Raw genomic sequence first — 144,179 nt, forward strand, 5'->3', positions numbered from 1 at the left:
CATTGTCATCAGTAATATTTAGGAATATTAGGAAATATTTCTTTCCTAATTCTAAAAACAGAAAAGCAAGTCAATATTTGTTAATTTTTTTTAAAAGATTGCTATATAACTCTTCCATAAAATCCTATAAAAGTTCATATCGGTTTATCAAACCGTGCATGAAGGTAGATGCTTACAGCTGTTAGGTGACTAATGCACAGATGCTCTGGTGATTTCCCTGTGGAAATTTTTACGTATAAAATGGAATAGATAACTGGTATTATTCCCTTCATAAAAGTTCATTTTTGGAAATATTTATGTTCAAATTTTTACTTTGGAAAAGGTGGTGTAATTGTTGCTGCTGCTGTTGCTGTTGCTGTTTGGGAGGGATCTGGGTAGTTTAACAGGTTATTTTTTGAGCATTTTATCATTTTTTTTAATTGGAGTATAGCTGCTTTACAATATTGTGTTAGTTCATACTGTACAGCAAAGTGAATCAGCTGTACATATACATATATCCTCTCTTTTTTGGATTTCCTTCCCATTTAGGTCACCACAGTACATTAAGTAAAGTTCCCTGTGCTATACAGCGTGTTCTCATTAGTTACCTATTTTATACATAGTATCAATAGTGCATATATGTCAATCCCAACCTCCCAATTCATCCCATCCTCCCTTTCCCCCCTTGGTATCCATACATTTGTTCTCTATTTCTGTGTCTCTATTTCTGCTTTGTAAATAAGAGTGTCTATACCAATTTTTTCAGATTCCACATGTATGCATTAATATACTATATTTGTTTTTCTCTTTCTGACTTACTTCACTCTGTATGACAGTCTCTAGGTCCATCCATGTCTCTACAAAAGACCCAATTTTGTTCCTTTTTATGGCTGAGTAATATTCCATTGTATATATGTACCACAGTTTGAAAGGAGCAGATGTGCCCATTCATATGTTAGTAGGCTAGGTCTATAGATATGCAAAGTATCAAAACTGAGGTGAACAAGTAAGCAAATTTATTCAGCTCCACTGAGTTACCTACACAGAGGAAGTAAAAACATGACCCTATTTTTACATTGCTATTACTGCTGTTATTGTTTTTCTTCAATTAAAAATATGTTCAATAAAGAAATTGTTATTGCTTTAGTTTAATTAGGGAAACTAATCAAATGAATATTTTGCTCATACCAGCTTTCTATCCTGAAATATTTACCAAAAACTGGAGTAGGAAGGATTGAGCACAGAGACTTTGCTGAAGTTGGAAGGCAGGGACAAAAATTCAGAAAGTCTGATATAGCTGGAGCATTCAAAACAGAATACCAGAGAGTAGGAAGCTATACAGAGGAAGAACATGTAGAATTCTTTTTATGTGTACTATGGAGTTTGGCTGAGTACTAAGATGCATATCATAGGGTAAGATTTAATCAAACCAAGAAAAGAACAAATACCAAAATGCTATAAACTGAAAACTCCTACAACACATAGGTTTGTGAAATATTCAAGTTTGACAAAATCAGAAATAACATACCATATTGAGCACACAAGTTTTAGTGGAGATAGTGGAGAGCCCATGTCATGTGGTAGGAGTATAAATAAACTGCCCCTGAAGTTTAGTCTAGACTCACACTAATAAAACTTATAAATAAGACCTGAAAAAATCAAGCTGAGCTGCAAATACATTTTACTACTGATCAGAACAAAACTAAGCATTCTTAAAGGAAAACAACAAGATCCATATATTCAACAATAAAATTCATATTGTCCAGGATAAAAAATTTTTTTTATTAGGTAGAAAAATATCATCCATGATCAGGAAAAAAATCAGTAAATATAAGAGAACATAAATAATGTATATAATGTAATTATCAAACATGGTCATAAAAACAGCTATGATAAATATGTATAGAAATTTAAAGAAAAAACATGAACATAATAAGGAAAGAAAACAAATTATTAAAAAAGAAACAAAAGAAACAAATTTCTTGATTAGAAAAATCCTGAAATGAAAATCATCACGGGATGGGCATAATAGCAGATTAGACATTATAAACAAAAATTACAAAAAACTTGAAGACAGATCAATAGAAACTATTCAAAATAAAACATAGTACTAAGGCTGAAAATGAATAGAAATTCAGTGATCTGAAGGAAAATAAGTAACAACATATATGTAATTGGAACCTGGGGAAAGATGAGGAAGAAAAAATACTTAATGAAATAGTGAGCAAATATTTTCTAATTTTAGGAGCAATATAAATCTATAGAACAAGAAATTCAGAAAAAAAAAGAAATTCAGCAAAATCAGAATAGGATAAAATTTTTTTAAACAAATTTCAGGCATCATGATAAAAATTCTGGAAACCAGTGATCAAAAGAAAGTCTTAATAGCAGCCAACAAAGAAAGATACATTATGTACAGGGAAACAAATATAAAAAAATTAGCTGACTTCTCATTGGAAACAATGCAAGCCAGAAGACAATAGAATAAATTATTAATAGAGGTAAAAAATTTTTTAACTTCAACTTAGAAGGTTATACTCAGAAAAATAAAGGTGAAATGAAAACATTTTCAGAAAAACAAACGTTGAGAAAGTTCACAATATAGGAAATATTAAGAGACATTCTATAACCTAAAGGAAGCCTATTCCAGATAAAAACTCAAACTTTTATAAAGAAATTGAAAGTTTTGCTAATGATAAGAATGTGAATAAATATAAAAGACTCTTCCCACTAAAAATAAAACTTGCTTCAAGCATATTTGACTCTTAAAACAAAACCAAACCAGTGTACAGTAAGAGTTATAAGTAGAAATAATAGAGGACAGGGGAGAAACAGAAATATATTTTGTAATGTTTTCTTTTTATTTATTTATATTATCTTTCTTTTTTTTTTTTTTTTTTGTGGTACGTGGGCCTCTCACCACTGTGGCCTCTCCCGTCACAGACCACAGGATCTGGACGTGCAAGCCCAGCGGCCGTGGCCCACAGGCCCAGCCACCCCGCGGCACGTGGGATCCTCCCGGACCGGGGCACGAACCTGTGTCCCCTGCATCGACAGGCAGACTCTCAACCACTGCGCCACCAGGGAAGCCTTATATTATCATTTTTGATCAATGGAGCAGAATAGAGAACCCAGAAATAAGTCCATCAATACATGGTCAGCTAATTTACAACAAAGGAGCCAAGAACATATAACAAGGAAAAAACAGTCTCTTCAATAAATGGTGCTGGGAAAACTGAACAGCTACAAGCAAAAAAATGAAACTGAACCCCTATCTTACACCATTTACAAAAATCAAATCAAAATGAATTTCAGACTTGAAAGAACCAAAGACCTAAACCCATGAAACTCTTAGAAGAAAACATAGGTGGTAAGCTCTTTCATATTAGTCTTTGCAATGATTTTTTGGATTTGACACCAAAAACAAGGCAACGGAAGCAAAATTAAACAAGTGGGATTACATCAAAGTCAAAAGCTTTTGCATAGTGAAGAAAACCATTCACAAAATTAAAAGGCAACCTATGAAATAGGAGAAAATATTTGCAAGTCATTTATCTGACAAGAGGTTAATATCAAAAATATACGAAGAACTCATACAACTCAGTAGTCCTAAAAACAATCAGTTGTAGGATTTTTGGAATTTAGGTAAAGCAGTATTTTGTTATTTGAAGGTACGGTGTGATTTTAAAAATACATATTGTAAACCCTGGATAAAATCTCAAAATGAAAAGAAAAACAAATAGAAATATAGCTAATAAGATGCTCAACATCACTAATTATTGGAGAAATGCAAATCAAAAGTACAATGAGGTATCACCTCACACTGGTCAGAAAGGCCATCATCAAAAAGTCTACAAACAATATATGCTGTAGAGGGTGTGGAGAAAAGGGAACTTTCCTACAGTGTTGGTGGGAATGTAAATTGGTACAACCACTATGGAGAACAGTATGGAGGTTCCTTAAAAACTAAAGATAGAACTACCATATGATCCAGCAATCTCACTCTTGGACATATATCTGGAGAAACCCATAATCCAAAAAGATACATGTACCCCAATGTTCATTGCAGCACTATTTACAATAGGCAAGACATGGAAGCAACCTAACTTCCCACTGACAGAAGAATGGATAAAGAAGATGTGGTACATATATACAATGGAATATTACTCAGCCATAAAAAAGAACAAAATAATGCCATTTGCAGCAACATGGATGGACCTAGAGTCTGTCCTACAGAGTGAAGTAAGTCAGACAGAGGAAGACAAATATCATATGATATCACTCATATGTAGAATCTAATTTTTAAAAATGATACAAATGAACTTATTTACAAAACAGAAACAGACTTAACAGATTTTGAAAACAAACCTATAGTTACCAAAGGGGAAATGCGGTAGGGAGGGATAAACATACACACACTACTCTATAAAAAATAGATAACCAACAACGACCTACTATATAGCACAGGGAACTCTACTCAATATTCTATAATAACCTATATGGGTAAAGAATCTGAAAAAGAATGAATATATGTATATGTATAACTGAATCACTTTGCTGTATACTTGAAACTAAAACAAAATTGTAAATCAAATATACTCCAATAAAATTAAAAGAAATATAGCTAATAAATAAAGTTAAATGCTAAAAACATAATTCAAAAGAATTCAGAAACAAAATAGAATGGAAGCTTAAAATTGAAATTAAAATCCCACCAGGTTTTGTTTTTGTTTTTTGTAGAAATTAACAACATGGTCCCAAAATGTTTCTAGAAATGCAAAAGATAAAGAAAACAAATACAGTAAAACAAGACAAACTAAAATAGAACAAATTTGGAAGAAAGCTTATGTTACCTATTTCAAGATGTATCATACAGCTATACTAGTTTTAGTAGGCAGAATTATAGGCCCCCTAAGATGTCTGTATCTTAATCCCTGGAACCTGTGAATATGTTATCTTACATGGCAAAGATGAGTTAAGGTGCAGAAAGAATTGAGCTTGCTAATCAGCTGACCTTGCAGTGGAGGATTTTACTGGATTGTTTGTCTGGGCCCAGTATAATCACAAGGATCCTTATAAATCAAAAAGAGAGGCAGAAGAGAGAGCGCCAAAGAAATGGTAGTATGAGGAAGACTCTGATATTTCTGGCTTTGAAGATGGAGTAAAGGGGCCATGAGAGAAGGAAAGTGAGTGAATGGATAAAGAATAAAGAAGATGTATACACACACACACACACACACATATATATATACATACATACACCATGGAATACTACTCAGCCACAGAAAAGAAGGAAATCTTGCAATTTGCAACAACATGGATAATACTTGATGGTTTTATGCTAAGTAAAATAAGTCAGACAGAGAAAGGCAAATACCATATGATTTTACCCATATGTAGAACCTAAAAAACAAAACAAGTAAACAAACAAAACAAAACTCACAGATACAGAGAACAAATTGGTGGTTACCAGAAGGGAAGAGGGATGGGGAATGGCTGAAATGAGAAAAGGATATCAATTGTATGGTGATGGATGGTAACTGGGCTTATTGTGGTGATCACTTTATAGTGTATACAAATATCACATTATAATGTTGTACACACGAAACTTATATAATGTTATATAACAACTTTACCCCAATCAAAAAATTAAATATTTGTGATATTCCAAAGATAACAGCAAGGAAATACATATAGGTAAGCCACAGACTCAAAGAAAATGTTTGTAATATATCTGAGAAAGGACTTATTTCTAATATATGTACAGACTTTTTTAATTCAAAAGAAAAAATATGGTCTGCAATGAAACTGGTGCACAAATGTTCATAACCATTTTGTTCATAAAGCAAAAAATGGAAATAAATCTAATACCCGTCAACTGGTGAATGGATAAATAAACTAAGGTGCACTCATACAATGGGAGAGTATTTTGCAATAAAAATTATAAACTTCTGATATTACAACATTAATGATGAAATTCAAAACATTATATTGAGCAAAACAAACCAGGCACAACCAGACACAAAGCAGGTACCTACTGTTTCCATTTATATGAAATTCTAGACCTTGACTAGACTTATATCTCTGATAGAGATCAGATAAGGGCTGTCTGAGATGGGAGGTCCCAGTGGATTGACTACATCAGGGAAAGAGGAAAATTTTAGAGTTACAGAAATATTCTAGATTTTGATTGGGGGCAGAAGTTAGACAAGTGCATACATTTGTTAAATGTAAATCATAGTACTAAAATAATAATAAAACTTGTTGACCTGTAATCTTAAAACAACTGTATTTTACTGTATGAAAATTATGTCTTACAATTCATTTACAAAAAAAGATGAATCAAACAGGTTAACCATTTATCATATATCATCTACAATTTGCTACTATCATAAAATATTGAGTCTCTTGGTTGTAAACTCTCATGCCAACTCTTGAATATTTAGTGTAATAAGTCACAGATAGTCTTCTTCCATAGAGTTCCTCTGCTATGGAAACATATTATAATGCAAAGTCCATTACCTTTGGATTTAAAGAGACCTGAGTTCAAAATTGCCACTCCTTGTGATGAATAAACAAATATTAAAATTGCATGAGTTTCAGTTCTTTTCTTTTCAGTTCAGTTCTATAGAATTTAGATAATAATGCTTATCCTATAGGCCTGTTTTCAGTATGAAGTTTCTCTTTCTCTTAACTGTTATCACTTCACATTTCTGAGATAGGCAAGTCCAGACTGTATTAAGTTACATTGCAGGACATCAAGTACACCAAATTGGGCCTCATTAGAACAAAATACCCATTCTCTTCTAATAACCTGGGATGAGGAATAATATCAACTTTTTTTTTCAGTGTTTTTTTGAGATGGAAAAGAGATTAAATGATCATATATTTGGGAGACATAAAGAAGTCATTCTCCTTCATTTATGGCTTAGAAGGGAATGGAAAAGTGATGCTCAGAGTTCATTTTATCTATTTATGTTTTCCAAGATTAAAACAATAAAAATAAAAAAGAGAAGACTTAAGTAAATTGTTCTTTCTTTTTTTTTGCGGTACGCGGGCCTCTCACTGTTGTGGCCTCTCCCGTTGCGGAGCACACGCTCCGGACGCACAGGCTCAGCGGCCATGGCTCACAGGCTTAGCCGCTCCGCGGCATGTGGGATCTTCCCGGACCGGGGAACGAACCCGCGTCCCCTAGCATCGGCAGGCGGACTGTCAACCACTGCGCCACCAGGAAAGCCCAAATTGTTCTTTCTTGAGAGGTACCTTCCACTTTGAAAGGAATGTGAGGCCAGAATAAGACCCAGGGAAAGGGCCAGTGATTGTAACTGGTCTCTCAGACTAGACTGAAGTTTAGACATTCCAGAAGATGAGTAAAAAGAAAAAGAGAAAGAAAAAAAGAGCATAGTTACTTTGTTTGCCAGTGTAAGAAAGCAAATAGGGATTGTGGGGAAAAGACCAGCCAGGGATCAAAAATGCATGTTTTCCTGGAAGGTCTAATCAGGGAACTGAATATATTGGTAGAGAGATGTAAAGAGTCATTAAAGCAGAAAGGAAATTGAATAATAACATATGTGAGGAGCTAGCACAGTGCCTAATTAGCTGTGCAATAAATATGACTTCCTTCTCTCCCGGTCTTACCTGTGCTTAATCATCGCACTGCAACTACCAAGAACCTAAATCAGAGGGAGAGTGAGAGCCAATTGGGACAGAGGAAGCAACATTATTGCTTCTAGTGTGTGAGCGAGGAGGCACCCTGACATCAGACGCTGGGTAATCGCATTTTGGCTGCTCATTTGTGCTCTGGGGCAGTGCTGTCAAACGAGGAAGTTGGAAGCTGAAGCCCACGGTTTGAAAACCTGGGAAAAATTTAAATTTCCATAGTATTGAGATTTAAATAGCAGAGCTCTGAAAGGAAGACTTTTCTTCATGACAGATTCCCCAAAGATTCTCAGTTAATAAATCACTGACAGAGCTCAGGAAGGCTAGCTAGGTTTCCAACCCCACCATTATCCCAGTTTAATTCAGTTTAGGGTAGAAATGTTTTTGAGGTCACACTTGTCTTTAAAATGATTCAAAACATGTCGATCAAATAGTCTGCACCTTGAAGCCTGGGGGAAGGGTTTTGTTTTTTCTTCCCCCTTCACTGTTTACCTGTTACCAAAATGCAAACAAATAATGGAAATAAAGTTTCAAACATGCTAAGTACATTTTTTCTTTAAAAGAATTGCAGATTGTTACCATCAGAAAAGTAGGAAGAAATCTACATTTGTGTTGCTAAATTAATAACCTTTAGAAAGGTTGTGGTGTCACTTTCAAAGCCACAGTGCAGCATAAATAATATCCTGCTGTTTTCACCTCGCTTGTGTAATGCAGCCTGCAAAGTGCATTGAACAAATGACGCAATGTTTCCATAAATATGTTGACATCACCTAAATTACGCAGCTGTTCTCTTCCACAAGAAAAAAAATATTCACCCATTATCCAAAATTTTATTGAAAGCTAATCCCACAAGGGTTTGTGTAGGAAATTATTTTGCTTTTGACACTTTATAGTTAAATACAGGTACCAAAAATCATCTTAAACAACAGTCTTCATAAAAATTATCTCTATATACTGTACACATGGTAAGGGTTGCTTATCAACAGGACACAATTATGTAGTTTTACCTTTGCACATGTTTTACCCTATGTTTTCTGATGGTGTTATACTTTATTAACAAGCCTTAATTACAGAGGCAAATTAGTGAAAATGGCATAAAAATGTTGTTATGAAGATAAGTAAAGATGATATACTCATTAAATTTGATTATTTTTCCAGTTCAATTATATTTGAGTTGTATTATTCATCTAAAATTATATGAATTTTCTGAGACTATAAGTTCATTTAAATATGTCATTCATATAATAATACATAATCAATAATTTTCTTATGGTTATATATGAATTGAATTTTTTGGTTGATTTTATTTGGAAAAATTAATTTTAAACACTTTGGTCAGAAAAAAAAGATAAGTGTCTTGAAGAGTAGAGAACACATAAAATATTAAAGTGTTAAATATTCTAGATGAAGAATTTAATTTTTTACATTTAATCGATTGCCAGCATTTATAGTATCCTTAACTATGGTAATATCTACATAAGTGAAACAAGTTATCTAAATTTTTTCAAATATCGTTCTCAAGACAGTACTGTTAAGGAAAAGAATGTAGGAAGAGTGTGATGTGCAGAACTAAATCTGGGAAAAAAGTTGATGATATTTTCATAGTTTAGATTGACTCTTGTTCCTTTTTTCTGATATGCCTGACCTGAGTAAATGTTCAATTCTTAATAAATAAATGAACTATATTGATATAAATCCATGGTAATACTAGCTTAGCAGATATTTAGTCCATTGCCTAGGTGAGGAAAGTTTGGAAGATAAGATAAACTAGATGCAGGGGAATAAGTAAGGTAAGTAATCTTCGTAGTGGACGATGCAGCATTGGAAAATCCAGTTTTAATAAAAGTGCTCTTAAGTTAGAGTCTGGAGATGTCATGTTTTATATACATGTTCAGTAATTAAATGTTTAGTTAGTGGTCAATATGTAAGTCAATGGTTATGTTTTGTTGGCATTCCTAGAATGTATTCAGTTTTTCTTTGCTCTTTTTCAGATTTAGATGAAAAGTAAAAAGGACATTAATAGGAATTTCACTCAAAATTCAGATTTGTTTTCTACATCAAGTTTAAGTTTGGATTTTGAGATTAAGAACTCTGCATGAGCAATGTCATTTACATACAAATGAAAACAATTTTTTTCCCTGAAATTCCCACATATAACCTGCTTCACATATAACTCTGAAGAAGAATCAGGACATCAATATATAATTTTGAGTAGCTCTTTGAATTCCACACTTCTAAGATTCTAGTTTGATTTTTAACATGAATTTCTGTATAGAATTAGAATGTCATAGAACTCACTGCTTTGGAAAACAAAGACCAGAATAAATTTGTTCTGTATGGTTATTAGGGGATATACCCCATAACTAAATTGTGTGTGCTTTGCTAAATATCTTAAAGTAGTGAATATTTAAGAGTTAACAAAATATATAAAGTTAAATTTATTCTAGAGAATAGAACTAGGACTAAGATTTGAAAATAGAGTGAATAAATTTCCCCTCAACATAAGGAAGAACTTTTAGCAATGAAAGCTATCCAAGCATAGAAGAGGCTGCATCTCAAGTAGTCAGTCCCTGTCATTGGATTATTTGAGCAGAAGCCAGATATATGACTATCATTTGGGGATGGTGTGCATCTAGTGAGAAGGGAGATTATGTGACCTTTAAGGTCCCTTCAAACCCTGTTATGATTATAAGTAGATGCCTGATTGAAAATAGTTTAGCACACACATGATGATACTAAAATATCAACATGGTCAAATCCAGCCAGAGAGAAAATAAACTGAAGGTATCATTGTGACTGGGGAAAACAATAATATTTTCTAAACTCTAGTAGCAATGAGTTGCAGGGTAAGCTACTGCAATGAATCAGTGCTTGGCATGAAGGAGACACAATGACTTAGTGCTTCAGCCTCAGTCCATATGGAGTTACTTATCAAATGGCAGCAATCGCTGTAAAGCATGCTAGAATGAATCTGCTGCCCACTACACAAACACCATGTAATGTCACTGTCAACTGCAGAGAGTTTGCTTCTACACGTAACAAGAAAACAATGACACAGTGATTCCCTACCTCCTATCACTGCTTTGACTGTAGGATCTAGCTAAACTCGGCTTTCAGCTGTGAAATAAAAAGAAAGATTGACCTTAGGACTAAATCATATCAAAAATGAAAATTTAAATGGTATTATTCTTTAACTTTTATCAGACAGTATAAACGATGTTCTAGGATAGGTATAGAATAAAACTGAGATGAACTTTCAAATCTTCACTACAGCGTTGTCCACCCAAGGACGTGCTCTTGAGAGGTTGATCTGTATAGATATAAATCAACGAGCTTTCTTGCTTCTGGCTTCTGGGTGGAATCTGACAATGCAAGGACTGGCAGGCAGGAAGAGGGAGGAAATAGAAGCCAGATTAATTATTACCCTAGCTTCCTCCCTGCAAGGTTGCTTCACTTGACTGAGTACATGACCTAGGGTACCAGCTTGTGTAAAGTGGCCCTCTCCCCTTCGCCTCTTTGTTTTTGGCTCCAGGTAACTTTTTCTTCTGGGCTTAGGGAAGGAAAAGGACCCTCACTTTTACTGTTACTAGCCCTAGGGCACTGCACACTTAATGCCACCCCTACACTCTCTGCATATCTCTATAAATAATTCCTTAACTGAACTCTCTGCAAATGACCCACGTGTAGCTTGCTCTCTGTTTCCCTCCAGGTCTCTGGCCTTGGCAACTTGTTCCCTGTTCTCCAAGTTTTATTTGGCCACTTAGGCTTTCACGTATGTTTTAGGTAAATTCTTACCTCCCATATAGTTTAATGAGAATAAAGAATTTCAAAAACATGTGCTATATCATACTACTTGTAACCAGTATATTTTAGCTACATATTTGAATTTTGGACCATTTTTAAAACTGTAAATAGTAGAGTGGCTCTTATTGAAAAAATGATAGAGAGCTTCCCTGGTGGCACAGTGATTAAAAATCCGGCTTCCAATGCAGCGGCCATGGGTTCGAGCCCTGGTCCTGGAAGATCCCACATGCCACCAAGCAACTAAGCCCATGAGCCACAACTACTGAGCCTGCACTCTACAGCCCGTGCTCTGCAACAAGAGAAGCCACCGCAATGAGAAGCCTGCGCACTGAAATGAAGAGTAGCCCCCGCTCATCGCAACTAGAGAAAGCCCGTGCACAGCAACGAAGACCCAATGCAGCCAAAAACAAATAAATAAAATAAATAAATTTATTTTAAAAAATGATAGAGATTAGGATACTGGCCTACCACCTTAGAGCATTAAGTTGATTGATCACTCTATTTTCATGGTACAGTTACATAGTGGGTGCATAAATTATTTTTAGTTGTGGCCAATAATAATCAATTTTGTATTTTTCTTTCAACTATCTAATGATATAAATTTCTCCAGGAATATTTGATAAACTGTCTAAACACTTTGACCTAGCATAAAAAAGAACAAAATACATGTTAAAATTACTTATTTAATACATTCTATGTTGAATTAGATAATGTGCCCCAAGTGCAAGTCCTTCTTGGAGCCCCAGAATGTGATCTTATTTGAAAATAGGATCTTTGTAAATGTAATTAGGTTAAGATGAGGTCATACTGGAGTAGGGTAAGCTCTAAATCCAGTAAGACTTGTGTCTTTATAATAAGAGGGGAAGAGACACAGAGACATAGAAACTGGGGAAAGGTGATGTGAAGACAGAGAGAAGAAAACCTTATGAAGACAGGGCAGAGATTGGAGTCTTACACCTACAAGCTGATGAATGCCAAGGAAGGCCGGAAAACACCAAACTCTAGAAACAGGCAAAGAAAAGTCCTCCCTTAGAGCCTTCAAGGAAAGTATGGCCCTGCTAACAACTTGATTTCAAATTGCTACCCTCTCAAACTGTGAAATAACAAATTTCTATTGTTTAAGCCACCCTGTTTGTGGTACTTCTTTATGGCAGCCCTAGGAAACTAATACACATGCCTATTTAATATAAATATTACCCCACCTTCTTCTTTAAAAAATCTCATTTAAAAGACATCTGTAATTTTGAACTTATTCAAGAATAAGTTTTATTTTCAACTTGATGTATTTAATTCACAGTGTTTGGTCAGTATGCAAAAGGAACATTTTTTACTTAATCAAGTTTAATTTACACTACCATTTAAAACTTATTCCATTATTTCAATGAGCCATAACAGAATATTTAAAACCCATAAACCCATTATTTAAAAATAAAAAGTAGCTTTACTGTCATTGGAAAAAATTTTGAAAACAATTAAGATTTTTTGGGAGTTGCTTGAAATATTAATTCCTACTGAAGCAATAGTTGTTTGACATTAATGTTATTGTAACAGTGTTATTTTTTGGTTAATTTTTTTTTTGTATAAGTAGTATAGAAATGAAAAACAACAACAAAAAGCAGATTTCATTATTTGACAAGAGATAGCAGAGAGTAACCACAACTTCTTAATTAAGTCTAAATTAAATTTACTGATTATTAGGATATAAATACCAATTATAAAATTTAACTTGGCTAGAATCTCAGTTGATGAATATGTGATATTAATGAAATCAAGGTCCTAGTAAGAGTCAGTTAAATTCTCCTTACTATTCATTTTCAATATATGAACTTGGTTTAAAAAGGACAAGCAAAGAAAATCTATTTAGAAAAAAGAAAAAGACAAGCCAGAAAACCCATCAAAACTCCTAGAAAACTATTAAGTCATTCATTTGATTCATGGTTCATTAAAACATTTATTATACTTTGGATTTATTCCAAGCAGCATTCAAAATACATGTGGAAGTCAAGGATGTATGCTGCATACATCTCCCTTCTGAAAAACCTGATGGAGAGACTATATCACTGCTCATTCTAGTTACCACAGCATTCACTCCAGAGCCACTAGAAACATTCTGAAAATTGCATTGAGGTCTGAAGCTATTCTTTCCTAAACTTTTTTTTTTATCTACTCTTCTTTCACAAGTATCAGACTTGTGTCATGATCTGAAGACATTCCTTTTTTCTCTGCCCCCTCCTGCTTTATCCTTCACAGGTGTTCCCCCAATAAATTATCCAATGTCTAATCCCATCATGGCATCTTCTTTGGTCCTAAAGAAGGAGGAGGACTAAAACTGACACACAAGCACACTGAAGAATTTCTAGTCTAAGAGAAGTAGAAGACATAAAAATACATGAATATAAAGTAATTCTTTAAGTATCATAAAAATTATAAGGACAGATTGTTTGGGCAACAAAGAGATGTCATTCTGAGGAGTCAGGAAACAGCATTTGAACATGCTATTCATAGTTGCCTAAGGATGGATAAAAGTAAATATTGAATGTAGTTGGCTTGTTTCACTCTGCACTGCCTCAGTTATGCCTACTTTCAGATTTCTTGTCCCTAAATTACATCTCAGGTCCAATTGATTAATCCTGGTGAGGAACACATCAGAGAGAGTGAAACAGAAGCACAAGGCTTTCCAGGTACGATGAATAACATCCTCAAAAGTAAGAAGGTATGCAAGAGTGAAAGTGTCATAGAGAACAGTGAGAAATTCAGAGTACAAAGAGTGTAGTTTTTATTCTGGTATATTTTTTACCTACTTGGTTGTTCATTTACAACTCTAAGACTTGTCTTTTTGATCAGCCTGGTACCCATGACTTCCATGAACAGGTATATGGTGATGATTTGCATATCTACACTGTCAGTCCAAATCTCTTCCCAAGCTCCAGCTGCCCCTGTACTTCTCTGCCTGCGTATATTATAAGCAGATTAATTTTTCATGTCCCAAACAATTATCTGCCCCAATTTCTGCCTTCCTCATCTTACCAAAACAGTTAATCATTTGTCTTCATCTCAATGAACTTTTCTACCCAGGTGCACAGGTCAGAAGGCATCATCCTTCACTCTTTCTATTTTCCCATCATTCTGCTCCCCAGCGCAATATAGTAATTTCCCAAGTGGAATTAATTGTCTCTTTAAATTCTTTCAAATCTATTCCTTTCCATACCCTAACAGTTACTGCGCCAGTACAAAATTCAGTTATTTCTCATATCAGTTGCCTCAAAATAGCATAATTGGTCCTCTGTCTCTGTTCTTTCCCACTTAAAAAATATATATATTTATTTATTTAGGCTGTGCCGGTTCTTAGTTGCGGCACGCAGGATCTTTGTTGTGGCATGCGGGATCTAGTTCCCTGACCAGGGATTGAACCCGGGCCTCCTGCATTGGGACTGCGAAGTCTTACCTACTGGGCAACCAGGGAAGTCCCATGTTCTTTCCCACTTTAATACTTGTTCTACACAGCTACAGAATCTAACATAGACATGTGATTGTATTAATGTCCCATTTAAAATTCTTTAGTGGATGGACTATAAAATATAAACTCCTTTTTTTCTTATAAAAGATATTACATGTTTTTACATCTTTGAAAATTTTTGTCTTTATTATTTTTATTTCCCCAATCTCATTTCAAAATACACATGTGAACACACACATACACACACACACACATACACACACAACTCCAATCCTATTTATCAATCCCCAGGTTGTCTTTTCTTTGTTTTCTCTCTGTAATTTAACTTGTAATTCCCATTGACTGGACGGTCCTTTACACACTCTTTACAGTCCAACGCCTTAATCATTCTGAGAGAGCATGTCTTTCTTATCTAAATGCAAAAAACATCTCTCCGAAATTATCTACAGAAGATATGTGTTTTTATGGGGTTTTTTTTGGCTGCCATTGGGTCTTAGCTGTGGCACGTGGGATCTTCGTTGAGGCATGCGGGACCTTCCGTTGTGGTGAGGGCCCTTCATTGCAGGCTTCTCTCTAGTTGTGGCAAGCAGGTTTTCCCTCTTTAGTTGTGGCACGCTGGCTCCAGAGTGCATGGGCTCGTAGTTGTGTCGAGCGGGCTTAGTTGCCCCCGCGGCATGTGGGATCTTAGTTCCCCGACCAGGGATCAAACCTGCATCCCCTGCATTGGAAGGCGGATTCTTTACCACTGGACCACCAGGGAAGTCCCAGCTGTGTTTTTTTACTGATATTTGTGAATGTGTGTGTGGCTTCTTGGCTGTGGATAACAATGCCTACACAAACACAAAATCCTCAGGGTTAACTCTCAGAGCACCACTGCCAGCAGTCATCATAAAATGTCATCAAGTTAAGCTAGGTGGTAACTGATATAAAGAAAGAAATAAAAGGAAAGCGAAATGTTACATCAATAAGTCAACCCTGACTCCTAAAATAATTTCCTATCACAGTGAGATTCCTATGTATAGATCTGTTTTTAGATGTGTGCCACCTTAAAAAAAAAAAATCTAGACAGTTTTTACACTCAAACATAGGATGAAAAACTGAAGCCTTTGGATATCAATAAACAGTTAAATGGGTGGTGAAAAACATACTGGGTTATTTTGTAGTGGGACACCAGCTGTAAAAAATAACAATTTGAGTCACTGTTGAGGTAGCAAATATAATGTAATAGCAGAGACAAGATGACAGTTTGATGTGAAAAAATCCATCAGCCCACATGGTTTGTGTGACATTGATTCTGTGGAGTGGCTCTAACCTATCTATCCAGTGGAAATTTTATGAACTCAGACAACCAACGCTTTGAGCTTTATGGATGGAATAGCAGAAATGAAAAAACTAAATTATTTGGATTCATTCAATGATATATCAATTTTCAGCTTCCATGATTTATTAATATAACAAGAATGCACAATCAAATACCAAATAATGTTGATACTATTCTGAGGTGAAAAATAAGCTTCTGTGGATCTTCAAAGCAACAGAGGACCTAAAATATTAGAAACATGCAGCATTCCTTCTACTTTTCACTAAATGTCCTGCTTTAAAAAGATTTCTGATACAGTTAGTCCTCTAAATTTCAAATGGCTAAAAAGTATTTCCATTTGAAATCTCATTCATTGATTCAAAAACAATGTGATAAGTAATATTATGTTCCAAGCATTGGTGCTCTATATTAAGGATGGAAAAGTGAAAAAGACATAATTCTGATAGCAAGAACTAATCACTTATTGTGAGTACCAACAACTAAAATACAATGTCCTGTGATTGAGAGGTAATAAGTGCAGACCCAAAAAGCATGACCTCTGAAGCCAAAATGCTGAAGTTTGTATCCTGACATTTTTACCTGCTAACTATGTTGCTTTGTATAAATTACTCAAACTCTACATGCTTCTTTCACATTTATAAAATGGAAGAAAATATTAGTAGCCACCTCATAGGGTGTTAAGAGGATTAAATAAATTAATACTTGCAACCTGATGTAAACAAGGCCTAGCATGTAATAACAAGGTGCTCAATAATTGTTAGCTATGATTGATGTTTGCTTAAAAAGTTTAACAATAGTGGTTTAGAAGGGGAGATTTTTGAATACAGGTGTAGGGAGGCCTGACTCTTGTTAGTGAGAAATAATTTGAAAATAATTCCAGGGAAATCGCTGCTTCTCCTGGAATCTTGAAAAATGAGCAGTAATTTCCCAGGATAATAGGGGAGCAGGCATTTCAGCAGAGGGGACAACATGTACAAAGGTAAATAAATGAGAATTTGAAAAATAATAATAATTATAGTAGAAACTCTTAAAAGGATTTCCATTTAATCCATTTACCCTAATTAACTGATAACCTTCTCTCTATGAAAAAGTACTGAGTAGTACTAACAGATGTTAAAGGTTCATGAATAGGTAAATCACTCTCTAGTATATACACATACTTTTTCCTGCATTTTAAGTTGTGTCATGAAAAGCAGTTGGTTTTCTGTTTTTGTCACTTGCAATTATTATTGTAATTATGTAATTAATTTAAATAATACTTAAATCAACTGAGTTCAAAATAAATAGTTGCTATGATAAACAAATTAAGTGATTTGCAAATAGTTGACAAAGGTGTGTAATTTTTAAAATTATTGTTAAATTGGGCGTGAAAGATAATACATGTTGGAAAGTTAATCATAAACATCTAGAATAAATCTGGAAAACTGTTTTCAACATTTTTACCCTTCTTTAGAGAAATTAAAACTGGAAAATCTAGATTATGATGAAAATTTAGAAGTAAGGCAATATCAAACTGCAATCAGCAATTCCATACACAAAGGAAAGACAATGGCCCTATAGCAGATGTTTGGCAAATGAATATTTATGTAAATGTTTCTATGTTAAAGTGCAATGTTTACAAACCCTATGTAAAATTTTTAAATTACTTCTTATTATTAGATATTTTAAATTAAACAGTACGATCCCATCTCATTTATGATGGCATAGTTTTAGTTGTAACCTGGTTCGGTCAAAATGATATGTACTTATTAAAAATTGGTGGAAAATTAAGCTGGAGATGTAAGCTAGGTTAAATTATGAAGTATCATCTATGCTTTTCTGAAAATTATCAGAACTTTATAAATACAGATTTATTGTTAATATTAAGCCAGTTTTGTGGATTTACAAATACTTTCATCAGTTGTCAAATTAGCCCTTCAAGTTATGTGGTTTTGGAGGACAAATGGAATCATTCTCATTTTCTGAAGGATGAAACAAATTTTAGAGAATGTCTGAAGTAAAACACAAGTCTTTGGTTCATGTGGTCTTTTCATAAGTACTTGCTCTGTTCCTGTGATCCTACACATTTTTAAAATTCAGCTTATGAATCACCCACTGTGTGAGCTCTTCCCCATTGTGCCTGAGCTAGTCAATTATACCTCTATTTCCCTGCAGTATTGTTAAAGCGTCTCTATTAAGTCATACTGTAAGATAACTTCTTAGCCTTTTTTGAAACACGTATCTCCCCCTTAGATCATGAGCTATTCAAAGGCACTCCAATATCTTGCACAATATGTTCCAAAAACAGACAATAAATGTTTGTCAAAGCTGGCAAAAGAAATAGATTAAACACTTCTAAATTACATGTTGTATAACATTAGTCCTCTGCTCAAACACATCATGACTTCCTCGTTGTCTGTACAGGATAAAAACCAATTACATTTTCTCAAATTCTAGTCCAAATATAAAATGCCCCTCTAGGATTATCAGGCCAAATTTCTGGTTGTAACCCCAAGTGAAAGCCCTCATTTGAAGCAGGTTCATATCCTTGCTGCTTTCCTAATGTCTCTTGGGATCTCTGAGATTTTAGTTCGCAGCTTTTACTCATGACCTACATGTCAGTATCCTTAATAAGCCACTGTCCTTACCACTTCCTGTGCTTTCCCTTAAGCTTCTAGTCTACCGGAGTTTAGCTGAACTCAACAGAGCTGAGCTGCCAGGTGTCAGCGTAGCTGATTAAGACAAGTCAAAATGAAAGTAACAGTCAAGCGTTGATGAAAGTAACAGTCAAGCTTTGAACACACACTTAGAAGCTAAAACAGAGGAAGTGCTGGCCCCTGCTCCCACCCACTTTCCCCCAGGAGGTAGAGATGGCCTCACAGCAGAGGGAGCCCAAAACAAAAGGATCCTGCAGTTTTATGGAGGGGGGGCAGTTAGGGGTGGAAGAGAGGAAAGGGCTATGGGTGGAAAAGTACTGAGTACTGAGTCAGAAGAGAGGAAGAGTGTCCTCAAGTTTCCCTCCCTTTACCCCAGCCATAAGGAGGTTTGGGCACAGTTGCCTTAGGAAGGTCGCCACAAAGCCCCCTCCAAATGAAGGCACTTGGGCTGGAAAGGCAGCTATGCATAAGAGCATGACTAACCAGGGGACTGAGTCCTAGACTGTACTCCCTTCAGAGACTGCAATGCACTGGCTATGCATCAGTTCTGGTGTGGGGGGTAGCTTTCTCCCAGAGGCCCAATTCATAAAGGCTTTGTAATTGCCTATATCCAGGCACATATCACACATCACATGCTGTGTGTATTTGGTGCTTGACTTATCACCCTGTAATGTAGTATGTAATCCAACATTGCCTAACCTTGCATTTACCTCTTAAGCTCTGAGAGGGCAGGAGCATCTATTCTGTTTCCCATTGTACTAATCCAAGTAGGATTTCTTGATTGACTTTACGGAGCTCATACTTCCTATTTTCTATCAGTAAATTATGGAGTCAGAGAGACTAGAAACTACTTCTCTGGAATACACACACACACTCACACACACACACACACACACACACTCACACACACAGGATGGTGGTGAGTGTTACATTAACAAAAACTCTACATTTTGAATAGAATAAGTACCTAATAAGTGTTACTAGCCATAATGATTACCTATGAAATACCAATGTTAAAATATTAGAGGATAATATAATTCAGTGAATTTAGAAAGATAATAGGAAATGAACTAAAAATTACAGAAAGATATTTCACCTAAGCAATCAGAATTCTTAGTGCCTGTTGAATTTTACATGCTCAATATCTTGAGCCTAGGAATGATTAGAAATTGCTTCTTTTTCACTGCATGACCATCAAGTCTGAGAAAATGCTTAACATCAAACATCATTAGATCAAAATTTGGGGAAAAGGTAATATTTCTTCATGCACATAAAGAAGACAGTGCAAAAAGAAAAGTGTCTTATTCTGGCAAATTGAAGTATGCTTAATGCTCTCAAGTCACCTGTCATTGATGAAATGCCTAAACAAGGACAGTTACCATAATGCAATCTATGCCGGTTTATAATTTCCAGTTGTGAATTCCCAAAGTGCTATTCAAGAGAAAAGAAGGTCTTTTGCTGTAATCAGTAAAAATAATGGTGCCTTCCTTATATGTAGCCTGTATATTATTTTACTTTAATTCCATAAAGAATTAATAAGCCCATATGTCTAGTGTCTGCTTTTCTCCTATCAGAACTCCCACAAAGAGGCATCCAGGGAAAGAAAAATGTATTTTATTTGCATTTATGAGATATTCTTCAGATAAAAGGAAAAACAGACGAAATCAATTGTTTTTGAAGTGGGGACTACCAGGGAGAGTTCACATGACAACAAATAGCCAGATATTGAATAGATTCCTCAATGCATTGAACTGTAACATTATTACACTAAAATGACAGAGTAGACATATTTGGGGGATTAATTACACAATCGATATTATGTATTTAATTCCTTTATGGATATTTTTGTTGGATATGTAGACTTTTAATATAGAAGACGTTTGGTTCGGTGTTATTCTTAATTCAGTGTCATGTATAATGTTAGTCAGCTTTATTTTGAGCTCTTGATAGGTAAATAGAAAGCTTGCGTAAGTAAACTAAAGAACTCCATTATAAGAAGGAATCCTCTAGCTATCTTCCGTTAAACTTTGTGCCTCAAGAAAAAGGCTTTTTCCCCCCCCCACAGTTGTTGTTTCAAGTGTCTAAAATAATTAAATATGGAATTTCATGTTGGCTCCCTTTCTATTACACCCTCATCCCGAAATATATTATGCAGCATCTCAAAATATCTAAAGAAAATGGTAAAACTTCGCAGACTTATAGACCTGCTTTTATTGATTTGGTCGTTCTTAATTCAGTTTTGTTTTATACCATTAAATGGTATCAAAACTTCAGAAATTATTTTTCCACATTAAATGTTATACAACATTTATTTCAAGCAAAGTTTTTATATCTATATAGATTTGACTGTGATTGTGAGATTTCTATGGGCATTCTTTCTTTGTTATAATCTCCACAGCATCTATCATATCTATGGCAATAATTTGCATGTTGTAAATGCTTAATAAACTCTGATTTGTTTATAAGTAAGGTTGTATTCCTGATCTGACTATAAATGTTTCCTTAATGATGCCATACTGTCCCTGAAATAACACTATCAGAAGTTTAGATTTATATTGGGTATCAGCTAAAATTTTTACAACTCAAAGCCTCATTTTATCTACTGGGGATTAGTGTATGATTCATCTCATACAAGCTGAATTTATCATCATGTATTTTGCTCTTTTCAAACTGCCCAAGTGTTTTAGAGAAAAACTGACATATCAGTGTAATTCTTAAAGAAACAAAACTGTAAAAATTGTCTTGTCAACTTAACAAGATTCTTTTAAAGACCTTTTTAAGAGCTGAATTACTGCAAACTAATTTTATGATGGATGAAACCATCACATCAAATAAAGTAAATCATTTTTTTCCCTTTGACAGAAATTCCTTTTAAGTTCTTATCTAGTGAAAAGAAACTCAGTGAACATAAAATATATCCATCAGTTCTACCTTCTGAAACACTAAACCTAAGATATTTAGAAAAATCATTTTAAAGATCAGGGATATGTAAGATCAGATTTCAAGAGAGTATTTGGTTTGGCACTGAAAGGCAATTGAGTTACTAGTAACATCGCTCTGGTTAGTTGGAAGGGAATTAGAATTTCCCACTCCCATGATTTGTGACAAAAAAGAGAGCTAGGCCTGATGTACAGCGAGTATGAATCAATTGGGGCAGTTTAGGTATGTGTTTTGGTTTGGTCAGTGTCTATGCTGAACTGGTTTCTAAAAACACTTTTGAGATAAACCCTCTCCAGAGAAAATAAAGTGCATTTGCTAGATTTTTTTTTTTTATACTTGTGTGAGGAATAATCTGTTATATTAAAAATATAGGATTTCCTTCCCTTTAAAGTTTAAGTTTCTGGTTTCATGAGTTCTAACTTTTCTTTACTCATCTCTTCTGACACAGTGTTCAAATCAATTTTCCAAAATTACAGGTAGACATCAGAAGTACAAGGACATTCTTCTCATAATTGCAATGGGATCATGAGGGTAAAGTTATGTTCAAATTACTTAAGTTATAGGTATACCTTCTTTACCTACCCAATTACCATGATGTAAGTAATGGTGTGAATAATTCTAAGTACTCTCAGAATCTTGTTTGGAAGTGTAGAGCATGTGTGGATTATTCCTTTGGTCACTTTGCATCCTTTGTTAATTTATATAGTATCCCACTGTCACTCTCAGCCCATCACTCAAGCTTTTCCTCTAAACGACCTAGAATAGCCAACACAATTCTGAATAAGAAGAGTTGGAGGACTCACTACTACATTTCAAGATTTACTAGAAAGCTTCAAAAATCAAGACAGCATACTGTTTGCAAAAGAATCAACACATATATCAGAGGAACAGAATAGAGAGCCCAGAAATAGACCCACAAGAATACAATCAACTGGTCCTCGGTAGAGACTCAAAAGCAATTCAAGGTAGAAAGGATGATCTTTTCAACAAATGAAGCTAGAACAATTGGACATTCATATGTTAAAAAAAATGAACCTAGACCCATAACATAGACTTTTCATAAAGTTGAACTCAAAATGGATTATAAACCCAAATGTAAAACACAAAATTAAAAATTACTAGAAGGGGGCTTCCCTGGTGGCTCAGTGGTTGAGAGTCCGCCTGCCGATGCAGGGGACACGGGGTCGTGCCCCGGTCCAGGAAGATCCCACATGCCGCGGAGTGGCTGGGCCCATGAGCCATGGCCGTTGAGCCTGCGCGTCCGGAGCCTGTGCTCCACAACGGGAGAGGCCACACGGTGAGAGGCCCACATACCACCAAAAAAAAAAAAAAAAAAAATTACTAGAAGGAAACATAGGAAATATCTAGGTGGCCATAGGTTTAGAAGTGAGTTTTTAAATAAAAACAATTTTAAATGAGTTAGACATTATTAAAATTAAAAACTTCTGATGTGAGAAATACACTTAAAAATATAACAAGTCAGTCTGTAAGAAAGTATTTGCAACAAAACACATTTTTGATAAAGTAATTGTATCCAAAATATAAAAAGAACTCTTAAGTGGAATCTAGAAAAATGGTATAGATGATCTTATTTGCAAACCAGAAATAGAGACACAGACGTAGAAAACAAATGTATGGATTCCAAGGGAGAAAGGGGAGGAGGAATTTGGAGATTGGAATTGACATATATATACTACTGATACTATGTATAAAATAGTTAACTAATGAGAATATACTGTATAGCACAGGGAACTCTACTTAACACACTGTAGTGACCTAAATGGGAAGGAAATCCAAAAAAGAGGGGATGTATGTATATGTATAACTGATTTATTTTGCTGCACAATAGAAACTAACACAACTTTGTAATGCAACTATACTCCAATAAAAATTAATTTAATAAAAAAGAAGCTCAGGGCTTCCCTGGTGGCGCAGTGGTTGAGGGTCCGCCTGCCGGTGCGGGGGACACGGGTTCATGCCCCGGTCCGCGAAGGTCCCACATACTGTGGAGCGGCTGGTCCCGTGAGCCATGGCCACTGAGCCTGCGCGTCCGGAGCCTGTTCTCCGCAACGGGAGAGGTCTCAGCAGTGAGAGGCCCACGTAACGCAAAAAAAAAAAAAGAAGCTCTGCAATAAAAAACAACTCAATTAAAATAATGACAAAAGACCTAAACAGGTACTTCACCAAATAAGATATATAAATGGCAAATAAACATATGAAGAAATACTTAACAGCATTTATCATCAGGGAATTGCAAATAAAAGAATGGGATGTCACTACATGCTGATTAGAATCATTAAAGTACAAAAATAAAAATAAAACATGAAGATAGCAATAGCTGGGAAGGATGAAGTACAAGAAATTTCGTTCATTGCTGATAGAAATGCAAAGTGGTAAGCCACTGTTGATGATAGGTGGACAGTTTATTACAAAGCTAAGCATAGTCTCTTTCTTTTCTTTTTCTTTCGACCAAGCCATGCAGCATGCGAGATCTTAGTTCCCCAACCAGGGATTGAACCCAGGCCCTTGGCAGTGAAAGTGTGGGGTCCTAACCAAAGGGAATTCCCAAAGCTAAGCAGAGTCTTAACATGCAATCCTCCTAAGTATTTATCCAACCAATTTGAAAACTTGTATCCACACAAACATCTGCACACAAATGTTAATAGCATCTTTAATCCCCATAAACTGCAAGCAACCAAGATGCCCTTCAATAGGCGAGTGGATAAACAAACTGAGGTATATCTGAATAGAAAGAATATTATTTAATGAAAAACAAAAATGAACCATCAAGCTGTGAAAATACACGGATGAATATTTAATGACTATTAAGTGAAAGAAACCAATCTGAAAAAGTTACACACTGTATGATCCCAATTATATGATATTCTGGAAAAGGCAAATCTGTATTGAACATAAAAAGATAGTGGTTCCCCGAGGTTTAGAGATAGGAGAGTGAAGGTTGAATAGATGAAGCACAGGAGAATTTTTAGGGTGCTGAAATTATCCTCCATGACAATGTAATAGTAGATATATGATACTATGGTTTATTAAAAGCCATTAACATTATAGCACAAAGAGTAGATTGTATTGTATGAAAATTTCAATAGAAGTTATTTTTAAATTTTATTGCAGTATAGTTGATTTACAATGTTGTGTTAGTTTTAGGTGTACAGCTAAGTGGTTCAATTATATATATATATATATATATATATACACACACACACATATATTCATTCATTTTTAGATTCTTTTCTCTTATAAGCTATCACAGAATATTGAGTAGTGTTCCCTGTGCTATACAGTAGGTCCTTGTTTGTTATCTGTCTTATATATAGTAGTGTGTGTATGTTCATTTCAGGCTCCTGATTTATCCCTCCCCCACTCCCACATTTCCACTTTGGTAACCATAAGTTTGTTTTTGACATCTGTAAGTCTGTTCCTGTTTTGTAAATAAGTTCATTTGTATCATTTTTCTAGAAATTAGATTCCACATGAGTTATATTATATGATATTTGTCTTCCTCTTTCTGACTTACTTCACTTATTATGATAATCTCTAGGTTTATCCATGTTCCTGCAAATGGCATTATTTCATTATATTTTTAGGGCTGAGAAATATTTCATTGTATATATGTACCACATCTTCTTTATCCATTCCTCTGTCCATGGACATTTAGGTTCCTTCCATGTCTTGGTTATTGTACATAGTGCTGCAATGAACATTGGGGTGCATGTATCTTTTGGGATTATGGTTTTCTCAGGATATATGCCCAGGAATGGGATTGTTGGATCACATGGTAGCTCTATTTTTAGTTTTATAAGGAATCTCCATACTTTTCTCCATAGTGGTTGTACCAATTTACATTCCCACCAACACTGTAGGAGGGTTCCCTTTTCTCCACACCCTCTCCAGCATTTATTGTTTGTAGATTTTTGATAATGGCCATTCTGACTGGTGTGAGGTGATAACTCATTGTAGTTTTTATTTGCATTTCTCTGATAATTAGTGATGTTGAGCATCTTTTCATGTGTTTTTGGCCATCTGTATGTCTTCTTTGGAGAAATGTCTATTTAGGTCTTCTGCCCATTTTTGGATGGGGTTGTTTGGTTTTTGACATAGAGCTGCAAGGGCTGCTTGTAAATTCTGGAGATTAATCCCTTGTCAGTCACTTCATTTGCAAATATTTTCTCCATTCTGTGGGTTGTATTTTTGTTTTGTTTATGGTTTCCTTTGCTGTGCAAAAGCTTTTAAGTTTAATTAGACCCCATTTGTTTGTTTTTATTTTCCTTACTCTAGTATGTGGATCAAAAAAGATCTTGCTGCGATTTATGTCAAAGAGTTTTCTGCATATGTTTTCCTCTGTTTTATAGTGTCCAGCCTTACATTTAGGACTTTAATCCATTTTGTTTATTTTTGTGTATGGTATGAGGAATTGTCCTAGTTTCATGATATACATGTAGCTGTCCAGCTTTCCCAACACCAGTTGCTGAAGAGACTGTCTTTTCCCCATTGTATATTCTTGCCTCCTTTGTCAGAGATTAATCGACCATAGGTTCATGGGTTTATTTCTGGGTTTTCTATCCTGTTCCATTGATTTATATTTCTGTTTTTGTGCCAGTATCATACTGTTTTGATTACTGTAGCCGTGTAGTATAGTCTGAAGTCAGGGAGACTGATTCCTCCAGTTCTGTTCTTCTTTTTCAAGATTGTTTTGACTATTCAGGTTTTTTGTGTCTCCATACAAATTTTAAAATTTTTTGTTCTAGTTCTGTGAAAAATGATGCCATTGGTAATTTGACAGGGATTGCATTGAATCTGTAGATTACTTTGGGTAATATAGTCATTTTGACAATACTGATCCTTCCAATCCAAGAACATGGTATATCTTTCCATCTGTTTAAGATATCTTCAATTTCTTTCATCAGTGTCATATGGTTTTCAGAGTACAGGTTTTTTTGTCTCCTTAGATAGGTTTATTTCTAGTTATTTTATTCTTTTTGACCCAATGGTAAATGGGATTGTTTCATTAATTTCTCTTTCTGATCTTTCAATTATCAGTATATAGGAATGCAAGAGATTTCTGTGTATTAATTTTGTACCCTACAACTTTACTGAATTCATTGATGAGGTCTAGTAGTTTTCTGGTAGCATCTTTAGGATTTTCTAAAATATGTATAATATGTCATCTGCAAACAGTGTCAACAGAAGTAATTTAAGAGTTAGGGGAATACCCATATGGAATGCAGAATGTGACGATGCAATCTAATTTTATTATAAACAAATGACACAACCTCACTAGAAGTGACAGGTGGGGAGAAAGGCACTGACCTAAGTGATTTTAGAAACCAACAGGGTCTGAAAAAATAAAAGTAAAAGAGTCTGTATATAAGCAGAGTTATATAAGCAGAGTTAAAGTGAGTTCAGGCTAACAATTCTGATACTACTCTACAGAAATATTAGAATCAGATAATTAAGTAAATGTGTGGCAGAAGTTGAGAACCAAGTTCTCCCTAGTGGACTGGAAGTTTACAAAGAGTAAGGGGAAGAGGTAGAAATGAACTATGTGGAAATGGATCAGAGTGAGAGACAGCCATATGAACTCTTGGTCAGCTTACACAGAGAGTTATATAGAGAAATATTTATATATATTTGTATATAACTAGTTTGGTATACGCACAGGTATTCCTTAACTATGTCATTGGAGAGGGCTTAGAAACAGTGACATCCATAACAATGAACATACCTAGTACCCAGAAGTCTGTTTCTATCACCATTTTCAAATAAAAGAAACATAGGCTCCTTGGAGAAATGACTAATTTTAAAACTGGGGCAGGAAAAATATAAGGTGAACCTCAACATCTTATAATGCCAGAAAAGAAAGAAGTGCAAAAACACTTCGTTCCACACACACATTTTGATGGAGCTGTATTAAAGGGACACAGGAGCCAAATGAAAGAGCTCTCGAAGGTCAAAGCTGACATAATCTGCATAAATAAATAAATATTGAATTATAATCCAAATAATAAATATCCATGAATCCGCAATGATTTAAAGAAATGACTGAATAAATAAATAAGTAAATAATATGGTAGAAGAGAAAAATCTCTTGCCAAAGAATTTCAAATAACTTATGTAAATATTCCACCCTCTCGGATGTAGACTATGACTCCACACTGTAAGCCTGAGGTGAATAGAGTGATTTCTTTCTAAGAGTACTGTAAAGTGGGAATAAAAAAAAATATCTTTACAGTAAAGGACCTGACAAATACTGCCACGGCAAGGTGACTGATTTCAACATCAACAGTGATAAGTCATGTTGAAAGTATGTGCCATTTATATGATGTGATAAAAAGGTATTTTACCTCTGTGGTCTATCTTTCAAAAACCCATAAACACAGTCTAACCATGACAAGCATTCTACAAAGCATCTAATCAGTACTCTTCAAAGCTGTCAAGGTCATCAATAACATAAGCACATTCTGAGAAATTGTCACAATCAAGTCTAACCTAAGGACATGGTGATTAAATAAGATGTGGTATCCTGGATGGGATCCTGAAACCAAAAGGATACTGAGTACAAACTAAGGAAATCTGAGTAATAACATATATAATTTAGCTAATAAGAATGTATCAATATTGGTTTATCAATTGTAACTAATACACTAGACTAATGTTAGATATTAATAAAAGGCAAAACTGGGTTTGGGTTTAATTAAGATAAATCTCTGTATTATCTTAACAAATTTTCTTTATATCTAAAATTGTTTAAAGTAAAAAGTTATTTTAAAAACCTAATAAGTACATGAAAAAATCCATTATTTATCCTGTTCTCCCTCTATAACCTGTGCTTTAGAGTAGCCAAATTGTTGATAAGGAAAAGTTTCTTTTTATAGAATGACCCCAGATTTTCAATAAAGTAGGAAATATAAAATGAAAATATCACCATTTTGTAATACTTAATGAAACAACAGATGTAATGATAACCAATGTCTGTTAATAGAGTTGTCCTTTGGTATCCAGGGGGATTGGTTCCAGGACCCCCGTAGATACCAAAATCCATGGATGCTCAGGTCCCCTATATAAAATGGTGTAGTATTTGCATATAACCTACACACATTCCATACACTTTAAATCATCTCTAGATTACAAATAATACCAAGTACAATGCAAATGTTATGTAAATAGTTGTAAATATAGTGCAAATGCTATGTAAATTGTTCTTGTGCACAGCAAATTCAAGTTTTGCTCTCTGGAACTTTCCAGAATTTTTTTTCAAATATTTTCCATGCATATTTGGTTGAATCCACAGATGTGGAACCTGAGAATATAGAGTGCTGACTATCTCAAAAAGAGACTCAGTCAATTACTATGTAGCTCCTAATAGAATTATCACCACCTAGAGTTATTCTTAACCAAAAATTGAAAAAAAACCACAACTCAATGTTGAAGAAATAATTTATGGACAATATAGCAGATCTAAATACAAATTTACAAAGAAAAAATAATAAATACATTCTCATATAAAATATTTATGAAAACGCACAAAATATTTATGAAATATGGAGATGTAAGACTGAGTTAAATTAAAGCATGAGGATGCAGTTAAAATTTTTCAGGTTGTAAGGACTCTATGAAAAACATTACCTAACTTCTTCAACAAAATGTTCAAGGGGAATAAAGTTATCAAGGAGAAATCTATAGAATAAAATAATTTTGGAGATACATTAACCAACTGCAATGTTTACAATTTATGGAATCATGATTCAAACAAACAATTCTAAACCATAAATAAACATACATAGCGAAAAAACCACACATGCACACATTTATGAAACAATTAAGTTTTAGCACTAACTAGATATTTGATGATATTAAGTTGAACTAAAGGTCAAAAATGTTGAAATATCTGAGATTTCATGCCAAATATCCAATTAGTGTTGAATTGTTTTAAAAACCTCAGTTTCTTAGGAGCCATAATAATATGGTGGCTCATTTTTTAAAAATAGAATTCTTAGTATAAATATATATTATAAAATATTGCAGATAAAATGATATGACAATAATTATTGACATTTTATGATGAGTTCATGTACATTTGTTATATTATTCTGTGTATTTTACAAATGTATAAACTTTCTCAAAATTATAAGTTTAAAAATTAATGAATATAGTATAAGTCCCTGGGAGCCCTTTTAATATTTTATAAACACACTTTGCTACTGCTAACTACCATGGCATAATAATTGACTCTGATTATAATAGAATCTGACTTCTGTATAAATTGATTATTAAAAATAATTTAATGCATTCACAAGCATATTTTATACACACAGACACACACATAGACACAAAAGTGGTGTAGACAAGAAGGCATATGCTATTTACCTTTGATTTGCTCTAACAAAGTAGGAAAGATTCTAGAAAAATCATAAATGTAAGTGTGCAAAAATTCTTATAATTCAGTGATTCTTCTTGAAATATCTGCTTGTATTCTTTTTGTCATTTGACTTCCTCTGTGTCAACATATATCAAGAATACAATATTATTATTTATTATTAGAAATTATCTTTTCCTAATATTTATTCTTCTCCCCTACCTATCTGACTCATGCCTTTTCACGTTCCCTTTGACATCTTTTTTTTATATGTTTCTTAAACATTGGTGCTCTCCAGCATTGTAGTCTAAGATCCTTCCCTTTTTATGGTCTGGTCCCCCAGGCCCAATATTTAGTAATTTCCTGCACAGTTAATAACTACCAATAAGCTAATGGATCTCAAATCCACATCACAAGCACAAATGTTGTTCCTGATTTTTAAACTTACCTAGACAGCATCTCTACTTCAGTTGTCCTTGGAAACTACTAACATTTGTTCCATATCTTATCACCTTATTGATGGAGAAATCCAAGGTAAATAAGTTCTTCTCTATCAAAAAAAACAGTGTCTTTACTAGCCCTGAAATAAAACCTATTATCTAAAACAATTATTTTCTTAAATGTACTGGCGGCAAGGAGGAACCAATTAGCAACACTCATTAAAAAGCACACTGTGTTCAAATTATTTTAGTAAATATTATTGTACATAATAAATTCTCTATTTGTACTTTATAATGACCATCAACATAATCTCAGAAAAATCTTGTAGTAAAAAAGTAGTTTAGTTGTTTAACTCATTGTTTTCCAGTCTTAACCACATACTATTTTCCAGTAATATAACACATTTTAAAGTCTAAGAAATTGGGATTTTGTGGACCGCCCACTAGGAAACCCTTGCCTGTACTTAAACCCTCATTTGAAAGGACCTTCACAGAGAAGCTGATTAACCTCTACTGTCTCTGTTGTGCTTCCGTTGGTGGTGGCAGACACAGGTAAAATCTTTGATATTTCAAGTGGAAAATGGCTGGGGCTTGATTGGAAAGCAATTGGGTTCTGCTGTTATTTAACTGGAAAGTTCAAATGAATTCTGCCTCTGCAAATTTTTATAAGACATTTGTTTTATGAAACAAAATAAAACGTAACAAACATTTAAATTTATTTTTAAATGTCAAAAAATGAAAAAATCTTCATACAAGTAAAAATGTGGAAAAATAGGTGATCTGCCTTTATTAACCTAAAATAAATATTTTAAAATTTCTCTTAGATACTCCATTAAATGAGGATATTTTTTATCTGCTTTTGTCTTATTACTTTATTTTTTGCTTTTTCATGGGAAGTTAGACTTATGAAATATAATTTTACATGCCTTTCATTTTAAGGATAACAGCCAATTTTTTCCCTTTGGAAGGTAAGTAGAGAGAAAAACTGAAGCAACAAAATTGTTTAAAAAGAAGCATTGGGCTTCCCTAGTGGCGCAGTGGTTGAGAGTCCGCCTGCCGATGCAGGGGACACGGGTTCGTGCCCTGGTCCGGGAGGATCCCACATGCCGCAGAGCGGCTGGGCCCGTGAGCCATGGCCACTGAGCCTGCGCGTCCGGAGCCTGTGCTCCGCAAAGGGAGAGGCCACAACAGTGAGAGGCCCGCGTGCCACACACACACAAAAAGCATCATTTCCTGGACTCATACTGTAAACTTTTTTATTTTGATTTCTAACGTAGTTTCACTTTGTAGATATGGATATTTGCATATTAGAATAGCAGTGTTAGAAGAGATTAAGTTTTTTTCTAAAACTAATTACTTGTGCTTATTACTGTCACATCACTACTATTTTGCCACAAGAAAATTCCCAAGATTTTCCTCAATAATTTCTTTTGCATTTAGTCAAAATCTTCCAATTTCCTAACATTAGAGGAATGAAAGGGAGCAAACCATCAAAACCACTGGGATTACTGAAGATATATATCACATTTCATAAAAATATAAATGGTTACAGTTAAAAAGTTTCACATAAAAGCTAGATCAAATAATTCAGTTGCATAAAAAAGAAAAAAGCAATTTAAAAGTCTCATATGAAAAATGTTACTTATTCCTGTTAAAGAGGATACATCCATATCTGTGATGAGGTAAGAACTCTCCTAGCATTAAACCCCACAGTGAAAATATTTTTAAACTGGTACACCTAGAAAATTTATCATTACTTTTATTTTCCATTACCGTTCCCATGGAAACTTGAAGAGACGGTGATAAAAAGGAACAAGATAAAGAGTAAGAATAGAAAAAGAACATTTATCGTATATGATATATGCTTTAGAAGGATGTGGTGACAGCATCTAAAGATGCTATGGTGACACCATTTTGGGTGACACTTTAAGACTGAAGAAAATCAGAACCACCAGGTGGATGCTATTTAACACATAACACCTTGTTTTCTAGTCTGAATAATTTGAAAAAGGTAAAACAAGACAGGCGGTTAAATAAAAACGGAACAGTAGAGTTTCCTGTCACTGAAAACTACACATTTTCCAATGTGTAACAATATTTGTTTAAATGTAGATGAAATAATTTAAACTTGTTAATAACAGAGAATTGTTTATTTGTATCTTTCAGATTTGGGCCATACTATTGGTTTGGCCAAAATGTTCGTTTGGTTTTTTCATAGCTTACCAAAAACCCAAATGAACTTTTTGGCCAACCCAATATATTATAGATAATTAGAAAAGAAGTAAAATAAATATCATACCAAAGGTTTATGAAAAGTTTCAAAACCCCTTTATCCTTATTAGACTTATTATCTAACTCTTAAACCTTATCACTTATTACCTTCAAGTTCCAGTTTCATCTGTGCCAAAGTGGAACAGCATCACTTCCTGTCTGTAACCATTTATCTCCACCCAAGACTTGTCTCAGAAAGACCATAAGCCTTATGCTGAGCAGAGAACATGATTGTCTAAATACCGTAATGTGAGAGGGGAATGGCAGCTCTCTTGACCATAAAACCCCTTAAATTTACTTTTGACTTAGAGATTCTATGTTATATTAATTTTTAGGGTATTCAGAAAAATATGTTTGTACCATGTCAACCATATGATAAGCACTGTATTATTTACTGAAGATCGTGTTGTAAGAAATGAGTATGCCTTCCAACTCTCACAGGAACTTAAAGCATATTGAGGGAGATGAGCATTGAACAAAAAGTAATTCCACAAATATTTAATTAGTAAGAGATATGAAAGAAAAGTTTGAGTTATGACAAAAGCCTTTATCAGGGCAATTTAACTTACTCTGAAGGGCAAGGAAGACTTACTTGAAGAAGTGATATTTGATCTCTCTTCTGAAGATAGAAGGGAGTTAGCTAGGATCTGGGGGGAGGGAACTTTTTTTGCCTGCATGCTTTGTGAAGCATGGCATTCTTTTAATGGAGACTAAACCTACTCCGAATTGAAGGTAAGGTATTCACTTCAAATATTCTTGAGAGAGATAACAAAAGTGACTTTAAATGCAATTGAGGAATAAATACATAATTGATATTTGATCTTTTATAGGGAAAACAAATAGATTTTGATGGTGGAGTTTGGAGTGAAAGACAGAACCTTGGTATACCAGTTGAAAAAAAAAAGAAGGAACAAAGTTAGAAAGAGAGAAAGATGCAGACATTCAATTGTGTTTACTTCAGTAAACAGTAAGCTAGGTATTGCATTGAGGATACTCATGTTACCAAGCAAGGGCTCACGTGCCCACAGCAGAAAAAGCCAAACTCTTGAAACTGAGCAGGACGCTGTGGGGCCCTCCTGGGTACAAATCCTTTCCCTGTCCCCCATTTCTTGTTTGTAGGAAATAGGTTTCATTCAGCCCCCTTGACCTTCCCTGAGTTCCAAAGGGCAGATTCAAACACTTGCTTATCAGGGAAGGGAAGGAATGCAGAAACAAAGGAAGAGCAGTCAAGAAACAATAATAATGCAGCAATGGGGCAGGGTCCTGGTTCCTCCTCAAGGAATATATATAACAATATTTTTCAGTTCTTCCCGTAGGAACTAAAGTCCCCACCCAGGTGGAGGATGGTAATTTCAGATTGAACATAAGATTCCTAGGACATCACTCTATTACTTCACTACCAACCAATCAGAAGAAAGTCTGCACACAATAGAAGATAACAAAGACTTTGACCCCCTCCCCCCAAATAATTCCCCTTTTAAAACCTTTCATGGTTGAGCAGAATTTTCAGAGTTGGTTTTTGGACACTAGTCCACCTTCTTCCCAGGTTGCCCACCTCCTAAATGAAGCAACTTTTCCATTCCAACCAACACTCATCTCTCATCTTTTGAGTGGTGAGCAGCCGAACCTGAGTTTAGTAACACTCTGACAGTGGGTTTTTGTAGCAAATGAAGGGTTTACTTGCAGGGCACCAAGCAAGGAGAATGGGCACCTCATGCTCAAAAGACCCAAACACTCTGGTGGCTTTCAGGCAGAATTTTTAAAGACAGTATCAGGAGAGAGGGTCATAGGATGTGTGACTTTCTTCTGACTGGTTGGTGGTGAGGTAACAGGGTACTGTTTCAGGAATCTCAACTTTCTGTTTCCAACCAGTCTGGGGTCTTTGTGTTTGGAGTCAGCATATAATCACCATCCTCCACCTGGAGCTGGGAGGTAGTGTCTTAGTTTCTCTAAAACAACTCAGAGATATGCATCATATTGTTATCTATATCTTTTCTGGAGGAACTAGGAGTCCTGTGACTCTGTTGTCCTAATCATTAACTGCCTGTGCCTGCTCTTTGTAACTCCAGGAAGGCCTAGGAGACTAAAGCTTTTTTTTCTACAAACAAGAAACAGGGGACACAGAGGGGCTTTTGTACCCAGGAAAGCCCTGCAGGGTCCTGCTTGGTTTCAATCACCCCTTTTCTTTGATGCTCATCAATCCTGAGGGGAACAGGGGCAGTTCAAGAAAAGAAATAAGGGACTTCCTTAGTGGTCCAGTGGTAAAGAATCCACCTTCCAATGCAGGGGATGCGCGTTCGATCCCTGGTCGGGGAACAAAGATCCCACATGCTGCAGGGCATCTAATCCTGCTCGACACAACTACAGAGCCCACACACCCTGGAGCCTGTGCGCCACAACTAGAGAGAGAAAAACCTGCAGGCCACAACTAGAGAGAGAAGCCCATGCACCACAACTAGACAGAAGCCTGCGTGCCACAGCAAAAGATCCTGTGTGCCTCAACAAAGAGATCTCCTGTGCCACAACTAAGACCCAACACAACCAATAAATAAACAAATAAAATTTTAAAAACGAGAAGCTTAAAAAAAAAAAGAACTAAAGTTTTGGGTATAGAGGTTAATGATAAACTTGGTAAGGAAACTCTGTTTTAGGGGAACTTAGTTTCATTTACTCACCATAGAGAAGTTTATAGCTCTCAGGTGTCTTAGAATCTACTGGGAGGTTGACAATATGATAAGTGCAAACAAAGAGGATTGAGCAGGATGACAAAAGAACCAAAAAGGAGAAACTCACAACTCTGCCCAGGAGAAAAAGAAGATTCCTAGAACAGAAATCCTCTCAGCTGGGCTTTGACATAAATGCTGAGGATGTTTATGGTGAAATTTGCCTACTCTGAGTTTTCCTAGTATTGATCCAAAGTTCCCTCTCTCTCTCTCTTTTTTTTTTTAACCTACTTCTCTAGCAGGTTCTGTGGGAACACGGCTACTTAGAGTGATGATTTAATCAATCATGCCTATGTAATGAAGCCTCCATTTAAAAGTCAAAAGGAGGAGTTCAGAACACTTCTACATGCCACCGCGCCAGGCCCCAAACCCCATGAGGATAGAAGCCCCGTTGTTTGTTCACCTTATTTATTTCTTCATCTGGCTATTGATTCACATCCTTTAATATCCTTTGTAGTGAACAAATAATCTAGTGAATAAACAATTTTCCTTAGTTCTGTGAGCAGTTCTAGCAAATTAACCAAACCCAAGGAGGGTGTTGTGGCATCCTCCAATCTATAGCCAGTGGCTCAGAAGCACAGGTTAACAAGGTGGGTTTGTGATTGGCATCAGAAATGGAAGCTGTCTTATAAAAACTGAGCCCTTAACCTGTGGAATCTGGTGGTATTTCCAGGTAGAGAGTGTCAAAATTGAGTTGAATCATAGGACACACAGCTGGTGTCAGAGCATCGCTTGATTGTGTGAGGGCCCCCTCCCCACGCTGAAAGTGGTGAAGAAACAATAAAGCCCAATCAATATGCTACTTGGAGGTAGTAAAAAAATACTACACTTGGGGATACAGATGAGCAACTATTAACTACAACAGAGAGTGAGATAATTATGACAGTGGAAGTACGGTGTTACTGTAGTTTTAGAAAGGCTTACAGCATCAGAAATGGATTCCTAAATTAAGTGATAGCTAGCCTAGGATTTGAAACAAAGTTAAAAACCTTGAGTTAGGCAGACAAAGATTGTTGTGAGAGTCAGGGAAAACGATGCTGTAAATGAAGAGAATAGGATGTGCCAAGGCCAGCAGTGCAAGAGCATAAGATGTTAGGATAACTACAAAAGTCTGGTGAATGTGGAGTTGTAGAAGTCAACAGGTGGGTATGAAGGAGAGGAGTGAAAGAGCGTTAAATAGGATAAAATAGCTTCAAAGCCTTGTAAACCACATTAACAAATTGGAATCCATACCGCAGTAATGTGGAATCACTCAAGTGATTACTAAGGTCATGGAATGCTTCAATCATATTTAAATCTTACAACCATAACTCTGGCTGCAGGGTGGAGCATTGTTTGGTGGGAAGATCAATTTGGCCAGGAGTCCAAACGACATTGCTGAATGGCTCGAACTGTGGGAAAGGTGTTGTGATGGAGAAAAAAAAATGATTTATAGTCCTCATAAGCTTTAGGTTTAATTTATCCTTACATGAATTTACATGTTTGAGGAGAATATTTATTATGTTTCAGAAATTGTAAAAATTCTTGATAGCCTTATAACAGCAAACTATTTCAGGCTCCTTTTCTCAACTGTAAATTGGGATTCTACTACTAATATTAATGTAAATAGTACTTGATTTGCTCTTAGGATATCATAGAGGAGCTCATATTTAAACACTTTCTTGAAGTATAGTTAAGACATGGACATACCCAGAATAAGGGTATGACCTGAATTTTCCTGGTAAAAGAGAAGTTTCAGCACAAATAATATGCAAACATTGAATATGAAAGGGATACTACAATCTAGGGACTATCAGTGAAATTACTGTGACACAGATTAGAAAAGTAAATGAGGCCAGTTTGTAGATAATCTTGATATCACTCAGAAATTTTTCACTTAATCTTATAGACAAATAGTAATCAGTGGATTTCGTGAGAAAAGCATATAGTGTGCTTACTGCAGAAGAAATGGCATTTCAGTTTTGCATAGAGAAAGATGAACTAGAATACTTCTAACTGAAAATATTTCATTTTCCCTCACTCTGAAGATTTATGAAATGAAATAGAAAAAAATATTCATAAGTGGTGAGGGCCGTGAATGTGTGTCAGAAGTATTTGAGGAGGCACAAATGCTTTTGCAAATGTAAATAAAGGGAAGGCAGAGACAAGGGAAAAGATTTGAATCTTGTGCTAAAGTTTTTCTAGAAAGTTGGGCTGCTGTCCTGAATAGTGATAGATGAGTGTTGAGGGTATGGGTTAAATAAAGGGTGTGTGAACACTGAAAGAGGACAGCGTTTTGAGACATGGTGATTTAACAGCAGTTTGTGAAACCCTTAGGAAGCAAGGATTTTGCTGAATCTTCCATGAGAAAGAGAAGGTGGGATAACAATCATGATCTTTGGGGCAACAAGAATCTTATTATTCATCAGGAAATTTCTTTGGGTCTGTGTCAAAGACTCAGTACTTCAGATGAAAAATGCTTGAAGAAAACCTATTCTGAGAGCTGTCAATGTTATGGGGAAAGTCAGATTAAAAAAATGCAAGTGGTTAACCCAGGTTCTAGGAACGCCTGAAAATGGGAATAAACTCCAAACAACTCCATCACTTCCAATTTATTTCAAATGAAGAGAAAGGAAATAATTCAACTTATAATATGTAGAACAAAGTTATAATCTGTATAATCTGTAATTGAGTTCAACTTGATTCTTTTTTCAGTCTCTAATAATGTGCACACTGTATAGAATATTTTAAATTTGATTGTGATTTGGGGTCATTTAATGACTGAATTCGGCAAACTAATTTAATTATGAAAAATTTCATTTAACTTGAATAAAACATGAAATGCAACCACTGTTTATTAATCTTTTGCTTTTAGCTTAATTGATATGTCTGATACTTTATGAGTAAATCATCCCACTAAACTGTTCTGTTTTTCCCATAATGAAATGATCTCTATCCATGCCCCTCTAATGTAGCAGTAATATAGATAACACTGTGCAATGTAAAGCCTGACAGGTTGGTTTTTTTTCTTTATTGTAATGCAAGTGCCTGACTTAAGCTTTCATTGCCATGGCATCCACTTCAAAGCCAGCTATTGTGAATAAACATCTGGCCAGCCACATAACTAGATAAAGAGCTCAGTTGCCTCCCCCAATTGAGGCTCCTTTGTTTTAGAGATCTGGGTTGATTCTGATAATTGACCAGTTATGCCATTTGCTTTTTCTCTTCCTGAGGTTTAAATTCTCTCTCTTATGTTTTAAATTCACCAATAAAGAGTGAGCCCAGGAAATCCTAGGCTCCCATCCTCAACACCAATAAAAGCAGAACCCCAGGCTTGAGCACTCAAGCTCTCTACCTGCTATCTTGCTGTGTGGCCCCAGGTGTACTGTGTAATTTCCAGGTTCTGTAAGTAATAAATCTTTATTTTTTCAAAGTTTCTGATGGTTATTGCTGAAGGATGTCTTCAGTCATAATATGAACCACAAGTGCCGGTCCAACAACATTGGTTATTGATAGGTTGAGACTAGCACAAAACATACTGCATATGACTTAGAAAACATTTACATCTTTAGCTTACAGATACAATTTTACATGTTAAAAATATCCCATTCTTTGGTATAATTTTTCTAGTTTTTAATATACTACAAAACTGATTTTTAACAATATGATTTTAAAATGTGAGGCTTAATTATGGGAAATTCTATGATATGTAAGAAAAACTTGAAATATAAATTTAAAAAATAACAACAAAAGAAAAAGCTGTATACCTACAAAGAAAACATAGCACCAATTCAGCAGACATATATGTTCGATATGAGTATTGTTTTAAAAGATTTTGCTGAATCCATAATATTTAAGACAATGTAAAATCTATTGTATGCTTTCTCTTTTAAAAAGAGTGTTCTACTGAAAACAGCAGCAACAAAAACTATCAAGATATTGTGAGGTTAGCATAGCCAACTTTATCCCTCCCTTGGATATTAATAAAAACACAAATACAGTATTACTGTTTTTGTTGTCTCCAGTAAGGGTGGAAATAGTCAAAAGGGAGAGAAAATTTACAAGAGGCACCAAAGTTAAAACATAAACCAGTTCCAAATTCATGACAACCTGATAGTGAAATCCTACCTGGATCGCAGTAGAAATGCCCATGTTATCATGTACAAATCTGAATTCCTGTACCTACAGTAAATAGGAGATAAGGCAGGGGGAGTTGTTTACTCATGACACCCTTGGCAATGTTTTTCAACTATTTTTGTGCACAAAAATTACCAGAAAAGCTTTTTAAATATGACTTTGTGTTCCCATCCTCTGTCCACTGTGGTATACTTGTCACTGATGTTGTCCAAGATATGCATTTTAACAAGCTCCCTAGTTGATTCTGTTGTGATACCAGATGAGAGTTAAGAGGCAATAGTAAAAAAACTATTTCAATAATTTTGAAAAAGCAAAAGAAATTTCAATAATTTTGGAGGATGAAAAGTGATTGTTGGAGAGTTATTTTATTAAAACAAGCAAAATAGAATAAGAAAGAAAGAAAGAAAGAGAAAGAAAGAAAGAAAAAAAAAAAGCTACTGTGACAACAGAGAGGGAGTCCAAGTAGAAGCTATGCCTGAGAGGTTCTGAGCCTGGTGGCCCAAGGAGATAAGGGGTTAAAATATGATAGATCGATGGGGACTCTATTTTGACCATCTAGAACCCTAATTTACCATCTTATGGAGACAATGAACTCTACTCACCCTAATTCAGGCAGGAAACCATAGTTGTAGTGCATGGGTAATTGTACTGGAATGATATAAGAAAAGAGGAAACTAGAGAGAGTGTGAGGCTGTTGCTGAAAACAAGGGTGTAAGTAGAAATCTGGAAACTGAATTGTAAAATTACCAGCCATATTCTCTCCCTGCTCCCAGAAAACCAGCAGCAAGAATCGTATGCCCTAGATAGGAGACTGGAGGGGTTTCCGCCACTGATAATTGGGGCAGAATCCTCTTATGAAAAGCTGGCTTATTAACTTTCATTAAGGCTTACAAAAATAGTAGGAGATAAGATCAGAGTGCATACTAGAGTAAGACTAAGTAAGATTATTTTGTTGCATACTGACCCTCCAAATTCACTCACAACCCTTGTCTACCCTGCCTTAAAACCTAGGAGTCAAACCAATATATACTATATTCCTTGGTATCTGGTTTGACAAATGGGGGATGGGGAACCTTTTGGAGGTCAGAGGATGGAAGGAAAGGGAGGCAAGTATATTTCTTTTCCCGGCTCAATCTCAACAGTTTCATTTAGGATGACTGCATCTCTTTACCAAAGACTCAGCTCCTATAAAGCAGACCTTTCTAAGCAGCTACCCATTCTGGGCACCAGTAACTCTTTCAGTTTGCTCTGGCAGGCCTAGTGTTGGTAAAGTAACTACATTTTTGTGGACACTGCAATACTTTACCCAGATCCCCCTTCAACAAAGAACACGTCGCCCCAGTGCTAGTGCACTATAACTCAGGACTACTCTGAAGGGCCATCATGGTTCCTGAGCTGCTTATGGCATCAGTTGGGGTTGTCCCTGAGCCTGCTTTACAGCTAGACTTTTACTTCTACTCAATACTGGTTTCTTTCTTTTTATTTTCACAGGTGTTCATCCTGGTCCTGAGGACATTTCTTAATAAACATCATGCATGTGAAACTCAGCCTCAGAATCTGCTTCCTAGAAAATCACACCTATAATACCTAGAATAATGCACTAATCTATTGTTAGTTCCATAAACGCTAACCACACCTCTGGAAATAGTGAATTAACCAGATGGAATGAGCCATCTTTTGCTACCAGGGAATTGGCTGATACAGCCTTGTAAGACATTTTACTCTCTCTGAATGAGATGGAGAGCTACTAAAGAGTTTTTGGACAGAGGGGTGATAATATGAGATTTAAGTCAGATTGATTGACTGATATATGAAGAATATACTATAGGAGGGCAAGAGCAGAAGGAGTGAAGTAGGTTAGGAAACTATTACAAAAATCCAGATATAAGATGATGGTACCTTAGGCCAGGGTTGAAGTGGTGGTAAAACTAGGTCTGATTTGGAATACATTTTGAATATAGAGCTAATTATCTAAGAGATAATGTGAGAGAAAGAGATCATTCAAGTATAATTCCACATTTTGGGGAGTCAGGCTATTAGAGTATTGGAGTTACATTTACTGAGATGGAGATGGTGACTAGAAGAGCAAATTAGACATAAATATTAGAATTTCACTTTTGGACACGCTAATTCTTAGACGCTTTTGGACATCCAACTGAAAAGTCGACTAGACAGTTTTATATACAAGTCTGTACATCAAGGGGATATCAGGGCTAGATATATAAATTTAAAAATCATAAAAATATAGATAATATCTAAAGCCATGTAAGTAAATAAGAGTGTGTATAAATAGAAAAGTTGTTCGAGGGTTAAACCCTGGAGTACCACAAAGTAGTTAGGGGGATTAGAAAGGACCAATAAAGAAGATGGAAAAACAAAAGCCAATGATGTAGGAGGCGAACAAAGAAAGAAATGTTAAAGTATTTGAAGGAGGAGGAAGTGAGCAACTAACTATGCCAAATTCTGCTGATAAATGAAGTAATAAAAGACTGAGAATTACACATTTGGTATAGCAAAATGAAGATCATTGCTGAGTGGGCAAATGCCCTTTTGGTACACTGGTAGATGTGAAAACCTGACTGGAGTGGATTAAAGAATGAATGGGAGGTCAAGGTGAAAATTAAAAATATAGCCAGCTACTGTAACAAATTTTTCCATAAAGAATCAAAGAAATGTATAAATATATTATTTAGATATATTGACAGAAAAACTATAAGAGACAGCTCATGAATTTTAAAGTATTTTCAGTTGAAAGTGTTTACAAATCAGGGCAAAATACAAGTTTTATAGGTAGCCTCTAGTAACATTCAAATTTTTAAATGCTCATGCATTGCAGATAATAAATTAATTTTTAAAATATACCCATATATGTATCAGATAGTATTTGCTAATAATCTTACTTTTCCCAAATGAACTAAACTATAAACTCCATGAGAGCAAGATATTTTTTCTATTTTATTCATTATATTCACAGTGCCTAGAATAGTAACTTGGCACACTGTATCTGTTTTACAAATATTTGTTTGAAGAGATGATGATTATACTAACTTTTCTGTGCACAATAATGCATCTTAGAGAACTTTTTAAATCAAAACACACAGAGATAAACCTACTTCACTTTAATGTCAACTTAAAGTTCTAATGTCTAATTAATGCTATTTATAGATAATGTATGTCTCTATTTTCAAACATCTTTTCAAACTGGAATGCTATTAATTTGTATTATATTTATTGTTACCTGGAATTTTGTGAAATAGTCTTCCATTTTCAAGTAAATTGAGGAATGAGCAGTAAATATGCTTTAGCAACAAATAATTATGAACCCTAAATACCCATGTATAGAATATTTAGTCCTAGATTAATCTATGAAAACTAAATCTGACACTATGTACAATAGATCCTCATTCAATTCTACAATATATCCTCATTACATTACTGCATGACAATCAGGAACAGCTATTAAAGGTTAGTATAAATAAGAATCGTCCATGAGTCATTCCATACATATAAAAACTAAGGGTAACATGTTGTCCTGCATATGAGAATGGAGCTCAGCAGCTAAAAGCAACTGCAATGGTTTACACCAATAAAATTATTTTAAAATGTGGAGAGAGTTGATTTCTGTTTGTTCATTTGTTAGTTTTAATTAGAAGATGCTTTCAGAGTAAAATTTGGAAATATCTTTTATACAAGGGAATTTCATAAGTGCTAGCACCTGCTAATATTTTATTTCCTTTACTAAGATAACTAATAGATAAGAGTCCAATGTTTAAATATTGTATCTTGCAAGCTATTGCCATTATTTTCTACTACATATTACCTTTCCCTTTGCCATACCCCATGTTCTTTAACCTCACCTCAGTCTGCCCAGGCATATTATTTTCCAGGGATCTGTAAAGTAAAATGCAGCAGTCATATTAATAATAATATGCCTTATTATTATCATTTAGTGATAAGCCTGATGACCCTTAAAAAGACTCATACGTAGTAAAAGCAGGACTGTAGCATGAAATTGTTACCTCTGTCCTAATTCAAGCTTTCCTCTTTCTCTACGGATCTGTATCATAGTTTATTAACTATGGCAAGAGATTGCAGGAGGTAAGGAGGGTATATGATCAATGCAGAAAATTCAAAACAATTCTATTATGTTTCTATTCTATGCATGAACCACCTATATGTAGGATATAATTTTTTAAAAATTAGGTCCCTTTTTACTTATTTTCCATTGTCCAAGTTGTTATTCAAAATGTGAATAAAATTTTCAAACCACTTATTTGCTACATATCTAAATAACTCCATAAGCAAGTCCTGCATATTTTTTCAGCCATGAAATTCAAAATAGTTGTGCAATAATTAGTTGCATTATGATTCATGGTTCTAATGAACCAATATACTTATAAAAATTGCTAATACTGCAGAGAGTTAGGAATAATGATGATTAAAAAATATCTTGAAAGGTTCTTGTTCAGGGGCAAAACCTTAGGAAAACTCCACAGTGTAAAAATAGATATTAAATCAGCCTAACATTATATAAATTTTTTAAAAGCTGACTATTTGTGATTTATTATATTTATCATTACTTAGTATACTATCAGAGCAGTATCAACATAAATGGCACATTAAACTAAGTATATTTTCTAATATTATTTGATTGCATAGTAATCAGGAAATTCATTGTTATGGCTTCCTTTTACAATAAAAACACTTTGTTCTCCACATGACCACATAACACTTAAGTTCCTTTTTCAGAAAGCACTTATACAATATCTGAAGATCATAAGTGAACTGTGGTCAAGTAATAAAGACTACATTTTAATGCATATATGAAAAAAATATTTATCAACATTATTCTGAATTTCTATTTATAAAAGGAAACAAAATTGGAATTTATCTGTTTTAAAACCTCTAAGGCTGCAAAACTCAATCTAGTTTTGGTTTAGTATTATAATTTGTCATTGATTCAAATTTAATGCTATGCTCAAAATTTTTCTGTTAAAGTTGAATTTTCTATTGCTGTCTACTGATTTGTAAAATGACAAGAATTATTGAAACATGTCTCAGTTTTTGTCATAGATTATTTCAAAAATGGCTTCAATCACTTCCTCTTCTAATTACTCTCTGCAATTGGACTTTGTAGGTCTTCTCATTAAGTGGGAGTTTATAATATTCCATACCTTGCATGAGGACTAGGCTTGCGACCGCTGTGGACAATGGAATGTAACAGAACTGATGATGTACCCATTCTGAGTTTAGGCATTGTTCTATACTCTCAGAGTCCTGTTGCCACCATGTGAGTGAACTCTAGAGAACCTACTGGATGAAGACAAATGGCTCAGTCATCCCTATCACCCCTGCTGATTGCCAGCTAATCGCTAACATCTGAGGGAGACAATATTATACCACATTCCGCCAACCGGCTATAAATATCATGAATGAGGGCAGTGGAAATTAGCGGAGGCTGGTTCAGATCCAAGGAACTGCCTAACTGACTGATAGACTTGTGAGCAATAATAGGGTGTTGCTGTTTAAAAGCATTAAATTGTGGGGTGCTTTGCTATGCAGCAAAAGAAGACTGATACAGCCCTATATGAAACCCATGAAATATTTTTCTTGGTACTTCTGCAGTCTAAACAAAATAGGCCCCTGTGAATTCTACTATGTGATGAAATTATTATAGTGATGAGAAAGCATACATAAACTGATTTGAGAAATCTAAAATCTTTCATTTATTTGGGAGCCTCCCAAATTTTGATACCTTAATTGTGAAACTGAAGGATGTATGATAATTCTATTATTGTCCAAGAGATATGGACAAAATGGTAATATATATGTTGAGCAAATCATAGAATACTGCATCCAAGAGCACTGTAGGTAGTTTGAAGGAGTTAAAGATAAACTTAAGATAAATAAAAAATAAACTTGATGTGCTAGAAAAGGGGCTCATTATCCTGAAAAGGGGTACAGATAATCTTATTTTTATTATTATTTTGGTTTGGTTTTGGATCATATGAAAATTAAGTAAAAATTTGGATATCTTCCTTTAACATAGAGTTTATTCTCTTCAAAGTTGATTTTCAAACTGTCAAATGTGTTCTTCAGAGTTAATAAAAAAATATGCTCTACGCACACTCTCTTTAACTCAATAATACTATATATTAAAGTCAGATTAACATACTACAGAAGTCCTGCTTTTTCCTAATACCACTACCTTCGAATTACTGGTTGCCGTCACACTCAGTGGGAATCCTAGTATTAACATCTTTTTTTTATCTCGATTGGTTTTTCTGTGTTTTCTGCAGAAGCTTGTCTAGTTTCACATGGTTGTCTCAGGTTAGTGAAAACTAAAATGAGTATAGGGGAAATGTATGAAGTTCAACCCATTCACTTATTTTTTCAATCTGAGCACTTTTTCTTTGTTTCATAACAAGGGATCCACATCACGTATCTTGGAGACAAGTGATGTCACTATAGAAATACAAAAAATTACTTGAATGCTTTTGTGAAGAGTACAGGAATGCCCTATCTGGTTCTTGCCACGTGCACATACTTCCAACAAGGCTGGCTTGAAATTAGTAAACAGGGTTCAAGGTGAGAAACAGAGAGAAAATTTTCTGGAATGTAGACTTTTCTGTGATCACAGAAAATTACTATTGAGAAACAAGTTTAAACTATGGACTTGAGAATATAACTAACTAAATAATAAATAAATAAATAAATCCTTAGTAATTAAAATCTTTCTGAGCAAAATTACATGAAATGAAAGATTAAGAGGAAAGGTCCTCTGGTGAAACAGGAAAAAAATGCAATTAAAAAGAGAGGCTCAATAGTCATCAATTCATTATTTTGAAAAAGTGGATGCCAGTGTGTTTTGAATATAATTATTAATAGAATTATGTGTTCATTAGTGACTGCCAATGAGAAAGTAGATTAGTCAAGTGACACAGAGGAAAAAAATGCACAAATTGAAAAAAAATTGGACTAAATTAACAAAAACATATTTCTATTGTTAAATTAACTATTTTATTTTCCAAATAACCTAAAGTAAAGCAAAAGATAGACTGTTTAAAATATAGCATTGTGTCTAATTCTAAAAAATATGTTGCTATTTCATTTTGAGTATTTATGTTTAACTGAGAAGAATATCTCATCAAGTGCTTTTGCTAATGAGCTTCATATCTGGATTATCTATTTCAGTCTTGTGACATGAGTTTATATTAATGTATATGATATATTTTATGTATATTTCTCTTAATCTCTACGTAAGGATAGTGTATTGTAAGTTTTCTACAGGTCTTCGTTCAGATCTCTCTTCTGTATATGAATATTGCAAGCATCAGTAACTCTAAGAAGAAGAAAACAAACTCTAAATAGAAGATAGTTCCCAAGTCACACAACTCTTGGGTCAAAGATAATTTCAAGATACATGTGTATTCAATAAGAATATTTTGAAAAAGTATCCAAAAATGTTAATCCTCTTTCTTGCTTACTAAATGAATGCTATGAAATCAATGAACCTAGAAATGCTATAGGCCATTCCTCTAAAAAGACTTCTGTTTTAATAACTGATAACCCTAGAGGGCAGTCATTATTCAGAAAGGTACTCTACAGCATCTAGGGGTTTAATATGAACTGTGATTAATGTGACTCTGATTAAACACTGTGTAATACAGAGATTTCAATTTGAATTTTTAAATTAGCTTACTTTCTTACCATGCCTAAAATCAAACATCAACTTTAAGCATTAAAATTGAAAGAAAATGTAAGGGAAAGGGTAAATTTTCAATCAGAAATTATATTTTTTATCAATTTACTTTTAACTTATTAAATATATTTTTTTCAACTTTGCCTTGCAAAAAGGCTAGTAAGAAGAAAGAAAAAAAAGCACAGCATGACAATTCACTAGAAACTTTTTAAAGGAAATGATGGCAAATCATCATATAAAAATGTTCTTAGGAAAACTCAAACACATGATACTCCTGTGCTTCTACTGTAAGCAAAAATATAAATTAAAAATAAGAGACTTAATTCTCCCTGTTGAAAATAAGGGAATACATTTCCCTCCCCGAATTTTTCTTTGAGCACTTACTCGAGAAAACTTGTAAGTGCTTTCTCCTTTTGAAAGGAGATTAGACTTCTCCCCTTTGAAGACTAGATTGACCTTCTGTCAGCTTTATGACCCAGGAGTGTCTTCCTCAAGAACCTGGGAACATCTCTTTGAAATGCAAACTTCAAGAGAATTTCTCCCAGTTTCTATGGGAGGGTAGGAGCCTAACTTCAGTGGGAGCCTTGCCCTAAATTGCAAAACTTCCTCCTGTCACAAAGACAGGAGAAGAGATAAAACCAATTAATTAACACAAATATTCACCCCACAGATGGTCACCCCAATTATCAGGTAAAATTAGGTGAATATTGTGTAAAAAATGGTTCTGTCAAGTCCTCTTACTTGAGGACTAGTTACTGTTTACCTTGAAAACATACATGTAATGGGTTGTATCTGCTTGGATACATAAGGGCATGAACTTCCTTTCTGTCTTAGCAACTTCTGAGATAATTGCCTGTTATGGGCATCATACTCTGGCTTAATGCTTCTTCAACAATAAAGGTGTTCTCTTTCTCTACTACCACTGTGGAAAGGCTTTCTGGAGTGGGAGATAAAATTTTGTCTTTAATTGTAATTCTGCAATACTATCTAACACAAAGTTCAGTTCTTCAGCAACCCTGCAGACTGCTTGATGACTGGAGGTGAGAAAGGAGGTGAAGCATGGGAGAGGGGTATATGGAGAGGTGAAAAATGAAAGCCTCGTAGAAACTATGTTTGGGATACTTCGGAGGGAAATTCTCTGTAGAAGAGACACCAGAAAAATTAAACCAGAGATGCCTAACACACGGAAAACTTTGGAAAAAATTTAAATTATAATACATATGCTAAAACATTTTATGTTCAACATAGTTACAGTATTATGTTTTAATTATACATAGTCATATTTGTGGGAGGAAAACTCTGCAAAAAGTGCATTTAACAATGACATTTAAGACCTTCAAGATGGCGGAGGAGTAAGACGTGGAGATCACCTTCCTCCCCACAAATACATCAAAAATACAACCTACTGAATGCTGGCAGAAGACCTCAGACTTCCCAAAAGGCAAGAAAATCACGATGTACCTGGGTAGGGCAAAAGAAAAAAGAAAAAACAGAGACAAAACAATAGGGACAGGACCTGCACCTCTGGAAGGGAGCTGGGAAGGAGGAAAAGTTTCCAAACACTAGGAAGCCCCTTCAATGGCGGAGACGGTGGGGGGAGGAGGAGGGTGGCAGGGTGGAGGAAGCTGCGGAGCCATGGAGGAGAGCATAGCAACAGGGCTGCAGAGGGCAAAGCAGAGAGATTCCCGCACAGAGGATCAGTGCTGACCAGCACTCACCATCCCGAGAGGCTTGTCTGCTCCCCACCGGGAGGGGTGGAGGCTGGGAGCTGAGGCTCCAGCTTCGGAGGTCAGATCCCAGGGAGAGGAGTGCGGTTGGCTGCATGAACACAGCCTGAAGGGGCTAGTGCACCATAGCTAGCCGGGAGGGATTCCGGGAAAAAAAGTCTGGACCTGCCTAAGAGGCAAGAGACCATTGTTTTGGGGTGCGCGAGGAGAGGGGATTCAGAACACGGCCTAAATGAGCTCCAGAGATGGGCACGAGCCGTGGCTATTTGCATGGACACCAGAAACGGGCATGAAACACTAAGGCTGCTGCTGCAGCCACCAAGAAGCCTGTGTGCAAGCACAGGTCACTAGCCACACCTCCCCTCCCAGGAGGCTGCGCAGCCCGCCACTGCCAGGGTCCCATGATCCAGGGACAACTTCCCCAAGAGAACACACGGTGTGCCTCAGGCTGTTTCAATGTCATGCCAGCTTCTGCCGCTGCAGGCTTGCCCCACATTCTGTACCCCTCCCTACCCACGGCCTGAGTGAGCCAGAGTCCCCTAAGCAGCAGCTACTTTAACCCCGTCCTGTCTGGGCAGGGAATAGATGCCCTCAGGCAACCTACAAGCAGAGGCGGGGCCAAATCCAAAGCTGAACCCCAGGAGCTGTGCTAACAAAGAAAGGGAAATTTCTCCCAGCACCATCAAGAGCAGCGGATTACACCTAACAACTTGATGAACCCTGCATCTGTGGAATACCTGAATAGACAAATCATCCCAAAATTGAGGTGGTAGACTTTGGGAAGATTTGGGTAGATTTGGGGTTTGCTTTCTGCATCTAATTTGTTTCTGATTTTATGTTTATCTTAGTTTACTATTTAGAGTTTTTTATCATTGGTAGATTTGTTTATTGATTTGGTTGCTCTCTTCCTCATATATATATATATATATATATATATATATATATATATATATATACTTTTCCTTTTTCTCTTTTTGTGAGTGTGTACGTGTATGCTTCTTTCTGTGATTTTGTCTGTATATCTTTGCTTTTACCATTTGTCCTAGGGTACTGTCTGTCCATTTTTTTTTTTAAAGACACTTTTTAGGACTTGTTATCATTGGTGGATTTGATTTTTGGTTTGGTTGCTCTCTTCTTTCTTTTTTTCCTTATTACTTTTTATTTTTAATAATTATTTTTTATTTTAATAACTTTAAATTTTTTCTTCCTTTTTCCGTTTTTTCTCCATTTTCTTCTGAGCCATGTGGCTGACAGGGTTTTGGTGCTCCGGCCAGGTGTTGGGCCTGTGCCTCTGAGGTGGGAGAGCCAAGTTCAGGACGTTGGTCCACCAGAGACCTCCTGGCTCCATGTATTATCAAAAGGCAAAAATTCTCCCAGAGATGTTCAAGTCAATGCTAAGACCCAGCTCCACTCAACGACCAGCAAGCTACAGTGCTGGACACCCTATGCCAAACAACTAGGAAGACAGGAAGACAACCCCACCCATTAACAGAGAGGCTGCCTAAAATCATAATAAGGTCACACACACGCCAAAACACTCTACTGGATGCGGTCCTGCCCACCAGAAAGACAAGATCCAGCCTCATCCACCAGAACACAGGAACAAGTACCCTCCACCAGGAAGCCAACACACCCACTGAAACAACCTTAGCCACTGGTGGCAGACACCAAAAACAATGGGAACTATGAATGTACAGCCTGTGTAAAAGAGACCCCAAACACAGTAACTTAGCAAAACGAGAAGACAAAGAAACATACAGCATATGAAGGAGCAAAGTAAAAACCCACCAGACCAAACAAATGAAGAGGAAACAGGCAGTCTACCTGAAAAAGAATTCAGAGTAATGATAGTAAAGATGATCCAAAATCTTGGCTATAGAATGGAGAAAATACAAGAAACATTTAACAAGGACCTAGAAGAACTAAAGAGCAAAGAAACAATAATGAACAACACAATAAATGAAATTAAAAATCCTCTAAAAGGAATCAATAGCAGAATAACTGAGGCAGAAGAACAGATAAGTGGCCTGGAAGATAAAATAGTGGAAATAACTACTGCAGAGCAGAATAAAGAAAAAAGAATGGAAAGAACTGAAGACAGTCTTAGAGACCACTGGGACAACATTAGATGCACCAACATTCGAATTATAGGGGTCCCAGAAGAAGAAGAGAAAAAGAAAGGGACTGAGAAAATATCTGAAGAGATTATAGTTGAAAACATCCTTAATATGGGAAAGGAAATAGTTAATCAAGTCCAGAAAGCACAGAGAGTCCCATACAGGATAAATCCAAGGAGAAACATGCCAAGACACATATTATTCAAACTACCAAAAATTAAATACAAAGAAAAAATATAAAAAGCAGCAAGGGAAAAACAACAAATAACATACAAAGGAATCCCCATAAGATTAACAGCTGAACTTTCAGCAGAAACTCTGCAAGCCAGAACAGAATGGCAGGACATATTTAAAGTGATGAAAGGGAAAAAACTAAAACCAAGATTACTCTACCCAGCAAGGATCTCATTCAGATTTGACGGAGAAATTAAAACCTTTACAGACAAAAAAAGCTAAGAGAATTCAGCACCACCAAACCAGCTTTACAACAAATGCTAAAGGAACTTCTCTAGGTAGGAAACACAAGAGAAGGAAAAGACCTACAATAACAAAGCCAAAACAACTAAGAAAATGGTAACAGGAACATACATATCGATAATTACCTTAAATGTAAGTGGATTAAATGCTCCCACCAAAAGATATAGACTGGCTGAATGAATAGAAAAACAAAACCCATATATATGCTGTCTAGAAGACACCCACTTCAGACCTACGGACACATAAAGATTGAAAGTGAGGGGATGGAAAAAGATATTCCATGCAAATGGAAATCAAAACAAAGCTGGCATAGCAATTCTCATATCAGAGAGAGTAGACTTTAAAACAAAGACTATTACAAAATACAAAGAAGGAGACTACATAATGATCAAGGGATCAATCCAAGAAGAAGATATAACAATTGTAAATATTTATGCACCCACCATAGGAGCACCTCAATACATAAGGCAAATGCTAACAGCCATAAAAGGGGAAATCGACAGTAACACAATCATAGTAGGGGACTTTAACACCCCAATTTCACCAATGGACAGATCATCCAACATGAAAATAAATAAGGAAACAAAAGCTTTAAATGATACATTAAACAAGATGAACTGAATTGATATGTATAGAACATTCTATCCAAAAACAACAGAATATGCTTTCTTCTCAAGTGCTCATGGAACATTCTCCAGGATAGATCATATCTTGGGTCACAAATCAAGCCTTGGTAAATTTAAGAAAATTGAAATCATATCAAGTATCTTTTCTGACCACAATGCTATGAGACTAGATATCAATTACAGGAAAAAAATCTGTAAAAAATACAAACACGTGGAGGCTAAACAATATACTACTTAATAACCAAGAGATCACTGAAAATATCAAAGAGGAAATCAAAAATTAACTAGAAACAAATGACAATGAAAACATGATGACCCAAAACCTATGGGATACAGCAAAAGCAGTTCTAAGAGGGAAGTTTATAGCAATACAATCCTACCTTAAGGGCTTCCCTGGTGGCGCAGTGGTTGAGAGTCCGCTTGCCGATGCAGGGCATGCGGGTTTGTGCCCCGGTCTGGGAAGATCCCACATGCCATGGAGTGGCTGGGCCCGTGAGCCATGTCCGCTGGGCCTGCGCATCCAGAGCCTGTGCTCTGCAACAGGAGAGGTCACAACAGTGAGAGGCCCACGTACCACAAAAAAAAAAAAAAAAAAAGAAGCAAGAAACATCTCAAATAAACAACCTAACCTTATACCTCAAGCAATTAGAGAAAGAAGAACAAAAAAACCCCAAAGTTAGCAGAAGGAAAGAAATCATAAAGATCTGATGAGAAATAAATAAAAAAGGAATGAAGGAAACAGTAATAAAGATCAATAAAACTAAAAGCTGGTTCTTGGAGAAGATAAACAAAATTGATAAACCATTAGCCAGACTCATCAAGAAAGAAAAAGGGAGAAGACTCAAATCAATAGAATTAGAAAAGAAAAAGAAGTAACAACCGACACTGCAGAAATACAAAGGATCATGAGAAATTACTACAAGTAATTATATGCCAATAAAAAGGACAACCTGGAAGAAACGGACACATTCTTAGAAATGCACAACCTTCTGAGACTGAACCAGGAAGAAATAGAAAATATGAACAGACCAATTACAAGTAATGAAACTGAAACTGTGATTAAAAATCTTCCAACAAACAAAAGCCTAGGACCAGATGGCTTTACAGGAGAATTCTATCAAACATTTAGAGAAGAGCTAACACCTATCCTTCTCAAACTCTGCCAAAATATAGCAGAGGGAGGAACACTCCCAAACCCATTCTACAAGGCCACCATCACCCTGATACCAAAACCAGACAAAGATGTCACAAAGAAAGAAAGCTACAGGCCAATAACACTGATAAATATAGACGCAAAAATCCTCAATAAAATACTCACAAACAGAATCCAACAGCACATTAAAAGGACCATACACCATGATCAAGTGAGATTTATCCCAGGGCTGCAAGGATTCTTTAATATACGCAAATCAATCATTGTGATAAACCGTATTAACAAATTGAAGAATAAAAGCCATAGGATCATCTCAATAGATGCAGAAAAAGCTTTCGACAAAATTCAACACCCATTTATGATAAAAACCCTACAGACAGTAGGCATAGAGGGAACTTACCTCAACATAATAAAGGCCATATATGACAAACCCACAGCCAACATCATTCCAAATGGTGAAAAACTAAAACCATTTCCACTAAGATCAGGAACAAGACAAGGTTGCCCACTATCCCCACTATTATTCAACATAGTTTTGGAAGTTTTAGCCATAGCAATCAGAGAAGAAAAAGAAATAAAAGGAATCCAAAACAGAATAGAAGAAGTAAAATTGTCACTGTTTGCAAATGACATGATACTATACATAGAGCATCCTAAGGATGCCACCAGAGAACTAGACCTAATCAATGAATTTGGTAAAGTTGCGGGATACAAAATTAATGCCCAGACATCTCTTGCTTTCGTATACACTAATGATGAAAAATCTGAAAGAGAAATTAAGGAAACAGTCCCATTTACCATTGCAAGAAAAAGAATAAAATACCTAGGAATAAAGCTACCTAAGGAGAAAAAAGACCTGTATGCAGAAAACTATAAGACACTGATGAAAGAAATTAAAGATGATACAAACAGATGGAGAGATATACCACGTTCTTGGACTGGAAGAATCAACCTTATGAAAATGACTATAATACCCAAAGCAATCTACACATTCAACGCAATCCCTATCAAACTACCAATGGCATTTTTCACAGAACTAGAACAAAAAATTTCCCAATTTGTATAGAAACACCAAATACCCTGAATAGCCAAAGCAATCTTGAGGAAAAAAAAATGGAGCTGGAGGAAACAGGCTCCCTGACTTCAGACTATAATACAAAGCTACAGTAATCAAGACAGTATGGTACTGGCACAAAAACAGAAATATAGATCAATGGAACAGGATAGAAAGCCCAGAGATAAACTCACACACATATGGTCACCTTATTTTTGATAAAGGAGGCAAGAATATACAATGGAGAAAAGACAGCCTCTTCAGTAAGTGGTGCTGGGAAAACTGGACTGCTACATGTAAAAGAATGAAATTAGAACACTCCCTAACACCATACACAAAAATAAACTCAAAATGGATTAAGGACCTAAATTTAAGGCCAGATACTATAAAACTCTTAGAGGAAAACATAGGCAGTACACTCTATGACATAAATCACAGCAAGATCCTTTTTGACCCACCTCCTAGAGTAATGGAAATTAAAAAAAATAAACAAATGGGACCTAATGAAACTTAAAAGCTTTTGCACAGCAAAGGAAAGCATAAATAAGATGAAAAGACAGCATTCAGAATGGGAGAAAATACTTGCAAGTGAAGTAACTGAGAAAGGATTAATCTCCAAAATATACAAGCAACTCATGCAGCTCAATAACAAAAAAACAAACAACACAATGAAAAAATGGGCACAAGACCTAAACAGACATTTCTCCAAAGAAGACACACAGAGGGCCAACAAACACATGAAAAAATGCTCAACATCAATAATTACTAGAGAAATGCAAATCAAAACTACAATGAGGTATCACCTCACACCAGTCAGAATGGCCATCATCACAAAATTTACAAACAATAAATGCTGGAGAGGGTGTGTAGAAAAAGGAACCCTCTTGCACTGTTGCTTGGAATGTAAATTGATACCACCACTATGGAGAACAGTACGGAGTTTCCTTAAAAAAGTAAAAATAGAACTAGCATATTCCCTGATAAAACCATAATTCAAAAATATCCATGTACTTTAATATTCATTGTAGCTCTATTTACAATAGCAAGGATATGGAAACAACCTAAATGTCCATCAACAGATGAATGGATAAAGAAGATGTGGCATATATATACAATGGAATATTACTCAGCCATAAAAACGAACAAAACTGAGTTATTTGTAGTGTGGTGGATGGACCTTGAGTTTGTCATACAGAGTGAAGTAAGTCAGAAAGAGAAAAACAAATACCGTATGCTAACACATATATATGGAATCTAAAAAAAAAAAAAGCTTCTCAAGAACCTTGGGGCAGGACGGAATAAAGACACAGACATAGCGAATGCACTTGAGGACATGGGGAGGGGGAAGGGTAAGCTGGGACGATGTGAGAGAGTGACATGTACTTCTATATTCTACCAAATGAAAAATGGATGGCGAGTGGGAGGCAACTCCATAGCATAGGGAGGTCAGCTTGGTGTTTTGTGACCACATTGAGGGGTGGGATTGGGAGGGTGGGAGGGAGACACAAGAGGGAGGAGATATGGGGATATATGTATACATATAGGTGAGTCACTTTGTTATAAAGCAGAAACTAACACACCATTGTAAAGCAATTATAATCCAATAAAGATATTAAAAACAAACAAAAATAATGGCATTTACTAAAATATCAGAATTTTGCAAGTAATAGAAAATCTCCTGTTTTCGTTTTCCTTTCCTCTCCTAATTCATTTCAATTCCCACCTCTTCAAAATAAATCTTAAATTATGAATGTGATAAGCATAACATAGGATTTATAAGATAAAATAATGTTTCATCCTATTTTTATTTATTTTTAAAATAAATTTTTTAATTTATTTTTGGTTGCGTTGGGTCTTTATTGCTGTGCACTGGCTTTCTCTAGTTGTGGTGAGCAGGCTGTACTCTTCATTGCAGGGCACGGGCTTCTCATTGTGGTGGCTTCACTTGTTGTGGAGCACAGGCTGTAGGTGCACGGGCCTCAGTAGTTGTGGCACATGGGCTTAGTTGCTTTGTGGCATGTGGGATCTTCCCAGGCCAGGGCTCGAACCCGTGTCACCTGTATTGGCAGGCAGATTCTTAACCACTGTGCCACCAGGGAATCCCTCAACCTATTTTTAAACTCATTTAAAAATCACAGATTATGATAGATTATTTAAAATTATCATAGATCATTGTATATTATTCAAAACCCTATACATGTGTCAGTGTATTTGTCTGAGTGCTAATTATAGACAAATGATTGTACAGTATAACAGGTAATATTAAGTATAAGTAGGTTCAGGCTAGGAAAATAAATCTTAGTAATTAAAAATTGGACTTCTCTTCATATACTGATACTTCTACAATGGGATGGCCAAGACACTTGCATTTTCTTCTCAAATTCACCATGCTTTTCCCACCAATAAACTTTTGAGATAGTCGAAATTATTGCCATGAAGAAGCTAGTCTCATCCATAGGTCACATGAAGTGCATGATTTTCTTATAATTCTTAGAATTTCCATATTTCTATTTTAAATGGTTCTGTAATATTATTTTAATTGATGCCTCACTCTGTTCTCTGCAGCACACAGAAAAAGATACCCTCAGGCTATAGCGTCTTTACATTCTATGGCTCTTTGAGAATACCAAGGGTTCACTATGCAAACTACTTTCTAGGATGAAACAATCATTTTAAGGAATTAAAAACCTCTCCATTTTTGTAAGTAGATTTCAGATAAACTGGGTTAGCAAGATATTTATTCTTGAATTCTGCGTTGGACTACCTCAAATGGAGGAGACATAAGGATTATTTTCTCACTTTGGTCAGAAAGATAATAGGTCATATTTAAACGAATCAATAAAAATTCATTTTTCACTGAAAACACTTCAACATTCATAATGGTCATTAGAGTCCAAAACAAACCAGCTACAAATAACGGAGAAGGAATTGAAGCACTATGGGGACAAAATGTAGAAGGAAGAATTTAGTTGAATTCTGTATTTTTGTTTTATTATTCCAATAAAATTTGTTACTACTCCTTCAGCTTTGGACCATCAATCAAGTGCACAATTTAAATAGAATGTCCCAGTCATTGCATTTGTCCTCACTTCAAGGTCACATTTGAGTTTTTCTAAAGATTTATTTTAACTTAGACTTCACCGTAGAACTGCTTAAGTGATTTCTTTCGTGAGTACAAATATTCAGATAAAATAGTCACAATATCAAATTTCAAGCCATAAACTCTTGAACATTAATAGGAAATATTTTGAATGTTCTGTGTCCATTAAATTACATGGTCTAGGTAGTTTTAAAAGAGGAACTTATTCTGAGTAATTTATTATATAATACAAATTATAATAACAGGGATGTCACCAAATATTTTTGGCAAAATAAATGAACATTTAAGCATGCTGGAACTATAAAATATTAAACATCTATATTTACATAATTTTTGTGTAATGTAATAGTATTAATTCCTTTAACATCAGATATTAACACCAAAGTCTTCTTAAAAGCTTGGACTCATCTTTCTCTACAAACCCTAATCTCCTTATTTTTCAGATACATACTTTATGTAGCAGTTCCAATCATGGAAGATAAATCAGAATTGGGGGAGGGTTTTGTCTAAGTCCACAACTGCAAGATCGGTCTCTCTGGTTGAAAAATGCTAATATCTAAATCTCAAACCAATGAAATATATGTATACACACATACATATGCATATATAATATATATATTAAAAAAAGACAAAGTGAATCAAATGATTTTATAATGAGGGTACATAAAATCATGTGATTCACTTCTGACTTCTTTTAAACTGTTTATAGGAAATTGTTATAGCTGAAACCATTAAAAACATGCCCATTTATGTTATGCATTCATTTCTAGAATCTCAATTTCATAGAGCAGCTTGTTTTCTCAGTTTCTCATATTTCAAAGACTCTATTACATGAGAGCAAGAATATTGATTGTATTATTGAATTGAGACATAGAGGATTGGATTTTGAGCTTTCAGTGAGAATTTTTAGAAGATTGAAATGGAGTTGAAGAATTAAATCTTGCATTCATCCAAATAAAATCAAAATGATGAAATTATTTAATTTTATGAAGGAAATGGTGTTAAGAGGCATAGGATATTGATATATTAAAAATTAAAATTTAGTTTGTATGGTCCAGGAAAGGCCGTTGATCAGCTGCAGAAAACTATATCTTAAACTATTTGTTAGAGAAACATATTACAACAAATATTCTCTAAAAACGATTTTCATTTGATCAATTAAAGAACTCATATGCCAGTGGTAGGATTTTATGAAAACTTTAATTTTGGAATTGACTACACATTTGGTAATGAAACCATATACAAGCCCCTGTGTCCCTGTCCTTCGAAGTAAAGCCTTTTGCTTTAGTCTTCCAGGCCTCCCTTAGGTCTCTGAAGGCTGACTCAAGAGTTAGTTATTAGGAAATGTGAAGATATAGAAACAAAAAATAGCTGTTGGACTGGGAAACTGGTAACAATTTAGACTATAAATTCACCATATAGTAGAATCACCAAACTCATAGTTCCTTGAAAGATACATATAAAGGCCTGACACACGTTCCTCAGTTGTTTTTACAGGAAGCAGACCCCCACCAGATGAAAACTGCTGACGGCAAGAACATAGAGTTTAGAATGGCTGAAACCAGAGGTTGATGATGCTTGAAACTTCACCTTGATGCCAACCAATCTGAGAATTGTGCACAAGCTGATCATGCACCTTGCAGCCACCCTCTCTCACACCCCTTCCCTGAAAGCCATTGGGGAGTTTGGGTCTTTTGAGCATGAGCTGCCCATTCTCCTTGCTTGGTGCCCTGCTATAAATGCTGTACTTTCCTTCATCACGATCCAGTGTCAGTAGATTGGCTTTACTGCACACAGGCAAGTGGACACAATTTTTGTTTGGTAACAGTAATAACATTAAATATATATATATATATATATCTTCAATATATTTCAAGATTTAATTCCTTTCTTAGTAAGAGCATTATATAAATGTCTCCCAAATAAATGCCTTGAGTAATCAATATTATATTAATTCTCTCCAATTGAAACACATAAGAAAAGGGGTGAAGAGCAATAACCAACAAGGTAAAACCATGAGTGATACTATATTCAAGCTGGAATGAGATGTGGCTCTGAAGCAAGAGGTTCATTTTTTCCCCTGTAGATCATTACCTGGTTTTGAAAACTATTATGGAAAGGGAATCCCTTCCCCTCAAAATAAATGAATAACCCTTCCAGTTACTATAAAATAATAAGTTTCAATTTACTCTGTCGTCATTTCTTTATTGTGTTAACATAAAAAACATTATTTTATATGCTGGAATCCTATTTTCTTGCCTGTAAAGTAAATATTATTGGACTAAATATTAGAGTTTCATAATAATAATAATGGATAGTAATGTTGTTTTAAGAAAGAGAGGAAGGGAGGGAGAGGAAGGAAGGAAGAAAGGGAGGAAGGAAAAAAGGAAGGGTCACTTTACCTTAAGGTGCAAAAAATGAATACCCAGAAATAAACATATTTTTAATAATTAACTTCTTAAAATACTACCAGAACATTCAGTTAATTCTAAAATGCAATTTTACAGTGTTTGTCCACACACACACACACACACACACACACACACACACATATATATATTAAACCAGATTAAAAATTTCAATTTGTTTAAAATCTAGGTTTAGTTGATATTAAAAAAATCCTTATCTCCTTAGAGCAATAAATTCTTCTGGCAAATAGATAAAATGAGAAGAATTTTTAAAACAAATTGCTTTCCAGGCTGCATTTAATATCTGAAAGCTCTCTACTTGATTCAATTTTTTCATAAATAGATGTCTCAGTGTAGAAATAAGTGTAACAGAAAATGTCAGTGTAGACCTTGATATATTTTGTATAAATGGAGCTCTATTACCTGCCTCTTCCAACACAAAGTATCAGTAGTTAACTTTAAAACATCTTGCCTTTTTATTTTATTTAATTGCACCATATCTTTAGGCTTTATGTTTTACTTTTGCTATCCTGTGTCTGTAGGAAAAGTCTTAAATGATCGAAAAATCACGTTTCTTCTTTGGCCCTTTTTTTTTCTTATATTTTACTTACTGATTCATAGCTTTCCTTTTCCTGTGATCTATTTGTATTCAAAATGGAACTGAATGTCTCTCATATTGCTAGGAACAGGGATTTTCCATCACATTACCTCTGTATTTAGAGAATTCTACTGGGTCCCAAAAAAGCAGAGAATTGATTTTTAAGATCTTGATATTAACTCTCTGGGTTCACGCAACGTCAATTCATCAGTTATTTTTTACTTTATTTTTTCCTTTTTTTCTCCTTTGCCAAAACTACATGACCTACCCCCAGAAAATCTTTTGTCTACATTATACTATATTTCCTGTAGCATTATAAGACCTTTGACCACAATCATTTGTAGAATTAATTCTTCTTCATTAATCGTATATTTAAAATAATATCAAACAATCTATATTCTCTTTACCCCCTTTAGACATATCCTATCCCCTTTGGAAGCAATAAGGGTCAAGAAAAACAATCAGTGAAGCAGCATGCCATAATTGCCAGGCATACAAGCTAGTTTGCAGGGGTCACTATAGGTCACCAGCAAAATAGGCTCAATTTTATCCCAGTTCTGTGATTCTTCTTATGAAGAACAGAACAGGTAAGGTGACATGGATTGATAAACCATGTAGTTTATTTGCAATAGTAGACTAGTTTTGTAGGAGATGCCACAAGCGTGCAGGAATTAAAACTCAGCATTTTAAGTTTTATTTTGAATTCCAAGAAAACCACTTACCACTACAAAAGCAATTTCATTCCCTGTTATTCCACCCTTCATTTCAACCACCTTCAAGTTCTTTCCCAGGACCTCTTTGGAGATGAAGGTAGCTATGAATCCTATTTAATATTTACTTCTTTTTTATGAGGTTTTCTAGTTATTATTTAATTATGGCATGAAATTTGTAATTAGTAATCAGGAATAGAAGATAAGTGGTTTTGCCTTTACTTCTTTGTTCTAACCCCCAAAGTGTCTCTAGTTTATCCTGGTTTTATGAGGACAAAACAGTAAATATTACCCAGCCTTCCTCCCTTTCTTGATGACCAGAGTAATTTTAGCATGGCACATAGAAGTATTTTTTTTCTAAGTATACGTCCCTACTTTTCTCTCCAGAAACAATTATGGTATTATTCTACATTTGCTACCTATCACTGGAGACAACACAAATAATTGAACTGTCAAATCAGACTAATACAAACCAAACATCTTGCTTTGTGTCAAGCTTTATTAATAACTTGTGGTATAGAGGCAATCAATAGGCTCAAATGATGTAGACAGAAATCTAGGACATCAAGAGCAGCTCCCCAGGTCATACAGAAATGTACTCTATATACCAGGATAATAGATGAGGTCTCCAGCTGAGGTTATAGCAGGAGGAGTGTATGAGTTTTCAAACACCTCTAGTTTGTACCCCAGAGAGTTACACAGTTTCTATTAGCTTCTCCAGGGAGCCTTGGCCCGTGAATCCACAGATACTGGGTTCTCTTTACTATAGGCAATCCTCAACTGGAGACATTCTGCTAATGACATTTCAGATAATGTCTCTTCCTCCTAGCAAATACCACTTGTCTTTTAACCTAGACATCAGGTGACAGTGATTAGATCTAGCTACGTATCTTTTTTCTTCCTTCCCAAGGCCCCCCAGTGAATGCACATCAGGCCAGCTGCTGTCTACAGCTCTTTTGCTAGAACTATAATTTTGATTTGAATACCATAGATTTGCCAGAACAAATTTGTGTGACCCTATGATATATAAAGAAAACATCCAGCTCAGGTCTGTCATTTTTCCCAGCTTGCAGTGATCTCGCCTCTGTCTCTCTCTCTGGGTGTGTTTCCTGCCACGTTCCTCCTCATTCTACAACCTCCATACCAAATGACCTTGCCTCTGCCCCTTGCAGTTCCTCCTCAGCAACCAAGTTACATGTCTCTGATAGGAACACCTTCAATCAGTTTTCTCTGACCCACTGATTCCAATTTTTCTGTGAAGATTCAACACAGGCATCACCTACTTCAGAAATTCTTCTATCCCCAATATGAGAAATGATGACATTTCCCAGGCTCACGCCACTCCATGCCTATCTTTATTGATATTAATAGTTACCACACTCTACTAACATTTTCTCATGATGTGGTTTCTCATCTTGGTATTGCTGCATTCCTAAGAGCTAATCCATATTGTCACAATGAACATTTCAATTTCATAAATAAACAATAGGAAGTTCTAAGTTACTAAATAAACACATGCTTAATGAAAAAAAAAACAAAAACAAACCTGCTCTCTAAAACAATCACAATTTTTTCGTGGAAAAAAAAAAAAAATCCGGCAAGATACTGGCCATGCACCAGCAAATAAGATAGCTAGAACCTTGCTTTCACATGAAGGCATAGTGTAATGTTTCTCAGGAAGTTCTCTACCAGCCATCTATGTCAGGATCCTTCGGGTGGGCAGGAAACTAATTTAAATGAAGACTTCTAGGGCAACCCAAGGCCAAAAAATTAGAATCTCTGAGGATAGATCCTAGGAATCTGTACTTTTCTAAGAATTTCTGAGACTGATTATTATACAGACAAGAAGTTTGAGAATCTCTGATTTACTAGAGATTAGATTCCAAATATACTTCAGTGAGCTGGAAACAAACTTTAGGTTAAATTTCACAGTATCAGAGCAACTAGGTCATAACAGATATGACTTATCATTTCAGCAATTCCATCAGTCACAGTAAAAGTAATCTGTGCTATAAAATGAAACACACAGGCATGCACACACACACATATACATATATTTTCCTGCAAGCATCACAAGTATTCGAAATTAAACATATTTCTCAGTACTTGGTAAACCCTGACTATTACAAAATAAGAAGGTCACTTGAAGTTTTTTCTTTATTTGTTTTATACTTATTGACAGTGTCAGTCATTATAATATTACAATATATACAAACTTACATTGCTTTTAATTATTTTGCATATAATACATGTGCCTTTTCTTCTCATGATTGGCCATTCCTTGAAATCAAGGATTAAATATCTTTTGTAATTTCCATTGTCCATAGCAAATGAATGAATCAGAGAATATCACAGCCAGTACCAAAGTAACTCAAGGGTAAAGTTATTTCTACTATTAAATAGCAAATTATAATATACAGATGATGAAGTGTCCAGTTAGGATTTGTTCATTTAATTAGCTTAGAATAGTGTGTTTAGAAATAAACCAATTTTATATGTGACATGGTTTCTATATTCTTATATTTTCTTACACCATTGTTCAGAAATTGGAAAAGTACATTTGCAGTGGCTTGAGGATGTTGTAGTTATTTTAAACAGAACTGAACATGAACTCTAGGTTTATAGAAAAGATGGACCCTAGCTATCTGAAAGAGTGAGAGAGTGTTAATTGGAATTTTTCCCTAAGGTGTAGTTTTATTTTTCAATAGGATACAAGAAATATGTATTACCCAACACAGTAATTTGTTTTTCAAGAAACCCTTAAAGTTTTAATTCTTCAAACAGTTTTTATGGCAACTGTAATATCATAATCACAGGGTTGTGCTGTAAATTTTTCTCAAGTTTCTTCAAAAAGCCCAGTTTTAACTGACTTTCCAGCTGGATTCATGCAACCTTGATGCTTTGAGGTTTTTATTCAGTCTGATACAATAATGAGTGTTTGTTTTTTTTTTCCTAGCTGACTCTAAAATTCAGAAAACTAAAATTCATACATTGCTAAGTGAGAACAATGTTTATAATTAATCATTTATATTAACATGATGTGCATGAAATATTTTAGCATGTCTTTGCAGTGACAAAGTCACTCAGACTTTTAAAAAGCTCAGAATTATAAAAATATTTTATGTTCTTTTATTTACATTCATCATATGTGTTAAACATTTACTGAATTTTAGGTTCTAAACGTGGCATGATAATGATAGAATTATGAATAATATATACTTTATATATTCAAGGGAGCTCAGAACTTATTAAATAAATTAGAACATGTAATCAATAGTGTTTTAGAAGCAAGAAGAGGTTAATGCAAAAATAGAAATTAATATAAATTATGTTATATAAAGTTTGGTAAGATATTTAATTGTTTTAAGCCTCAATTTCTCTTTTTAAAACTTGGAAATAATAATGCCAAAATGGAAGAATTGTTTACAAGATTACAGACAATATATCACAGTGCTGTTTGCATTCTATCAATAGGTCCTCAAGAAGTAAGAGCTATTGTTACCATCACTTGAGAAGTCTTCACCAAAAATAGAGGAATTTTACCTAGAATTAAAGAAAAAGAAAATAGGACACACGTGTGCTGTTCCCAATGAGAGTTGAGAGGCAGAGAAAGCATTCCAGGTAATCAGAGGGAAAATATATAGGAAAAGACATAAGAGAATCTTTTTCTATTTCAACAAGAGACTGAGGATAAGTTCTTCATAGACAATATCTCTACTGTGATTTAATAAATGAATACTAAGCTTTTTGGTATATTTCACAAATATTTTAGAAAGGTAGATACCTGGACCATTTTGTTTTCCTTTGTGTATATTAATGCATTATTTTTCTCTCAAAAGAGAATACGGGATAGACCAAATGACTTAATATAAATTGGTCAGTAGTGCAGGAACCATATAAGTAAGTAGAATAAAACCATCAAAATCCTTAGTAACAACCCACACATGGACACCATTGTCCATAACTAACGAGATGAACTGAAGATACAATGCATAGTTTAAAAAATGTGATTGCCGGGGGCTTCCCTGGTGGCGCAGTGGTTGAGAGTCCGCCTGCCGATGCAGGAAACACGGGTTCATGCCCCCGTCCGCGAAGATACCACATGCCGCGGAGAGGCTAGGCCCGTGAGCTATGGCTGCTGAGCCTGTGCGTCCGGAGCCTGTGCTCCGCAACGGGAGAAGCCACAACAGTGAGAGGCCCGCGTACCGAAATGTGATTGCCATTGGAATATAACCATATCTTTATAATGAACTGAATATGTGTTGGTTTGGGGGTAGGTGTGAGCATCAGAATAGGAGAGCCGTCCTGTTCTGGGAAAGAAGGGAGTAGCATATAGTTGTGTTTGCTCCAAACTGTGCATGCAGATCAAATTTTTATCAGCCACACTGGGAATACTAAGACACATTAGACAACTCTTTTCTTATACTAAAACTGTTTCCCCAGAAAAAGAAAAAAATAGTTATTTGATTACCTTTTATGTTCATAAAACAATGATATTTCCTATCAATTTGTTTAAACAAAAACAAAACAAAAAGTATATGAAAATGAATTTCAGTAGAATTCTGCTGTTTAAAGATTCTGCCAAGCTTTTATTGGTAGGCTCTTTGCTATTAACTGTGTCAAGAGAAATAGCAGGTATTTCCCTTGCCTGTCTTTTGCAGTGGAACTAAGTTCCCTAGTCATTTTATATTTTATCAAAGCTGCTGATATTACTATAAAGAATTAAAAAATCATATTTTACATTACTGTTTTACATGATCTTAAGAAATAATATTTAAATTTTCAAGGACTGAACTCAAATGTATTTCTGGCTTTCAAGTTACAGACTTTTTATTGCTAGGAATGAATTGTCATTGCTAGAATATTTTAAGGCAACATTAATATTGCCTTTTTTTTATTGCCAACATTTTTTTAAGGCAACATTAATACTTTTTGCTGCCAGTTCTTCAAGAGAATTTAGGAATCTCACCATTCAGCAGAGTCAGGTGAGATATGCAAAGCTGCTGAAGAACAAAAGTTTTATTCTATGAGATTTAGGGTTAAGATAGTGCCTGATTTCACACCAAAACAATATACAAACAAAGAGATGTAAATTTTCAATAACACTGAAAACTAGGTGTGTTGATCAAAGATATCATAGGTTACAGAAGAAATGTTTATTAATTAAAGCAGGGAAGAGACCTTGAGGACTATTAGTGGAGGCTGGCAACTATACAGGGGTTATTATAACCCTTGTTACTGTATCTACAGATTTATTTTAGGGGCATAGGTTCTTAACTGACTAAAGAGAAAAGAAAATTTCTTGCTAAAGGAACATTACTTTCTGAATCATATTCCTATGACCAGCATTCCCATTAGGACTTCTCTTTCCTTATCCATTTTAAGATTACATTTTCCAATAATGCTATACAAATAGTATTATAAAATATGATTGCTATTACCACATTCTGAGATAGTACAAAGAGAGAAAAATAGGAAGAGCCAGGGGAACTATAAACTATGGATTCAGTATTGTTTTATACATTCATGCTGACTGTGGGGAACTTCTAATTCTCCAAAAATAAATTATCTTCCATATAGCCTGAGCCAAGCATGCAATGAAAGAACTCTTCAGTACAATAGAGCCTGTTTAAATATACAACTGCCAAACAAGAGAACTTAGCTACAGACTGTGAATGATACTGAAGTAAGAAACAAAAATCTAACATTTACTTTGTGGATAGTGAGAGGTGCAACTATGATTCGAGCATGCAAGACTGCATAACATGCTAAAAAAATTTTTTTTAATTTAAAAATTAAATTAAGTTTTAAATTAAACAAACCAACAAACATGGAAATGTGAAAAATTCAAAAGCATAAGTTAAGGAAACTATTGCTTTTGAAAAGCAGAAGAAAGCCCCATCTTAAAATAAGTTTTAAAAACAGTAATTGAAGAACACTTTAAAATTACTTGCTTATGTTCATAACTCATGAAAGCAATATCTTTAAAATTTTAAGAGAAAATAATTGAAAACAGTGGACTTACAGATATAAGATAATTAAGGTCAAACACAGCAACATGAAAAAGAATTACAGTCAAATTGCTTAAAACCAATAAAGAAAAGTCTTAAATGTAGCCAGAGAAAAATAATACATTATCTATAGATAAAGATGACAGCAGAATGTTCATCAGAAACAATTCAAGTGAGAAGACAGTTAAGCAAATTCTTTCAAATACTGAAAGAAAAAAAAATCTTTCAAATACAAAGGCAAAATTAAGATTTTTTAGATATGCAAAAGATGAAACAATGAATATAAATTCAGATATAGAAAAGCTGAAGCAATACAGCAGATCCACAGTACAAAAACTGTTTAAGTCCTTCAGGAAGAAAAATATTTATACCAGATGGACAATTGGATCCCCACAAAGGAATGATGAGTAGCAGAAACGGTAACTGCATGAGTAAATATATGACTGCTTTTCTTATTATTTAAATCTCTTTAAAACATAATTGACTACTTAAACAAAAATAATAATAATATGGGATTTATAACATATGTACAGGTAAAATGTATGACATCAATAGAACAAAGGTCAGAAGGGGAGAATTTGAAACATATTATTATCTCAAATTAAAATATTCCATTCTAATAAAATCTTCTTTTGTTTTTAACCAGTAACTTCTAAAACACTCATTCCAATGGATTCAAACCAACTGATATGATAATATTTATCATGTATCAATTCTATATAATTATAATATTTCAAGTTCCCCAAACTTGAAAAAGGTGTTCAGAAATTAGTGCCCAAAGAGAAGGCTACTGTATACCACAGCATCAGAAATAAACCATGTGTTCTTAAAAAAAAACTAAAAATAGAGTTACCATGTGATCCAGCAATCCCACTCCTGGGCATATATCTGGAAAAGAAAAAAACTCTAATTTGAAAAGGTACATGCAGCCCAATGTTCATAACAGCACTATTTACAATAGCCAAGGCATGGATGCAACCTAAATGCCCATCAACAGATGAATGGATAAAGAAGATATGGTACACGCGCACACGTGTGTGCGCACACACACACACACACACACACACACACACATACATACACACATGGGGAATATTACTCAGCCATAAAAAAGAATGAAATAATGCCTTTTGCAGCAACATGGATGGACCTAGAGATTATCATACTGCGTTAGTCAGAGAAAGACAAATACATATGATATCGCTTATATGTGGTATCTAAAAAAATGACACAAATGAACTTATTTACAAAACAGAAATAGACTCAGAGACATAGAAAACAAACCTATGGTTACCAAAGGGGAAAGGTGAGGGGAGGGATGAATTAGGAGTTTAGGATTAATAGAGGCATACTACTAGATATAAAATAGATAAACAAAAAGGACCTACTGTATAGCATAGGGAACTATATTCAATATCTTGAACCTATAATGGAAAAGAATCTGAAAAAAGACATTCTATGTATACATATATATATACATATATATGTATAACTGAATCACTTTGTTCTACACCTGAAACTAATACAACATTGTAAATCAACTATACTCAATTTTTTAAAAATGTATACACACACACACACACACACACACACACACACACACACACACATGAAAGAAATAAACCAAATGGCAGTGTCATTTGTATATTTTTAGTTCCTTTTTTTCTTTTTCTTTTAGTCATTTGATATTTCTGAATTCTGGCCTTTATCTTAGTGTTGCTTAGTTTTTATCAGTGTCTGTACTTTTTTCATAATAACATACCTTGAATATTAAAATGTATAAATATTCCTCACCTTTACTTAGAACAATGATTACTACCATTGTCTGAAACACATGGCCCACTGGTCTTTTAATTTTTCCACTTTTAATAGAGATATGAATTTTAAAACTTTCTCTAAAATTTACAATTAAGTAATCCAAACTGTCACAAATGGCAGCTGACATCTTACATTTGGGAGACAATAACAGAAGCAAAAACCATGGCAGAGGGGAACGCACACTCAGTCTAAAGAAAGGTAAGTTTCAGAAAATTGTTTTTAAATCAGACTGCTGGCCTGGCATTTTCACATATTATTTTTTCTTCCAAGAGAAGCTGAAACTACGAATATTTTTATGTGAATTACCATGAATATTACAGGTTGATAATTAATGTTAAAATTAATATGCTATGGGTCAAAATACCATAGGCCAAACATATGTGTTATTTTCTCTAGTTTTGAGGGGGGTTTTCTAAACAAAAATTGCTTTTGTCTAAGTTGAACATTAGGCTTTCATGCTTTGGAATATAAATATTTGGAAATATACATATTTGGAAAAAATGTTTTTTGAATATGTTACTACAAAAGGAAGTCAACATGAGAAGGTATTCTATTTAATACAATTATTTAGCACTTCTCTATATTTGTTATTTTCTATTGTACAACACTTGATTTGAACTGGCCCTTCAGTGTTTTTTTGTTTCTTTTTTTTTTTAATCTACTTTTTTGTAAAGACCTTTGAAATTGACTCTATCTTTGTTGTCTCTTACAGGACCTGTATCATAGACCTGCAATGAAGTTTTCTGCCTCACTGAACCACTTTCACAGACTCTGTGTTAAAAGGGAGTGAGGCTTTATTCCCTTCTTTTCCCTAAACCTTTTCCATGTGCGGACAATGAGCTCCTCTGAAGAAAGCCTACAGATCTCAACATCTCATGAAAGAGAATTGATTGTGCTTTTCTCTTTTTCCCATAAGCCTCATAAAGCATGAAGTTGCTGTTACCAATATCATTATTTTGGGACAGCTGTGTACAAATCTGAAATTCACATTGGTCAGAGTGTGACTTCAAATATAGAAACCACCTAGATTGCCTGTGCTTTAAAGAAAGGTGAGATCTTAAATTTGAAATTCTCAATAATATACTTCATTGCTTCTTCTCTTAGTTTTAAATTATCTTTGGATAGCAAAAAATAAATAGTAATTTCAACAAAATATCAATAAATGCTGTGGCCTGAAATAATATTTGTCACAATTAAAGCTGATGATACGAAGGATATGGTACAAACATATATAATTATATCATGTATAACTGCAGTTTATAATTTTCAGGTAAGGGTACAACCTAAATCAACTAAGAGAATAAAGGCTAGCAATGGTTTTAGTACTTACAATGAAGTAGTGGACTTTTAAAGATACCACAAAAGGTTATCTTGCTTAACTTTTTATTAAATATTTAAATCACTAAACCAGATACTAGTGTACTCTCATTAAAGATATATAAATCAATTTGGATTTATCTCTCTATATATCTATTTATATCTTGTTATAGAGATAGAGACAAATCTTTAGCACTCTTGTGATAAGTGTGAGCTTAACTTATATATGGAAGAAAAAATTCTGAAGGCAGATGGAATTTTTAAAAAAGTATTCACTTAGGAAATTCAGTGGCAACTTAGAAGCAGCTATATACTCATTCAATGAGAAAGGGGAAAATGGGTAATTTGCAGAAAAAATTTGAGCACCCAAGTCTCACTTTACACACTGTGCAAAGTACACTATACCATAATAGTCTATTATGCCTTTATTTTTTAAACCGTCAATAGAAAATTCAGTCCTAAAACAACTGAAAAGAGATTTCGACTTTATGTTAGGGAAGCTTGTACAAGACTAACACTCCCAACAAGGATCAATTATAAAACCTAGAAAAACGCACAAGGAAGACAATATTCATGGGGTGAAAAGTCTTGAGAGAAGAAAGTCATACTGAGCTGAGCCCTTATAGTCACTTTGGCTTTATCCCTTGAATGCTTTTCCAAACCATAACAGGAAAAGTAGAGGCTTAGGAAAAGTGACATCCCAGGTCTTACTGAGTTAACAATAGTGAAGTTATACTATGATACAGCCAAATAGACTGAGACACAAGAGGAAAGTGAGAACTATATAGATAAGAGACTAAAGTTCTGTTTCAGATTTGCTCATATCAGTTTGCTAAAGCTGCTCTAATAAAATACCACACTGGGTAGCTTGAACAACAGAAATTTATTTTCTCACAGCTCTAGAAGGTGGAAGTTCAAGATCAAGGTGCCAGCAAGGTGAGATTCTTCTGAGGCCTCTCTTTTGCTTTCAGAGGGCTGCCTTTTTGCTGTCACTTCATATGGTCATCCCCTCTGGGAACGCACATCCCTGGTCCCTCTCTCTCTCTCCATGACCCTATGGCAGTCATACTGGATTAGGGGCCCACCCCAAGGACCTCACTTTAATTAATCACCTCTTTAAAGACCTTATCTCCAAATAAGGTTACATTCTGAGATATTGGGCACTGGGACTTGGATATATGAATTTGGAAGACACAGTCAAGCCCGTAATAAGGTATTTGCTGATTCTTAAGTTACATATGCAAAGAATGACACACACAAAGCAGAAAGCAGTAGCTATGTGACTGAAGCATTCCACAAACATTTCAGCAGTCTTACAATACTGAGGAGACAGAGGTTGGAATTCAGGTCCTACCAAGATGAAGGGTTTTTTTTGTTAAGAGGAAAAGAAAAAGAAGCAAGCGAGAAAGGGGCAGGGGGTCAGGGGGTCAGAGTAATTAAGTTGAAATCACAGAATAGTTAAAACCAAGAAGAATTATTCTTCAGGAGGAAGGGCAATTGAAAATAACCAGCACTAACACAGTTTAAAAAACACTGTTACCTAGATCAAGGTGACCTAAAGGTTCTCTAACTGCTTTCCAGAAAAAAATTAAATCCTTTTGAGAGGAAGATAACATAAGGTAAAGCCTTGTCAATTTTCATTAAAAAGTTTCTGGCATTCAAAAAGAGATCACAGGCATTCCAAAAGAGTAGACCCTAAAGGAGCCAAACCAAACCAAACCAAACCAAAATCAACAAAACAACGTAAAAAGACCCCCAAGTAAACGTTCTGTTTCTACTAAAAGAAATTGAGGAATGCTAGCTTCAACTCCAAAATAAAAACAGCTTAGAAGTCATTACTCTAACATTTACGCCAAGCAAAGCTTAAACTGAAAAGTGATAACTTTCTTTGACCTATTAGAGAACTGAGATTGCAGGGCAAACTGCTGTCCTCAAACCTGAAAAGTCACAGCTTAGATCTGCTTACCTGGAGCAGTAGCCACTGGAGCTATAAACATTGATGGATACCTATATGGTAATTACATGGTAAATTGGACTAATTGCTGAAAGCTGAGTACGGATTAGCTTGAGAATGAGAAAGTCCTGGGGCTGCAGTCTTAGGGGACACTCACACTTCAACGGGTTTTACCTCAAGCAAACACCAGGTTCTCAAGGTCAGGATCCAAGAAAGATCCCTAATGATTGGCAGAAGCAGGAGAAGAGTAGTCATTGTAGAACAGGAATGGAGCATTTTCTATAACAAAGGCCTACTCTGGAGGAGAAGGACTTCATTAGAGCCTAACTCCACCTGGAGGAAGGGCATTCCTCACATTCAAACAACTGGTAGTCTTACTGTTTCTCTCTTTCAATCTAATGGGATAAAATACTATGTCATTGGAGAAATATTTGTAAAAGTTACAGACCAGAAACACAGGCCCAATAAAAGAATAAGATTTATTTATAAGAGAAAGCTGAGAGAGCTAGTTTAGCACCAATTAAAATAGATGTCAAAACAAAGAGACTGAGCTTTTGGTTTGGGGACTATAGCTCTACAGCTATACCATTCCATTCTGTGCAAGCTCTAGGTAGTCACAGGATGTGCTTCACGTAACTCGGTGCCAGATACCACCCCATTCTTGTAAAACATTTAAAACCAAAACAAAACAGAGGGGTATAGATACTTTAACAAATTGTGTTTGGCCAACCTGGTAGACGTGTAAAAATGTTAGCTACTTATTTACCTCACAATGTATATCAAGAAAAACTACAAATTAATCATAAATTTAAAAACTTATGAAACCAAGGGCAAAATCTTATAACTTTGGAATAGAAAAACCATTTTTAAATCAAAAGGCATGTGCAAAAGGCATGTCTGCAATTATCGTATTTATTTATTAATAATAATCTGATTCATACAGAAGATTTCTGGAGCAGAGACAGATTAATTATTATATTTACATAATAATACTTGCACTGATTCCCCTTTGGCTTAATTCTATCCCCTAAAGCAATGTGATGAGAACCAGATGTCATCTATATGTAATGGGGTCTGTGCTGTAGGTGAGAAAAACCATGAAAACGAATCTATGTACTTATGTACACACTGTCCTCCCCTCCTTGAAGGAGGGAGAAAACTTTTTATTCCTAGGAAGATTCTGATTTCATATTATACTTTTTGGAATGTAAATAAATCTCTCCAAGGGAAAGATAAGAATATTGTCTTCAAGTTTGCAACCCAGAGATATCTCCCTGTCCCAGGTCTCAGCACTCTTTGAAAAGTAAATTCACACTTCCAGAGTTAGATAAATTCCTTTTGGGTTCTCATGGCTGTACATTAACTTCTAAGACTTGCTCTTTTAGACTAGATCCCAAGCTTCACTAAGATTTTTCTCAGAAAGCATGAACTATGGAGAAACATAAAAATACATTCTCTACAACACCATATCATGAAAATTAATAACATTGAAGACCTAAAAATCAAAATTCTTCCATCAGAAGAATAGACAAGGAAAATAAAACTATATAATTTTCAATATAAAAATTTATTAGTGTTTTAAAGTATACTAACTTTATGCTAATTTTAAGGGGAATTTATCATATAATTTCTAATATAGGAGGAATTGAATGAGGCCAATGCTTTGATTCATCTGAAATTAGTAAACATAACTCAAGATTCAGGGGATATTTTATACCCTTGAATTAATTTATTCCCACATTACATGACATTTGTCTTTTTAATTTTTTTTATTTATGAATGCTCACATGTACACATATCACTTTCAGCTAGAATGGAAATATTTTGATTCATCATATCTTAGTTAGAGGGGAGGTATTAAAAGATAATTTCATAAAACTACTTATTATTTTGACTTTTGATCTTATAATCTTGTTTAATTAACTATTGAAAAATATCTTATTAAAAAGTCCACAATGGTAGTGGACTTTTCAAAATTTAAGTCACAGAAAAAAATTAAATATTTTCAAAGTTAATTTCTGAATCTGAACTGATGAATTCATGCAAGATACCATCTATATAGTGGATAGACCAAGTGGAACACTTGGAAGGATGGTTTCTCAACCTGAGAATTACATTAGTCTTCCTGCAGAGACTTTTAAAAATATCAATGCCCATTTATCTCACCCAGAGTTTATTGGTTAAGTTACCTGAGTGGATGGAGTCTGGGTAATGGTATATTTAAATATTCCCTCAAGGGTTCAGAATCTTGCTAACATCAGGTATTGCAATTAAGGATTAAGTCCAGCTGTATGAAACAGAAATTCCAAGTGATAGTGACTTAAACAAGAATGAGGTTTATTTTTCCCCAAGTAACTAGAAGAATGGAAGTAGGCAGTCCCAGTCTAAAGTAGCAGCTTAAAGATCTCTGGGCTGAGGCCACCGTGAATCTGTGTTTTTTTGTTCATGGTCAGTTTTAAGATGGCAGCTACAGTTTCAGTTAATGATGTCCACATTTTAGCCAGGAAGAAAAAAGAAATGTCAAAGACAAAAAGTACAGCCAAATTAATCTGTTTTCTGAAACTTTCTGGAAGAGTCAGATATCAACTTTCATTTATGTATTATTGGCCACTATTCCTTTAGGTGGTGCTATAGAATACAGTATTTCAGCAGGTACAATGACACCTTCAACAAAATTTAGGTTTGTTAAGGTGATAGGTTATCAGATAGCAGTCTTTGTTACTCCTGTAGTGATGTTCTATGAGGTCTATCACTCTACTATTCTGAAGTTATACTTAAAATATAAAGCAACAAATGAAGTAATAAAAGAAGAAATATAAAATTATATACCTATTCATCAAAAAAATAATATCATAAGTATCTATAAGAAAGATAACCCATGTCATAAATAAAAATGTATAAAATTTCTAAAAACTTCTTCATTTTTCATGACAGTGAAAACGTCTACATATTTGACAATGTAAACAAATAGCTAAGAACAATATTTTAATAGAAGACAATTACAAAAATTACTGTTACTGAAAGAACCAAAGGACCTGAAGTTGGAACCACAGTGTCTTTAGCCTCAAATCATTTTATTAATAGACTCATTAGTAATACCAGCATGAATTTTGGAAGTGAAACAAAACTGATTCCCAACGTATGGGACAGGTATTTGGTATACAAGTTTAAACTAACTGTTTATAACTCAAGACAATAGTGGCCTGATACTTGAAAGAAAGTATAGCTTCTGTGTTCCATTAGTTTATGCTGACCATAATCCAGTTTAGAGTAGTATGCCTTACAAAACATAATTTCCTGTCTCCTGTTTCCTTTCTTAGAAATTAGAAAGTTTTGTAATTATCTCCTAACAGAGTGGAATTAATTCAGAGCAAACTACTCAAAGCTGCTAATAACTGCATGATCAGGTAAATTTATTGTTTTAGCAAACAATGATAACATGCATTTAAATTTAATTTAACTTTGCTTTAATTACTGTATATCTAACAGAAAAAAATTTTCACTCTTTGGAAGTTTATTAGTTTTTATTTCCTTTGGTGGAATTTTAATATGATAGAAAAGCCAACTTTTATAACTACTGCTATACTCCATAAATAATGAATTCTTTACTTTTCATAATCCCAAATTCTCTATATAATATGATTGAATTTTCTGTGCACAAACTGTTTGATATTTTAGAAGAGTTAAATTTGAACAGATTTCAGATTTCATTAAATTGATCCACTAAGTTGCAAAGGATGGGAATTTTGTTATTCCTTGTAACTAATCCTTTGATTATTAAAGTCCTTTCATTTGAATCTAATTTTTCAGAGACACAGTTAATAAATAATTTTATTATTTACTATATTTACTAATTTTATATTTACTAACTAAATACTAACTAAATATATAAAATATATTTACCTCACAATGTATATCAAGAAAAACTACAAATTAATCATAAATTTAAAAACTTATGAAACCAAGGGCAAAATCTTATAACTTTGGAATAGAAAAACCATTTTTAAATCAAAAGGCATGTGCAAAAGGCATGTCTGCAATTATCATATTTATTTACTAATAATAATCTGATTCATACAGAAGATTTCTGGAGCAGAGATCGATTAATTATTATATTTACATAATAATAGTTGCACTGATTCCCCTTTGGCTTAATTCTATCCCCTAAAGCAATGTGATGAGAACCAGATGTCATCTATATGTAATGAGGTCTGTGCTGTAGGTGAGAAAAACCATGAAAACGAATCTATGTACTTATGTACACACTGTCCTAACTAAATACTAACTAAATACTAACTAAAAGAATAATTATTATACTCAAAAGGAATATATTGAAGTGTTTTACAGAATTGTGCCATGCATGGTGTTGTATTACACTATTTCTTTTTTTTGTGTGTGGTACGCCAGCCTCTCACTGTTGTGGCCTCTTCCGTTGCGGAGCACAGGCTCCGGACGCGCAGGCTCAGCGGCCATGGCTCCGCGGCATGTGGGATCTTCCCGGACCGGGGCACGAACCCATGTCCCCTGCATCGGCAGGCGGACTCTCAACCACTGCGCCACCAGGGAAGCCCCTACACTATCTCTTGATAGAATGGAAAGCATATTCTTTATTGGAAGATGTCTTCAAGTTGGCAACCTTAGCTATTATTTTAAATATATGATTAAAAAGCAGTATTACTTTGAAAAAAATGTACCATGAACAAGGGGACAATAACTCAAATGTAATAGGGAATGAATTATTAAATTTCAACATTATTTTCCTGGCCATAAGGACTAAAACAACTGAATTTTATACCTGGTTTATTCTTCTTCACTAAAGCGCACTAAGAGAAATACAATTTTTTAAGTGATGACAATATAGTAGGTATCTAATGATAATGTGCTTCAGGGTTGTAGGCTGAACACATTCATTTATCTCTCCTATGATGTCATAATACAATTATAGAAGCAAAACAAAACAAAACCAACAAACAAAAAAACCCAACTAGCTGCAATAAATAGGAAATTTTCTAGATGATATAAATCAGGTAGGGGAGTAATGCCTAATGAACCAGAGGGGAAAAAAAGTAATAAAATGAAATCAACAATTAGGAAATAATTCTGACCTGCTGAACCCTGGAGAGGGCAAGAACCCCCAAATAAGGTAAGTGTCAGAAGTGTGGCTGAAGAAAAGAAACAATTCAGTCTGTATGTAAAGCAGTCTCATCCTTCTCTTTTCTCCATCGCCACTCCAGGCACTTATTTTTCATCAGATAAATCAATATCAATTGTGAAAGCTATCTTTGAGATAGCCGGTCTTTCTATACTTATATGGCTGATGATGTTGGAAAGATCTTCTATCAGCTTGCTATCACCACAAAACTAATGCATAACAAACAACCGTGAAACCTCAGTGGCATACTACAATATGTGTTTTTTTTTTTTTTTTTTTTGTGGTACACGGGCCTCTCACTGTTGTGGCCTCTCCCGTTGTGGAGCACAGGCTCCGGACACGCAGGCCCAGCGGCCATGGCTCACGGGCCCAGCCACTCTGCGGCATGTGGGATCCTCCCAGACCGGGGCACGAACCCGCGTTCCGCAGGTGGACTCTCAACCACTGCGCCACCAGGGAAGCCCTACAATATGTGTTTATTTCTCACCAGTCTGGGTATCAGCTGGCAGTTTTGGCTGATCTCTGCCAGGCTTGGTCTTGTGTCAGTGGGTCAGCTGATTCACTCTAGTCTAGGACGTCTCTATGTGTCTCTCATCCTTGTGTGACCAGCAGGCAAGTTTAGCATGTTCTTCTCACTGTGATGGTACAAGAGCATGAGACAAAATCCAATCACACAAACCCTTTTCAACACACCTTGCACCAGATCTGCTAACGTCCCATTGGCCAAACATAATGAGCCTAGGGACAGGGAATTATGTACACCCACAAAAGAAGAGCAAGACAAATTTAAAAGGCAAAGGTCAAGGATAGAGAAGTTAGAGGAGATTTGAGTCCAATGCTGAAATCTACCACATATCTAAGGGGAGGTTTCCATCTTGAAAAAAAAAATCAACGTGTGACAAAGAGATTCATAAACACAAAAGTATTGTGTTCATGAAAAAGTACAAAATTCTCTAAACAAGTTATGACAGCTGGTGGTATTACTGTCATGATGGCCATAATTCTGACAATTAGTAATGGAAGTGCCTCTTTCTTATGGTGAGTAAAGGAAGTATGGTGATGCACAAAAGGTAGAAATAAAAGAAATGAGTAAAACAGCTCAAGTAACAGAAGCTGAGGTACGACAAGAAAAGAAAAGAAAAAACTGATTAGTAAAAATATATTTATACTATAGAGGGAAATAAATGAGATTATTTTCTTATTTGAAAAATACATGAATTGCAAGCTATAATATCTATTCAGGACAATGCAAATCAATTATAGTTGAGATAAAAGTGACCTGAATTGGTTAGCTTTATACGAAAACATCTGACTGAAACATACTTCCCAAATTTTCACATTTTAGACATGATAAACAGTGATTACCAGGAAAAGACTTTTAAGAAATAACTTTAGTCACCATTTAATTGAAGTCATTAAGTGAGTTCTACTTGGATGCTTTTAAATGTACTGAATAGTTTCTAATATTTTTTCTTTTTTTTTTTTTTGCGGTACGCGGGCCTCTCACTGCTATGGCCTCTCCCGTTGCGGAGCACAGGCTCCGGACGCGCAGGCTCAGCGGCCACGGCTCACGGACCCAGCCGCTCCGTGGCATGCGGGATCCTCCCGGACCGGGGCACGAACCCGCGTCCCCTGCATCGGCAGGCGGACTCTCAACCACTGCGCCACCAGGGAAGCCCTCTAATTTTTTTTTGATTATTGATTTGAGTTAAAATATGTTGTCAATCATTCAAGATCTCCTAGAAAATAACAGAGTAAATATTCTTTTCACCAATTTTGAAATTTTTATGGAAATAAACCGATACACTTATTTTAGGCTTAAACAAACATTGTTGATCTTTTTAAAAAATCCTGAAATGTAACTTTAAATACAAATTGTATTCCAAAATTTTCACAAATTTCCAAAAATTTTTATCCCTAATAAGTGGACCATGTGTATACCATAAGAAAAAGCTCCACATAAATCTTTCAGCTCACTTTATTTTAGCTAAATTAGCTGCACTGTTCTTAATTATTCAAAACTCCATTAAACAAATTAGGAATCTGAGAAGTATAAAAGAATATATTTCCTAAGTTTTCCTGTTTGATTAATGAAGCAAGAAAATTAATCACTATTAAGAAAATGCAGTTTTTAATTCATCAGATAGGGATTGTGAAATATAGGAGTCAAGAAAGCTTCATAAATTAAAGTTCATGCAGCTTTTTCACAAATATATATGTGTGTTGATAGGTAGATATTATAAATATATAATAATGTAGCCACAACTATTAAATGATGGGAAATTGTTTATAAACAAATATTTATAAAAGTGTCCAAACTCTTTTGTGTGAGAAACTATTTCTTCTGATGATGGCTAAAATGAAACTTGGGAATTGAGAGAGAAAATGTGCCATGAAAACTAGCCTTGCAAAAGGATCAAAGTTACTGTTTAAGAGAAATGGAAATGTCCTAAAGGCTTACCAAACTAATTCCCTTCTAAATCCAGAAATAAATTAAAAATAAAGTCACAGAAATTTAAATCCAAAATGGAACTTGAAGAAAATTTAGTCTAGTTCTCTAACTAAAAAGTGAATTACATTCAAGTTTCATCGATAGGGTCACAAATCAGCACCAAGGCCGGAACCCAGTCTCTTATTTCTCAGCTTTATGCCCTTTCTGCAGCTCCACACCAACCTTGAGTGGAGAGGATCCTAGAGGTAATTAATGCACTATATTCTGTTGCTTACTCTTGGGATTTTAAATCTGTAAGGATGTGGGGAGACTGATGTCACAGCTGACTAGACAAATATAATAAAATATATGCAATTTTTTTCTTCTGTGAGCCGCTTCCAGAATAATTATTTTTACAGAGAATTTTTTGATACTAACAAGTGTAGCTTGAGTGTCAGAATGTGGCAGGCACCCAGGGTTGTCACTCCCCCAAAATAGCAGATCTGTCAACATATCTTGGTTTCCTCTATAATTAGAGAGGTTTAGTCTATTAACCACTTGAATGCCCAATGGACAAATTATATATTCATAAGGCAGCACCTGTAGCAATACATGAATTCTGAAAAATTACTGTTAAAAATAAAGCAAACTATATTCAAGACACAGAGTTTCTTCCAAAGTACTTCTTAGAGAGTGCCTACATGTACCAGAACAAATTGCTGATCAATTTAGGTGAACCAAACATTAGTCAATTCTGGGGAAAATAAGGCATCTGACTGAACTAATTGCATGTTTTGTCTAACTTGATAGTTGTAAATGCAACCATTCCATTATTCAATCAACAATTTAAAATACATTTTTGTTGCATTTTTCTTATTTCAAAAGTAATGTACATTTATTTCAAAATATGCAAAAAAATCATGAAAATAAAAATCATCTGTGATTTTATACTCACTGTTAACATTTTAAATTATATGCTTCCAAGCTTTCTTCTCACACATACATGAGTTACTCTACATACTGTTTAAATAATCTAAAAATTTTACTGTAATCTAAATTATCTTTCTGTCAATAATTTTCTAAAAACAAATTTGATGTCTTTATGAAAGATGTCTTTATGTCATTTATGAATGAAAAAATGATTTAATCTCCCACCTCTACGTATATATGTAAGTAATTTCTTTTGAGATAAAAACTATCTACATTTTTTAAAGTGTGTGATATGTATAATTCTTCCAACAGTAAAAGTTCAGTGTGTTGTCTAAAGGAAGAAAGGAATAGATGATGACATTGAACTCTATTGATTTTAGTAGGAATCTTTTAATAGCAAAACTTGAATAAATAACTTTATATTAAAAGGATATTGGTTGAGAGGTTTCAATTTTGAAACCAAAGCATCTTATGCTCTTAATTTTTCCCATGAAAGAGAGTTTAGCACTCTTGTGAAAATTATAGTTAATAGTGCATGATTGGAAATAGCAGCGGTAGAAAGTTAATGAAAATGGACTCACTGGGAAAGATTTAGATTTTTGGTGTCCTGAAATAGCTGTGTTTTGGTAGGAGGTAAATTAGGTAAATAATATTTAACTAATAGGAACTTCAATAAAACAAGTTCATTTACCTTTTCTTTCAACCTGATGAAAGACAAGTATTATCACATTAGTACTACTGCTGTATAGATCCAGAAGCCATGGTTGTGTATATTAAAAATTTTTCTTGATGGCGTACATGTGCTAAGAGGAGAAACTAGGATTCAAATAACTGAATCTGCATTTCTGTAATTATCACTTCCATACTGAGAGGAACTAAGGCAATATTATCTCCCCCTCTCCTCCTTGTTTTGGTGACAAAAATTAAAATTATTAAGACTTTTTATATGGCCCTCCAAAATATGGTCTATCTGGAAGAATATTCCATGTACGCTTGAAAGAGATGTGTATTCTACAGTTGTTGTTAGATGGAGTATTGTACAAGTGACAATTAGGTCACGTTCCACCTTCAACTTGATAATACTTAATGCATTACATAATAATCTTACAATAGCATAGTTCCATTTTTCCCTCTTGACCTTTGGCCATGGCTCTCATATATTTTACTTCTGTATATATTAGTAGCCTCAGGGAATTTCTCTTAATTTTGAAATTTGAGCAATGCATTTTAAAAAATAATTTATTTTCTCCAGAACTTCTAAATATTTAGAAGTAGGAGATGATTTCATGGTATGTCTACTGTATTCTCAGAAATACAAATCAAACACCTTTAACCATATCTAAAAAAGAAGAAAATGTGTTACTTTCATCAATGCCAGTAGTCCTTGAATAAAAACACACACAAAAAAGGGGAACTATTAGAAGTTTTTCTGATAGTCAAATACAGTTCCAATTTTCAATAAGAGGAATATAGAGGCCATACACTGGGTTGAAGAGCATCCTATTGGTCTCACAACAAGACTTCGAACAGTAATTAAATGTGTCAAATCCTGAAGAATGGAACTTTCCCTTTTTTTTCTGCTTCTTTTTATAGAAAAAAATGAAACTCTTCAAAATAGTCCACTTATGTGACCCTCCTATCTTATTAAATACCATTCTCATCCTTCCAACTGTAAAGAAGAAAATTCTTGCAGTCATCTTTGAATCTTCTTTCTCCCACACACCATGTTTGGTTTGTCAGAAATTCATTTAAGTTCCATATTCAATATTCAAGTTTTCAATTCCTCCCATTCTTTTATTTCTTGAATGCATTTCCGTCTGGCCTTTGCTATTACTATTTTACCAAAAACAGCTTTTTTCAAAGACCTTTTCCCAAGAGCCATTCTTTGTGTGTGTGCTTGTGTGTGTGTGTTTATGTGAAATTTTTCTCTTGGTGTGCAATTTATCACTTCATTTTCTTGATTGTCCTCTAATCTGACCTATTCTTTTTTCTTTTTAGGTGATTCTTTCTCAAATGTGTAACTTCTAAGAATTAAGCCTTAAGCCTCTTTTATATCTATATTATCCATCCTTCTAGTTTTCATAATATCTACAGCACTTAATATTTTTTATTTCCAGACTCATCTATTCAGCTGCCTTTCTTATAATCTTCTTTGATATTTAATAGGTTTCTCATATTTTGAAAACCCAACTCATGTCTCTCCCTCCCATTTCATCTCTGAAAGCTGATCTTGCCACAGTCTTCTTAAAGCTCTCACTGAATTCTCTTTCTCTCATACCTTACATTGGTTCCATTAGCAAATCCTATAGGCTTGAATTCAAAATATATTCTGAATCCGACTACTTTATCCCACTTCTGTAGCTAACATTGTCATCAACATTACTAATATCTATCCTGTGGTTTATTGTAGTAGCCTCCTTACTCGTAACTTTGCTTCCCCTCAGTGCTCACCTAAAGACTATTCTCAATACAGCAGTCAGTAGAAATTCTTTTAAAACATAGAATAAGTCATGCTTTCGTTCTGTTCAAAACCCTCCTATGGATTAAAATTTTACTCAGTAAAAGCAAACTCCTTACAAAAACCTAGAGTAATCCAACAGTGATCTAGCCCCCAGCTACATCTCTGCAGCTAGCTCCCACTCCTTTGTCTCTTGGTCCACCTTTCCCAGTACAATTGTCTTCTTTATATATTTTTAACTCGTCAAGCATGTTTCAGCTGTTGGGTCTTGGCATTTGAAGTTTCCACTGCTTGGAATACTCTTCTCAATATCTTCTTGTCTCACTGCTTCAATTCTTTACATTTTGACCAAATGTCACCTAACTAATTAGAACGTCTCCATAAAATAGCAGACTTTACCCTTTACCCTGTTTTCCCTCCCCTTTTTATTGTTACTGATAGCATTTATCATCTGACACACTATGCATTTCTTGCTTATTTTCTAAACACACACTGAAAAGTAAGCTTCAAGATAGCAGAATTTTCTTCCCATTTTGTTCAACAGTATAATTCTAATATCTAGAATAGAGTACAGATAGGTGCTCAAAAAATGTTGGTAGAATTACTAAATAAATGATATTTTTATTTTTCATTTCTTAAACTCAATAAATTAGACTAAGATTAATTCATAAAGAAATGGAATCTTATTGATACTAAAAGAGCATAGAAATAAAAAAGTAAATTTTATAAATTAAAAGAGGAGAAGGAAAGCTCTAAGATAATTGTGGTAGGCAGAATAATGGCCCCCTCTCTCCTAATCCCTGAAATCTGAAAATATTACATTATATGGCTAAAGAGACTTCTCAAACATCATTACATGATTTCTAAAAATTGAAAATCTTTCCTAACTGAGGTCAGAAAGAGATGTGCCAATGAATGAAGCATCAGAGAGTTTGTGGCTTTGAGGATGGAGCAATGAAACGAATGTGTAAAGTCTCTAGAAATTGGAAAAGCAGCAAATAGACTCTCCTCTTGGGGCTCCTCAAAGGAGTACAGTTTTTTTTAGCCCAGTAGACTTCTGTCAGAATTTTGACCTACAAAATTTGAAGATAATACACTTTTGTTGTTCAAGGCCACTGAGTTTGTGGCAATTTGTTAGGCCACGATAGGACTCTAGTACACAATATAGGATAAATTCAGAGTCAAGGTAATGAAGACAAGAGAAAAAGGAAAAATAAACACAAATCACAGTGAGAATGAAAATATGGTAAATTCTCTGTTAAATAAAATGTTAACGTGAACACTGAGGAAGTCCATAGAATTGTTAGAGTACTTTCCAAACTTTATGAAAATATATTTGAAAATTGATCAATAATTTATTATTTTCTAGGTGTAAATTTTAATAGGGTTATCATATAGGCAAAAATTAAAATAAACATATATTCATGGAAAATTTGTGAAATTATTAAAGTGCTTCTATAATCTGTCCCCTGCCCTATACCCACACACAAAACACCAGGCTCAGAGGCTTCAGCCATGAATACTTTATAATATTTTACTTCAAGGAAATAAATTAGATATTATTTAAACCATTCCAGATCATAGAAAAGAAAAAGCTTAAAATTTATTTCAACTAGTGATACCCACACTTAAAAATTAGCAAAAAAAGAGCAAAAATAGAATATTGGCCACATTAATAAAACATAGAAGAAAAAAATATGCAACTTAAGCTGCAAAGTTAGTTTTCAAAAAGTTTAACATTTTCTTAAAAGGAAGAAAAAAGTTTTTAAATGTGAATAATGTGAAACTCTCTTGAAAAGACAAAAAAAGTCCAAAATAAATGTAAATGCTTAACTACAAGCTTTCATGTTGCAAACGGTGATATATACTACATAACTTTTCCTTAAGGTTAGAAACAAGAGATGAGTGAAAAATATTGTATTACTTATTATTGATATGAAACTATTGGCAATACAATTAGAATAGGAAAAAGTATTCAATTTAAAAATTAGAAAGAATCTAAATTTTCATTATCTCCATATAGTACGATTTTTACAGTTAAGAAGCCATCAAAATCAGCTGAATAATGATTGGAAAAAAATATGCTTTTTCAAAAAAATAGTCTATTTAATCAAGAGCTGCTCTATGTAGAAATAGTTTCAAGTTAGAAAATACATTAGAAAAACAAATTCCATTTAAACTACAAATAAATATGATAAATATACCTAAATGTAAACTTTATATGAAATGGGTTGGAAATTTAGGAAGAAGGTGGTACAATTTTTCTTAGGCATATAAAGAAGATGTCTTTAGTGTACAACCTGTTCTGGGTGAGGAGAATATATTTTAAAATAACAATAATTTCTAAATTGATGCATAAACAGAATGGAATTTATCTCCCCCAAATGTCCAGAGCTTTAGTTTTTTAACTTAACAGTGTGATTGTAAAGTTTCTGGAGAATTAGGCATGGGAAAATAGAAGGAAAAAATGGTTTACAATAAAGGAATTTAAAATTCTAGCCTTCCACTTATGAATATGGTTAGGAAAATCCATTAACTAAAACATTTGGTATTGATTAATAAAATGAAGAAAAGATATAATAAACAGAACAGAGAGTGCAGAAATAGACCCAAATATCTATGTGAATTTAAAACATGATAAATTAGGTATTTTAAACATTGAAGAAAAGGAGGAAATTCAGTTATTCAATACAAATTATTTGATAAATTGTCTTTAGCAATCTGGAAAAATAGAAGCTAATTTCAATCTCACATCTTATATGAAAATTAAATCCAGATGGATCTAAAATGAAAAGTAATTCATAAAATTACTGAAAAACAAACACACACACAAAATAAACAAATCTTAGGCAGTCCAAACTCCAGTTGGAGGAGTTTGTTGTCTTGCTAAGCATAAAGCAAAAGTTTGCTAAATTTGAGTTTATAAAGCAAAATAAATGTTAAAAGAATAAAAACTTCTTCAAGGGAAAAATGGTACCAGTAAAGTCCATCAATGTTGCTGTGAATGAAATATAACCTCTGCTTAGATCAACCAGATCATTTCTATGTGTAGCAACACCATAGCATCTTTTGTAGTAGAAAGTAGTTACAAGACATCCTAAAGAACTTGAACATAAGGGCCATTTGAGAGCATACACCTCTTTAGATAAGAAATTCATTGCTTCCAGTTTTCTTTATCCATGAACCATAGCAAATGTACAGTAAGTATGAGCATAAATGTCAACACATTTTAGAAAAAGCAATAAGGAGGGCAATAAGTTCAGCTGGAAGGCAAAGGGAATATTTCTCTCTTTTCATATATGGAAAAAAATAATAGAGAACAGCTCTCCTAAAACACGAAAAAAAAATTGCTGTCAAAACCCATCTGTAAGACAGAAAAAATAGTAAGATCAGAATTATGCACTGGGTTGTCACTGAGTAACCATGAGACTTTGTCAAAGAGGCAATAACTGAAAAATGGTCAGGAGTTATTTTCTGTGTGTTTTGAAAGTTGTCAGTCTTCATGAGATGAATTTCGTGAGATGAGTTCGTGTACTATGGCCAGCAAAGCTCAGTCTATATGTTGATATCTCTGCCATAAAGCAGGGTTTTTTTTCTGGACTTTAGGAGGAGCATTATACAGTATATGGAAGTAGCCCCAGAGAGAGGATTCTGAGAAGAGGAAGAAGCCTCTACCATCATAGCAGCTGACCACTGAATATGAGAAGTTGGGCAAACTCTTTGCCTTCTGCTATGAAGTGAGTTTTACTGGTTAACTGGATATTGGTTGTTCTCATTAATTTACATGAATATTCCTAAGGCAACTCTTTTCTCACATCAGGTAAAAATGCATTTTAATCAAGGATCACAAATCCCAAAGCTTGAGAATGGTTTATTTGAGGTTGAAAATGTATCTACAGCTGTTTGTGACTACGGATTCACGTGTAAGTCTGAATTTAATATAATAGGGGACTAGCCCTTGAAGGCTTTCTCACTACCCATTGTTGACAACAGTCAGTCATGCCCAGGAAGGTAAGCATTCATAAAATTGTAGTTGATCTTGTGATTTTGAGGATAACCCTCACTCCGGAAGAAGACAGGCATTGCTCTCCTATAGAGCAATTCTGACCTAAGAAAAGCATTCAGGATAAGCATAATTGTAACTCTTTAAAAGGTTTATAGTCCCTGTGTGTGAAAAATGAAATAAAATTATGAACTCCTTTTTAATTCAAATATTGATGAGGAGGCTAGTATAAGGTCACTGATAATTCTGAACAAAAGATGAAATATCCAGGAAACAGATTCATACTATGTTCCGAGAATAAGAGAAAATAAAGAGAAACTTCCAGTGTAGTCTTAGAGAATTCTAATCCAAGATACTGGAGAACTTGATATGCAAAAGAACCTAAGAATAGACTGCAAAGATTGGTTAACTGATTAACTGACTGATTGATTGATATAGCAAATAAGGTAGTATGCAATGTTACTGCTTAGTGGGCATGGATTTTATAAAAATATGTAAGTGAGTAAGTTTTCAATGGGAAAAAAATATGTAAGTGAGTTAGTTTCAATTTTCAATGGAAAATTTTGATAAATTTTGAAAATAATTTATCAAAATTACTATATACATATGTGGTGCAAATCAATGTTTCTTTAATGAAATGTATGTTTTTTCATCATTCTATATAGAAAGGCTATTAGGATAATTTGAGAAGTGTTTTAGAAGAAGTTAGCATATCTCAAATGAATGGATATATTGAATAAATATGAACTTATTAGGTGTTAAGAACAAAAATAGACAATAGATAAGGAAGCATCTCTACTAATATGGTTGCTTGGAGAATAGATCCTGAGAAGTACATCAATTAAGTCAGAATCATCCAGCATTCCTATTAAGGAGAAAACTCTAAATAGACTCTATCTGTGGTAAAATAGATTACATACCTAGACTTAAAAAAAAAAAGAGGTTTCATTCTATTAATAAATAGAGAAGTCATTTTGTACATGCATATCAATCTATGATAGAATTGCCTATCTTCCAAAAAAGAAACTACAGGGACAAGATAAGATATGGTAAAACCTGGAAAAATTTTGGTGGGCCAAAGTCTCCAGCTCTGTGATAGTGAGCTATTAGCCTTAGATCCCATTTAAATATGCTAAATACATAAGTACCAATCTGGTCTAGGGGTAATAATGAAAATAATGAAGCATAAATGTTAATAAAATTCTCCCAAGCTGTCCTAAAGGAGAAGCCATTGGTTGTGCATTTTGGGCATTATTATACCAGTCTAGATTTAGACTTCAGAGAAGTTTTTGAATACAGGGTTGGTTGAACATTTTTTTTCTAATAGACCTTTCTTCCTGGAGAATTCACAGTTAATGCCATAAGAGATTTTAAAAAAACAAACTTGCCCATTTGCCATTCTGTATTTCTGTATAGTTGTATGAATTCTTTGTTCACTTGCCAAAATTTCAAAGCCTTTCATTTATAACCATGAGTTTACATTTAATAAGTTCCTTTTTCCTTTCTTGGAAATTTTTGCAAATACTGATTAGCTACCATAAGAAATTCAGTTACTGGTTTGGTCTGCCAAACAATACCTGTGAATCATAATTTTCCTTAGAGGTTAGCAAGTGAAACAGAACAAAAGCAGCCCACACCAACTCCAGAATAATTTCAGAGGCATTTTCTGTATTTAAGTGTTTATGAAAAAATGCTTTCCTTATAGTCAGCTATTTTTCCCTTTTATTTTGTTTGTAGATATAATTAGGTGTCCCAGATATTAGTCCAGTTAACTCTGCAGATATTCTGCTCAGTAGTATACTCTTTATGGAGCATCTTGCAAGTGATCTGTGTACTTGTTGAGACCCAGTTTTACTACCAGGATCTTCCATGGGTTAATTTTCCTCTTTTGTGATGTTTTCTAATTCTAAAGATCTCTATTAAATGTAGAAGTAGTTTATTTATTCCCATATAGAAATATAAAATGTTATATAATCTCAATTAAAGTCTCTTGAATATTTTTGAGTCTTCTCAGAGAGCAGTGAATCTTTTACTGAATTCTGGAAAACACAATTGTCCCCATAATACATATATATGTATGTACATATAATATGTACATATGGCAATATTATCTTCAACCAGGCAAGAGAGATCTCTTGAAGATATCTGCATAATTTCAGTGCTTGGCTTTAAACCATAGATAGAAACTGAAATGTAGATTATATAAATTGGAAGCAGTAATTAAAAAGGGGAGCAGCAGATATCCTCCATATGAAGAGTAGTCAGCCCATCCAGGGGTAATTATGCTTGAAGAATAAGGCAATGAAGCCCTCCAACTTGGCTTATACACTGGTTTCATTGTGATCAGGTAAAGGAACTTAATTTTAAATTATTGATTAATAAATAAATGTATAGAGGATCAGCATGATATAGCTAATAAGATTTAAATAAATGTTATACTCTAATAGCATAGAATAAACATTATTTTCAATTGTCTGTAAATGACCCAGTTTATGTTTGCCACTAGCCTAATCAACTATAGTCATAAAACCATGTCTTTTAATAAAAACTTAACCAGGATCTTACACATGTGGGAGAGAAGCACTCCAAACAGAAGAAAAGTGATATACTGGTTTACCAACCAGCTCTCCAAAACAAAACAAAACCAAGCAAGACAAACAAACAAACTAAGATACTTATTTGTAGTGCTCATTGATTTCTATAGTGTAAATACACCCTTTATGATCAATTTCAAGCTACTAATAGAACATGACTAAAAATGACGTTGGGAAGGGAGATGCAAAATTGGGTTGTATGAGGTGCCTTAGAAACACCGTAGAAGAGTTATGGTGAGCAGAGTACCCCAGAGTGTCTACTATGGGCAGAAGGCTCTATGATGCAGGGTCACTGACTACTCTGACAACTGCAAACTGCTTCTCACATATACGTGCTCAAAAAATAGTTGTGAAAAAAATGGGTATCTCAAATGAGTTGCAGTAATTTCTGAGCTGCTTAAAATACATTAAGAGTACTTTACTCAGTTATGAATTTTACACTTCAATAGGGATATAAACAAAATGGAAATGTATCAGAGGATATGATAAAAATATTGACACAAATTAATGATATATAATAACAGGAATATCTGAAGAAAATAAGATTTTGCTTATAGAAGTGGAAATTTAGAGGTTACATGATAACTATCTTCAAATATTTGAAGTGCCATTTTGAAAGAGACATTTGATTCTCCTACGCATGGCTTTAAAAAGTATAAACAAAACAGAAATATTATAGGCAGACTTTGTTTGGTTTACAATGAAGATGTTTTTCAATAATTTGAACTTTTCAAAGACGTAATGAAACTCTATAACAATTAAGGACTCCATTAGCATTAGTTCAAGGAAAGGAAGAAACTGTTGAAAATCTTATTCTGTAAATTCAAATGTCTAGTAGAAGGTGAGAATGCATAATCCCAAGGTCCTCTGCAATCTTTAGATTTCATGATTATATGTAAATAAATTCTCATATTAGAGAGATGTAGATTCCCTCTTGATACTAAAAGAATTGATGAATGTTATACATTCTCCCTGTAGATGAAACTTTTCCATTCATATGCAGATGGATGACAAATTGTCTCTACTCATAACTCAGAGGGAGGTTGCTTAATTTGGTTTCTGAGAAATCAGTGTTCTAAGTTATATGCACTGCACTTAGAGAAAATGAATACTTTGTTTACATAACATGATTATAAAGCATGTCTTCTTTTCATATTATTACATGAAAGTATTTTTGTTTCAAAACAAAAATACTCTCTGTCCATATGACAATAGAATATATATATACATGTGTATATATACACATATATGTATATATACAGTTGACCCTTGACACCGACCCTGCACAGTTAAAAATCAACCTATAACTTTTGATTTCCCCCCAAACTTAACTGCTAATAGCTTACTGTTGACTTGAAGCCTTACTGATAACGTAAGCAGTTGATCAACACGTTTTGTATGTTTATGTATTATATACTGTATTCTTACAGGAAAGTAAGTCAGGAAAAAGAAAATGTTATTTAAAAAATCATAAAAGGAAGAGAAAAAACATTTACAGTACTATATTTATTGGTATTTCTAGGCTACATGGTTCACCTGTAAGTTTTTTCAAATTGTCACAAATCTCCAAAAACTTTTACAATGCATTTATTGAAAAAAATCTGCTTATAAGTGGACCTCTGCAGTTCAAACCCACGTTGTTCAAAGGACAACTGTGTATATGAAATGCAAAATATTTTTCTAAACTTCTTAAAATATTTTTATAGAAAACAGGCATATCTGAGATCCAAACCTCTTTGGAGTGCATACATACCTCACTTTGAAAGAATGCTTCTAGATTGGCATCAATGTTTTTCCCTAGTTTATATATTCTAGCATTCTTTTTTCCCCTCTCATTTGAAAATGCTATGTTGGCCTATTTTTGCTTTCTAAATAAATTATAGGAATTGTACTAATGTTAATATTTTTGTGCATGTATTTCCAGGTTAAAATATGATGATTAAAATCCTTCTTTGATAAGAACTAATTTTCTGAGCAAGGCCTTTACCTCACGCTGTCAGTATTGTCACCTAGAAAATGGAGGGATGCTTCATGTTCTTTAAACTAAGAGTCTAACATCACCTCTATTTCTATAATCTATATTCTCCAAGAAAATTATTTCAATAGCATATAAACATTCTTTGAGCTGTTACTACAAAGTAGGCACTGGTGACACAGAAGAATGAAACTTAAGGCCTAGGACCTAGTTAATAGGCACCATCACCTAAAGTGTTGTTAAAATTTATACTGACTATGCCCAAGTTACAGTGTGGGTACAAGGACAGAGTGATTTATTCCATCAAGAAGATGGCACAGAGGAAATGATTTACAGAGGAGGTAGTGCTTGAGCACTTTAAGAAAGAGAAGTAAAATTCACAAAGGCTCATGTATCTCACCACTTGTTACCTTTTTAAAAAAACCAATATACCTAATATATGTATAGAAGGCGTAGTTAACATATCAATAATTCATATGATTCTACTTTACATGTTTATTTACAATATCCTCAAGTGTCATTTATTTTCAAAATGATAAAAAAATTAAGATGCCTGGAGAGCATATGCTTTAATTGTTTGTATAAATACTCTATGGTAGTTCTTCCAAATCTAGAATTTTATTAAATTGTTGAACTAATTACTTCATTTTCATTAAGTATAATATAATTTTTGCAAACCCATCAGGTAGCAAATATGCCTAAGAAAATTAGGTAGAGAAAAGTTCCCCAAGATTTCCAAATTCAAGGTCTTTCGTTATGAACAGAGAAATCTGAATGTGACTGAGATATAGTAGGATTAAAAAAATTAGTTTTTTGAAATTTGAGTTATTTGTAGTGAGGTAGATGGACCTAGAGTCTGTCATACAGAGTAAAGTAAGTCAGAAAGAGAAAAACAAATACCATATGCTAACACATATCTATGGAATCTAAAAAAAAAGGTTCTGAAGAACCTAGGGGCAGGACAAGAATAAAGACACAGACATAGGGAACGGACTTGAGGACACGGGGAGTGGGAAGGGTAAGCTGAGATGAAGTGAGAGAGTGGCATGGACATATATACACTACCAAACGTAAAATAGATAGCTAGTGGGAAGCAGCTGTATAGCACAGGGAGATCAGCTCGGTGCTTTGTGACCACCTAGAAGGGTGGGATAGGGAGGGTGGGAGGGAGACGCAAGAGAGAGGGAATATGGGGATATATGTATACGTATAGCTGATTCACTTTGTTATATAGCAGAAACTAACACACCATTGTAAAGCGATTATACTCCAATAAAGATGTTAAAAAAAAATTATAGATCAAAATGTAGCCAATACTACCAAAAATAAATTAGTTTTTATAACTTGCCCAGCTGAAGCCATAAACTACTTGTTTCTCCTTAGTTTACTTGACCTTTCAGCTTTACTAAACTTTGCAGGCCACTCCCTCCCAGAAATACACTCCCTTCCATGTTCAGTCCACGTTTCCCCTCACACCAGCCTCTTTCTCTCAGTTCCTCGGGGTTCACCTTGTTAGGAAGGTTCATCTCAAATTTCTGTTTTCAAATTTCTACTCTAACATATACCACTGCCTCCTTAGGCCATCTCCTCTATTCTGCTGGCTTCAGTCATCAGGTATGTGAGGAAAGGGACATCTCCAGCTCAGATTCTTTTTTCTATCTGTTCATCTGAATCTCTCACATAGCCAAAAATCTCACTCGCCATACTCTTCCCGAGAAAGTGCTTGTCTTCATTTATTTCTTCTATCAGAAAATCGCACCCCATGGAAGATGTGTCTAGGCATCTGGACAATGTCCTTGTCCTTTCTCCTCATTTGTTATACATTTAATCTACCTCCAGAATATTTTTTTCAATGTTAATGTTTGTTCATATCATACCAAAATACATAGGCATATACAAGTACATTTGTGTTTTGAACAATACAAAAGAAATGAAATTAAGAACTAACACAAAAGGCTACTTCACTTTGAGGTGTTTTGTTGATCTAGTAGCAAAAAGATGAACTCTGGGAGTTGTAATGGCTAAAATTTTGCCCATCATCACAATTTACATACACTATCTCATTGAATCCTCACATGAAGGTGTGTTTTATATCTTTAAATAATTTTACTTTCCCAAGGTCCCACAGCTTCCCTCATTCTATTAGGTAATATCAAGATACTCACAATTATACATGTAACCCATTATGCCAAATGGCCCTTTTTCCATTGCTAGATTGCTAGGTTTCAGCAAGTCTTAGACCTCTGCATTAAGTACTCCCACCCCTGGCTTTTTTTTGCATGGCTGGTTTTCTCAAATTGTTATTTCTGTTTGAAGGACACCTCAAGCTTCCCATTAACATTCCATGCAGGATCTATTACCCTGTTTGAATTGAAGCTTATTTTCCTAGAATTATGCTTGACCATGTATGTTTAGGTCACAGTGGAATTCCTAGCACCTGCATTTTTTGAAGATATAGGTAGTCAAAATATTATCTGTGTGCTTTGTCTCTATGTGGTGACATTAAGAAGACTTTTATATAAAAATGGCCACAAGAAACAATCCCAGAGACCCAAACCTTTTGTACATTATCTTAATACTTGGGCAAATTTACAGTGTGTCTGACCACCTAACTAAATGCTTATTGGTTTCTCCTGAGCTACGTCATGTGTTCTGTAGATCCAAAATCGAATTCTCTTCACTAAGTCCGGGAAACAAACATTTTAGGAAAAAAACAATAGGATTCATTATGACAAAAATATTGATATTTTGACCATGACATTTAAATATTGTCTTGGTAACAATGTACTCATACAGCTATTTAGGAAAATGATCATGCATAGGGTCCAACCATCTAGGTCAGATCAGATGCCATTACTGTTTATACTATATTCTGTGCAATGTTTGACTAGTTTTAACCCAGATTGTCTTACCAGTGACCTTCCCTCATGACCACAGTTAATCAAAAACTCCTTTTAATTATTCTGTTATACTGTGCTCTCTTCCATTATTTTCAGTATACTATTCCCCATTTCTCAACTTGAGCATCGGGACTTTCAAAATTACAGTTATATTAGAACTAAATATTCCATGATTTGATTAGTAATAACCTTTATCATTTCAATGCCTGGTATTTTTTCCCCCAGTAATTCCTGTCTCTCCACTTTGCTCTGACCTCTGTGAATCCAGTAATAACCAGTACCCAGAACAAAAACAACATATTCCATACCTCTCCTTATTCCTGTGCTCAGTTCTCAAACTGAGTCATCTCATCTCTCCATAAAAACCTTACTAAGGATTTTTTTCACAAGTGTCAATTGTCAATACTTTCACTCAGCTTTAATTACAATTACGTAAATATTTTAAATTCAAACAGGTGACCAACAGTGAAACACTCACTTTCAGAATCATTTGATTATGAGGTAAACTGAAAACAAAGGATTTTTTATTAAAAAAATTAGTCTCACCTGTATTCTTGTATTTAAAATAGTAATATACCTGGGAAATAAACTTGTAAACAGGTTGTGATTCTCTAGGTCAGTGTGTGACATGATTAAATAGAAATGACTTGAATCTTATGGCTACATTAATCTAGATTTGATGTTGGTTCATGATCTGTTTATAAAATTAAAAATCAATATGATTTGTCTTGATAAAACAAAATTGTATGTTTCCTTTACATGTCTGTAAAATGAAGAGTTTTTCCTGATCCCTTAGTTTTTTATACAACAGACAAGTAAATCTAGTGGTGCTAGTGAGAAGTAGTTACACCTTAGTAACTTCACAGCAAACTGACCTTTTTAAATGGGCAGATAGCGACCCCCAATTCAAAATGAAGCTGCTAGTCACTGTTTCATTATAGTGCATCTATAGCTCCATTAGTATTCATCAACCCCCAGGATGCTGGATTGTCAGGTTTTGACCAACTAATTTTCCAGGAAATATCCTCCCAGATATTTTGAAATTTTCCTTTACATCTGTTCTCCCAGATGTTTGGGGATTTTCCTTTTCATCTTAGCATCTCCACATATCTGCTCCAATGTATCACTGAGAAAGGGTGTCATTGTTCCTACAACACAAGGAACAGCTCCTAAGTCCTGACTTAAAAGAAAATTATCTTTTTCCATGTCTAGTACTCCCCATCTCAACAGCTGTTCCATGAGTCCAAGTCACAGGGCTCTCTAAATGTCATAGAATGCTACAGGAGTATGTCATGGTCAGATCAATTATATTCTCTTAATGCAATAGCTTGTTAAATGTTATTCCCACCTCCTCACTTTATTCCTCCATCCATTTTTGATACTGTGATATTTTATGAGATATATCTGGCCATGTCAACCACCAACTAAAAGCTTTTTTATTGTTTTCCATTGCCCTCAGAATAAAGACCAAATTCCTTCCTTGGACTTTAAAACCCTGCCTTATTTGATACTACTTCCCTCTCTTTAGCTTTATTTGATGTCACTCATATGAAAAGCTCTCTACACTTCAGCTAACATGAATTTCTTTCAATTTTTCTACCTATACCATTTCCCTATCCCAAGGCCTTCAAGAAACACTGTTTTATCTGCAAAAAAAATGTATTTTCTTGACTTCTACCTCACTTCTGCTTAAGCTAACAAACTAGTATTTGTCTCAGGTTTCAGCTTTCCCTAACCACCCTTCTTCCCAGACTGTGATTCTTCTGTCTCTAATATCCATTTTTACTCTGGAGTGCTTAGTGCACTTGTAATTTTTTGTTTAATGAATGCCTTTCCTCTAAGGTCTGCCTTAACTTAAAACACCCTATAAAATTTATACTGACTTTTAATTAGTCTAAATAGATAAACTAGTTTTATATGTACATTTATATAGAATTTAACATGTTTGTTTTTTTCTATTAAAAGTATGTGAGAATTATTATATTAGAGTATATACAAAAATATTTAGATCTTGCTCTACACTGTGATGGAGGTGCTGATGAAAGAGGTGGGGAAAGAAGAGAGGGAACAAGGGAGGGAGGGAAGGAGGGAGAATGCTTTGCAGTTTTTACTTTTTAGGAAACTAAGAGTGATAAAAATAAGAATTTTATATGCCAGAGAACTTCTATGTTCATGTTGAAGTATGAGGCTTACTTGTTAGAACAGTTTAAATCAGGCTCACAGCAATGATGGCTAAACACAGCTGCCTACAACCACCTCCTAGCAGAAATTCACATATAAGATGACACATTATTTTTCCTTAGAAAACTGTCTTCAACTCAACAAAATTTGGCCCGTTTAATGTGTAATATTTAATATATATTGATCCAAAATGCACAACTCTTCCGAGAATAATGGAGTCAAGAAATAAAGCAATAATAACAGATGACTCAAAACCAAGAAATACTTTTAAACTGAAATATTGAAAAATGAAGGTAAGGTAAAATGTCCAGAAGTTATTAATTCTCAAATTCTCTTTGAAAATAGAAAAGACTCTATAATTATCTCCAGGGAAAAATGCTTGTGGATTTGGTACCTGCATTAACTATTTGAGATCAAATATATGATGTATACACTATATCCTTCTTGGTACCTTTTTGGACTTAAGTAGTTAACATACCTTCCTGAAATCCTAAATATGTTCTTACAGAATAGATTAATTTTATTCTAACATTTGCAAAAAGAGTATTAAAAACACAGTCTCTAACTTCTAGAAATTTTTAATTTGAATACAGCCATAAGTATAACATCTTCACATTTTCTTCTTCTTTATTTTTCCTTTTAAACACTAATGGGCTAATTGAAAACCAAAAGAGAGGGAAATGGAAGATGGAGGGTAAGGTATTTTGCAATGAATGAATATTATTTAAATCTACCAGGTTATGATACATCTATTTTAGCACAAGTATTTTTTGGGTACATAGTAGTATGTCTTGGTATTTGAGACAAAGCAATAGGGAAATAGGAATGAGAACATATGATAAAATCTCTCTAATATATCACACCATAAACTTGAAAATGTAAGAATTTTACAGGGAAAAAACAGTCTTGGAACTCTAGTGCTAAATCATGTTGAATTAAAGTGTTAGTGACATACAAATAAACAACTTTGGTCTAAAATCTCCATGCACATAAGTCTTGTGCAACTAAATAGAAACTCAATACAAATTTTAAAATAAAAAAATTGAAATTTTAAACAAAATTGGTGAATGGCTAATATATAATGAGATAGATGATGTTATTTTGGTAAAACAAGCTTACCCTTCAAAACATGAAAGGTATAGACAGCCACTACGGTGTGTGTGCCTATCTATGTACAGTCAGTTCTACTATGATACTGGTTTTAAAAATGCAGATTTGTCTCAGGATGAATGATATAATAGGGAACAATGGAAATATAACACAGATTTTGTGTTTGCTTATAACATACCTCTATGAGATCCATTACATGAATGCAGAAAACCATAACTGGGTAAATTGAGCCCAGTAAGAATAAATAAAAAGCATGCATTTCAAACATCTCCCAGCCACCTCAGTCTACCTTATTTGTTATGAGCCACACCCATCCGCTTGTGGTGTTACAATTTTCCATCTGATTTCAGATAAACCTCTTTCCACTACTTCAAAATAACTCCAAAGCTGAAATCCTTTGGTGCTCACCTCCACACACAAAACTTCAGGTCTTTATCCAAGGTAAAATACCATCTTTACTGTAGTATTTGTGTACTTCTTAACCATTTTTTTCTGGGTAAAACTGTGCTTTTATTAGGTTCCTATATTTTTAGATGTCATTGACAAAGTTTTTTAGTGTTCTGTCCCTAATCCCAATTTTCCATAAGCCTTTTATATTTTATGCTGTGATTATCTATAGAGCAGTGATTTTTAAAAAATAAATTTATTTATTTATTTTAGGCTGCATTGGGTCTTCGTTGCTGTGTGTGGGCTTTTCTCTAGTTGCAGCGAGCAGGGGCTACTCTTCATTGCAGTGCACAGGCTTCTCGTTGTTGTGGCTTATCTTGCTGCAGAGCACGGGCTCTAGCCACACAGGCTTCAGTAGTTGTGGCCGTGGGCTCAGTAGTTCTGGCTCGTGGGCTCTAGAGTGCAGGCTCAGTAGTTGTAGCACACAGGCTTAGTTGCTCTGCGGCATGTGGGATCTTCCCAGACCAGGGATCGAACCTGTGTCCCCTGCGTTGGCAGGCAGATTCTTAACCACTGTGCAACCGGGGAAGTCCTGAGTAGTGATTTTTAAGAACATATATGTTGCATTACAGAACTGACTGTATTGGATGACTCAATTCTCCTATCTTATTTCTATATTCTAAGCTCCCATGAAAGTTTTACAGATTTAGGGCACTATGATTTATGGTCTTCACTATGAAGACATGATTTATGTATTTAATCCACTTTGATTTTCTTCATTTGCCAGTAAAATTAAAGTATTACATCTGGCCCCAATGAAATTCACAAATACACTCATGGCCCAATGGCAGTACTTGAGTAAAAAATAGTTACAATCAGTGATTAAAATCATTTGATCACTATCTTAGTGATTAACTTTTTCAGATTGTCTTCCAAATTTAAATACAACAGGTAAAATTCTCCAGATTCTCAAGTTTCACAAGCCATTGTCTTGCAGTTACTGAAGTGGTCTGAATTTCAGAAATACTTCATTATATTTTCAAAGCATAACTTAGTAGAGTAACAAAAGAAAGAACAGGCCATTCTTAAGACTGTAACTGCATTTTCAGATTAACCACATCTACAAAGATAGAGATGACTACTACTATCTTAGTCAGCTTGAGCTGCTATTAACAAAATGCCACAGAGGGTGGCTTAAATAACAGAAATATACTTCTCACAGTTCTGGAAGCTTGGAAGTCCAAGATCAAGGTGCTAATTCAGTTCTCTATAAGGGCCCTCTTCCTGGCTTGCAGACAGGTACCTTCTGGTTGTATCCTCACTTGGTAGAAAGAGGACGCTCTCTCATGTCCTTTCTTTTTCTTATAAGGTTACTAATCCCATCATGAAGCCTCCATTCTCATTACCCCATCTAAACCTAATTACCTCCTAAATGCTTTGCCTCCTAATACCATCACATTGAGGGTTAGGGCTTCTACATTATGAATTTTTGGGGTACATCCAGTACCTAACACCTCCTTTCCCAGATCTAATCTTCATCAACCTCACAATTAAAAATATCACTGACTTCCTAAATTTTGGATTCATATGTTACCTGGTTTATATGCATCATTTATTTCAGCTGTGGTCACCATATTTTTTAAACTTTTTTATTTATATACCCTCTTATCCTCTGCTTCTGAATCTGATAAGCAACATATGCTTCAGGATGTTGACATTTCTGTAATGTGTATGCTGTATATAATCTGACAGGTTTTGAAACTCACATACTCTTCAGAACCATCAGGCAAAAATAGTTGTTTCAGCTTGAATTAATTACTCTAATTTTGCTTACCTCAACTTGCCCAGAGGTACTCAGTGTTTATGAGAATAGTTTACCTTGTATCAGAAGAGCACCTAGTGAGGGAAGAGTGATGAGGTGAGAACAGGAGAAAAGAAATTGCAATGGTAATTACAACTAATTGGAAGAGAGCTCAGTGTAAAAGTATGTCTGTAAGAGTCAAGAAATAAGATTACTAAGTTAAAAGTAGAGATAGAAACAAGAGATAGAAAATAAAGGACTTCTGGTGGTGTTTAAAACCCATAACTATGGCTGCATTGGAGATGTACTTCATGGAGCTATGTCTTCAATGATATCATCAATATGCTGCAAGAAATTCCCCCAATTACAGTTGTCTAAAACACCTTAACATTTCCATATACAAACAGAGTTGTTTCTGAGATGATTTAATTGACTTTAAGTATAAAAAGCACCCATAAATCAATGTTACTCAGGGTAGAAGTAGTAATGGTAATAAATTATCTATTTTAAAACATAGCATTCAAGCCAGATAATTATGTGAAATATTTCTGTGAATAGAATCAAAGAAAAAAAAAGCTCCACAAAATCTGTTGCTGAAGTAGAGGTTTTAGATTTAATTTTAGGTTCCTTTTCAGTACTCTTTACTGAAGAAAATGCACCTTATCTATATTAAAATAATGCAATGTTTGAATAATTACAAGAAAAGCGAAAAATTGCATCTATAATTTCTGAAATAAATCATACAATTTCTAAATAAATTGCTTATCAAATACTTGTGACAATCCAATAATATAAAAAACAATTTTGAAAGAAGTTGTTAATTAGTAATGATTAGTACCTATAGTATGTACCAAAGTTCACATCTATAGAAAATTCTTAGAAAGATAATTAAACAGGACTAACATCTAGATCACTAAATTTCTGCCTGTGGCAGAAAGTTTCCGGTCACAAATGCCTCTGAAGTAGGCCAACAAGAATTTATTTTTCTTAGGCTTCAAAGTATAATCCATATGTCTTCATGAAGCCTCATAATGTAGGCCTGGAACAAACAACCTCAAAAATACAAATATTAAAGCATGTTTCACCCATCAGAAAATACATGTATATCTGTACTTTGAAAGGACATTAGGGTATTCCTAATATGCCAAATCATGAATTTTCTGAAAAATGATCAACAAAAGTAACAAAAAATAGAAAACCTAATAAGGGCTATTTCAAAGCAAGAGAAAAAGTTAGAAGGTTAAATGGTCAGAAGTCCATTTTTGTTTTAGCAAAACATTTATATGTATAAATGCATAAAATTGAAAGTCTTGTTTTATGTGTGTAACAATAATTGTAACAGAATCTGGCCCCATCTGTGTCCACATTCACTTCCCCAAATTCTTTCTAATCATTTTTCTTACTTCCCACTTTAAGTAGTAATGGTTTAAATTTCTGTTGTAAAAAGTAACGCTTTTTTTACGTTAATTTTTTAAAAATGTTTTGAGTTCTAAGACTAGTCTTTTCAACCATGTAAAATCAATTTTATATTATGCCCTGACTTTTTAGATTATTATCATTCAGTACTTAAGGAATTTAATATTTCTTGCTTAAAAACAGCAAAGACTGTGGCAGACAAGAACACAAGACTAGTATTAGGTAAAAGATGAATTTAGGTTGAGTGAGAAGAGACTCCACAAACAATGAGAATGCTACGGAAAAAGGGAACATAATTCTTTATGTTGGTCAAAACATTTAGGCTGTCCCAGCATTGAAGGCATGCCCTAAGCTTCAGTGATCACTAAATGTTAAACTGATTGGAAGTCAAGTAGAAGCAAGAGCACAGCTTTAGTCAAAATGCCCAGCTTGGGGCTTCCCTGGTGGCGCAGTGGTTGAGATTCCGCCTGCTGATGCGGGGGACGCGGGTTCGTGCCCCGGTCTGGGAGGATCCCACATGCCGTGTAGTGGCTGGGCCCGTGAGCCATGGCCACTGAGCCTGTGTGTCCGGATCATGTGCTCTGCAGCGGGAGAGGCCACAGCAGTGAGAGGCCCTTGTACAGCAAAAAAAAAAAAAAAAAAAATTCCCAGCTTGCATGTGATCTGGCAGCAGCTTTCAGGGTCTCTTCAAACATGTTGTTACTGTGAGAAAATACCATTGGTAATTTGATAGGGATTGCATTGAATCTGTAGATTGCTTTTCACAGAACTAGAACAAAAAAATTTTAAGTTTGTCTGAAAACACAAGACACTGAATAGCCAAAGCAATCTTGAGAAAGAAAAACAGAGCTGGAGGAATTAGGCTCCCTGACATCAGACTATACTACAAAGCTACAGTAATCAAGAGAGTATGGTACTGGCACAAAAAAAGAAATATAGATCAATGGAACAGGATAGAAAACCCAGAGATAAATCCACACACCTATGGTCACCTAATATATATGACAAAAGAGGCAAAAATATACAATAGAGAAAAGAAAACCTCTTCAGTAAGTTGTGCTGGGAAAACTGGACATCTACATATAAAAGAATACAATTAGAATACTCTCTAACACAATACACAAAACTAAACTCAAAACGGATTAAAGACCTAAATGTAAGACCGAACACTATAAAACTCTCAGAGGAAAACATAGGAAAAACACCCTTTGACATAAACCACAGCAAGAACTTTTTTGACCCACCTCCTAGAGTAATGAAAATAAAAACAAAAATAAACAAACGGGACCTAATTAAACTTAAAAGCTTTTGTACAGCAAAGGAAGCCATAAGCAAAACAAAAAGATAACCCTCAGGAGGGGAGAAAATATTTGCAAATGAAGCAACAGACAAAGGATTAATCTCCAAAATATACAAGCAGCTCGTGCAGCTCAATATCAAAAAAACCAAACAACCCAATCAAAAAATGGGCAGAAGACCTAAATAGACATTTCTCCAAAGAAGACATACAGATGGCCGAGAAGCATAGGAAAAACTCTCAACATCACTAATTATTAGAGAAATGCAAATCAAAACTACAATGAGTTATCAATTCACACTGGTCAGAACGGCTCTCCTCAAAAAATCTACAAACAAGAAATGCTGGAGAGGGTGTGGAGAAAAGGGAACACTCTTACACTGTTGGTGGGAATGTAAATTGATACAGCCACTATGGAGAACAGTATGGTGGTTCCTTAAAAAACTAAAAATAGAACTAACATATGACCCAGCAATCCCACTGCTGGGCATATACCCAGAGAAAACCATAATTCAAAAAGACACATGCACCCCAATGTTCATAGAAGCACTATTTACAATAGCCAGGACATGGAAGCAATCTAAATGTCCATCAACAGAGGAATGGATTAATAAGATGTGGCACATAAACACAATGGAATATTACTCAGCCATAGAAAGGAACGAAATTGGGTCATTTGTAGAGATGTGGATGGACCCAGAGAGTGTCATACAGTGTGAAATAAGTCAAAAAGAGAAAAACAAATATTGTATATTAATGCATATATGTGGAATCTAGAAAAATGGTATAGATGACCTTATTTGCAAAGCAGAAATAGAGACACAGATGTAGAGAACAAACATACGGTTACCAAGGGTGAAAGGGGTGGGAGGAATTGGGAGATTGGGATTGACACATACACTATTGACACTATGTATAAAATAGACAACTGATGGGAACATACTGTATAGCACCAGGAGCTCAACTTAATACACTGTGGTGTCCTAAATGAGAGGGAAATCCAAAAGGGAGTGGATATATGTATATGCATGGCTGATTCATTTTTCTGTGCAGCAAAAGCCAACACAACATTGTAAAGCAGCTATACTTCAATAAAAATTAATTAATTAAAAAAATCCTAAGTATTAAGAAAAAACACAAAACTGTACTACAGGAACTGTTCAATAGAATGTGAATATTATTTCCAAAAATGTATATTTTAGAAATGTCGTATCTGGGAAAAAGTGAATTTATTATCAGTCTCTATACAATAAAAGGGGTTTTTTTTAATATTAAAAAAAACATGTTGTTACTGCCAAACCATTCTAAATCTGCTTCATATTCATTTTCATTTTCCTTGGAAGCAGAGCATGGATTAGAGTAAAATCAGTCTATACCTCTTGTTCAGAATTAATGCTAAGGTGAGCTCAACTTTAGGGAGAGGAAAAATTCTCTCTCTTTCTCTCAGACACATACACACAGAGAGCCAAGGGATCCTTAGTTTGAGGTAGTATATAGTAACATGTTAGGTAATTAGTAATATTTACATGTAGATGGAAAGGAAATTTCTAAAACACATTGTAAAAAAGAAATGGGACAGGTCATGAGGAAAAATGAGATTCATTTTTTGAGGGCAACAGGCAATTCAACAGTTAAATGGGATCTTAGGCATTATTTGATTTTGCTTTATGATTTTAGGGAAATGAACTCAAGGCTTAGGAAGGTTAAGTGACTTGTCTAATGTCACAGAGGCACCAAAAGTTGTTTTTATTTCTGACAACTCTCAATATGTGACTCAATGAAAGGGAGTCTTATGTTCAAAATTTATTTACAAAGCCTTAGCTGACCTATGTAATAATTCATACTATGAAAGAGATTTTGCAAAATATGTTTCTGTCATTATGAAGTATGACCATAATAAAAATAGGAATGCTTCCTCTTAAATTTTATAATTTTTGGAAAACAAAACAATTTTATTTCAAACCATATGGGGACATGTAGAATAGTTACTGAAGAAATGTTCAATTTTAAAGGGACAGGGACTTCCCTGGTGGTACAATGGTTAAGAATCCACCTGCCAATGCAGGGGACATGGTTTGATCCCTGGTCTGAGAGGATCCCACGTGCTGCGGAGCAACTAAGCCCATGTGCCACAATTACTGAGCCTGCGTGCCACAACTACTGAAGCCTGTGTGCCCTAGAGCCCGTGCTCTGCAACAAGAGAAGCCACCACAGTGAGAAGGACGCGTACGGCAACGAAGAGTAGACCTCACTCACCGCAGCTAGAAAAAGCCTGCGTGCGGCAACGAAGACCCAACGCAGGCAAAAAAAATAATAAAAAGATAAAAAGGACAATTTCAAGATTATTTGAAGTAAATGTTAAATATATGCTCTGAGTAAGAAATTAATAGCAGTAATCTTTATGAGTTTATTTTCCAACACAATCTTTTCAAATTCAACATAGATTCCATAAAAGCTGATGACTTAAAATACTGGAAAATACAAATATCTTTAAGAAGAGGCAAATTGCTAAAATGAAGCTAAATGAATACTGTAAAGTTTTCAAATTTTCTTAATTTTTTAAATAATTTGATTTCTGCATAATTTGATGGTGTTTATAGTGGAAACAATATACCAGAAACTAAAGAATGATAAAGTTTTTGTTTTTTTAAATAATATACTATATACCTAGGCAGCATTTCCTCATTTAGATGTCATGTTTTTATTGGTTGCCAAGTGCGCTGCCTTGTTCTTACATTGATGGAATTCTAGTTTTGGTTGATTGTTATACTGATTTCTTAACTCTGAGGATTATTTTTTTTGACTTTTATGGCATTGGCAATTACATCCAAAATAATATCATGTGCAAGGATAATTATCATCCTGTTACTATTAGTAATTTTTATATTTGCCACCACTTAACAGAACTCTCCTATTTGAAGCTGTGCCAGTAATCATTTCCCTTGGGTACAGTCATACAGTCAATGTGATATAGGAGTGATGTTGTCTAAATTATTATTGATACATTGTTGAGTCCTAAAGGACAGGGAAAATGTTATCCAAAAAATTACAGATAGCTGTAACTGATAAAAGGAAGAATAATGATCCTCAGCCCAGAGTGGCAAAAGAGGTCGGATAAAAACCAAAGGGTCAGGAGACAACAGAATCATGATTTCCCAGGGAAGGAATTGGGGAAAATGATGATAGGTGAAAAAAACAGCCAATGGATAAATCACCTAAATTGGATTCCAGATAGACAGTCCTACTGCTTTTTTAATCCACATCAAGTAACTTATCTATCATTAAGTCTGGCTCTAAAATGCTCTTAAGTAATTGGTATTGGAAAACAGCACAGTCCATCACAAATTTAATAATTCAGTTTAAGTCCAAGATTAGCTTAGTCCAAGATATATACATGCTAATTTAGAGCTATATGTTTTCCTAACGCATACAGCAGGGGAAAAAAATCTCTGAATGTTAATTGAGGGTCACTATGAAAAACTGGCAGAAAAAAAAAATTGAGACACTAAATCTCCAAAAGATTAGATGAAAAGAGATTGTTAAAAAAAACTGAAATGATGTTGTCAATGCAGTCTCCTCAGATTCCTTTATCAAATTAATTTTATTACAGACAGCACAAAAAGCAAAAGTATATTCTAGTCTGTCTGAGTCAGGACTATGTATTTAGTTGGATCGTATGTTACCTGTCGAGATACAAACCTGTCCAATGTGACTCAAATCTTCAGGTAGAATTTCTATCAAGGAGCCATCTAATAATACAGTCTCTATTTGAAATAGGTTTTCAGGACTGGCCTCAAACTCAGTTACAAATATACAGAGGCCTGCTTCTGCCATGTGAATCAAGTCTTTGGTTGGTGCCCAGAAAATCTCTTCACTGGCACCTCCACCACCACTTTTCAGATACAGAATTTATTTGCCTCCATTTTGATCAATGAATTAGTTCAGATTCAGTAACACAGGAAACAGTTCACAAACAGAACAAGTTCTTTCTATTTCAACCAGAGTTTCAATTACTTCTGTGAAAGCATTTTAATTTACTTTATGAAGGGGTCTAGAAAATATTTTATTTCCTATTTGTGAGAGTCTTAGAATCACTCATTTTAATTATACAAAGGCAAAGGCACCTTGACTTTCAATCCTTTGTAATGACCATAGTTCTCTATTTTTTCCACAAATAATATGTCTCTAGTATTGCGCTCAGAGCTATTCCAAATGCTTAATTCTATAAATCAATTGCAGTTCTGTTATAGTATATTTTCTTTTGAACCAAATCCCTTGTGAAGATGTGGGGAATTCAAATCCTTTAAGTAAGGAGGAAGCTTGATACCATCTGAATCCTTGTAGAACTAAACTGAGTGCTGTAATCAATGCTGGTCATTATAGAGCTAATGATGAAGGATCAATTGATGGCAGCATTTCTAAGAAAACACAAACCGTGACCAAAGGGTGTTTTATGTGAAGTCACTCTTTCACTCACTGAGGCAATATAGTTCCCTTGTGAAAAAACAGGATGAAACTCATGAAGAATAAAAGCCAGATGCTACACAGGTCTACATAGAAGAGCTTCTAGATTAGAAAACCTCCACTTATAAAATACTATCTCACTTAATCTGGTTTGTTGTCTGGGAAATGATAACCACCATATTGAAATGGGGAGAGAAAAAACCTAATCATTGAGAAGTATTTTACTTAATCCTTTAAACAGACCGTAAACTGGGTATTTTTATTACTAGTGTATAGATAAGAAATAAAAGGCTAGAAAGATGTAATACAATTTGTATGAAATTATACAATGAGTTGGGAAAGGGTTGAGATTTGAACCCAGATTTAACTGGTCTCAGACTAAATTTTTTCCTATCTATGACAATGCATTAGCCTCATATAATTGAACAGAATACCTGGGTAACAAACTGTTTCCTCAGTGCATAATTGCAAATCGAAACCTCAAGAGACTCCAAACATTACTAAAAAAGTGTTTGAATTTATAATCCACAGGTCCAACTGAATAGATGAGAATTATATAAACAGTATACACATTCATTGTCTAAACTCATAAAATAAGCTTATGTGAAAAACCCATTAGTCCATCAGTTCAATTTGTGGACTGCTATATGACCAACACTGTTCTTGAACTCTAAGAGAAACACAGGAATATATATGCTTTAGAGGGTAACAATCTACACCCACAAGGCACCTAGATATAAAATGTCAAAGAGCAAAATTACATTAATGGTAACTTCAATATAGATTCATATTTACTTGAAGAAAATTTTAAATGGTATTACTTAATATTTTGAAAAGAATATTAATAATCATAATGCACAAAATAAAAATACTATTAATACAGATTAAAGAATGATAAGGCAAAGGTTCATTCTTACTCAGAATATAGTTTAAAAAAAGAGTATGTTCACAATAATTTACAATTTAAAAAAATTGTTTTTGGCATATATATCTAGGAAGACAATTATATGTAAACTATTTTACATATAATATTCTATTACATATTCTTTCATTTTTCTGATTGTACTTAATTTTGATAGGAAATAAATAAGGCATGCTTTTAAAATGGAAAAAAAATCTGAGAATTCTTCTTGAAAACCATTCTTTAGGATTTTTAATAAAATATAATTAGCACATCTTCGGCTTTCTATCTTGGAAGACAGACAAAGCAAAGCACATGGGTCAGTAAATGCCACAAATACCATTCATGAATGCATGAATAAAACAAACTACCTGCATAATAAATAGTTCCTCCCAAAATACAAAAGATGCTCTTTTTAATGAATATAATTTTTCAGTAGTAAATACTGAGAACATCTACTCTCTGCCTTCCATCCCAGATTGCCAGTCATACATGAGCTTTTCCCTTTATCTCCAAAGTTTCCAGAATATAGACTTTAAATCCTTCTCAGCTCAAATTCTTTAAAATAGTTTTCCAGAGGAGGCAGAGGAGAGAGTAGGAAAGGCTGTGAGAATTATGGAAGGATAGAGAAAAGCTAAAAGATATAAGGTAGAGGGTAAAAGTTGTAATCTATAAGACCTAGGGATTTTGCCAAAGGATTAGACAACTCAACCTAATATATGCACAAAAACATTCAAAAAGAAACTCAAAACACTCTTTCCCTGCACTATATAAAACTGATATATTTTCAGATTGATAGGATTTGGACTTAGCCTAAATAATTAGTGCTAAAATGATCAAGTATTCTTGTATAATTAATTCAAAACTTGATAATGATAAATGTCTAAGAAAGAGGAATGGACAAGCAAAGAGCAAATGAATTGAATTTTAGGGGCATTCTTACATTTTCACCATCATGATCTTAAGACTTATTTTTATTTCCTCTGGGAGAATTTGAATATTTCAAATAAGCTAGAAAACTTTTCTTGGAATTTTCAATAAATAACAGGGAGTCACTTCAAATCCTCTTGGAATAGGCAGAATACAGGCATGTAAACAGAAGGGTAATTAGCTCAGCAGATCTCTATTTAAATTTTTTTTGTTTTTTTGCGGTACGCGGGCCTGTCACTGTTGGGGCCTCTCCCATTGCGGAGCACAGGCTCCGGAAGTGCAGGCTTAGTGGCCATGGCTCACGGGCCTAGCCGCTCTGCGGCATGTGGGATCCTCCCGGACCAGGGCACGAACTCGTGTCCCCTGCATCGGCAGGCGGACTCTCAACCACTGCGCCACCAGGGAAGTCCTCTATTTAAATTTTAAAAAATACATAGACTATCTGATTGATGGTAGATATAAAAATCCATCATTTGTTCCAAGGCTTGTCTAATGGCTCTAGAAGGGACTTGTAATTTATTCAGTGGAAAGAAGTAGGTGATAGGGAAATTAGCTAAATAAAATTAAAGACAAATATAGTCACACACTATTTCTAGCTCCCATGGAGATTTTATGTGGATCTATTTAACCCACTGTGATGATCAGGCCTTAAAACTGGAAAGAAGAATAAGAAAGAAAGAAAAAAACCTGCAGTCTTTACTCTCTATGAAAAATGTCTCCATGTTTTAATCCCAGAATCATGCAAAACACTATGAAAATATATCCTGGTTTTCCTAGGACATGTAGAAGATGACAAATTCTCCTGTTTTTTCTAGCAGTGGAGTGATCAGGTATCACGCTGCTTTATTTCATAAATCTACTAAAATCAGCATTTGCTTTTAAGATCTTGAAAACTGGTCTAATATTTAACAAGTCTCTGTAATTCCTGAAAGTCATTTTATTCTAAGCATTCTTTGTAGCGTATTTGTAATGATCTTTTCATTATACAAAGAAAATTCTTGTGATATAAAATATGTATTGCTGATTGCTGGGGAATATGGCGGAAGAGTAAGACGCGGAGATCAGCTTCCTCCTCATAGATACACCAGAAATACATCTACACGTGGAACAACTCCTACAGAACACCTACTGAACGCTGGCAGAAGACCTCAGACCTCCCAAAAGCCAAGAAACCCCCCACGTACCTGGGTAGGGCAAAAGAAAAAAGAATAAACAGAGACAAAAGAATAGGGACGGGACCTGCACCAGTGGGAGGGAGCTATGAAGGAGGAAAGATTTCCACACACTAGGAAGCCCCTTTGCGGGTGGAGACTACGGGTGGCGGAGGGGGAAGCTACAGGGCCGCGAAGGAGAGCACAGCAACAGGGGTGCAGACGGCAAAGCGGAGAGATTCCCGCACAGAGGATCGGTGGCGACCAGCACTCACCAGGCCGAGAGGCTTGTCTGCTCACCCGCCGGGGCGGGCGGGGCTGGGATTTGAGGCTCAGGCTTCGGTCAGAGCGCCGGGAGAGGACTGGGGTTGGCGGCATGAGCACAGCCTGCAGGGGGTTGGTGCGCCGCGGCTAGCCGGGAGGGAGTCCGGAGAAAGGTCTGGACCTGCCGAAGAGGCAAGAGACTTTTTCTTCCCTCTTTGTTTCCTGGTGCGCGAAGAGAGAGGATTAAGATCGCTCCTTACAGGAGCTCCAGAGACAGGCGCAAGCCGCGGCTAAAAGCGCATACCCCAGAGACTGGCATGGGATGCTAAGGCTGCTGCTGCCGCCACCAAGAAGCCTGTGTGAGAGCACAGGTCACTATCCACACACCCCTTCCGGGGAGCCTGTGCAGCCCGCCACTGCCAGGGTCCCGGGATCCAGGGACAACTCCCCCGGAAGAATGCACATCGTGCCTCAGGCTGGTGCAACGTCACGCCGGCCTCTGCCGCCGCAGGCTCCACCCTGCACTCCGTGCCCCTCCCTCCCTACGGCCTGAGTGAGCCAGAGCTCCCGAATCAGCGGCTCCTTTAACCCTGTCCTGTCTGAGCGAAGAACAGACGCCCTCCAGCGACCTACACGCACAGGCGGGGCCCAATCCAAAGCTGAGCCCCTGGGAGCTGTGAGAACAAAAAAGAGAAAGGGAAATCTCTCCCAGCAGCCTCAGAAGCAGTGGATTAAAGCTCCACAATCAACTTGATGTACCCTGCATCTGTGGAATACATGAATAGACAACGAATCATCCCAAATTAAGGACGTGAACTCTGAGAGGAAGATTTATGATATTTTTCCCCATTTCCTCTTTTTGTGAGTGTGTATGTGTATGCTTCTGTGTGAGATTTTGTCTGTATAGCTTTACTTCCACCATTTGTCCTAGGGTTCTATCCGTCCGCTTTTTTTTGTATTTTAATTTTTTTTCTTAATAATTACTTTTTATTTTAATAACTTTATTTTATTTTACCTTTTTTCTTTCTTTCTTTTTATCCCTCCTTCCCTCCTTTAGACAATGAATCATCCCAAATTGAGGAGGTGGACTTTGAGAGCAAGATTTATGATTTTTTCCCCCTTTTCCTCTTTTTGTGAGTGTGTATATATACTTCTGCATGAGATTTTGTGTGTATAGCTTTGCTTCCACCATTTGTCCTAGGGTTCTATCCATAAGTTTTTTTTCTTTAACTTTCTTTTTCTTTTTTTCTCTTAAAAATTATTTTTTTATTTTAATAACTTTATTATATTTTAATCTTAATTTATTTCACTTTATCTTCTTTTTTTCCTTCTCTCCTTCCTTCCTTCCTTCCTCCCTCCTTCCCTCCCTTCTTTCTTTTTCTTTCTCTCTCTCTTTCTTTCTTCCTTTCTCTTTCTTTCTTTCTTTTTCTTCCTTCCTTCCTTTCTTCCTTTCTTCCTTTCTTTCTTTCTTTCTTTCTTTCTCTACTAATTCTTTCTTTCTACTTTATCTCCCTTTTATTCTGAGCCATGTGGATGAAAGGCTCTTGGTGCTGCAGCTAGGAGTCAGTGCTGTGCCTCTGAGGTGGGAGAGCCAAATTCAGGACACTGGTCCACAAGAGACCTCCCAGCTCCACATAATATCAAATGGTGAAAATCTCCCAGAGATCTCCATCTCAACACCAGCACCCAGCTACACTCAACGACCAGTAAGCTACAGTGCTGGACACCCTATGCCAAACAACTAGCAAGACAGGAACACAGCCCCACCCATTAGCAGAAAGGCTGCCTAAAATCATAATAAGTCCACAAACACCCCAAAACACACCACCAGACGTGGACCTGCCCACTAGAAAAACAAGATCCAGCCTCATCCACCAGAACATAGGCACTAGTCCCCTCCACCAGGAGGCCTACACAACCCACTGAACCAACCTTAGCCACTGGGGACAGACACCAAAAACAACAGGAACTACGAACCTGCAGCCTGCAAATAGGAGACGCGAAACACAGTAAGATAAGCAAAATAAGAACACAGAAAAACACACAGCAGATAAAGGAGCAAGATAAAAACCCACCAGACATAACAAATGAAGAGGAAATAGGCAGTCTACCTGAAAAAGAATTCAGAATAATGATAGTAAAGATGATCCAGAATCTTGGAAATAAAATAGAGAAAATGCAAGAAACATTTAAAAAGGACCTAGAAGAACTAAAGATGAAACAAACAACAATGAACAACACAATAAATGACATTAAAAATACTCTAGATGGGATCAATAGCAGAATAACTGAGACAGAAGAATGGATAAGTGACCTGGAAGATAAAATAGTGGAAATAACTACTGCAGAGCAAAATAAGGAAAAAAGAATGAAAGGAACTGAGGACAGTCTCAGAGACCTCTGGGACAACATTAAATGCATGAACATTTGAATTATAGGGGTTCCAGAAGAAGAACAGAAAAAGAAAGGGACAGAAAATATTTGAAGAGATTATATTTGATAACCACCCTAATGTGGGAAAGGAAATAGTTAATCAAGTCCAGGAAGCACAGAGAGTCCCATACAGGATAAATCCAAGGAGAAACATGCCGAGACACATACTAATCAAACTGTCAAAAATTAAATACAAAGAAAACATATTAAAAGCAGCAAGGGGAAAACAACAAATAACACACAAGGGAATCCCCATAAGGTTAACAGCTGATCTTTCAGCAGAAACTCTGCAAGCCAGAAGGGACTGGCAGGACATATTTAAAGTGATGAAGGAGAAAAACTGACAATCAAGATTACTCTACCCAGAAAGGATCTCAATCAGATTTGAGGGAGAAATTAAAACCTTTACAGACAAGCAAAAGCTGAGAGAGTTCAGCACCACCACACCAGCTTTACAACAAATGCTAAAGGATCTTCTCTAGGCAAGAAACACAAGAGAAGGAAAACACCTACAATAACAAACCCAAAACAATTAAGAAAATGGGAATAGGAACATACATATTGATAATTACATTAAATGTAAATGGACTAAATGCTCCCACCAAAAGACACAGATTGGCTGAATGGATACAAAAACAAGACCCATATATATGCTGTCTACAAGAGACCCACTTCAGACCTAGAGGCACATACAGACTGAAAGTAAGGGGATGGAAAAAGATATTTCATGCAAATGGAAACCAAAAGAAAGCTGGTTTAGCAATTCTCATATCAGACAAAATAGACTTTAAAATAAAGACTATTAAGAGACAAAGAAGGACACTACATAATGATCAAGGGATCGATCCAAGAAGACGATATAACAATTGTAAATATTTATGAACCCAACATAGGAGCACCTCAATACATAAGGCAAATACTAACAGCCATAAAAGGGGAAATCGACAGTAACACAATCATAGTAGGGGACTTTAACACTCCACTTTCACCAATGGACAGATCATCCAAAATAAAAATAAGGAAACACAAGCTTTAAATGATACATTAAACAAGATGGACTTAATTGATATTTATAAGACATTCCATCCAAAAACAATAGAATACACATTTTTCTCAAGTGCTAATGGAACATTCTCCAGGATAGATCAGGATAAATCAAGGCCTTGGTAAATTTATGAAAATTGAAATTGTATAAAGTATCTTTTCTGACCACAACGCTATGAGACTAGATATCAATTACAGGAAAAGATCTGTAAAAAAATACAAACACATGGAGGCTAAACAATACACTACTTAATAACGAAGTGATCACTGAAGAAATCAAAGAAGAAATAACATAATATATAGAAACAAATGACAATGGAGACACGACGACCCAAAATCTATGGGATGCAGCAAAAGCAGTTCTAAGAGGGAAGTTTATAGCAATACAATCCTACCTTAAGAAACAGGAAACATCTCGAATAAACAACCTAACCTTGCACCTAAAGCAATTAGAGAAAGAAGAACAAAAAACCCCAAAGTTAGCAGAAGGAAAGAAATCATAAAAATCAGATCAGAAATAACTGCAAAAGAAATGAAGGAAACAATAGCAAAGATCAATAAAACTAAAAGTTGGTTCATTAAGAAGATAAACAAAATTGATAAACCATTAGCCAGACTCATCAAGAAAAAAAGGAAGAAGACTCAAATCAATAGAATTACAAATGAAAAAGGAGAAGTAACAACTGACACTGCAGAAATAAAAAAGATCATGAGAGATTACTACAAGCAACTCTATGCCAATAAAATGGACAACCTGGAAGAAATGGACAAATTCTTCGAAATGTACAATCTGCCAAGACTGAATCAGGAAGAAATAGAAAATATGAACAGACCAATCACAAGCACTGAAATTGAAAGTGTGATTAAAAATCTTCCAACAAAAAAAAAGCCCAGGCCCAGATGGCTTCACAGGGGAATTCTATCAAACAATTATAGAAGAGCTAACACCTATCCTTCTCAAACTCTTCCAGAATATAGCAGAGGGGGGAACAGTCCCAAACTCATTCTACGAGGCCATCATCACCCTGATTCCAAAACTAGACAAGGATGTCACAAAGAAATAAAACTACAGGCCAATATCACTGATGAACATAGATGCAAAAATCCTCAACAAAATACTAGCAAACAGAATCCAACAGCACATTAAACGGACCATACATCATGATCAAGTGGGGTTTATTCCAGGAATGCAAGGATTCTTCAATAAATGCAAATCAATCAATGTGATACACCATATTAACAAACTGAAAGAAAAACCATATGATCATCTCAATAGATGCAGAGAAAGCTTTCGACAAAATTCAATACCCATTTATGATAAAAACCCTGCAGAAAGTAGGCATAGAGGGAACTTTCCTCAACATAATAAAGGCCATATATGACAAACCCACAGCCAACATCGTCCTCAATGGTGAAAAACTGAAACCATTTCCACTAAGATCAGGAACAAGAAAAGGTTGCCCACGCTCACCACTCGTTTCAACATAGTTTTGGAAGTTTTAGCCATAGCAATCAGAGAAGAAAAGGAAATAAAAGGAATCCAAATCGGAAAAGAAGAAGTAAAGCTGTCACTGTTTGCAGATGACATGATACTATACATAGAGAATCCTAAAGATGCCACCAGATAACTACTAGAGCTAATCAATGAATTTGGTAAAGTAGCAGGATACAAAATTAATGCACAGAAGTCTCTGGCATTCCTATACACTAATGATGAAAAATCTGAAAGTGAAATCAAGAAAACACTCCCATTTACCATTGTAACAAAAAGAATATAATATCTAGGAATAAACTTACCTAAGGAGACAAAAGACCTGTATGCAGAAAATTATAAGAGACTGATGAAAGAAATTAAAGATGATACAAATAGATGGAGAGATATACCATGTTCTTGGACTGGAAGAATCAACATTGTGAAAATGATTCTACTACCCAAAGCAATCTACAGATTCAATGCAATCCCTATCAAACTACCACTGGCATTTTTCACAGAACTAGAACAAAAAAGTTCACAATTTGTATGGAAACGCAAAAGATCCCGAATAGCCAAAGCAATCTTGAGAATGATAAACGGAGCTGGAGGAATCAGGCTCCTTGACTTCAGACTATACTACAAAGTTACAGTAATCAAGACAATATGGTACTGGCACAAAAACAGAAAGATAGATCAATGGACAGGGTAGAAAGCCCATAGATAAACCCACGCAAATATGGTCACCTTATTTTTCATAAAGGAGGCAGGAATATACAGTGGAGAAAGGACAGCCTCTTCAATAAGTGGTGCTGGGAAACTGGACAGCTACATGCAAAAGTATGAGATTAGATCACTCCCTAACACCATACACAAAAATAAGCTCAAAATGGATTAAAGACCTAAATGTAAGGCCAGAAACTATGAAACTCTTAGAGGAAAACATAGGCAGAACACTCTATGACAAAAATCACAGCAAGATCCTTTTTGACCCACCTCCTAGGGAAATGGAAATAAAAACAAAAATAAACAAATGAGACCTAATGAAACTTCAAAGCTTTTGCACAGCAAAGGAAACCATAAACAAGACCAAAAGACAACACTCAGAATGGGAGAAAATATTTGCAAATGAAGCAACTTTCAAAGGATTAATCTCCAAAATTTATAAGCAGCTCATGCAGCTCAATAACAAAAAAGCAAACAACCCAATCCAAAAATGGGCAGAAAACCTAAATAGACATTTCTCCAAAGAAGATATACAGTCTGCCAACAAACACATGAAAGAATGCTCAACATCATTAATCATTAGAGAAATGCAAATCAAAACTACAATGAGATATCATCTCACACCAGTCAGAATGGCCATCATCAAAATATCTAGAAACAATAAATGCTGGAGTGGGTGTGGAGAAAAGGGAACCCTCTTCCACTGTTGGTGGGAATGTAAATTGATACAGCCACTGTGGAGAACAGTATGGAGGTTCCTTAAAAAACTACAAATAGAACTACCATATGACCCAGCAATCCCACTACTGGGCATATACCCTGAGAAAACTGTAATTCAAAAAGAGTCATGTACCAAAATGTTCATTGCAGCTCTATTTACAATAGACCGGAGATGGAAACAACCTAAGTGCCCATCATCGGATGAATGGATAAAGAAGATGTGTCACATATACACAATGGAATATTACTGAGCCATAAAAAGAAACGAAATTGAGCTATTTGTAATGAGGTGGATAGACCTAGAGTCTGTCATACAGAGTGAAGTATGTCAGAAAGAGAGAGACAAATACCATATGCTAACACATATATATGGAATTTAAGAAAAAAAATGTCATGAAGAACCTAGGGGTAAGACAGGAATAAAGACACAGACCTACTAGAGAATGGACTTGAGGATATGGGGAGGGGGAAGGGTGAGCTGTGACAAAGCGAGAGACAAGCATGGACATATATACACTACCAAACGTAAGGTAGACAGCTAGTTGGAAACCACCGCATAGCACAGGGATATCAGCTCAGTGCTTTGTGGCCGCCTGGAGGGGTGGGATAAGGAGAGTTGGAGGGAGGGAGACGCAAAAGGGAAGAGGTATAGGAACATATGTATATGTATAACTGATTCACTTTGTTATAAAGCAGAAACTAACACACCATTGTAAAGCAATTATACTCCAATAAAGATGTAAAAAAAATAAAAATTAAAAAAAATATGTATTGCTCATTAATATTCAAAGTCAAAAATAAATCAACTCTGATTACATGTGGACTATATGATATTTCTCTCCATGTTTTATCCCTACAGTTAATCCCATAATTCATAAATATTATGTTTTAAAATTGCAAATATTTCTTCTTTTTAAAATTTAATGTTACCCTAATTTTCCATCATGAATAACAGGTTGGGGGATACAACTTAAATATTAGTAGAAAATCAATATCTAAACCTGAATCAAAAAGCACTAAAAGTATTGTGCTCTTTTATTTAGCAGTGTACTTTCTGAAAATTCATCATAAGATATTAATTATTTATATGGAAGGACCAATTTTAATAATGCAGATATTCAATATAGAATTATTTATAAGAACAAAAATTAGAGATTAACTAAATATATTATCAGTGGGAAATGGTTTAGTGAATTATGGAATAGTCACGGAGAGAAATTTAGACATGTGAAATCTCTTAAAAAACATAATAAGCTTATGTTTAATATAACTAAATAACTGTAACAATATGTGCATGGGAGGGAATGTTAACATAAATATGAAAAGAGTAATTTTGTAAGGGTGATTAAATAGTGCTAATCTCCACACAAATAATTATTTACTATTATATGGTTGTAACAATGAAATCTGATAAAACTATATTACTATTATAAGGGGCGGAAATCATATTATATAAATAATTCATTATCTATATGCCAAATAACAAATCATACATGTATTGATTCACTTTGGAGTTAAGTCCTTGTCAAGCCAGAATATAATTATTTTAATCTATTATCTTTCTTATTAGGAATAAATTAACATTTTCGTGAAAGTTATATGTTCGGTCAACTTCCACTTTCCTTTTTTTATTTTGCAACTCCAGTTTCATAAATTCCAACTTTTATGTCACATAAATAATGCTAGAAAGGAACATGTGCTGCATGCCTTGTAAACGCTCAAATGTTTCTGCTTCTGCAGCTTTTCTATGTATGAAGAATAGCAGGTGATATAATTACAGAAGTGGCATTTATGACCGCAGGCTTTCAGTATTGTGTAATCATATCATCCCGTATGATATATTCAATGTAAGGTTAGAAAGAGCAGGCAGGCTATACTTAAAGTCAACAAGAGGCCATCAACCTAGAAGAAAAAACTGTGACTATGGCATGAATTATGACATGTCAGACTATGTGAGGTAGGCTCTTTCAACCACAACCATTAACAGCTTGTGAAAATACCATTAAAGGAATCATTTCAAAATGGTAATATTTATCAAGTGCAGACAGGTTTTATGGTGTTCATCAGATTTGGAACACTGTTGCTGGAATTTCATTGACTGCTGTGAAACAGCACTGAACCACAAAGGCTTTTGCAACATCTCTCCCCATGCCCATTATTTTATACTTCACCAAATCTGATATTTTGTCAAATGAGTGCTGCATGTAATTAAGAACACTGAGTTCCATGTCTAATTTGGCTCTCACTTTGCCGTGTGAACTTGGACATGACCTTTAACATGGTCTCAATTTTCTCATTTAGGAATCAAGGAAATTAAAGAAAGGTATTTATAGCATCTTTTAATAGATAAGTGTTTTAATTAGGGTATCTCTTGTTTTTCTTAGCTGTGGCAATCCCCTGGCCTTTTTTGTTGTTCTTGTTGTTTGAGGTAAAAAAACACATTTATGTGTGTTTTCATTTTGTTAAGCAACTATCCCAAAACAGAAGTAGAGAATGGGCGAAATATCAGAAATGTATCTGTATGGGGTACACATGGAATCTTTAAGGTGAGGAAAGAAAAGTGTAGAAGGGGTAAAAATTAAATGATAAGTAAATCAGGATTTATGAATATTTTAACACTATCATAACCCAAGTTCCTAGGGACTTTGTCACATCTCAAAGTAGAACAAAATCACAGGAAATGAAGACTAATATTTTGGAAAGTGAACAATAACTGCCCACCACACACAACATCCACCACCACTGTCCCCCTGGACCATCTAGATTGGAGATAGTCATGCTTCACCTGTATCAATGGAGATAAACTAATTCATTTTTCTAGGAAGAGGAAAATTATTCCTAATTTGGACATTAAGAATACCTCCCACCTCTGCTCCCAGTGTTGTTTGATTAGAAAGGATTAGTTCCTTGAGGAAAACTGAAGCTGTTATATTTTCTCCAATCCCTTTAAAAACAGGAACTGTTCACCTAGAGTTAGGACTAACTAAGAATCTGTGAAGAATAGGAAGAATAAAGTCCCCATCACCACCCTTCCAAAGCCCCAGAACATAAGCACATGTTAGGTTACATGGCAACCTAATTAATTAGGAATTAATTAGTTTTCATATGGTTGCTAATCAGATGACCTTGAAATAGGTTATCCTGGATTATCAAGGTAGCCCCAAGGTAATCACAAGGAATCTTTAAATATGAAAGATGGACGCCAAAGAGTATTTGTCAGAGTGTGGGATGTAAGAGAGACTGGACTGGCCATTGCTATCCAGAAAGGAATGCAGCCCTGCTGACACCATCTGACCCCCCAGAATTGTGAAATAGTAAATGCATGCTGTGTTAAGCCCCTACATTTGTGCTAATTTATTAGATCAGGAATAGAAAACTAATACAAAAGGCTTAAATCCTCTGGGAAAAAGCTTATGTCATAGAAGACTACTCTAAGGTCACCAAAGAAATCAAAATCCCCAAAACTACTCTTTATTCAGCCTCAGAATGGAGTGAAGCTACAGACCTGTACCCAACCTGAGTTGAACGGACTATTATGTTAAAAGCATGGACCAATTTACATTTTTACTGAAAGCTCAGAGTTGGCCTTAGATCCAAAGAGTCTGACATTACCTCAAGGCTAAAAGGTGAGCTACAAAATATTCTCAGTGGAAAAAAAATAAAAAAACATAAATAAAGGGGTTCTAACACTTCTTTGGGGGCAGTTTATTGATTCCTTTTTGCTATTAAATTTACTCTCAGGTGAAATACACTTCCCTGTGTTCGTAAATGGAACAATTTAGAAAAACTGATAAGTTTTTAACCAAGGAAAGTTACCTGTTTGCTCTGAGTATCTCTAATCACCCCGAATATATTCAATTAGTAGAAAGTTTGGGTCAAGAGGAAAATTCAAAACAGAGATTGAATACGAAATGATCCATAGGCAAAGACTAAGGTGAACAAAATGGAAGAGGGGTGGGTGGGAAGAGTGAGTAGTAAGAATAATTAGTAAAGCGACATCATTATAATTAAGACCCTAATGGCTGGGTTTTGGGGCTCCTTTCAAAATCCCTGCAGATTTTTTCCCAACTCTTTAAAAAAATCTTTTTCATTCAGCATCCATATATTTTATTGCAGTGATGTAAGGAGCTAGTTACCAAAACCTTTCTGCTGAAAACCCCTTACCTGAACTGTTTGATCAGTACAAATATACCTGTGCATTTGTTCTCTCACTTGGCTTCGTAACTAAGGAAGAGACAAATAATATCAGGTGTGAAAAAGACATGCTGGGGCAAATAAAAGGGAATGCTGGTCATACTGAAATCATAGCCATGGTCTCAACTACTATTTTATTTTATATTAAATGTCACTTGTTTCTGTTAAAATGTTGGAGCTTATTATAAAATGGTTACTTTACTCATAAAATTATACCAGAAATTTAAAGACACATTTTACAATTGAAAAAAAAAGTGTAATATTATTACTATTCCCAAGCAGACTGGATATTTTGGGTATTTTTGTTTTTGTTTTTGTTTTTGTTTGCGGTACGTGGGCCTCTCACTGCTGTGGCCTCTCCCGTTGGGGAGCACAGGCTCCGGATGCGCAGGCTCAGCGGCCATGGCTCACGGGCCTAGCCGCTCCGCGGCATGTGGGATCTTCCCGGACCGGGGCACGAATCTGTGTCCCCTGCATCGGCAAGCGGATTCTCAACCACTGCGCCATCAGGGAAGCCCTGGATATTTTAAAATAAGAAATATGACTACTCTCAATGTCCTTTCACAAATACAAATGCTGAAATATTTTTCTCTCCCCTCCAACTATCACCCAGAACCACCATCACATGGAGAATAAACTTCAATAAATGTAACCTTTGTAGAAGACACAGCAAATGACTATTTATATCCAACATTCATAATTTCAAATTATAGATTATTATCTGGTAGAAAAACTATAGTTGACATTGGGATGAGTCAGTTTCAGGAAATGAAATATGTCACTGATTACATTTAATTTAAAAGCAAATTCTTATTTCTGTTCATCTTTAACACTTGCTTGGTCTTAGAATGTTCTGAACATATTAGTACTCACTCTCAACTCTCTTAGATTAGATAGCAGTGGGTATAGTGATATTTGAAGGCCCACAAGAATATATTCCAAAGTAACTTTCTTAATCTATTTTGAGCAACATAATTTCTGCTGAAATGGGAATTATTTTATTAGATAAACTCTTATCACCTTAGCAGGTCTTTGAGTGACTAGGGCTAAAGACAATAAAAACATTTAAGCAAGGCATACATTTCCATCATGAGGCTGATTTTAAAAAAAAGGTACATGGTCTAAGAATTTAATTCGAGTAATCAACAGTTTCACAATGATAAAGCAGAAACTAACACACCATTGTAAAGCAATTATACTCCAATAAAGATGTTTAAAAAAAACAGTTTCACTATGAGTCTGTCTCACACTTTTGAGCCTAGACAAATTCCCTTAGCAGTAGAAGTAGTTGCTACAAGTATAGATGTGAAGAGAGCAAATTAAATACACAGAAAAGTTTACCTTTTTAAACAAACACTGGTGACTTTCTGCACTAAGATTACAAACAAACCATGTCACTATGTTAGTTAATTGATAACATTTGACTTCACTGAGTTATTGTTATTGGCCTGGAAATTGGAAAAAAAAACAAAACAAAAGCAACAAAAATACGGAACAAAAAACCAAAAAAACCCCACCTTAGCCCTAGGTCCAGCTCTGCATATAAGTAACTGTGCAGTCTTAGAAGAGTTTATCTAATCCTTATAAGCTTGTTTCTTTTTCTTCAAAACAAGAGCCTTGATTGGTTGATCATTAGTACCTTTGCATATTTAACATGCAAGTGGAATTTAAGAATATTGTCTTTACCAAAGGATAAAAATATTCTACGGAGATATTGATTACAACTAATTACATATGACAAAGACCTTAATGAGTTCATTCGTAATTCTTCTTGCTGTGAAACAAAAGCCTTTTAAAATAGGAATGTAAAAAGAAGTCTCTGAGCTTTTAAAAAATAATCATTTTTATAATAACTAAAATTTTAATATTTAATGTGTTAAGGAAAAAAACCCACAAAGCTTCTAACTAGTGTTATGGATATGTATACATTGACACAGTCCAAAATTTCCAGACACTAAAATAACCAATCTGGATTTTTATGTTCATCTAAGAGGGCAATGAGTGAACTTTAGTTATTCTACCCTTGTTTTCACTGCTAGAGTCAGCCATATAGACCTATGAAAAAGACCATGTTAACTTAGACATGCAACACTCATTGATAAAGCACTGGAGGTGTGAATCAAAGCAAAGGTTGCACTGGAAAAAGTCAAACAGGCAAAGAAGACTTTATTCAAGGCTATTGAAATAAGAGGTAAAGGCCAGAACTGAGTCTGAGCTCAACTCCACTGAAACAAAAGGGTAGAGAGTTTTAAGAACTGGGGTGGGGAGATCATAGGCCATCTGTGCTTACTAGTGGTAATGTTAGTATACATTCTATCTTCATGACAGTGGGTAGTTTTACGACTTGGAGCAAGATATAGGGCTGTTATCTCACGTGATTACAGCAAGTATTTCAAAGAGATGGCTCTCAGGTCCTTGAGAAAGACATTCATGAATTCTAAAACTGGAAAGAATTTTTAAAAAACAAAGATTGACATATCAAAGGGATAGAGAAAGAATTTACAAGTTTTCAAAAGTAAATGCTCTTTTGGAGTTCAGGGGCCTAGAGTTAGAAAAACGTCTGTGTAATTTAGTCAAACTGAGAATAATGTTAAGGCCATCTTGGTTGGGTGACATTGATTTGGCAGAAAAATTAGTATTTTAGAATCTATCAAGCTAGAGAAGCAGGTTCTTACTATATTTTCTTAGCTATATTTTCTGAAAATAGGATTTGACTCATGAGGCATCAATAATTATTTTTAAATGAGCATAGCTGCATTTGTACTTCATCTTGTACTTTTAATGTATCCATTTCATTATGTGTACACTTTCACGTTTTTCTTCTCTCATAATAACAAAGGAGGGTTAAGTAAATTAGAAACATTAATCCCATTAATTTACAAATTACCTTAAATGTAAGGTAGTGATGGGATAAAAGAAGCCAGCCCATTGGTTTAAGCCACACATTCCTAACAGAATGAGACTATTAGCTGACCTTTGAACAATACAGGGATTATAGCTACTGACCCTCCGCAGTCAAACATTTGCAAATAACTTTACAGTCTGCCCTCTGTATCTGTGGTTCCACATCCTAGGAGTCAACCAACTGCTGATTGTGTAGTACTGTAGTACGTATTTAGTAAAAAAAAAATTGTGTATAAGTGAACCTGGGCACTTAAAACCCATGTTTTTCAAGGGTCAACTGTATAAGCCATGACTCATCCCTCATGAGTATAAAGGGCTACCCAATGTGGCCCATTGCTTCAAAATCATGGGTTTCATGTTACTGTGAATGTGTGTGATGTATATATGCAAAAGATGCAAATGATACCTATTTCTAACTGGTAAGAAAATAAATCTTTCCCAAGAAATATGACATCAGAAAACTTAAAGACAAAATGCCTTCATTTAACTATTTATTTTGTGGAGGCAATTTTTTTTGCCTTACTTTTCAAGATAGTGTGGTCACTGTAAGAGAAAAATACATTGTTTTTTAAGATATAAAAAACAACTTATTGGGATTCCCTGGTGGCGCAGTTGTTGAGAGTCCGTCTGCCAATGCAGGGGACACGGGTTCGTGTCCCGGGAGGATCCCGCATGCCGCGGAGCGGCTGGGCCCGTGAGCCATGGCTGCTGAGCCTGCGCGTCCAGAGCCTGTGCTCCGCAACAGGAGAGGCCACAACAGTAAGAGGCCCACGTACCGAAAAAAAAAACAAACAAAAAAAACAACTTATTTTTAAATATCATTCTTCGTCCATAACATGATGGGAAATACTATTACCTATTTGATTGAAAAGAAAAAGCTCCTGTTCACCTAATCAATGACAGCACAGAAGTTTCTTCACTTTGAAGATATGTTTTGTTTTCCTCTTTTCTATCTGAATAACTTTGATCACCAGCAGAGAGTTTTATTGCATCTTATTTGCAAAATATTCAAATTTTCTTTTTTTAAAATTAATTCACTTTGATCAGTTAAATATTTTGAACGATGAGACTGCTCTGCTACCAAACACTTTCTTGTCCTGCTTATGTTCTCAGTATTTGGGATGGCTGAGAAAAGAAGTAATGATGAAGTTATATATGACTACAGGTTGAACGGAAAGGCAGATAAGAACACCTTCATATTCTTCCTCATAACAGGATTATAAACTGTAGATCACTCTAAAGAGAAATGCTGGGTGTGCTAGAGAGGATCTGTCAGTATAATACACAGAAGTTCTATAAACTACCTGGTCACTGGCAGTTTAACTTATTCCAGGTTTGAAAATCTCTAGCTCCAGTGACAGACAGCTCCATCTCTCTTTGAGGAGAAATCAAAGTTGTGAAATGTGAACAAACAACTGACAACATAAAATTCATTTTACTAGCACTTGAAATAATATATTTATGGATAATGTAAGTGCTATGAACTTTTGATATACCAATGGTGGGACTACTAAACAATAGAAATAGAAGAATGAAAACCAAATAGTTTTATTTTAGGAAAAAATTCCCTGGAAATGGAACATTTTTTGTAGATTTTTTTCTTTTACAATAAAACCTGGAGTGTTATACCCTTTCTAGAGAGTTTCTAAAATGAAAGCAATACTTTTGATGTTATGATTGTGTCATAATTATATAAGCTTTCTGAATCTTACTCAACTTCGTATGAAGGCATCTATGAACAAAAAATGTTAACTTGGCATTTAAGACTGTTCTTTCACCAGATAAAATGAGAAACCAATTTATAAAATAATGTGGAGGATATAGCGTCATATTTATAAAATGAGTAGTTTGGATGCACTCCTATATATTTTTCCAGATTATGAAAATTTTCAGTTTTAGATAACAAATAGCAGGGTCAATTGACATTAACTTGTGATCCATGCAGCCTGAGCTGATTCCCTGCTGATAAACATTGTTCCAAGTAACAGCAATATTTGAGAAGGGCAGCCTACATATTGTGTTTGTATCAACTGAAACTACCTATGATAGTTTGTCAATACAGTTCAATAGGAAAGCTAACTGAGATGGAAGGATTCCAATAATTACATGGTTGAGTAAAACAAAATGAAGAAATCACTTTTGTTTCTAAAAAATAACACAGAGATGGAGAGAGGGAGAAGGGAGGGGAATGCTTATCTATATGATCCAGCTTGCTTTCACATTCTTCTAAAATCACTGTTTGTTCAACATTTTCACCATTCTATCTTTGCTTGTCTGGGGTGAATTTTTTATGCTAATTTTTTGTTTGATACAATAAGAATTATATTAATACTGCATTTATTTTGGACTTATAATCAACATATGTTTATAACATATCTAATGTGGAAATGCTTCCCAAGTGCTAAAACAGTCTATACTAGGTTAAGCAATATTCTTTTCTACTGAATACAAGGAAATAAAAAAATGTAGCCATTTCACTAGCTATGTGAAACTTAAATATTAAATGATACTTACAAGTTATAGCATCTAACCAACTAATTTTTATGGTGATTACAATTTTGTTCATTCCAATTTTTTTCTTTAAAATGAGATAATATAACGATTTTAATATAATTATTATATATTTTTACTATACACATTTTATTTTATTACTCTAAAAATATATTCATATTTACTCAAGAAACAAAGATCATTTCTCTTCTCCTTATTCCCACACAAGAACAGTCCTAAAGAAACCTCCTTAAAAGTCCCCTAGAAAAACTATGTTTATTCTGTCAGCAAATTATGAACTATTTGAAGAAGCATATATATGGAAAAGGAAGCAAATAAGGCAGATTTGTAGATTTTGTAAATAACAATTTTCATAAAATGTGTCATACATTTTATTTAACTGTGACACCCATATTCTGATATATGATTCAGAGAAACTTTTAATTAAAGACATCAGAATTTGTTTGAGTAGAATCTAAAATTCTCAAAACATTTTTGATAGCTTTGTATGTTATCAATAACACTTGAAAGTTAAAAAAAACCTATCTTTACAAAATTGCAGAAGCATTCTGAGTCAGTTGCTTTTTAAAAGTTAAATATATATTCTTATTTATTCATTCAAATTTAATTATTTAGTTAATTTCTATTATCTTCAAAAATTTCTGCTAATTTTTGTGGACTAATAAGAGTAGGTAGAGTTGGGGTGATGCAGGGTCATGACTGGCATAACCATATATTAAAAGGCAACAGGAGAGGAAGTCAATGATTTATACAACAATTTTATTGGTTGGATTATAGAAAGGAGTTGGATGGAAGAAGTAAAAGATGTTGGGCAGTGGCTGAAGGAGGATGCTGCTAAAGAGGCTCTCTCACAGGCTATATAGGCCATGTCAGAGTGGACTTTATCTTAAAAGCAATGGAAAAACCATTGAAGTGTTAAGCAAGTGAGATATCTGCTTATATCTTATATCTCAAGAATCATCATCCTGGCTGCAGCATAGAATGGATTTATGGAAGCAATAAGAAAAGTGTGGAGGTTTCTTCAATTCAGGGGAGATATTATAATTGTCTGATAACAGTGGCCTGAAAGTAAACATGAAAGAGGGGTATTTAGAAAATAGGATTAATGGTATCTAGTGAGACATTATATGTGAGGGTTAAGAAAAGACAAAGGCAACAATTATTTTATCTTTCACTAAGATATGCAAGTTCAGAAATGGGTTCAGATTTGAAAGAGAAAGATGATTAACATCAAAGGGGACCTACTGTATTCCTGGTGGGCCCCTTAAACTAAGCAATTAGACATGGATTAAAATCACAAGCAATCTGGAATAGAAATAAAGGTTTTTAAACAAACACCATATGGCTACTGAAAAAAGAAATGAATGGTCAGGGAAAATATATTAAAAAAATGTGACTGAAGTTGTAATGTCTCCTCTTTCATTTCTGAGTTTAGGTACTTAAGTCTTCTCTCTTTTCTCCTCAGTTGTCTAGTTAAGAACTTGCCAATTTTGTTGATCTTTCATAAAAACCAACTCTTAGTTTTGCTGATTTTTTTCTTATTGTTTTTGCATTCTCTATTTCCATTATTTCTGCTCTAATCTCTGTTATTTCCTTCCTTGTGCTAACTTTGGGCTTTTAGTTTTTTCTTTTTCTTTTCTTTAGTTCCCTGACAAGTGAAGTTAGGTTGCTGATTTGAGATTTTTTTTTCATTTTTAATATCTTACGATATGTTGTATTTGTCTATATATTTACCTTAACTGGCGAGCTTTATATTTGCACATGCTTTCATGTAAATGTCTAGCATCCTTTCATTTCAGGACTCCCTTTAGCATGTTTTATAAGGTAGTCCTGGTGGTGATGAACTTTCTCAGCTTTTGTTTATCTGGGAAAGTAGTTAGTTCTCCTTAATTTTTTTTTCCATTTTTAATTGCAGTAATATGCAAATAACATTAAATCTATTATCTTTACCGTTTTTAAGTTTACAGTTTAGTGGCATTAAGTACATTAATATTGTTGTGTAACCATGTCCAGAATTCTTTCATCCTGCAAAATGGAAACTCTACAGCCAATATATAAAAACTCCCCACACCCTTTTACCCCCAGCCTCTGGCAACCACCATTCTATTTTCTGTCCCTATGATTTTGACTGCTCTGAGTGCCTCATATAAAGGGAATTATAATTATTTGTTCTTTTGTAACTGGCTTATTTCACTTAGCATAACGTCCTCAAGGTTCATGTTGTAGCATATGTCAGAATTTCCTTCCTTTTTAAGGTTCAGTAATATTCCATAGTATCTATATACCATATTTTGCTTATCCATTCATCTGTCATGGACACTTAGGTTTCTTCCACATTTTAGCTACTGAGAATAATGCTACTATGAACATGGGTGTACAAATATCTCTTCTAAACCATGCTTTGAATTCTTTCGAGTATATTCCCAGAAGTAGAATTGCTGGATTTTATGGAAATTCTATTTTTAATTCTTTGAGGAATCACCATATTGTTTCCACAGTAGCTGTACTTTTTTACATCCTCACCAAGAGTGCACAAGGATTCTAATTTCTACACATCCTCAACAATACTTGTTATTTTCTGATTAGCCAGTCTAATGAGTATGAAGTGGTATCTCATAGCAGTTTTGACTTGCATTTCACTAATGATTAGTGATGTTGAGCATCTTTTCATGTGCTTATTGGATACTTGTATATCTTCTTTGAAAAAAATTCTATTGCAGTCTTTTGCCCATTTTTGAATCAGTTTTATTTTTATTTGTTATTGAGTTTTAGGAGTTCTCTATATATCTGGATATTAATCTCTAACCAGAAGTGATTTTCAAATATTATCTCTCATTCTGTGGATTGCCTTCTTACTCTCCTGATAGAGAAGTGTGTTTTGATGCATAAAATTTTTATAATCTATTGAGACAATTTGTGGCCTAACATATGGTCTATCCTGGGAAATGTTCCAAATATATTTGAGATGAATGTGTTCTGTTGTTGTTAGGTAGAGTGTTTTGTATATGTCTGTTAGATCTTTTAGTTTATTTTACTGTGCAAGTCCTTTATTCCCTTACTTATCTTTCGTTTGATTGTTCTATCCATCACTGAGAGTATGGTATTGAAGTCTACAACTATTATTGTTGAACTCCTTTCAATTCTGTCAATTTTTGCTTCATATATTTTGATGGTCTGTTATTAGTTGTGTGAATGTTTATAATTTTTATATATCTTATTGCTGTATTGAACTTTTCATTAATATATAATGTCCTCCTTTATCTCTTGTAAGCTTTTTTTGATTCTAAGTTTGCTTTGTCTGACATTAATATAGCTACACCTGCTCTTTTTTTGGCTACCATTTGCATGGAATGTCCATTTCCATCCTTTAATTTTCAATCTATTTGTGTCTTTGGATCTAACATGACTCTTGTAGACAGCATATAGTTGTATCATGGTTTTTGTCCATTCTGCCAATCTCTGTCATTTTATTGGAAATATTAATCCATTTAAATTTTTTATTAGTCAATTTGGGTTGCTATAACAAAATACCATAGACAAGGTAACTAAACAATAATTCACTTCTCACAGTTCTGGAGGCTGAGAAATCCACATGCAAAGTGCTGATTGATTCAATTCCTGGTCCCTTTCCCTGCTTGCAGAAGGCTGACTTCTTGCTGTGTTCTCACATGGTGGAGAGAGAGAAAGCAAGCTCTCTGGTCTCTACTCATAAGAGCACTAATTCTATCATGAGGCCCCAACCTTCATCATCTCATCTAAAACTAAGTACCTCCCAAAGGTTCTACCTCCAAATACTATTACATTGAGGGTTAAGGCTTTAACATTTGAATTTGGAGGGGACATAAGCATTCAGTCCATAACCCATTTAAAGTAATTACTGTTAAGGAGGGAGTTACTTCTATTAGTTTTCTATTTCTTTTCTATATGCTTTATATGTTTTTCGTCCCTTATTTCCTACATTACTGCTTTCTTTTGTATTTAGTTGATTTTTTTAGTAAAATATCTACATTATTTATTTATTTATTTTGTGTGTATATGCTTTAGCTATGTTCTTTGTAGTTACCACAGGGATGATATATAACATCTTAAAGCTATAACACTCTAATTTGAATTTATACCAGCTTAACATTAATAACGTATAAAAATGCTGCTCCTTTAACAACTCTGTCTCACCCCTTTTGGTTGTTGATGTAACAGAATTACATCTTTGTACATTGTATATCTAAAATCATAATGCATTTTTATGTGTTAGTTTTTAAAAATCTTATAGAAAACAAAAAGTGGAGTTAAATGCCATTGCTGTATCAGTACTAGACTTCATAATTGCCTATGTATATACCTTTACTGAGATCTTTATTTCTTCATATGGCTTTGAATTATTGTCTAATGTATTTTCACTTCAACCTGCATGACCATGACTCTCTTTACCATTTCTTGCAGGAAATGTCTAGTGGTGACAAACTCCCTTAGCTTTTGTTTATCTGGGAATGTCTTAATTTCCCCCTCACTTTTGAAGGCAGTTTTACCAGATAAAAGCTGATGGGCCCAGAAATAAAGTTGATGAAAACAGTCCTAATTGAAATCATACTGGAATGTGTACAGCTTACAAAACCGTCCCATATGTGTTAGTTTATTTAATCCTCTGTTTAAATGATGCTCACCCGTCTTCCCGCAAATCTGCACTCTGTGCTTCGTCCCCACAGCTGCATCCTTGAACCAGGCATCAACCCTGCTGGTCTGGACTTCTGCTGCAGCCCCTATAATCCCCATCCTCTGTCTCCCAATGGGCTCATGCCACTTTAGCAGTTTGAATATATGAGCCCACTACCTTCCAGCCTCCAGTGTTTCTTATGAGAATCTGCTCATAATCTTATTAAGAATCCTTTGTATGTGATAAATAGCCTCTCTCTTGCAGCTTTAAAAATTCCCTTTTTATCTTTGGCTTTCAACCTTTTGATTATAATGTGTCTCAGTGTGGGTATCTGAGTTCATTCTACTTGGACTTTGTTGAGCATCTTGGGTGTTTATATTCACGTCCTTCATTAAATGTGTGAAATTTTCAGCCATTATTCCTTCAAATATTTTTGCTGCCTTTTTCCTTCTGCCTTCTTTTTCTGGTAATCCCACAATATGTAAATTGGTCTGCTCACCCTGTCTTCTATAAGCTGTGTGCAAGTTGCTCCAGAAATACATGCAAAGCTGTTTGCCATGGGGCTGAGGGGTGGGAGATAAACAGCTACTACTGAGATAAGAGCTGAATTGTCTAAAATTAACCACCAATTACTATTCATGTCTTCCCCTAGAAATTTCAAGCCTTCAATACACTCCAGATTTCCAAAATTGTTACCATCAGACAGATTCTGCCAGTTCAATTTCTTTCTAGGTGGGGAGACAGAATTTTGGTGTTTCTTACTCAGCTATCTTTACAGAACCCTTCTTCTTCATTTTTGAAGGGCAATTTTGACAGATACAGTACTCTTGGTTTGCAATTCTTTTTTCTTTCAGCACTTTGAATATATCATTCTAATCCCTTCAGGTTTCTAAGGTTTCTGCTGAGAAATCTCATAATAATGGAGATCCTTTGGGCATGATGTCACTTTTCTCTTGCTGCTTTCAAGGTTTTCTCTCTGTCTTTGACTTCTGATAGTTTGATTATAATGTGTCTTGGTCTGGGCTTCTTTGGGTTCATCCTCATTGGGACTTTTGAATATCTTCAATTTGAATGTCAATTTCCATCCATGGATTTGCAAAGTTTTGGCCATTATCTCTCCAAGCAAGCTTTCTGCCCCTTTCTCTCTTCTTCTTCTGGAACTCCCATAATGTGTTCTTTGATCATCCTGATGTCCCTTAGGCTTTCTTCATTTTTCCTCATTGTTCCTCCTCTAGTGAATTTTTCAATTCAATAATTGTATTCTTTAGCTCTAGAATTTCTGTTTTGTTCATTGACCTCACTCCCCAACCAAAGATTTTAAGTAAAACAAAGTGACTAGAACTTTTTCAAGCTTGAAAACTATGGAATAAACTTTTAGAAAAAATATTCATTTTCTTCTAAATTTATATTGGTATATATACCAAGAATTTCTTATTGCATCACCTTTGACTGTATTAATTGAAGGAAAATGAAAAACAAGTGAATAAAATGCCAATTCCAGATGTAATAAAATTTGCTTAAGATACTCTTACTGCATTTAAAATTCAAAGAAATTGAAAGGAGGAGAATAGAGAAATAAGGACATGTATTAATATTTATTACTGCATAACAAATTCCCACAACATTGTGGCTTGAAACCACACCCAATTTTTTATCTCAGTTTCTGAAAGTCAGACATCTAGGCATGGATTACCTTTATCTCCTGCTCAAGGTTTTACTAAGCTGTAATTCAGATATTTACCTGTGCTACAGTCTCATCATAGGCTCAACTGAGGAATGATCTGCTTCCAACATCCCTTAGGATACTGGCAGAATTCATCTCTTTGTGATTATAGGACTGAGGTCCACATTTTTGTCCTGGCCATCAGCTGTGGCTCTTAGAGGCTGACCACACTTCCTTACATAAAGGGATGTAAGGAATGCAAGAAATAGAACATAATCCACATAATTTGCAATTCTGTTCCAAACATCATATGAACTAGTCATATCTCTCTCAGAGTAGAGAGTTTCCCCATGGTGAAATCTGGAACTAAAACAATTATGGAGAATTTACTTTAAAAATTATTACTTAAGATATCTGATTCGACAAATTGGAAATCTGTAGTGTTATCCTGATTGTCCAAATAAACACAACCTTCATTTGTTATCCTCACATGAAAATTGGTTTAATTAGGACACACACACAAACACATACACAATCTTTGGTAAAAATCATTGTAGTAGGCTGTATATAGTTCCCAAAGATGTCCAGGTTCTAAATCCTTAGAATCTGTGAGTATTACCTTATATGGCAAAAGTGACTTTGCATATGCGGTTAAGGATTTTGGGAGGGACATATTATCCAAGATTATTCTGGTGGGCCCTAAATGTAATCGTAAGACGCCTCATAAGAGGGAAGCAGAGGGAGATTTAACTGCAAAAGAGAAATTAGGAGATGTGATTATGAAAGTAAGTTATTGGAGGAAGAAGCCATGAACCGAGGAATGCTGGTGGCCACCAGAAGGTAGAAAAGGCAAAGAAAAAAGATTCTCCCCTAAGCCTCCAAAAGGAACCTGTCCTGCCAACACTGACTTTAGCCCAGCAAAACTGATTTTGGACCTCCAGTCTTCAGAACTGTATGAAAATAAATTTGTTTTTAAATAAATTACCAAATAAATTCATTGCAATTTGTTACAGCAGCTACAGAAAACTAATATAACCACCTAAGCTTTTCTCCTTAAGATAGAAAATAAATGGATTTAGCTGAATACTTTAAAGAGGAAAGAAAAGTCATGTTAACTGTAAGGAAACCTAGTAAAGAGATACTGCAAAGGCAAGAAAATGAGAGGCGTTAGAAAAAGTTTACCAAGTGGTCTATTACTTTGTTTTTAGGTTCCTTATTTTCTTGTAGGATACATCATCTTAGTCTTAGAGATACATCCTGTTTTTCCAAACCTTCCTTTCATAGTCCATTCTTCTTTCAGTCTTGAGACTCTATCCAGGTTTCACATTACTGGAACTAATGGCCATAATCTACTCACTAATTATTGAACATAATCTGTCTGCTAAAGGCTTGACCTTCATTTATTTTAATGGAACACATAAGTTTTGCTTGGCTATCTAAATCATTTTTATTTTTGCCATATAGAGAAAATTAAAATGTAACTGATACACCCTTAGGATATTACAAATTTACATTTTGAAAATCTGGCTTATAGATTCCAAAACAATTCTGATGTGAAGCACCAACTGATCCTGTAGAGACACTCCTGTTCTGGAATCATTGAAGAGAGATGGTTAGATGGTAGATTCAGCTCACCTCTTCCCACCATCCAAACAAGACTCTGCTTTAACTTGTACATATTGCTCTTAATATTTGCAATTTCATTTTTGCAAAGAGTTCTTCAGCTCACCAAGTTTGAAATAATATGTTAGGTTGATATCAGCACACTCCTGAATAATATCCAGAAGAAACCACTATATTATTTGGTTTTTATTATGCAAGTGTTTAACTTAAAATAAAAACACTATTGTTAAGGACATTATTTCTTGCATAGTGGCTTTTAACTTCAAGAAAAATCAACCTGGATCCACCTTCTACCAAACACAGGGAAAGAGAGAAAAAAACAATTTCTTCTTTCTCTGGATAGATTCTCATATTCTATTCTAAAGCCAAATTTACATTCATCTAGGGCAGTTTGATAGGATATCTCTCCCTTATGATTTTTGATTACTGAGCCATTGTACTCTCTCCATGCTTGGTGACTCACACCTTCAGGACTGCAAACAAAATTGTTCACAGCGTGGTTTGATTCAGTGAAGTGTCATGCTTAGAAGGGGGAGGATGACTTTAGGCAAAACTGGGTTTAATTTTAAGTATCTGACCTTGAGCAATCTTTAAAAGTATCTTTCTGCCTCAATTTCCTCATCTGTAAACAGGGAAATTAGTTCCTATGTTTTCAGGTTGTGTGTATAGTAATTGTCTAACACCAAGTTAAATGTTGCATAAATTACAGCTGTTAATACTCAGCTACACAATAACAAATAAATATTCAGCTATTTTGTTTGGTTTTGTCTTAGAAATAGCACACATGTTATTTTTTCCCAACAAGTTGCTCACTTTTTCAAAACATGCATTGTATTTTTTGAGGAAATAAATGGAAAATTGGAAAATAAATTGGAAAATAAATGGAAATAAATGGAAAATTTTAAATCTTTTTTTTAAATGGCCTGAATCAAATGAACTTTTGGATATACTATGAAAATTATGGAATGCATCCAACTATTCAAATGTAACCAATTTTCTACTTTTGTAACAAAATCTAGATCCAAATAGAAAGGACAGTCAGTAATAAGTACTAGAGACACAGTTTTTAAGATAATGTTAGAAATATGTTTTAAATTGCCTTAAACCTTAATGTGCTTTTTGAAGTTGGAGTGAGAAGGTTTATGCTAATTAAAAATGCAAGCACCATATTAATTGGTAGCTTCAGGTAGGAAACAATGCAATAACTGATTCTATTTTCTTCAGAAACATTAAAAGTGAATTTTAAAATTACTTAAAGTAGCAGCATCAGTGAATCGTTTTATTACCAAAACTATTTCCCTCTAATTTTGACTATTTTACTAAAGTCTGGATCTGTAATCTTACCTCCTTCCTTCCAAATAATGACTGCACCATAATGGGTTATTAATTTTAATTAAACTCACTGGGCTAAATTGTGCTGTCGAGAACTTATTCTGAACTTCTGTAGTAAACACAGATTATCTTATCTGAATATATGAGAGCAGAATTTGGCCCTTTGTGATTAGAGAGTTATAAATTAGTAGTTTTAAAGAAATGTCAGTTCAAAAATTTTTGTTTTAACCAGTATGTCTGTAATACTTGGTTTTCTTAATTATTTCAGACCCAACTTTATAACTTGAAAATTGATTTAAACACTACAAAATCCCTAAAATAAAAAATATTGTGTTTGGTCCTGAATTTGTCACTTTGCCTGGCCATAGTAGCCACATTAATCTGGAATGACAAAGATTTTCCTTTGTTTTTATTATATAGAGAAATAATACAGAATATTTATTAAGTTCTAAGTATTAGATATGATATGTAAAAGACACAGATACTTGCCATTAATGAACATAGAGTCAAGTGAGAAATATCTAGTAAAAGACAAATTATACTCTCAATAGGCCATATATGTGGTATACTTTTAGAGCATTAAAAAAGGAATCCTCCTGTGTACAACAGAAAATACCTTACAGATTTTGATTTAGTGCCAAAAAGTTCTACCAGAAAAATGGTTTTCTGAGAAGATGGAGTTATAAAATCTTTATGCTTTGAGATATTATTTGCTAAAGTATTATTTAGTAAATTTAATTTAATAAAAATATTAAACAATATTGCAATCATCAGTCTCTAAGCAAGTTTATCAGATTGTTCTCGTGACAGATGAAAGGGAGTGTACTGGAAGGGACTTCACAGATGACTAAATAAGAGTCTGATAGCATCAAAGGTAAACATCATCAGCTGAAATTTAGACTGTACTTGCCAAAGATGAACACTCCTAAAAAATTTCTTTCATTTATTCAAAATAAACAATTCTCTTAAAAGGAGAAGAGCAAAGATATTGAATTTTGTAACAAGTCCACTAAGAAAATAAGTATAGCCTCCAAAGACATGCTTAAAATATGCTAGTTCTAAAGAAAGTACACTGAATATTGGCTGAATTAAATTTTTTAAGTATTATTTTCACAAGTACTGTAATTTATAAATTACCGATATATACAGAGCATTCTGGTCCTTTTAAGAAGAAAATAAATAAATTATCCCATTAATTCTGAAACAAAATTCACTGAGACAAAAGTATTCCCCTAGAGCTACTATACTGAGACTGAAATGGTCATATCCCTCACTGTATTGTTCATTTATATGCAAACTCTATGAAGACATATTATTCCCTCATGATTTCTTAAAGAAATGCACGAGATGAGATTAATGCACAGAGTAGTACAAAAATATCACCTACCAACCTGTGCAGGGATGCTCTTGGAGCAAGGCCGACAGGGAGTGGCTGACTGATGACAGAGAATGTTTACCAAGTTGTGAGGCAGGAGCTCACAACTAATCCAGCTGCAGAGGGTACCTTAGAGAATCCCACACCCACAGGGTGGAGCAAATGCAATTATTCTAAAGCAAAATGTTTCCATTCTCTTAGTGAGTTTTCCAGTTACACTCAGTGATTTATTTACAAATTGAATTTAATCACTCTTGTGTAAATTGTGATTATTTGTACATATCCTGAAGGGGAAAAATATGTTTTATTTTATTGCTATCAAAACCAGCCTGTGGATGCTGTTCACTACATGTACAGATTACAAAGGTAATTTTGTTTGTGGACCAAAAAGAGAAAACACTAAGAAAAAATTTCAACCTCTCCAGATGATCTCCAAATTAAAGGTTTATATTGCCCCAATTATCAATGGTGTGCTGTCCAGAGGGAGGGCAGGAACTTAAAGAAGACAGGCTGATGGATTGCCACTACAGAATGCCAACAAAGCCTTAATAAAAAGGGGGATATCCCCACCAAATATCAATAGACTTTATCTACAAAGGATCTACACATCACCCCAGGTCTCTGGATGAATTTGAGAGGATAAGTTTAAAGAGCAAAAGTTGTGTGAAAAATCCAATCAAGTGAGAATTTCCTGGCTATCTTTGTATTTTATGCAATTATGTGTACTACAGGATCTTCAAGTCTCTTTTCACTCAAAAAATATATTTTAAAATAGTTTTATTTATTAGTCAGGGGAGGGGTCAGAGCTTGAGCCAAGATCTCCTCATTTGTGGCCCCAGTGCCCTTTCCCTACACAGTCTTGAAACCCGAGATCCTCACAGAGACACAGACATATATGAGCTGTAATGCTGTAGGGTAGGGCATCATTTTTATTGTTCAACATTCACTAGGGGAACAGGATTTTATTTCTACTAAAATGTTTGAAATGACCAGTTAAGAAATTATTTATCCACTCCCTGTTTATTCTGATGATGATTTAGTTAAGAAATATATTGTATCAGGTCCTATATGTTCCAACTGCCTTGAAGTCACCAATCCAGTGAATTGGATGACTAATCAAACACTGAAATCTTAAGCTTATATAACTCAAAGAAGAACTAAAATCAAATGCACTCTAAAAATGATATCCTCCTCTTACTGGCTATTTTAAATTAAGAAGCTTGAAGCATTTTTCACAGCAATAGTCAAAACACCCTCTCACCTCACCCACTATCTTCTTATAACCTGTTAAAATAACACTGTCTGCAATTACAGCATCATTTGTTATGCATGATATAATAGACTGCAAATGTAAAGAAGTATTATCATTACTTTTGTCCTTTGTTCTTTCAGGCCAGAATATTGCATACTTCTTTACTTTGACATTTATTGCTTTTAGATTGGTATAGAATGGTTTGTGTTGCTCATTATCTTGAATGATGATAATATTAGAGGTTGGGAGTCTGTGTTCTCTGTTAAGTAAAGATTTTGTATAATTTAACAAAGGTTATTACTGGACAATTACCCAGAATACAGTTCAAGTCTAATAAAGTATAGTCATATCCAGTCTTAAAGAGAATATTTACTATGGTTTCTAGGAAATTGGATCAGGTAGTATTCATACATATTTTTTGCTGCTACTTTTCACAAGTTCGCCCTGACTGTTTCATGGTGACCCAGTGACACAATTTGCCTGTAATAGTAGATGAAATAAAATGTAAAATTATTAAGTTCAGAATTATGAAGTTTTATCTTATTCAGTATAATACACACACACACACACACACACACACACACACACACACACATATATATATATATGGAGAGAGAGAGAGAGAGAGAGAGAGAAATTTTAGTCTCTTACAGTACTAGAAACCAATGTCTTAATTCTCTCTACTGACATTGTTCTGTGTGAGGAATCTCAAAGTCCTTCATAGCTGTAACTGAACATTTCACAAAATTCAAATGAAAAAGAAAGGACTTGGGTCAGAAAGAAAGATACTTTTTCTACAGGGAGCGCAACTGGTCATATCTATCAAAAAAGGTATGTTTCTATATAGCATTGACAAATAATGTCTGAAGAGAAATAAGAAGAGCTAAATCTCTGACTCTGAAAGTAAGCAATAACTTCAGTGTTAGGAATTCAAGAGAAAACACTAATTTGAAAAGTGATACATATTAAAATATGTTGGCCAGGGGTCTGGTATGGGGTTAGCCACCTGTTTGCTAATAGTCTAATTTGGTCAAGTGGGGCACAATATTTCCATGGATTTGACCCAAATGTTACTATTTTTTTAGTAGGTTAGAAGGTAGTTTAAAGATGGATGCCATTTTAGTCTACGTAGGAATATGAAGAACTTGGAGAAACATCAAGCCAAAACTTCTGGAAGCAAGGCTGGCATGCATGGTGGCTCTTAACACACTAGGACCCTTGGGCAAAAGTTGTCAAGAGAAATACAATTTGCAATCTTTGACAAGCCAAAAATCTTATATTGGTAAGATTATATTCTTTTAGTAGAACATTACCCATTTGGGATGCTATATTTGTTAATTTATAGATATTTCATTTAAATTGCTATTTCTAGTTCATTAGTGTTTTCTTAACATCTGTACTAAAATAGAATATACATGTTGCTGTTGTTAAAATAGAAATATTTTTATATCCTATTAAGACAATTTGATACATATAATACTTCAGTGCAGTAGCTTATTCTGTCATGAGGAAATATTATTTAAAAAAGCATATATGAAAGAAGATGAATCAACTTGGCTGAATTTAACAGATAGATACTGAGTGTCCACAATATGATAACTGCTATAGCTATAGCTGAACATAATTTTCCATCAAGATATTGAACCAGATGAGTCAAGAATGTCAAAACTTTAAACTGCAATTCAAATTATATATGGAATTGTTTTATAAAAACTTGCATGTCTGTCAAGCCAATTTTGAATAGCTGAACTTATGATTTTCTTTCTTTAAGGAATGCCATAACAATTGACATTTAATCTACCAAAACCTATGTGTATGGGAGATTTTGTGCAATAGTAGCAGGACTTAATTACTATTGAATGAATATTTAAGACACACTAATGGAGAAAGTTGTGTATTGATTCAAGTTAAGTCGCATGCCATTTGGATCACTGTGTCTTGTTCACTGCGCATTCAGCCAATGTAAAGAGAAAACATTTTTTATGGTATGACTCCATAACAGATATCTTGTGAAGCATCATGCTAATGGAAGAAATTTAAATATATGATATATATGGGGGTAGTTTAGAACTAACTAATGGTTACCCTTCCCCCGGTAACCATAAGTTAGTTCTCTAAGTCTGTGAGTCTGTTCCTGTTTTGTAAATAAGGGTTTTATTGTTTCATTTTATACATAAAAAATGAAAACAGACATATTTAGTAATTTGTCCAAGGGCATTTGTCCCATGAATGGCACATTAATATTTGAACCCAGATAATGACTACACAATCAATGATATTAACCACTACACTATATAACTTTATGAAGAAGGTTGCATTTGAACTGTGATTTCATACTTTGTAATAAGTAGAAAGACAGGCATAGAAGAAAGCAAAATTAAAGGCATAAAGTGAGAGGAAGAGTCTTTCCATGAAAAAGACTTAGGTCTTAAATTAGGGTATAAAATGAGCATGGAGAAAAATGGAATAAATACAAAAGTGTTAAAGAGGAAGCATACAATGATGAAGCTTTCTGATTGGAGTTTGAGAAAATGTAACTCCTTGGCTCTTTTTAGCTGTGTGACCTTTGGTAAATTATACAATCATACTAAACTTCTGTTTCTTTACCTATAAAGTGCAGAGAGCAATGAAACCTAATCCATAGGATTGCTCTATTGCTTTGAGCTAATGTTTAATAACTTCTTTGACAAAATGCCTTGTTAATAGCTAGTACCCAATAGATATTACCTAGTAACATTGGGTTTCTTTTCCAACAGAACTTGGGAAGATGATAAATGCAGAAAACAAAAAAGAAGAATCAAAGACTATTGGCCTGAAGAGAAAACTATAAATAAGAACTAAAAATGTACAGTAAATATCACCATCAAATAAATAGAAATTAACACAACAATAAAATGCCATTTTAAATAATTATATTGGCAAAAAATAAGCAATTAATTAGTTCATTCTAGGGAGGGTACATTGAGACAAATAGTCTCATATAATATTTTAGAATAATTACCTTCATATAGAAAGCAGTGAACTTTTAAAATTTTACATTGTGGAAAATAACCATTTGCAAAAGTAGAGAGACTGTATAATGAATCCAATATACTCTCACTCTGCTTCAGCAATTATCAATCCATGATCAAATTGTTATATCTCTACCCCTAATGTGTATGATTATGTCAAAGCAAATTTCAGGCACCATGTTGGTCCATCCATAAATTTTTTTATGTTTCTCATTATCAGACTAAACTAATTTAATTTCTTTATATTTTTGAATGTTTAAATTATGTTCAGATTTTCCCAAAACCTTCATAGTTACCTTATATTGCTTAAGAGTGGTCCATGTTATATTATATCAGAATGGACATTACTAAATTATTTTTCATTCCCATCTGCAATATTTGAAAGTTCCAGTTGCTCTACATTTTCTCCAATACTTGGTATTGTCAGTATTTTAATTTTAGCAATTCTAGTGAGTGTGTTACAGTATCCTATTATGTTTGTTAATTTGTATTTTATAATGACTAATCATGTTGAGAATGTTTGCATGTGGTTATGTAAATATGTATAACTTCTTTCTTGAAGTATCTATACAATATTCTTGTCCATTTGCAATTGAATTTTTGTTTTCTTATCGAGTTGTAAGAATTCTATATGTATTCTGAATGTAAATCCATTACCAAATATGTGTTTTGAAACATTTCTCCCAGGTTTTTTCTTTTCCTTTTTCATTTTCTTAATAGTGTCCTTTTAAGAGCAAATTTTAAAATTTTTGATTAATTTCAATTTATCAAATTTTTTCTTTTATGATTTCAAAGTTTTGTGCCCTACCCAAGAAAATTTTGCTTAACCCAAATTTACACACATTTTCTTTATGTTTTCTTCTGAAATTTTTAGTTTTACCTTATACATTTAGGTAAGTGATACATTTCAAGTTAATATTTCTGTATAACATAAACTAAGAATCTATGTTCATATTTTTCCATGAGAATATCCAGTTGTTCCAGTACTATTGTTGGAAAGACTATCCTTTCTCCTTTAGATATCTAGCAGTTTTGTCAAAAATCAATTTAAAATATATGTGTGGTATATTTCTGGATTCTCTATTTTGGTCAGTTGGTCTGTGTGTCTATGCATATAGACAAATACCACACTGTCTTGGTTATGATGTGTTTAGATAAAGACTATATTAGGTAAGCTAGAGTAACTTCTAATTTTGTGCTTTATCAAGATTGCTTTAAATATTTCTGGTCTTTTGCATTTACACATACATTTCAGAATCAGCTTATAAATTCCTACAAAGAAGCCATCTTAAACTTTGATGAAGATTGCGGTTAATGTATAGATCAATTTAGTGAAAACTGACATAAGGACACTACTGAGTTTTCTGACCCTTGAATATGCTATACCTTTCTATGTATTTATCTTCTTTAATAATTCTCAATGGTATATTGTTAATTAATCCCAGAGTATTATGCATTTCTTGATGCTGTTGTAAACAGTATTTAAAATTTTCAACTTGAAATTGTCATTGCTAAAATTGTTCATTTCCAAAATACATTTGATTTTTGCATAATTATCTTTGCCTCTGTGAATTTGCTAAGCTTATTTAATTCTAGTAGCTTTTTGGTAGATTATGATATTTTGGCATAGAAATGTTATGTATACCATTTCTTTTTTTTTTTTTTTTTTTTTGCACCTTTGCATTGGCCAAGACTTACTGTATACAGTTGAATAGAAGTGGTAAATCAGACCTCTTTGCATTTTTCTGGATCTTGCAGGGAGGGAGGAATTCAATCATTTATTATTAGATGTGATGTTAGTGGAAGGTTTTTCTGGATTTCCTTATCAGTTTGAGAATGTTACTCTCTGTTCCTCATTTGCTGAAAGTGAATTTTTTAATCCTAAGTGGTTATTGAATTTTGTGATGTTTTGCACTTTATGAGATAATTGGCTTGTTTTGTTTTTTAGTTTGTTAATATCGTGATCACATTTTTGGGGGGTTTTAATATAATATCAAACTTGCATTCCTGGGATAAACTACACATGATCATGATGTATTATCCTTTTTATACATTACTTGATTTGATTTGCCAACATCATGTTTACGATTTTTGCAACCATGTTAAAGAGGGATATAATATGTAGCAATCTTTTCTTGTTTTTTTTTTTTCTTGCTTTGGTTTCAAAGTAGTGTTGGTCTCATATAATCTATTTAGAAGTGTTTCCTTCTCTTCTGTTTTCTGCAAGTTTGTAAAGAATTTACCAGTGAAGGCATCTATGCCTCAAATTCTCTTTGTGAAAAGGTGTCTGACTACAAACTTAATTTCTATAATAGATATGGAACTATTCATATTACCTATTATTTTCTTGAGTGAGTTTTGATAGGTTGTGTTTTCAAGGAATTTATCCATTTCAAATTATTGAAAGTAATAACAAATATTTAATGTTAGTA

Source organism: Orcinus orca, chromosome 5 (assembly GCF_937001465.1).
Source record: "Orcinus orca chromosome 5, mOrcOrc1.1, whole genome shotgun sequence".
Lineage (NCBI taxonomy): Eukaryota > Metazoa > Chordata > Mammalia > Artiodactyla > Delphinidae > Orcinus > Orcinus orca.